Source organism: Larus michahellis, chromosome 7, assembly GCF_964199755.1.
Source record: "Larus michahellis chromosome 7, bLarMic1.1, whole genome shotgun sequence".
NCBI lineage: Eukaryota > Metazoa > Chordata > Aves > Charadriiformes > Laridae > Larus > Larus michahellis.
Window position 1 is genome coordinate 23,845,978 of NC_133902.1, and position 143,070 is coordinate 23,989,047.

The 143,070-nt window shown below is 39.4% G+C and overlaps 6 protein-coding genes and 1 long non-coding RNA gene across 13 annotated transcripts; 4 read left to right on the forward strand and 3 right to left on the reverse strand.

Moving 5' to 3' along the window:
• Positions 1-11,469: 11,469 nt before the first annotated feature.
• Positions 11,470-14,925, forward strand: ASDURF (ASNSD1 upstream open reading frame). The gene is made up of 4 exons (XM_074595541.1): positions 11,470-11,676; positions 13,206-13,259; positions 13,794-13,869; positions 14,787-14,925. Exons 1-4 carry the CDS (start codon positions 11,578-11,580, stop codon positions 14,855-14,857), a joined length of 300 nt encoding a protein of 99 aa, XP_074451642.1. The 5' UTR covers positions 11,470-11,577; the 3' UTR covers positions 14,858-14,925.
• Positions 14,880-20,044, forward strand: ASNSD1 (asparagine synthetase domain containing 1). The gene is made up of 3 exons (XM_074595534.1): positions 14,880-16,361; positions 18,718-18,899; positions 19,715-20,044. Exons 1-3 carry the CDS (start codon positions 14,880-14,882, stop codon positions 19,974-19,976), a joined length of 1,926 nt encoding a protein of 641 aa, XP_074451635.1. The 3' UTR covers positions 19,977-20,044.
• A 7,800-nt stretch (positions 20,045-27,844) lies between these two features.
• Positions 27,845-33,477, reverse strand: OSGEPL1 (O-sialoglycoprotein endopeptidase like 1). Of its 3 annotated transcripts, none has more exons than XM_074595536.1 (8): positions 33,280-33,471; positions 32,861-33,110; positions 31,833-32,220; positions 30,703-30,907; positions 30,471-30,619; positions 29,822-29,952; positions 29,123-29,194; positions 27,845-28,005 (listed from the first exon to the last, which is right to left on the reverse strand). In XM_074595536.1, exons 2-8 carry the CDS (start codon positions 33,070-33,072, stop codon positions 27,912-27,914), a joined length of 1,251 nt encoding a protein of 416 aa, XP_074451637.1. In that variant the 5' UTR covers positions 33,073-33,110; positions 33,280-33,471; the 3' UTR covers positions 27,845-27,911. The 3 variants fall into 3 exon arrangements, with proteins under 3 accessions (XP_074451637.1, XP_074451639.1, XP_074451636.1); XM_074595538.1 differs by having other exon boundaries at positions 31,833-32,215; positions 33,280-33,413; XM_074595535.1 differs by having other exon boundaries at positions 32,861-33,477.
• Positions 33,478-33,859: 382 nt separating this feature from the next.
• ORMDL1 (ORMDL sphingolipid biosynthesis regulator 1) lies at positions 33,860-41,718 on the reverse strand. Of its 4 annotated transcripts, none has more exons than XR_012588423.1 (5): positions 41,185-41,707; positions 39,459-39,652; positions 36,909-37,060; positions 35,832-35,885; positions 33,932-35,387 (listed from the first exon to the last, which is right to left on the reverse strand). XR_012588423.1 is itself a non-coding variant. In XM_074595539.1 (4 exons), the coding sequence occupies exons 2-4, from the start codon at positions 39,630-39,632 to the stop codon at positions 35,252-35,254; spliced, it is 462 nt and encodes a 153-aa protein (XP_074451640.1). In that variant the 5' UTR covers positions 39,633-39,652; positions 41,185-41,718; the 3' UTR covers positions 33,860-35,251. The 4 variants fall into 4 exon arrangements, 2 of the variants coding, with proteins under 2 accessions (XP_074451640.1, XP_074451641.1); XR_012588424.1 differs by having other exon boundaries at positions 39,459-39,639; positions 41,185-41,300; XM_074595539.1 differs by lacking the exon at positions 35,832-35,885 and having other exon boundaries at positions 33,860-35,387; positions 41,185-41,718.
• PMS1 (PMS1 homolog 1, mismatch repair system component) lies at positions 41,243-90,016 on the forward strand. Of its 2 annotated transcripts, none has more exons than XM_074595533.1 (13): positions 41,243-41,383; positions 44,328-44,481; positions 49,383-49,565; positions 51,661-51,763; positions 53,424-53,587; positions 63,788-63,904; positions 67,610-67,732; positions 69,787-69,930; positions 71,100-71,995; positions 77,167-77,622; positions 78,134-78,264; positions 86,651-86,811; positions 89,587-90,016. In XM_074595533.1, exons 2-13 carry the CDS (start codon positions 44,350-44,352, stop codon positions 89,776-89,778), a joined length of 2,802 nt encoding a protein of 933 aa, XP_074451634.1. In that variant the 5' UTR covers positions 41,243-41,383; positions 44,328-44,349; the 3' UTR covers positions 89,779-90,016. The 2 variants fall into 2 exon arrangements, with proteins under 2 accessions (XP_074451634.1, XP_074451633.1); XM_074595532.1 differs by lacking the exon at positions 41,243-41,383 and adding an exon at positions 42,508-42,595.
• A 37,718-nt stretch (positions 90,017-127,734) lies between these two features.
• MSTN (myostatin) lies at positions 127,735-135,372 on the reverse strand. Its single transcript, XM_074596210.1, has 3 exons — positions 134,854-135,372; positions 132,316-132,689; positions 127,735-129,900 (listed from the first exon to the last, which is right to left on the reverse strand). Exons 1-3 carry the CDS (start codon positions 135,224-135,226, stop codon positions 129,520-129,522), a joined length of 1,128 nt encoding a protein of 375 aa, XP_074452311.1. The 5' UTR covers positions 135,227-135,372; the 3' UTR covers positions 127,735-129,519.
• On the forward strand, positions 134,772-138,796 carry LOC141746892 (uncharacterized). Its single transcript, XR_012588523.1, has 4 exons — positions 134,772-135,193; positions 136,873-136,940; positions 137,464-137,578; positions 137,782-138,796. It is a non-coding gene; the product is annotated as an uncharacterized LOC141746892 (long non-coding RNA).
• Positions 138,797-143,070: the final 4,274 nt, after the last annotated feature.

Sequence of the window (143,070 nt, forward strand, 5' to 3'; positions counted from 1 at the left end):
AGCTACTCAATACAACACTTTTTGTCACTTAGGGCTTCATCCTGAAATGAGTTTGTGCTCTAGGATAAGCCTGACCTTGTCAGCTATGCAGAACACCAATTATTCCCATATACTCCACCACCCATACAATATTTTCCAAATAGTTTATAGTAGTTTGGGGTTTTATACATAATGTATCACCAGAATCCGATCAAGTCCAAACTTAATTCTGAAACTAGTGTGGGTTTCAACACAAGAGCTTGCTGAAACTTGTGGGTTCTTTTCTACAGATTCCTAGAGATTTACACCTGGACCTAACCAAAATTCAGGAAAATCTAGAACTATTTAAGTAGAGAAGCTGTTCTGCAAACCAAATCCAGATCTGTATTGTATCATCATCTCTGCTTTGATTTCTAAAAAGTCTCCTAACCTCTTCTTAGTGTACAATTTTAATACACAGTTCTCAGCTTCCAAACTGTTTTCTCTATGATTCAGCCCTTACCAATTTTTCCACATTATTTGTGTTTGATTTTCATTAACAATTTCTTAAGCTTTTCTGTCTACACTTCCAATATTTTATCTCTGCTTCACTTTTTCCTAGGCATGACACTAACTTGGAAATATTTTTTTTCAGTTTAACTACAAACTCCTTATTTGACACCATATATACACGTGAAACAGAATTCTATAATATAAAGAAATGCTACTAACAATAATCAGAATATCTAGGATGATGATTATCTAGTAGAGTATGCTTATGTGCATTTATATAAACTTGTATTTCTGTACTCACACACAGACTTGCACATACCTAAATTTATACAAAGGAGACATGAAATTCCATTAAAGCTAATGGAAATCCTCCAGCAGAAAAACTTTCAAGACTGTTTCTTATATATTCCCTACAGAAAGAATGCAGTCACCAAAGTAGTTCTTTACCAGTTAAATCTTGCTCATCTTGCTTTGTAATCAACAGTCATTCAATTCAAATTACCTAGAAGAGGAAAGCAGCAGAATTTGGCTGAGGGCCACTACTCATTTAAACAAGGAAGATGCAGATCATATGTCCAAGTTATTATATAATAAGACGATAATGACGTTTATTTACAGTTAAAAATAACAATATGATTGCAAAGTAAAAATAAATCCATTTTCCAATTATTCCTCAGAACAAGAAATGCTTTTTATTTCCCAATATAAACAAAATTTTCCAATTTTTCAGTCATACAGATATGTATTTTATTCTCCAAGGTGTTAGCTCTTTTATTAAAAAAATAAAGGTAGAGCACTAAAGGGGGAAGCGTACAGTCTGCAGGAGTCTATCCTAGTGCATGATTGAAAATAAGCATGACAAAGTCTCCTGGCAACACTTTGTGTAAAGATGAAGTAAACAAGTAACTGCAAGTTACATGCACAGTAACTGAATGGGAGAGTCTTCATTTCTTATCCAAAAATATTTTGAATCGTTCTACCTATTACTGTTAAGGAGCTGTTGCGCTCATTTCAGTAGCAGATAATCCATGTAAGACTGTATTTAGTGGATTTATTTAACAGAGGATTAAAAGTCAATTAGATACTTCAGATAAAAAGTAAAATGCAAAAACACAAGGGTTATAATCATCTTCCTCTGATTTTCAAAAATATCATGACCTCCTTCTAGTTAATATAATTTTTAATCAGATATCTTAATGTAATTTCTGCTGTAACTGTTTAACTAATAGAGTAAATCTGATAGTTGCAAGGACTGGCTACGAGGCCTTTTCAGCAGGTATTTGCCAAACCTGTCTGTTCTGCTTTAAAGAATTTATACTGTATTCAGCACAATTAACAGTTGTGACAAACCTACCACTTAAACTCTGCTCATCAATAAGCCAGGCACAGCCTGTGACACTGCTGTTCAGGGGCTTGGGTGTGGTGGTTTTTTCCCCACAGGGACAGATAACTCAAGAATCCTTGCAATCCAACTGTCAACATCTCAACCATATTCTTCAGCCTAAGCATTGCTTTAAATTTTGAATTGCCTTTTGAGTTTTGAACACTGTTCATAAGAAGATTTTGATGATCATTATAAATTACAAAATGTAAATCTGAACACTTCCTCAAGAGGAAGTAGCACAGTCTTGTGCATTCTACATAGCAAGAAACCAGGGACTAAATTATAATCCTGACATTGACATGAACAGCGAGAATGGGGCAGATCAATTTACTGTAGTCCCCTACTTAACTTATGTTATGTGCATATTAAAATAGTCTCCAACAGCTATTTTGGGGATTAATTACTTACCACTTATTACTTTCTGTGTGCCCCAAACACACATTATTACTGCAATATAACTTCTTTCACAGATTGTTACCAAAAGAAAGTGTGGCTTGCTTTTCCTTTTTCCCCATGCACTTGTGCTAGAAAACTGTAGTTCTCCTAGTTTAATAAGTTAAAAGAAACAAGAACCATTTATTCCTTAAAAATTCCTCCCAGATGCTTAGCTATCCACCTGTAACAACTGAGAACCAAGTTCCCAAGAGATTTTGTTACATGCTTAGCTTGCTTTCTCTGCTCTCAGAAAATACACACCCAACTCCTCTGTGATCAGCAAACAGTAGGAGACGAATCCATCCCATCTTGTTAAAGGAGGTAGTATGATTTCAAAAAACAAAAGAACTTCTGCCACATAGATCACCTTTTTTAGTGTAATCAGCATTTGAAATAAATTGCTTTTTCTTGTTTAAATGACTTTGTGTGTTCCTTCCTGGGCTTCATTTATGAAATACAGATGGAGTCAGCCTATAGAGCTAGACGGACCTTTGATCTGACTCCGTGCAGCCACCTGTGTGGCATCTTATGTTCTAACTTATTTACACACACACACACCCCCAGAGTGCCTTGCATCAGAAGTAGCAGAATTTTCATTGTACCAATTTGGTCCTGTAATTCCAACATAACTATACTGACATAGATTTATGATTGAGATAACATTATTGACTATTTTTGGTGCATTACAAAGAAGAGCCACATCCATATAACATACACATAGTCCACACTAGAAAAATCTACCACATACCCCAAGTACCTATTTTCAGCTTCTATATCAAGGACTGAAATCTATTATGTCCCTGATAATCATTTTTCAACATTTCATTGAAGATGGAAACCAACTGAGAAGGCTAAGAAGATACAAAGAGAGTGAAAAATAGTTGTCAGTTTTCCTTTCTTTTGAGACAACTGTCATCCTTTTGGATTGGAATAATTTTAGAAATTTATGTTCCTTCATTACAATTCATTGTCATGCCTCTGTTTTTGTTCTGGTCTGAAGAGAATCACATGTAGTTACATCTTGCTCAAGTTGCTTGCAATCCTACCAAGAAGGGGTAGTTCCATAGCTTCGTTTCATATGCTACTACTGCTAGACCACTCTAAATCTTCCTCCTTATGCCCATATAAACTGATATTGGCATTACTGTCACCTTCAACCTATGAGATTGTAAGCAAAATTTGGCAAAGGTTGTTTATTCTAAAATCAGTATTCTTATTTCGGACTTCCACTGCTAACCGAGGTCACTACTTCCAAGTATGTCTGTCAAGTTACACTGATACTCTCATATTCTTTTTAAAAGGTTTTAAAAGTTCACTCTAACAGCATTAACTGACTTTAATATGTCTGTAGGTTGATATTTTAATTTACAGGTATCTAATGTTAGGTTAGGGTTGCTTTTTTTTTTCCAGACAGCTACTTTACTGTCTTGATTTCAGAAGTGCTAAATACCAGTATCTTTCATTAAAGAAATATTGGAATATTTATAAAAATTATATGTTACTCAAATGTTCAAAGTTGCAAAATTGTATGATTTATCTATGCTACCTTTCTCACATATGCTAACGTATGTCACTGGCAGAAAGACCTTTTTTAAGCTTTTTATTACCTAAACTACTGTTAAATTTCTGAGCCATGGGCAATGTTTTGCTAAATATCCACCAGTTAAAATACATGCCAGGAATTATCTAACGATGCCTCTCCCTTGTGGTCATTCTTGCTCCAAATGAAGAAGTATCATACTCAAAAATTAGCGCTGCAAATACTAGGAACTCAGTCAACATTACTGCATTTCAAGTAATCGTACTGGCTAAAGATAATGCTATCAACATTCAAAACCTACCAACGTTTACACTCGTGGTTTCTTAGCTTCTAATGGTTCTGCCTGGAAGAAAAGGAAATCTTTTGAGGGCTATTATACTATCTAAAAGATGAGGTTCTTGCACCAAGTCACAGTAGTTACAGCCCTTTTGTACTACTGTATGTCCTTTGTCCTTAATTGTAGCAGCTGTAATTAGTCCTAAAATTGTGGTAAAAGTGGGAAAGAGTATAGGATCAGTGATGGTGTTTCACAGGACAGTTGGGGAGAACAGTTAAATCTCAGCGATGTTTAGACTCTAAATAAGATGACAATCATAGTAATGCATAGAACACAGCAACTTGTGACTAAATAGTTCTCTGATAGTGCTTTTATAAAGCAAAACCAGACTCATTTTAAATATGAAAATGGTAATTTAAACATAGAATAGAATCATTTAGATTGGAAAAGGCCTTTAAAATCACCGAATGCAACCATTAGCCTAGCGCTGACAAGTCCACCACTAAACCATGTCCCTAAGCACCACATCTACACATCTTTTAAATACCTCCAGGGATGGCGACTCCACTGCTTCCCTGGGCAGCCTCTTCCAATGTTTGACAACTCTTTCTGTGAAGAAATTATCCTGAATATCCCATCTAACCCGTGGCGCAACTTGAGACTGTTTCCTCTTGTCCTATCACCTGTTACTTGGGAGAAGAGACGAACACACACCTCACTACAGCCTCCTTTCATGTAGATCTGGAGAGCAATAAGCTCCCGCCTCAGCCTCCTTTTCTTCAGGCTAAACAACCCCAATTCCCGTGAGACTTGTGCTCTAGACCCCTCACCAGCTGCACTGCCCTTCTCTGGACCTGCTGCAGCACCTCAGTGTCTTTCTTGTAGTGAGGGGCCCAAAACTGGACACAGTACTCAAGACGGGGCCGCACCAGTTCTGAGTACAGGGAGACAATCCCTTCCCTAGTCCTGCTGGCCACACTGTTCCTGATACAGGCCAGGATGCTGTTGGCCGCCTTGGCCACCTGGGCACACTGCTGGCTCGTATTCAGCCAGCTGTTGACCAACACCCCCAGGTCCTTCTCTGCTGGGCAGCTTTCCAGCCACTCTTCCCCAAGCTTGTAATACTGCATGGGGTTGTTGTGACCCAAGTGCAGGACCCGGCACTTGGCCTTGTTGAACTTCATACCATTGGCCTTGGCCCATCGATCCAGCCTGTCCAGATCCATCTGTAGAGCCTTCCTACCCTCAAGCAGATCAACACTCCCACCCAACTTGGTGTCATCTGCAAACTGACTGAGGGTGCACTCAATCCCCTTGCCCAGATCATTGATAAAGATATTAAATAGAACTGGCCCCAACACTGAGCCCTGGGGAACACCACTTGTGACTGGCCGCTAACTGGATTCACAACATTCACTCCATTCACAACAATTCTTTGGGCATAGCCATCTAGCTAGTATTTTACCCAGCAAAGAGTATGCCCGTCCAAGACATGAGCAGCCAGTTTGTCCAGCAGAACGCTGTGGGAAACACTGTCAAAAGGTTTACTAAAGTCTAGGTAGACAACATGGAAATAATAATGCTCATAGGTGGAACATGTGAAGAAAAGCCAGGACCTCGAAGTTCCATTCCTCACTCTGCCAACTCACACAACTTTGGCTTAGATTTGCTCTCTGTATTTATCTATCTCCGTCGGGCATTTTGAATTCTATGGACCCTTAAAGCATTCAGAGAACTAAGTATCATATTTGTCATAAAATGATGGTGAACAAGTATAACCCTCAAGACTGAAAGATCTACTAAGATTTCAGTTATTTGGGTCCCAGATTGGTTTGCCACATGTGCAGGCTGATTTCTACCAAAACTTCAAGTAGAGATTGGGAAAAAAAGGCTACAGATGAATAAGGACAATGGGTATACGGGAAGCCATCAGCATAGCCTGACACAAAGAATAACAAAAATAAACAAAACCCAACAAACTGTCTAATAACATGGCCTCTGGCACATTAGAATTTGAAAAGCCAAGTTTCCTTTCAAATAACTCCCCTCTCCAAACCTGGAAAAACTCTCCAAGTGGCTATATTTGCTCACCAGCAAGCACCAAGTCAAAATGTTTGTAACAATGAGAACAAAGGGACAAAAAGCATTTCAGAGCAACGCATATAATAAAACCATCTAGGTAAGATCCTAATCCAACTGGGCGTCTTAGGTCTTAGAACAAACATCCTTACCTTCACCCTTGCCTCAGAGAGCCTTGCAAAGGTATTAGGCATTTCCCCCTTTCTCCAGCCAACTCAGACGTGTTCTAGTCCGCCTAAGCTCACACTTAGGCAGTACATTTTGTGTCTGCAGGAATATGCTTTATGGGACCATAACCTATCTCAGCCGAAATGACCAAGTCCCTGATTCTACGAGAGCCATATTAGCGTAACACAAGCAGGCTGCTACTTCTGTACCTTCAGACCATCCTGCCCAGGCCTGCCTACTCCTTCAAAGCAATCTCACCTCTGTGTTTTATCTCCAAGAAAATATCAGTCATACATAGTATTAAACACAGTACTTACTGTCAGGGAGGCACTCCCAACAAGAAATAGAAGCAGGCACATAATTATCCCTCTTGTCTTCTCCAGGCTTCCTATCTCAGCTTGCAAAAAAGCAGACTTACTGGGCAGGCTGACTCTTCACTCAGAACATACTTGATACAGTTCTCTTCTCCTTTTCTCATTAGGCAGAAATATTAGCACTGATTTGATTTTGCGTCAAGATGTCCCAATCCAAGGTAACACAAATAAGGCATAGGTCCATCCGGTGTTCACAAGCAGTTCTAAGTCACTCATACCCCTGCTCCTTCGTGGCATCAACAGGAGGGCTTTCAGCCACCAGACTTCCAGCTTCATGCTGCAAACAAAACATTAGTTGTTATAAGACAGAGCACTTGGTTTTTTAAGATCCCTGAACATTCACTGCTCAAAATGTATATCTGGAAATCTGATCCCATATTCAAACTAGACAGCAACCATAGTAAACCTGTGTGTTGGTTATTCAAAGCACGTGAGGAACTGCCGTGCTAGATTATGAACTTTCTATAACAAAAAAGAGTTCATAAACAAGAGACAAACCCCAATCTTTTGTTTCTACCTTTCTAAGTCAAACTACCACCCACAGAAACTTCTCAACTCTCTTCTAAACTCTAACAAAGTGCACAACAAGGTGTTCTGCACTAAGGAAGGAAAGATTATGAGACTTAAAGGTCAAACCATGTTCTCAGCTGCAGGAACCTGGAGAAAGGTCCTTGTATTCATGAGAGTTATTTCAGTTTTACACTGAAGAACACAGAGTAGACTTGAAAAAGTCTATTTTTAAACCCTCTTTTATTTAAGTCATCAGATTAAAGACTATGCTGGCATATTTTACAAGCAAAGTGCTTGGTCCAATACTTCTAGCAGCTTTAAGGAATGAAATCAGATTGTAAAAATTAATGACTGATGCTATGCAAATTCTCAGCTATTTTCACAACTGCCTTAAAATTTTCTACGTGAAGGAGATGAAATTCTGCTTTTAATTAGAAAATTAGTAATTTTATGCATCTGACCTATGCAGATGCAGACCTATACAGAAGTTTTGTGCAAAGGATTTTCCAGATTGTTTTAACCGTGTATCAGAACTAAATACTGAAAAAAATGACTGTAATTCAAGCTCATAAAAGTGCTCAGACTTCATGTTTTGTTTGCAGTAATAGGACTTTTAAAGCAGAATGATTAGAGAGTTTGTAAGTTTTCTTACGCAACTGATAATCTAGAGATTTAACCTAAGGAAACAAACCAGAACTTTACATAGATTCCAGTATATAGATTCAGATCCCTGGTTGTGTAAACTAAGCTAACTCCCTTCAAATCATAATGTCTCAATCAAATCAGAATAAAACAAACCCAATTAATTTCACTGATTTTAATTTTCTTAGACTGGTATGAGTTAGTAAGTTATTAAAATGTAGGTTCAGCTGAGAAGTTAATGTAAAAATCAGTGTTACATCTCAGAACTTACTCATGCGGATTCTGAATTTACAATGTCTGAATACAAAATAACCCACTATCAGAACTGAAAATGTTCCAAAAAAGACAAAAAAACATAATTGCAAATACCCTCTGACCATGCTCTCCCCCTTCTAGAGAACTCATCTACCTGTCTTATATCCCAGGTGCCATTCTTTCTTTGACTATCTGTGGATTCACCGAACAGCCAGCACAGTTTCAGCTTGCTCTCTTGTGGCCAACATTAGAGCTACAATTGTCCTGCTACTGTTTAGTTCCCAGGGCCTTCAAAGTGGTTCTTCTAAAGCATGACAAGTTTCCTCAGATTGCAGTCACTTACAGCTGAACCTAGTAAATGACTCAAGTTTGAACCCACTATCAAGTTATCATGGCTTAACATGTTACCAAGCGTCAGCTTAGATACAGAATTGAGTACATGCAGATTTCTAGCTCTCAGCAAAGCATGGAAATTAGGCACTGCCAAGCCCCAAAGGCATTATCAATGCCACTCTGTACCACCCACATCCATAAAATCATCTGATACAAATATACTGCGAACATCTTGAAAAGAGGTCTTCAAGACTGACAGCAGTTTTCTGAAGGACGGCTTAACATTTTCAGCATTTTTTTAACAACAGCCTGTCAGAGCTTGAGCTTGTTTATTTGAGGATACTCATTTTTGGTCATGTGTTTGCTGACACACAATGACAACTTAAAATATTTTCTGGCATCGGTAGGGACTGTCTGCTTTGTAACTGTTTACATTGCTTTTTGTGTAATTTGCATTATTTTATATATTTTTTAAGATCCCAGATGCTGAAAAGGTGAGGACTTCAAAAGACTCTGAAATATCCTTGATATTTTATTAACATGTGTCAGGTGTTATTAACCTCCCCAAAACAGTTTCGTGCCAAAAACAGTTCAGAGCACCTGAGCTAGCACAAGAGAAGTGCACAGACCCAAGCTGATTGACTGAAGATGTATCATTGAACTACGCTGCCCACTTAGCTGTTAGCCAGCTCAGCTCCTGAGCCACCTCACCACCTCTCACGAAGAACAGTGCAAGCGCATAGCAAACAACAGAACTACAGCAGCCCTGAAATAAGGTTGAATTAAGATGTCACAGCTCTGCACAGGGAGATAAAAGGTGCTGACCTTTTTTCCTTTGTTGACTTTTAAACACAGCTGCTCTTATCATGGGTATGAATGTGGGTAATTTCAGGAGTAATCATGTCGCAGGAATCCATTCATTTTGAAAAGGAGTTACCAAAAGAACATTCCATATCGGTAGAAGAATCAGCAACTTGCGGTAAGACCAGAAGTGGAAAACATTCCACATTTGTTATCCTGCCTCAAGACCATTATTATCACTCTTATGAGCCAACTGATGAAACATTCTCAAGAATAGAGTGATGAATCTTTGATTAATAAACATTAACTGTATTTATTACTGAACATGAAAAGGATTACCAGTAATTATACTTTGACTTCTGGGTTACTTGATCATCAACCTTTGTAACATATCAATAGCAAATAAAACACTCAGGCAGCAGAGAGTTGGGAGGTACTCACATTAAACAAATTACTCCACAGAACAAGAGTGACAAACTACAAAGGACACAGAGCAATAGCATCAACACTGTTGTACGTGACCCAGGTATGCGTATTTCATGTAGGATTTGAAGGACAAGCCCTAGAACCTCTCCAACCCCTAGGCAACAGTTTCCCAGCAGCTTCAGTTATTCTCCTTTGGGACTGCCAGAACCACATAAGAGAACACTGCAGAGAAAGCCGGATCAACCACATAACCTGTCTCACTACACAATCCCACCAGCAGCCATGTTGATGCAAGGGTGGAGGCAGAAATGTGTGGCTGAAGGTAGAAGGAAAAGCGAGAATGACCTTTTATGAAACATATGAAACTTTATGTAACCTCAGTTTCTCTTTCTGTTGAAGTAAATAAGCATAACATTTGCAAGTTACTATACTGTTAAATATTCTTACAGCCAAATTTTCTTTTTTTCATGTTTCTACTAGGAGCCAAAATTCACGGTCTCCCTCTACCACTGCTAAAAATGTCAGTCAACACCACAGACATTCCAACCAAGCTCACAGATACCACCAAAACCAGGTGTTATCTTGCTTACAAGCTCTAAGTATTATCAAAATACATAACACATCATTATGCGAGCTACAAATCACAAAGCAGCAAAAGTCAACAATCCTACTTCACTTATTAAAGTAGCAAATATTTCAAATAATTCCTGAAGATCTGCATAATATTTGCAGTGCAGTCAGTAGCATAAGGACTTACAGGATTTGATGACATTTCTATCCTAACTGAGCTTTTGGTAGCAGTCTGTAAGTTTGCAATGGCTCTTGAGTCTTTACAATAATTACATGGTAATATTTAGAGAGGGAAAGGGACAACGTAAGACCAAGAAATAACTGTAGTGTTCCTATGTCAACCATCTTGACAAAGTCTTACCAAAACTCCCTGACAATATCCACTAAGTCATTAATATACGATCTATTTTCCATGAAAATCAGACTTACGATTTCCTGCAATATGCAGTTAATTCACCAATTAACTCTGTGATCTGAGCATATATAATTCCTTTCATAAGTAAATCAAACTCTAATTTTTTGTTCCTTGTTGGTGCTACTGGAAGACATTTTCAAAACCTTCTTGTCACAGTAGTTGTCTCCTTTTATCGCCTCTCAGCCTAGATTTATTTATGATAGCAAATCATGACAGTATTATTTGTCCTTAGGCCATCACCATCCTGACACTTAAACAACTTCTTCCCTGGCGTATTTATAAAGACAGGAAGACAGATGTGTCACTGCAATATATCTATAGTAGAATGGAAGAGACATATTAAGAGGAAATAAGAGGAAGGCATATAAACTTAATACCCATAAACATAATTCATATCTCGTCTGGAATACCGTTTAGTTAACTATCTGACGCCAGTCCAGGGTCACCACCACATCAAACAGTTCCAAGGCAAAGCACTTCCTTTTTCTACTTTTTCCCTTCTTTCCCCTCCTTCACACTCCGCAAGGCCCAGTTTACAGCCCTTGTTCCGAACTGCTTTTTCGCCTTGACCCTGCCAATACTTCACGGACGAGGGGAGCGCACGGTTCCCGGTGCCGGGAGGAGCGGGCCCGCTGGTCCGTTACCGCCAACGGCTGCAGGTGCGAGGGCGACAGCCACGGCCTCGCTCGCTCGCGCTTAACGGCTCGCGCGTGCTCAGCTACGCCTGCCGATCTGCGCTGCGCGTGGCGTGTCCCTGCCGCGCGCATGCGCATCCCCCCCCCCACGCCGGCCTGTCGTGCGCGTGCCTTGCCGCGGCTGGCGGCCGGCCGTTGCGGGGGCGGGGTGGGTGACGCGCGCGGAGCTGCCGCAGTTGCCGTTGGGTTTGTGCGCGTGGTGATGTCGGGCCGCGCGCTGCGGCAGGAGGAAGAGGAGGAGGAGAAGGAGAAGAGAGGGGAGAGCGCGAAGCTGCGCCAGAAGGAGGAGCTGAGCCGGAGGGTGAGCTGAGCCGGCCTTCCGGGAGTGGGGCGGAGGGCCGCGTCCCCCCCCGCGTCCCCCCCCGTGTTTCCCCCCGGTGCTCTCGGCTGCGTGGGGTGGGCTGACGCGCGTCCAGGGCCGTGCTGCCGGGGGGGATGCGAGGGGTGGCGGCCCCGCGAAGCCTGTGACCTCGGGTGTGATCAGCGTGGAGAGGTGGGCGAGTCCTGTCAGGAAGCTGGGGCCGTGGTGATGCGGGTTCTGAGTGTAGGGCTCGGAGGAGACCGGCTGTCGTGTAGCGAGTTCTCGTCGGCGTCGCTGTTAGCTCTCTTGGCAAATTAGCTTTTTGGTTCTTACAGCCCCGAGTTGAGCTTGAAATGTCAGGTGAGTTGCAGTGAGGTTCTTCTCTGTAGTACCTACTTCAGCTGTACCTGCTCAAAAAGTCCCAGGGGATTTCAGTCACAGGGGCTGGCACTCCTCGTAAATCTGCTCTATTTTCCGTAGTGCCAATAGCTTTCTTCAAGATGAAATCTGTCAAGTCCTATGGAACTGCTTTCCCTCAAAAAATGACCTCCTTTCCATGTGGCCATGTTGTATGAAGTCAGTGGTATTTTTGATTGACTGGGAAGATACAAAGCTAGGACATAAGAGTATTGCAGGTTGTAATTTCTGTTATGCTTAAGTGTCTGGTTTAGTCCATAGCAAACAATGACACTGCTGTTTTGTCCGTTGGAATTGCGAATATAAGCTATTGATGTAGCTGCTGGAAAACTTGTCTTTTCTGTATGCCACATTCTGTATGCTAACCTAGCTCTGGGGCAGCTTTCTACTGTTGCACCAATTCCAGGAGACACAAAAGAACAAAGAAAACCCTATTGTTTGTTTCTAACAAAAAGCATTAGGTGCCTGCTGACCAGATTTTGTTCTATTTTATTGGCTTTTATGATAGTCATCCTGATTGCTCTTTAGAATTGACTGCTATCATTGTAAAAGAAACTGGGAATATCTGCTACATCTGCCAGTGCTGTCGAACAGAGTGGTAAATCCCACTAAGGAAGTTTGTGCAAAACTCCAGAGCAATAGAAAGGCTTCCATTGCTCTTAGTGCAGTTTTAGGGGGGTTGGGTTTTTATTGGTTCCATTTTGAATCTGGAGAATACCAGTGATTATAATGTCTGCTATAGGTATTATGCTAAATTTTGTTTTCTAATTATTATTTGATGTTTTATTAGTTGTTTGCATGTTTTCTTTTTTCCTGGGGGAAAAATGTGATCTCTGATTATAAATAGCTAGAAGTACTCTGGCTTCCCAGTAGTGATTGCTTTCGAGGGTAGGAGAAATATCAATTCGTGCAAGATAACCCATTTTTAGAGCAGTTATTTAGTATTTCATTTTATGTCTACTAGCACTTTGTCTTCAATGGTCCATGCAGAGAACAGCAACTACGTATGCCTGTAGCTGTCTTAAAATATCAGTAAGCGTTTTCACCATCATGATTATAATACAGTAGTTTATTTTTAAGAATTAAATTGAGGTGCATCTTTTGCCTTTCAGATTAAAGAGCAGAAGGTTGTAGTTGATGAGCTTTCTAATTTGAAGAAGAACCGTGTAAGTATTTATTAATTTGCTTTTGACTATTTCATTTTAGCATCAAAGAAATAAGCATAGAGAAAAGAGGGGAAACAAAGTCAGAGCACGCTCTCTTTAATTTGTTGTAATACAGATTTTGGTACAGATGTTCTCAGAATAATTTGTCCTCCAAATGATTTGATTATGTACAGTTGTGCACTGTAACACAGTATGGTTTTGGGGTTTTTTTGCCTTTTTATGTTTTATCTGACTTATTTCATTAAAATGGTAGAGTTGGTCAGAAGACTTCATGAAGTATTCTTACTTTTCATGTGTATGTTTTAAAATAGAATGTGATCCCTCACATATGAGGAAAAGAGAAGTGGAGTGTAGTTATGCGTTGATCATGGAATGTTTTTGATGGTACGACATTAGCGTATTGGTGTTGTCGGGGTAGAACTTACCCCTTCACTTTTATGTCAGATGGGTATCTCGGTGGACCTGCATCACCTTCTGCTGCAGTGTGGTTGCTGGAGTTCTTTGACTTAATGGAGTGTTGGTTTTGTTTTACAGAAAGTTTACAGGCAGCAACCCAATAGCAACATATTCTTCCTTGTAGACCGAACAGAAATGCTATCTCAATGCAAAAGTAAGTCTGCAGTGATCAAATTGATTAATTTTGATCAAGTTGATCAAATAGTTAGCTATTTAAAAGCTGTATTTGTAGCTGTTAATGATTTCTAAGGTATATTGCAATGAAAAACTGGCAACTGTATATCAAATACAAAGTAGACTTCAGACACATGCTTGTTTTTCTGGATTGGATAAATATGAAAGTGTTTCTATTTGATATATGGATTTGATAAAAGAGCTGAAGATGTACAAAGAGCAAGTCCCCCACAGAGGGGTCACTATTCTCAGCTTTGGGAAGCTGTATAGTCCTTTGTCCCTTAAATAAATAAAAAAAAAAAAAGTCTAAAAATTGCATGGGATGAGTAGGAAGAAAATAATGACAAGTTAAACTGGAGATTAAGCTAGAAATCTTTAGGCAGTTGAAAGAATGGATCTGTGGGATTATGAAGATAGGAGAATGGATGATAGGGTTGATGATTGTACAAACATTAGAAATGTATAAATTTAGAAGTATAAATTTATTTCTGGAATCAACAATTACTACTTTCATTTTGTTTCCTTTGATTTGGGTTGATAGTGTTGACATTTTTAATTGACAATTCACTTTTCTTATTATAAATGTGTAAGTCATACTGATCATATAGTCAATAGTTGACCATTCCCCTAATTCTTCTACTTGCATTGTGGCTTTCTTTGGGAGAAAAAAAATTCATAATCTTTGTATGATTAAAGAGGAATAAGCTACAGTGAGCTATAGTATTGATGTAATACAAACATAGCACTTTTGTTACTTAGCATTTCATGTTTATCTCTTTAATTGAACAAGTGGCTGGAGCTATGCATTTCTTAGATACACTCTTAACTACTCATAAACTCACTCATAAACTTATCAGTTTATGAAGCTGATTATTTGTGTATTTTTCTCTTACACAGATACATTAGATGAATTAAAGAAGGCACATCAGGAGATGGAAAATTCAGACAAGACTAAAATCAAGAAATAATCTATCTGAATTCAAAGTCACAATGTGTGGTATTTGTTGCATTGTTACCTTGTGTAGCCAGCATGCTATTCATGATTTCTTTAATGAAGACATACTCTGCCGTCTTAGAAGAAGAGGACCAGACAGTAGCCAAAAGTTGATAAAAACTGTGTCTGATCCATGTTATGAGTGTCTGTTTTCTGGCCATGTACTTCACTTGAGGGGACTGGTGACTCCTCAGCCGCTGGAAGATGCCAATAACAATATTTTTCTTTGGAATGGAGAAATTTTCAATGGAGTGCCTGTAGGAGATCTAGAGAATGACACAGAAGTAATGTTTCATCATCTCGCATTATGCAGTAGTGAAGCAGACATTTTGTCACTCTTTTCATCACTTCGGGGTCCATGGTCTTTTATTTATTATCAAGCATCTAGACATTGTTTATGGTTTGGTAGAGATTATTTTGGTCGTCGCAGTTTGCTTTGGCAATTCAGTAATGAGGTTGACAGTGCTTTCTGTCTCACATCTGTAAGTGTTCATTCTGAATCGGGTAACCAGTGGAAAGAGGTCCCAGCATCTGGAATTTTCAAAATTGATCTCAAAGCCTGTGCATCGACTACATCTTTGTCTTTAACATTGTTTCCATGGAAGTACAGCTGCACAGAGGTAGCAATAGAAGAAATATTCATTAACATTCTGGACCAAGTTTCAAAAGACTTACCAAACCACGTACGTCTCATGATGAATGAATCAAAATTATGTCTCAGAGCACCAGTTATGCCCTTAAATAAAACAATTTCTGAAGCTTCAGGTGAACGTCTGGACAGTAATATTAGCAACATTATCCATACGGTTTCTGTAGAAACCCTTCAAGGATTTCTTGCAGAGGAACACAAGAAAAAATTAGTCCATCAGTTTATTGATGTTTTGAATGAAGCGGTGAAGAGACGGGTTTTATCTCTTTTTAGAGAACAAGATCAGAAAACAAGAGAAGTTCCAAGCATGTCTAATGGGAAAGCACATGTTGCGGTGCTCTTTTCTGGTGGCGTTGATTCTATGGTTATTGCAGCCCTTGCTGATAAACACGTGCCTTTGGAGGAACCAATTGATCTTCTCAATGTAGCTTTCATGATAAAAGAACAAGCTAAGCAAAAGGGTAACACTAAAAACCATAGCAACCAGGAAGTACAGCTTGATTTGCTTTGTCCTCAAGAAAGTTGTAAAGATCTTGATGCTAAAATTGTTGCTCATTTATCTTGTTTTGATGTTCCGGACAGAATCACTGGTAGGGCAGGACTGAAAGAATTGGAAGCCATTAACCCTTCAAGAACCTGGAACTTTGTGGAAATTAATGTTGCACCAGAGGAATTGAAAAAAATGAGACAACAAAGCATTAAGCACTTAATTTATCCACTGGATACAGTCTTGGATGACAGCATTGGCTGTGCAATTTGGTTTGCTTCCAGGGGAGAGGGTTTTATTACTAACCAAGGAAGACTGAAACCATACAAAAGTCCTGCAAAGGTACTGATTGTTTTCTGCCTTATGCTTCACCTATGAATGTAAAAACAGTTACGTTGTTTTAGAAATCCGCAGGGGTCCTTAATATTTATAAGGCTTCTGAAATTCAATGGCAAAATATCAGATAGTCCTGTACTGATGATCTGTGTGTAATTCTGGAGTTAAAAACTGCATTCAGTTCTTTTGTCAGGTAATGTGTGTAGCTTTTCATTAAGCTTGAATAAGCAACAGTGTGACTAGGAAAAAAATAACAACGATCATCTATCATTTTCAGTGTTTCAATTCCAGTAGTGGGTAACTGCTATTCAATCCAAATTGTATAGGTTAACACGTTTAGAGATACATGTTAATGAAGTATTAAGTACTGTTGTTGTGTACTAGCTGTTGTGGGCAGATTGATTAACTTTACTCGTAAAAGAGTAGTGGTGAAATATTTATTAACATAAAACAGTGATTTAACAACATTAGTAGCGAATGCGACTGTTTTACGAGATTCAGTGGAAAGGTACACTTGATTAATTACTGCATAGAGGACAGGGTCAGACAAGTTGTCAGGGAGACCCTCCCGTTGAGTCACAAGGTTCAGAAAGGACCCCCTTGCTTTCTAAACTCAGAGAGGAGTCTAGGTGCGGCTAGGTCCAATCCTAGTCCCAGACTTGTTCAGCGGTTTCTGTCTAAAGGATTATATATGTGCAATCAGTCCTTAGATCACTTAGTTAAGATTTCAAAGTTCAGCATGCTGTTAACCACTTAGCAAGAATCTGTTGTGGCAAGGAATTTCTCAGCCTCGAGGAGCAGAACCTTAAGCGAGCGTCCCCACTCAAGGGGAGATCTTGGCATGCAGCCCACGGCCGTGCAGGAGAGCTCAAAGGGCTCTTGGGCTGTCCGCTATTTTATAGAGTAAGATAATTGACTTATAGTCATATTTGCATGGAAACAAAATATCTAAGTCCCCACTCCAGACAGCGTTTTGACAGTGTTGCCAGCCATCCCCCAAAGCCCAGGTGCAACTGGTAACAACTCATAACTCCCACTGATGGTTGTGGCTCCAGCAGGAGCTGGGGCTGGGCAGGGGGGGAGACAGGGGAGAGCAGAGCACACCGCCACACCAGCATCCCAATGGCTGTAAAATTACTAGCTTGTTACTTAGGCACAGCATGTGATAAAATCGCAATTAATAATGGTAGAAAACATGACTACTTGGAATCTTTTGTAATTAGAGTATGATTGAATGGCAGAACTACAAAAAGCAGTTCTTTCTTTTTTCGTAACTTATTTTCATGTACGTAGTTTTAAGTAAAATCTTTTTAATAACTAGGTTATTTTCTTGGGAATTTGATTCTTATTTCTCACTTCCCAGTTCCTGATGCTTTGCGTAGGGAAGAATAAATTCTTTAATTTCAGGAGTTTGCAGTCCACTGCTGCCTTTGCTTTTTGAGGCTTCTGTTGCTTTTCTAATAATTGCTAGATCTTAAAAGCACAAAAAACCACTAACAACACACACAATAATTTGCATAAAAACTACTGCTGTAGAACACAGTTGATGTAGTTGACTGATCCACTTAAGGATGTGCATCTCAGATTTGCACAACATAAAAATTCACCTTAGGTCCGGAATATGTTGAAATGAGTCATGAATTAATAAAACACAAAGCAAAATTATCATTCTCTCATTGGTTACTTACTACTGTGCACAGGTTAAAAAATTAGTTGACCGCTAGCTGGTGTCAGATTAGTAAAACATGCTTTACTGTTTATGTTAAGAGACTTCCACTTTTGTAGTGAATTGCTGTTGAAGGCACAGTAATGGACCAGACGTAATAATGTTTTTTTTTGATAGCATTTTATGTGATTATCATTGAGTAGACAGAACAATATGTCATGTTTTTATTTCGTATAATGCAGTTGTTATTAACCCAGTAGCTGGTAAATTAATAATAATCTGAGAGTACATTCAGATGACTGTTTAAAACCTACAACATACTGCGTAATCTGCGGCAACAATTTCTTTGATAAAGGCTGGTGTTTAACAAATGCCGTTTATTGTAACAGAAACAAACAAAGACATTATTCAAAGATATTGGTGTATTTGTGATGCACACAACATTATTTTCATGATTTTTCCTTGCCTCGGTGTGTACTTTTAGGTTTGATTGTGAACCTATTTCAAGTTTCCATTGACTTTATTGGGAACTGTTTCTGCAAATATGTAAAGCACATCCCATCATCATATGTAATATATTTAGAAGATGTGTATTAAAGTTATTCTCCTTAAAATGTAATTAAACGTTTAAGACCTGTTACATGTTATTAGCTTGTATAGATATTAAGAAAGATTTCTTTTATTCTGTTTTCTTAGGTTGTGCTTACAGGAATTGGAGCAGATGAACAGCTTGCTGGGTATTCTCGACACCGTGTTTGCTTCAAAAAATATGGATTAGAGGGTCTGAATAAAGAACTTGAAATGGAGTTAGATCGCATTTCTTCTAGAAATCTTGGTAGAGATGACAGGATTATTGGCGATCACGGAAAAGAGGCCAGGTATTATTGTTTTAACATGAAGCAAAACTGGTTTTGCCGGTTAGATTCTGCTTTTAACACTCCAACAGAAAACTTAATTGAAACTTCTGTGCATTTTGTCTCTAAGTTCTGTTGCAGTTTCGTTAATATGCACTGTGTTGTGGCATTTTTTGGTTTTGTTTTTTAAGAAGTGGTCTGTAGTACTGTGGAAGAGTTACTTAAGCAAATTAAGCAACTTGAACATTGGATTTCCATCTGCAAGTTTTAAGAAGCAGAACAGATGTTGAAATAGTCAACATCAAGTTGGTTTTATTATTTTAAGTGAGACAGTCTTCTGCACAACTTTGAAGTGTTCTGGTGCGGTCATTTGGGGAGTGACTTTGAACAATGACAGTGTAACATAGAAGCCATGTATTCCTGCCCATGCAGTAAAGGCATGATCAATATCTACTGTATTTCCTGGTTAAGTCAGAACAGTTCAAGAATCATTTTATTTGTGTTTACTTCCTCCATGCTACCACCAACTTGCAAAAAATTCCTTGGGTGTTGTCCAGTAGCAGTCTCTGCTACTGGACAACAGGTGCATGAAAGGTCTTTTCACGTGATCTTTGTGCTAGTGTTTTTCCAAATCGGTTCTTAGTTGCATGTGTTCAGTTTAGGAGTTGCAGTGGTGAACAGGCCATGCTGTTAAGCTTGCACGTGATTAGATACGAATGCCTGGAATTTGGAATGTTGTCAGAATTTGTTGTGTGAATATTTTTGTTTCAAAGTTACAGTGTAGATACATACAGTATGAAGTTTTTGAAGAGTTCTTTCACGTGTCTGTCTTCCTTTAGGTTTCCTTTTCTTGATGAAGAAGTTGTTTCATTCCTCAGTTCTCTGCCTATCTCAGAAAAAGCTGACTTGACTTTACCTCGAGGAGTTGGTGAGAAATTGATTCTACGCCTTGCAGCCAAGGAGCTTGGCCTTACAGCCTCAACCGTTTTGCCCAAAAGGGCTGTACAATTTGGATCTCGGATTGCAAAACTAGAGAACAACAGTGAAAAAGCATCTGACACATGCAGCAGACTGAAGTTATTTTCAGTAGATGAATTATAAAGCTACATCTTGAGATGCTGCATTTATTCTATATACAAATTCAGTAAATCTTTGGAGTTTTCTTAGAATGTTTGGTCTGGTTTTTTTACACACTTGGACATTATTATTAATCATCAAAGTAATATGTGTAGATGTCTACTTCTACTAGAGACTCACTATGAATCCATCTTTGGGGGAGGAAGGGAATACTGGGCTCTGGAGAAGACAGGATAGCCAGAGGTTGGCTTTCTCACCCTTCCTAACTGATGTCAGTGGCGCAAAAAGCATATCGAATCTGTCCAATCTGTTACGTACATAGAATTCGGTACGGTAGATTTTCCTCTGGTGTAGAACAGGGCTGGTCTTGCAGCTGTGCTTTAGGAGAGGATTCAGGTTATGGTTTTAGAAGGGAGGGTGCAGTGATAAGCTGGCCTGGGTTGCCACAGGCAAAAAGAGCTGAGGGTCTTGGGCCTTGTCACCTCAGAGATCTGCCCTCTAAGAGTCATGCTTGCCCTTTCAGTACTTGAGAAACAGACACCCCACACACGCCCTGGGTGTTTTGGGACCATCCTGTGCAGCCTCCCAGTCCTCAGCCAGTTCTGCAGGACTGCGTTGGTTAGTGGTCCCCAGCCTGGGGCTACCTCTGCTCCCAGAGAAACTGGGAAGCTCCCTCCAGGCTGTTCTTTGTCCATCATTGGCTCCCTAGCTTGCTGCCTCTGCTTTTAGCTTTAGCTCTGCTACTTTTACTTCAAGGAAGATCTCTTTTAAACAAAACAAAAAAGATCCCTCTTTCAAAAAAAAAAAAGTATGTCGATGCAATCATGGGGTAGAAATACGAATGGACTTCCTCTGAAAAAAAGCTTGAATTAGCTTGTCTTTCTAACTGCATATGGAAGGATTGCAAAGTTAACGTAAGAAAAACTGGGTACATGCTCTCCAGTGTTTTTGTTAAGGTCAGAGCTTAGTACTCAACATGCTACCTCACAATTATATTTTTTCTGTTGGTCCAAGTAAGTGGAGAAATCAAAAATCATACCAGAAAAAAAATAATCAATTTTCATACAAAACATAATACATTGATTCCTACAAAGTCTCTCTAAGGGTGTAAGTAGGTTTTCAAAATAACTTTTCAAGTCTGTAAAGAAATATTAAAAAAACTTAATTTTCAGTGCTTCAGAGCACTGGCAGATTTCTTACCGGTGCTCTGAGGAAAGTGACTCCCTAGTACCTTACCCTGGGATGTTTGCAAGAGTTCTTGCATCTTGCTGTAAAGCAGGTGGAGGTTGGACCAAGAGGAAAAATGAGGCTGATGAAATGCAACTATTGTTCATTAGGTGTTATCTCTGTCGTAGTGTTGGAGTGTTCCTAGGAGTTATGTGTTACCTAGGCCATTAAGAAAAAAAGTTGCGCTTTTTGTACCCAGGCAAATAGTTTCTGTTCCAAACTAAGAGGCCTCTGATATTTAGGGAAACATGAAAAATAATTTTGGAAGGATTCTAAATAGTTTTAGGTAGGTTAAAAAGAAAACATAATTTGGTGTTGGCAAACTTTATCCAGTTATTCATGAGAAATTAATTTATCGTTATTATTTATAATACTATTATTTGTAGAGTCTCTTGACCACGTTTGGTTCCAGAGGGAGAGGGAAAAGAAAAAAAGCTATTTTAAATTCAATACTTGATGTATTTAAGTCGCATTCTATAACATTTTGGAGTAACCTACAGGAACATTACTGTGTTTTAATCTCATCCTTAAGAAATTTATTGTTTTCTTGCAAATACTAGTATAGTTCTTGATTAAATAATATTCTATTTCTTTTTTTTTGTTGTTTTTTTAGCCCCTCTAAGTATTGTATTTTAGAAACTGGAGAATATTGAAGAATACTTGGGCCTCACAAAAGTGTTGCCTAGAGCTGAATAAGCTGACAAGGCAACCCGCTTGTCAGACAGTAGCACAGGTAAATGCTAGTGCCTTGTCTGCAAAGTCTGACAAAAGCAAGTAGCAAGAATTAATGACTACTGTGTCCTCTAGCTGGCTGGCTTCAAAATATGAGAGACAGTGCTCAGTAGAGATTCCCAGAGAGAGACTGCTGGGCCAGCTAAAAAAATCTGTGTACCCAGACAGCAACTTTGGAAGCACTGGTGGATTCAGATACGTGCTGGTATTATTAAGAAGTCCATCAGATTTTGTGAGAATTGGCTGCTGGAATTTGCTGTTTAAACCTTCCATAAATTCAGATGCAAATTATCATCACAGTACTTCGTGTCAGATTCCTCCAGCTGATAGAAAAATTGGACAAATTTTTATCAGTGTTGACTACACGGTAGAAGCTTAGGGCATACATACTGAAAGAGAAATGTGTCTGGATCTTAGAGTGCTTTGAAATGAACGTTGATACAGATGGGAAAACCCAGACAGATGGAAATATTTTTAGAGTTTTGTTCAGGAGGAGAGTACGAAAACTTTCCTATTAAAAAAAATACCTGATACTGCATGTAGCTTATACATGGCGTTCCTAAAGCTGGGATCATTACTTGAAAAAAATATAGATCGCTGGATCTCCTGCAAAATTATAAGATGATATGAAGTGCTGTAAATTCACGCATTTCCAAAAAAGCTCCGCATCCACCGTGGTATTTAAGTTATTGGTTGGATTTCCAAAAGTCCTCAGTACTCGGAAGGTCTCTCTAAGAATAACAAGAGCTCCAGGCTTAAGAGATGTATTTTGAAGAATTCATAAGATACGTGTGTATATACTTTTTCCCCAAACACTCTACGTAGTTCTATTTATATCATTTACCATATCTGTATAATTAAGATTCAAAATTAGTTGCCTTGTTATATAATAAAAAAGATGATGTTAGAGAGAAAAGAATCTTTTAACGTTCTAACTTACATAGAAGTAATAGTTCCCAGTGTATTAATAACAATACTATCAGGTTATAGTGCATCTTACAAATACATTTTTAAAAATAAAGACTAATGTTTGCATTTAGGTGGTACAAACGTATTTTTATGGAAGGCAACAATAGCGTTCTAAAATATTTCATTTCACCTTCTAGGTTTTTCTACTCATTCCTGGTTTTGCGGGATATTTTGATATTCTTGATATTTCCACTAAGCATGAATTTTAGGAAACCTATGATGAAAATACGAACGAAGATCCAACTTATAACCCAAACAGTACAGTAAAAAAAAGTCTTTATGCAATATGCTGATAATATGCCATTTAAATTGATGCTTGCACTACAGAAGTGAAGCTACATGAAAATGTGTTTAGGTTTCATGTGGCGAATAGGTTCACCAATGTGGTAAGATCAACAGAGGCATATTAAGATACAAACCAAACCAGATTGCAGCAGAGGCTATCTCTTCAGCAAAAGCTTCTGAAGAAATAATTGGAAAAAATCACGGCTATCTGCAGGAATATAGAGTACCTTAAGCTCCATTTTTACTGGGGTTTAAAAAGAAGGTGGAATGCCCAAATTTAAGTAAACATCTTCAGCCATATTCCAGTAAAAAACCTAAATTTACTGATTTTTTAAATTCAAATTTTGCATTTATGTTTTTCTATCTTCCAAAATATCACACCTTGCAGATTTTTTGTATTTAAATTATATATATATATGTATCTTTTATATTAAATACTGAAATAACTTGAGTGTTTTAAGCTATTGACTTATTGCTACTTCTAAGAAAGAAAAAACCCCACTTTTTTATATCTTGTGGAGTTAAAACTGAAAGAGAACCATTTGGGTTTTTTGGACCAAATTTCAAATGTCAACATTTTCAATATGCACAGAAAGAGTATTTTTATGTCCATGGGGGAACTGATTTCGATGTTGGTACTCTGTCAGTAAAGGATATTTCATCAGAGATCGTGATTCTAGTTTGCTGTCTGTCTTGTAACGTGCGTGTGTGTATGTCTTTGCAGCTAATAAATCATGACAGAATATTGTACTTGGTTACAATTAGCATCAGAGATAAGGGAAAACATGCTTAATCCAGGAGTTAATAGTTTTGACTAGACTATGTTGTTACTTGGCTATCTTAGTTCTTATAGACCTGGCTGATACAGTGTTCAGTACTTATTTCTGTGAGTATGCTGGAAGAATATTTGCTGCTAATACTGAACCGTACAAGGTGGCACAAGATACCTTAATCTTAAGGGCAGCATTGCCCTAAAAGCAGCCCAGCCTTTAGGTGGCTTTTCTGGATGGCACAATAGTAGTCTGAGGAATGAACAAAACGGATTCACCTGACAAGGTATAAAGTAGTCCCTGAGGGATGCTTCTCGTTAGATACGGGTTTAATTTGCTGTGACGTGCACATGAGACAAAGCACTTTTAAACGTGAAATGAAATCAAAATTGTACTTCAGCTTCCTGGTTGCTGATCATTGGTAAGGCTGGTGAAGCTGCAGTTCTGTTGGTCATTTTAATGAAGTGGGCAGTTAGGTATTGATGTAAACAATCCTTACAGCTGGTTCAGTAACTGTTTTCTCACAGGCCGCCTGTCGCGCGTCGGGCTCTAAGGCTCAGTTGTTTGACATGAATATGCCAGGTAGAGAACGCTACCCCATTCCAGTGATGGAATTTGATGGTAAGAGGTAAGGAACGTGCACAGTAATACAGATACTATAGTGTAGTCTTTAAAATAATACAAGTCCTTTCTGATGTGAGATTGGCATTTACTTAACTGAAACTGCTGAGTATACTGTGAAGGTTTGAGAGGAATAATCGGTTTTGTAGCTTAATAAAATATATTTTCATTCCAGTTTGATTTATTTTTTTAACAGATTAAATGATACTATCAAACACTAGTTAAAATTCTGTACCTATAGTACAGTTGCTGGCAACATCCAGGGTTGGTGGCCAAATATTGTGCGACTATTTATTTTGCATAATGCAGTTACTTTTTCTGGAAATAAGGAAACAAAAGTTCTGCAGAAACAAATGAAAACCATCATCGTTCATCAAAATAAGAACCTGTTTTTTTCCATGCTTTAAATTCAAGCGTGTGAAAATATCCTTACAAAAGCACTATAAAACTAAGGTTTACATTGTAAACAAGCAGAGATTGTGGTTGGAGGGTTTTTTCTTCCCTTATTTGAGCACTGTAAAATGTCCTATAGGAGGCATTGTATTATTGTGATTGTATTACTTCATGTAAGAAAACTACTTATCTTGGTATAGATATATTAAATTCCAAGTAAATGTTTTCAATTGTACTAACTACTCTCAAACTTATTCAAACATAGCTTACGAAGAGAGAATTTCAAGATTAAATTATTTTTAGATGTAAAATCTTACCAATTGTTTGACTGTTACGGTTACTGAATATACTTGAAAAGCACAATGACTCCTGAAGTGATATAAAATGATTACATTTTGGGGGTTTTAATAATATCCAGGAGGTTAACAAGCAATGAGGGCAAGGTATATGTACCTCGTATGTTATAGCAGTGTAGGGCTGCAAGGGATCTCCAGGGGTCATCTAGTTTACAGCCTTTTTCTAAGTGAAGAATAAAATACTTGCAGAGCATTCAAAGTTATTTTAATACATAACATGCAGTGACTGAGGAATCCATTTCGATAGGAAACATGCTCCATTACTTCCTTAAAGAAGAAGGAAGCTTCCTTAAAACAGAAAGCTTTTCTTTTTTTTTTTTTTAATCCTTTCCTGCAAATGAAGCTAAATACTTTAATCCTTCCTGCAATGAAGAACAAGTGAACACTGGTTTCATAACACATCTTAGTAGACTGAGAGTTCTTTGGTGCATCACCTTCATCGTTGCAGTCAGCCTCTCACTACAGCAAAAATTCCCAAACCTGTATTTCCTGTCTCCTATGTGTTATTCCTATAACAAAGGCCAAACACATGCCTTAACTACATTGTTGATTCATAATAGATTTGATTCCATTACCGTTCTACAAATCTGCCTCGTTATTCCTAGCTGGTATTTTGTATTTGCTTGTCTTTAAGTGTACTAGAGTCCTGAATTTTATTTTGTTGATTTTTTTTTTTTAAACCAAAGATCATCATATTTCTAAGTAGGTTTTCAGAAGGGTTAGCAGCTGCTTTCAAAAGGGTATAAGCTGCGATTTCAGCGCTTCCTTTTGTGCTTTCAATTTTCAGGCACAAACTAAAAAAAAAATAATGCACAGAATGTGACATTGAAGCAAACCTTTTGAGACCTTGTGTGCTCTATAATCACAGGTCATCAAAACACCATCAATAACGACTCACTGAGCACAGACTTTCAACCGTGTAATCTGTTTTACTGAGATAGGCCAGGAAATTGTCATAATAGCATTTCTAATTCCTTGTTACAAGACATGTCCACTTAAATATTACAAAAGATCTTTCATATAATTACATGGGGCATCGTTCATGTGTACTTGTTTTGGAAGAACTTTAAGTATTTTTTTAATAAAAAAAATAATCATTTTTGCTGTGTTCTCTCTTAAACACTTAATTGAGATGAGATAAACATAATAGTGATCAGGTCACTGTATCTGGATTTTATTAGTGTTTATCGTATCAGAAAACCCAGCTATTTAGGGATTTCTCCCTCGTTCAGAAAATTTGGAAAGAGGGAGCGACTTTCGAGCAGTTAAGACTGACTGGCTTGTTGATCCCAAGGAAGGTACGACCAGCACTAAAACCTGGGATAACTGAGAGATTAGAGGTAATGCGGGGGAGGAAAAAGTTTTTGCTTGCTGTTTGTTTCACAAATTCCAGTCTTTCATGTATGTTGAAATCAGTGAGCCAGACGTATAAACATACTGCTGGATGTGGCCTATGAAATGTGGTAGTGAAATTTATTAAATGAGGTATTATTTTACCAAGAAGATAAACTACTTAACGATACAGATAAATTACCAAAAGATAAAATTACTTGTAGTTGAAATCCCATGAAAATCAGACTCCAGAAACAAAATGTAAATACTATGGCTTGTTCCAGTGGTTTGCACTCAATGAGGGATCTTAACCTTCCAAAAATTCAGTATTGGAGAAAAAAATAACGCCTGTACCTTGTAAATGTGTTACATCTTGTCTTCAAGTTAAAAAAGAATTAATTAAAATATTTTAGAAAAACAGGCAACTTGTTTGTCTAACTGTCCCGCAAATCCCAATTACTTATTTGTATTTAAATGGAAGCAATTTTAAACTTACGCATTACAAATTAGAAAACTCTTATTGGAGAGATGCTTAATACTTGGAAGTATTTATTCCAGTGAATACCATTGTAATGAATAATACTGTAAAAGTGTATTATACTTATTATCAAAAGGCAAGGTCAAATAACCCATTATTCACATCAAAACTCAGAACTTGCATCTCATTTACACTGTGATTAGCTTTACTGAGCTGTTTATAAAAAAAGGAGAAAATTAAGGGCACTAGCCCTAGGCCCCAACATTTTAATTTTGTATAATAGGCTTCTCACCCCAGCAGCAGCAAATTCGGCACTGTTGAAATTCAGTTGTACTGGCACAGCTAACACATTGAGATCATCTTGAAAATCTGTGCTCTCTTGTGTTCACTTTCTGTAACTTTTCAATCATGGAAAGTATTCATTTTTTTTTTTAACACGTACTGTCAATTAAAACCTTATATTGTTGAATTATAATATGGTATATATTATAAATAGATAAACACCTTATTATAAGTTACAAAGTATAAACACTGAAAATGTTTTCATTTGCCTAAGTTCACTGGACAAATTAGTTTGTTTATCAGAAAGTGCACTTTTAATTTTTTTTTTTTTTTTAATTAATACTTAAGACATTTGTGGAGCGGTAACTGCAATCATTTTGGTGACAGCACACAGCATTGATTTCTCTGACAGGTGATCTTCAACGCTTGTAAACCAACCACTGTCAGTAAATGTAACAGCACTGAAATGGTTTTTATTGAACAATTTATAGTTACATTTACTTTATTTTATTTTTTAAGATGCCAACCATTGTATCTTCTTTTTTAGTTTTGGCACTTTGATGGAGTCTTCTTCAACTCTTTTTGAAATATCAATTCCAAGGGGAGCTCTAGAAAATAATAAAATTATGTATGTGTTAAAAATAAATAATATTATTTCCAAATCACACAGATGTGCAGATTCACAGACCTTCTTTTTTTTTTTTTTTTTTTTCACTTTTGCAGATTCCCTGCACTGTAAAACTCTGTGACCGTGAAAATGGTCCATCTGAAGCCATACCTAGAAACCTCTTTACACTGAGGAAACGTTGGCATTTGTAGTCATTCCAAATTCGGGAAACACAGTTGTGATTTCAAAGCCTTCATTTGGGGACATTTTTTTATTTGAATTGTGATTTTAGTTGATAATTCATTTTACGTCTCACTGATGAATGCAAGACATACTACAGATTCACAGGTATCTCTGGGGTATCTTAAAGAATGTATAGTCTACAGCTAATAAAACTTAGTATTTTATTCAATGAGATTGATTATTCAATGAGATACATAAAACAAGTTATTTTTGAAGAAAAGTATTTTATCATTTTTCATGTGACAATTATAAAACAATTTTTTTTTTGTCCTGGGACCTTCCGAGTCTGTTTTCCTGGAAATATAAAGGGGAAAACCCTAAAAAAAAATTCAAGTTTAAGACCAGCTGGTACTTTTGAAATGCTAGAATTCTGTTTGGCCTTAAGCCTAGATCAACTTAAATCTATAGAACAAGTCATTAACAAAATCAGTATTATCAGTAAAAAAAACCCCCAGTATTATCCGGTGTTATATGTCAAATTCTTTTTTTGAATTGATTGCTCATTACGAATAGACAGTTTGACCTGGAGCATTTTGATTTATGTCTACAGTGAATGAGTAGCCAGGGGGAGCACATTACAGCTTAACTTGCTCCAGTTTTCCCATACCACAACGGTAATAGGGAAGCACATAGAACTGTTACGATGTATGCTAATTTAAGTTTCTGAGATAAAACAAATGTAAATGCCAGACACGATCATTTGTATTTCACAACTACATTGAAAAGGACATGCTGGTAAATTTTAAAGCCTATATGCACTGCAAAGGCAATCCTCATCAGCTTCTGCTCCTCTTTCCAGTCTACACCCCCTCCCGCTTTCATTGGCCATAGCGAGTAAGTGAAGAAACAGACTGTGAATTAATTGAGGCACTTACTTTGGTTCATAGCGGATGCCGTCAGTACTATGCAAAACACCAAGTCCTGCACGTAACCTTTCAATGCCATTCCTAAGCGAGAAAGCAAGGATGTGAAAACGTACGTCGTAACTACGTGAACATGCGTGTGTGGTTCAGTCACCATACGCAGTTGTTCTTGACTCTGATGCCAGCTTTTAAAGAACATTATAGAATGTTCTTTAAAACATTCTATTCTAAAGAACATTATAGAATGTTCTCATATAGACCTCATGGCCCTCTACAACTACCTGAAAGGAGGTTGTAGAGAGGTGGGGGTTGGCCTCTTCTCCCAGGTGAATAATGACAGGAGCAGAGGAAATGGTCTGAAGTTGTGGCAGGGGAGGTTTAGATTAGATATCAGTAAGAATTACTTTACTGAAAGAGTGGTCAGGCACTGGACCAGCCTGCCCAGGGAGGTGGCTGAGTCACCATCCCTAGAGGCATTTAAGAAACCTCTAGATTTGGCACTTCAGGGCATGCTCTGAAGGGCAGAGATTGTAGGTTGTTGGGGTTTTTTGGTTTTGTTTGGTTGTTTTTTGGGGTGTGTGTGTGTGGGTGTGTGTGTGTGTGGGTGTGTGTGGGTGTGTGTATGGTTGGACTCGATGATCTCAAAGGTCCTTTTCCAACCATGAAGATTCTATGATTCTATGAACACACGCAAAGAGAAACAACTCTTACCATGCAATCATAACACCATTGTCGGTGCACAGTCTTGGAGGAGGACACAGTAAAGCAAAATCATTTGCATCTGCCAAAGTCTGTAGACCTTTTCGGATATACTGATTGCTTGCAACTCCTCCTGATACAACCTAACAGCAGTTTCACAAAGGAAAAAGGCATTAACTTAAAAGTACTGATGGGTCACACGCAGCTAACATCCTATTTAAAGAAAGGTTATCAGATGAAGTTCTGAAGACAGCAATAAATAATGCATTTGAAGATTAAAACATATCTTTGAAGATAAAAACATATCAGAAAATAGTATGATAAGTGAGCTTATTATGCTAAAAGAGATTCCTGAATAAAAGCATGTTATAACCAGAACAGCTGTCAAGTATTGGGGAGCACTAAATCAAATTATGTGGCCTAAACTGTCACGGAAGGTCAGATTAGATGGCAAGAAAATCTCTTTCTCGCTTAAAGCCAAACTATGAAAGACTTTATTGTAAATATTTATATAACTATTACTTTAATCCTGGTATTTTCACAATGTAATACATACTGACATCTTCTTCAGCTGTCAGGGAGAAAGTATAACAAGGCATCTGCATCTTCCAATAATGTTACACAGCCAAATACAAAAAGGAAAAAAAAAATGTATACCCACCAAAGTTGCATTTTTTGATGATAATATGCTATTTTTTATGCAGAACAGCATGGCTCGATATGTCCGCTGGATAATATGAGCGGCCACTGCATGTTGGGCAGCAGCTGCAATATCCTTAACACAGGATAGGACCTCGCCTTCTTGAATACCTATAAAAATGTACGATCAAATGGGTTTTCCTGGGTACAGATCATGAAAAACATGGTCTGCATCTGACTTCGTTTAAAAATACCTTCTTCTTTTTCTTTTTGTATAATGACTTTATTGACAAGGTTCTGAAGTCCAGAAAAAGAAAAGTGACAGTTACGGTATTGTTGCATGGGAAGTGTGAACACGTGCTGCTGCCGGTTTCCAGTTTGAGCCAAGTGCTCTATCGCCTTCCCCCCGGCCATGCTGCGGCACTCCAGGTGCTTTCTTAAAGAGAGTCTCCTTGCCACCTAAGGAGATAATAAACAACGGATTCAGCACAGAGAGCTAAATTAATTCCTCCCGCAACTCCATCACTGTATTGGCGTCCGTGGAGTAAAATTAGACACCACAAAATCCACTCCAACGTGAAATTACAAATGGGGCACAACAAGGACAAGACATTGACCAGTTGGATTCCCCTCCCTCCCCCCCCGGAGTAATTAGAAATGCAATTCTAGAACAATTTGGGCAAACATGAGAATCAACAAATTTTGCAGGAAACACTACTCACCCAATTTTTATGCTATAGGAAACACACGGACAGCCTTTCTGTTATTACCAGATTAACAGGAACAAAGTCGGTTTCAACAATTCCCTTTCTGACTCCACTCGCTCTTCCACTTTTTTAATTAATACGCACAAATACTGTTCAAAAACTTTGAGAACAAAACTGCAAGTTTCATAAAAACTTTTTTTTGGTAAAAACTGATTTTACAGATTTTCCTCAGTGACCCACAAAGATTCTGAAAGCCAAAACAGGCTTTTGAAACTGTTTTTGAAAAAAAATGCTAAGAAATATTAAGAAATAATAACAGAAATATTAAGAAGTATTTTTAATACGTATTGTTTTAAACATTTAAAATATCACAGTCTTCTCAAACGTGTTTGTATAATGGGTGTCAATGAAACTTCCAACACCAGTTTTGGTTATGTTGTCTATTTGCTAAAAATATTATTAATTTACATATTTACAACTGATGCTATGCACAGATTTTTAACAGCCTCTCGTGCTTTATATCTATGGTATTTCAAAATAGGAAAAAAAAAAGTTAAGCAAAGCTCATATTGCACTGTATTACTGCCCTCAGGCTGATGATAATACTACCGCTGTGTAGGATAACTGCAATAAAAAGAAAAAAAAAAACTAGATTTGCTTATGTAAGGAAATATTACCTTATCCAGCATGTCACCCGGCGCTATGTCTATGGACTGCCCAAGCAGAAGGAAATCTGAGACTCCCTGTGCTACTGCCAAGAGGCAGTGGCCTCCAGAGAGTAACAGAACTAAGAAGGGAAAGTCCAGGCGATGGGTCAGTCTGACGGTGAGCGCGTGAGCCTCCATGTGATGGACGGGTATGAAGGGCTTCTGGTACCTGCTCACCAGGTTCAGGCTGTGCTGCAGCCCCACTTCAAGGCTTAGGGCAAGTCCTGGTTTTACTGTCGTTGCGATAGCTGCGAGTTCAGGTACAGAAACCCCACTGACACTAAGCGCTTCCTTCACCACGCGCTCGATGTTTTCTCTGTGAAGTTGCTGTGCCACCACAGGAATTATTCCACCTGCTCTAGGAAAAAAAAGCAACAAAGAATTACAATACATTTGCATTTCACAACAGATAGAATGGTATAAAAATAGATTCCAAACACCTCTTAAACCTTGCCACAACCCGGCTGTTTCTTTAGTACGTTCTCAAATGCCTTGTTTAGCGTAAAGAGCATCAATGCACTGAAGAGAGCGCAATTATTGCTGGGAGGTCAGAAAAGGATCTAACTTGCCCTTTTTTGGTACGCATAACTCTTAAACGTATCTCAATGATGTTCCCACACCATGTCTGTAACTTATCACTTGTCAGTTCACGCACTTAGCCAACAATGCCTATATTTGATTAATTTTCCCATAAAAAATTTGAGACATTTAGTGGTTTTAAAATAATGAATTCATCTTTAATTCAAGCTAGATAAGTAATCTGTCTCATTTTGAAAGAAAATACTGGAGGAAACTTGTCAAACGCACAGCTTTTCTTTCCTCATACTTAATAATATCTCAAGCAGATGTGGTGCGGCCCAAGAGCCGGGTCTTTACACCTCCCCACTTCTCAATGAGTTTTCTGGAGGAGAGAAGACTTTTATATGGATGATATTACAAGGAAGAAAAACAGTAAAATCATTATTAAGGCAAAAGCCCTGAGAAAAGAATATCCTTACTGTAAATGGACTTCCTTCTGACAGTGCAGCGCTTCTCCCAGAACGTTGCCAGCGTCGTCCACCACAGCAGCACCGGTGTCATCGCAGCTGGTCTCTATGCCCAGAACCAGCTTCCGAAGATGCTGTTTTCCAGCGCGCGCAGAGCTGCTTCTCAGCCACACAGCTCGGCCGCGCTTAACCCATGGCAGAAGGCTTTTGGCAACGCTGTTCATTGCTAAAAACCTATGTAGCGGTTACGCCTAGAAACGAACTGTACGGTTTATTATTACTGGAGGGTCTCTAAGCAGGTGCTGTGGTTTGATGTTCTGAAGAGGCGGTGTTGCTTTTAAAGTTATGGATGACCACACATGATTTTTAAGACCGTAACAACAACAAAATAATAATAATTTAAGAGTTGGGAGCTAATGTCTTTGTTTTACCTTAATCGTGCCTCAAGAGAGCCCTTCACCTGCGGTCCCGGGGGAGGGGCACAAGCCACAAGCGAGCGGCCCCCGAGCAGCGGCCCGGCCCCGGCCCCGGCCCCACCGCGGCGCCTCCGGGGCCGCTTCTCGCCGGCCGCAGCCGCGCTTGTCACGGCGCAGTCGCGCTGCGCCCCGCCATCGCGATATCCCGCCCCCTCACGCCCCTCGACCTCCCCTTTTTCCGAGCGGCCCGTTTCCGCCAGCCGCGGCCCGGCCCACCGGAGGTACCGCGCCGCGAACCGCCTCCCGCCGCGTCACGGGGCGTAACCCCGGGGCCGGCCGCAGCCGCGGGGGAACGTCAGGCGGCCGAGGGCAAGTCATTGGCGTTCCGCGGGTGCCGAGCCGCGCGCCCGCGCCCTTCCCTGCGTCCGTCCCTTCGCTCCACTCGTCCACAAAACAGTGGCCTTTCCAGGGGCTGCCATAGCCTCGTGAGGGTCGTTATTTTAAAAAATGAGCCCGTTATCACCTCCTGTGCAAATAACACAAGGAATTAATTCTAATTGCTAAAATTCATAACTTACTACCTTGTGTTCTTTTTCCTTTTAAACAGCATCTTTATCAGTAAAGAGCCAGAAAATTCGCTTAACAAGAAAATAAGTGTGCCACCGTAGGTGTTTCGGGTTTTTTTTCCCCCCTTTATTTTTTTTTTCAGCTCACTGTCTGTCACTGCAACCAAAATGGCAATCAAGTCTTAAATGGAGTCTTCTGTTAAATCTGGGCCGGTTTTGGCTGGCAGACGTATGGTAGACTTCAAAATTCATCCTTTTTTCAAGATGGAGAAGTGCACGCTCAGAGCTCTAGATGTACCTTCAATCTAGTTCCAGGTGATTATATACAAGATTACTCTGTACTACATGGTACCCTTCAAACACAGCATTCCTCCACGTTCCCAAGACATGCAAATTATCTACACCTTTTTCTGCATACAATTAGTCCACATGATTTGCCTATTCACTTACTTCTAATTCAGCTTCTGTTCTAACTTATGACCTGAATAGTTTCTCTTATGTGTTCTGACACCGTTGCTCTACAATGGAGCTGCTTCTCCTACAACAGCAGGTGCTTTCCCTCACCATTACAGGCCTCTCAACTACTAAAAAACAGCCCATCAGTCAACTGTCAGAGAAAACAGTCAAAAATCCACACCTTAAAAGAAATTTCACTTTTTCGGGATGTGCCATTTACACATAGAAAAGTCAGCATCCCGGTAAGCAAAATGAAATAAACACCACGGCGCAACTTGTAAAAGCACACATAAACGGAGCTGTGAAGTTGATATAGAAATCCCCTGAGCTGACAGTTAAGGATTTTCATGTTTTCGTGACAAAAAAAAATAAAAATCACAAGAACAGATAAGGCAGGAATTACACCATCTGTTTATGCTAGCTGTCACAGTATTTACTGTGAGACAAACTTTTACAATGCAATAACGAGCACAACCACTTACAACCCCTACAGCAGAAAACTACCTACTTTCACTTAATCTACGAATGAGACCTCACCAGTCCTTGGCATTGGGAATCCTGGATTTATATGTAAAGCCACCATTTGCATTATGGTTGACCGGGTATTTGTGAAACATCTCTCTCCATTTCAACTGTCACTCACACCTTCCTCAAGTCACTCGCATCAGCCAGGCATATATACAGTCTCAGCGGGGATTAGGCTTTAGAGCTGGGCCTGCCCAGTTCTTCATGGAAATCTTTCTTCTAGACGTTTCCGATTCACATTTAAATATTAGAAGGCATCTTCATATAAACTCAACTTTCATCCCAGACAACGCTGCAGCAGGAAGTAGGAATTGCATCTCAGATATAGATGCATCTCTCACTGAATACGACTAGATACGCAGCACAGCAGGCTACTCGTTTTCTTCACCTGGGGAGCACCAGTAGCCACGGCAGGGGGCAGTCAGTGTCAGACCTCCTGCTTAATATTTATTGATGCCAAAGATTCGAACACCATGCAACTGTGGCAGCTTGGGGATAAGCACAGTCAGGAGAGAGGTTGTGTTGAGGATAAAGTGTGTTGTATCGTACTTTGTGTAGAAACTCGCCAGGAAGTACCTGCGGGGGAAAAGAGAGCAAGCTTAGCTGATAACACTCTTGTCTAAAACATGAACAAACAAAGCACGGTTGGAAAAGGTGCTTTAGTAACCAGTCATAGTGTTCCGATTAACAACCGACCTATTCCTGTATCAAATATCTCACCCGAGGTTCTAGAAATGGACTGTCTCTTCTTCCCGTACTTCTCAAGGTGCTAAAAAGCAACTCTCAGCTGGTATTTTCCTCAAGAATTTCTCCCTGCCCCTCTAGTTGGAGTCTCTGACTTCTGCAGCTACAAGCCTGATTTCTGATACAGGTTTTAAACAGCGTAACATCTGTTACCAAAATACTCACAGTTCTGCTACCCTAGCAAGCTCAAGTGACAACACATTTGACATTTTTCAGTGCAAAAATAATTTACACCGAGCACATCTGTGATTGGCGTGATCTTAAAATGCTTCCCACCTGGCAGATGTTTCCAGCACGTTTTTCTTTTAAGCTAGTCCACAAGCTGTTCAACTGGAAGAATATAGAAATATGCCTCAGAAAATCCAATTCACTACCAGGTTCTTTACACTCTGAGCCGCTAATTTCATCTCATTCTTCGCAAAAACTAGTCACAGAAACAAGGCTATCAGACTCGGGGGTTGTGGGTTTTTCCCCCAGCAAAAGGGAGATGTTTACTCAGCTGCTGATGCATTCATTATTAGTGCATGAAGAGAAATACACAAGTGTTACACAAAATTTCCACTGGAACGTGGGAAGCTATCTTCGAATGAAGAGAAGGTTTTTTTGAGGAGTAATATATATATTTTCAGTGTCTACCCTTTGTGAACAATTTTGTAAACACAATGCATTTTCTTCCCTTCCCCTTGGATCCTGCCACGCAAGTGGACAACTTCCTTGAGTGGAAGACAGAAAGACTTTTTAGAATTGGATATTAAATACGTGTCTGATTTTCTTCAGTTATGCAACCATACTTTTGCCAACAGAGACAGGCGGCGTAGAATTTCTAACCTCTTTACATAACTAGTGTAAACAGAAGATAATCACTGCAAAGCAAAACTGACATACAAAATCCTGGACCCCATTCGGTGAGGACTGCCGCTTTCCCTGTAACTCACAAGTTGCAAAATGGTTAATAAATGCCGCCATGTGCATGTGCTAAAGGCACTTAGTTTAGATTTTCAATATTTATGACTTCACAACCTCTTAAGGAACTTCAAGAGTTAACAGTAAGTTTTCCTCATAACGTTTCTGGTTTTTAAAACCTGCCCCATTAATAACTGTTTACGAACTTCGACTTCAGTATGTGAACTGCAGTGTCGAAAGCTGCAGGAAGAAAGACTGTTGATTATATGGCCTGTAAGTATGTACTCCTTATCTCTCTGATGTAAGAACAAATAAGCAAGGAAAAAAACAAACAAACAAAAAAAAGCGAGAGAAAATTCTTTTAGAAAGTAAATTGCAACTCATTTTGTTGCTGCTTTTGAAATCATGAGTTTATGATTCAGTTAATCCATAATACAGTTTTGAACTCACAGAATTATAGGAGAGATTGTGAAGAATTTTCTTGAAGATGTAAATTGTACTCCATAATCCAGTTGTTCCCAGTGTGTTAGTAGCCTAGCTTTCCCCTGATCAGGTGTTTCAAAAGGAGTTCCCTTTACTGCATGCAAAAACACATACATTCCCTGGGGAAAATAAAAAGTAAATACAGTGGCACTTTTAGCTGTATTTTTTTTATAATTGTTACATTGTAAAGGAAAAAAAAAAAAAAAGAAAAAAAGGGAGAGTAAATGAATTCTCACCCAAATTGCTGCTAGCGTGTAATGACAAATTACAGAAGAGGCAGGAAGAGACAAAAAGTGATTTTTTTTTTGCCCGAGGTTGCGCAGTCAGTGGCAGAGTCAGAATTAAAGCCAAAATCTATGTGACATCCGATCCACTGCCTTGTCTTCTATATTAGATGGCAAAAATTATATGAAATCAACAGAATTTCAACAAGGGCTGTAACAAGTTTAGGGCTGCCAATTTATATTACCGCTTTCTGAAAACAGTGTTAAATGAGTTAGGAGGTAGAGTCTGCACAAAGCAAAAAAACTATCTACAAACACTGGCAATATTACAGGAACTTTTGAAAGCTTTCTCAAGCCCCCCACCAGCTTCAAATACTTCGAAGCTGACTACCAGCAATCTGTTGAATGCCATCTGTCCCTCTCTTTGCTGCTTCTCCTGTTCTTTGCGGTTGTTTCTGCTCGATGGGAGCATGCCATGCCTAGTCTGTTCTGAAAGATCAATCTGGGCCCAGAGGTCAATCAGACAGGGGTGTCCACCCTCTTCCAGTTTTAACGAACATTTGTTTGCTATCGAAGAGAGCATACCAACTCCAAGGATGAGTCTCTACCAGAAAATATGAGAGACTTCCATTTCCTTTATTCCAGGTGTGTTCATTACTTATGTACATACAGAAATTTTTATATAAAGCTTTATATAGAAAAATCACATTTCTTCCGAATTCTTATAAGGGAGTTAAAAGTTGAGCAAATCACTTCACATCGTCTTCCACTTTTTTTTGGAACTGCCCCCTGACTGGAGGCCTATTAACCTAAGAGAATTCATCTGCTTAATTACTTCTTCAACTCATGATGTTTGCAGCCTCTCAGTTTGAATAACTTAACCAAAAAGCACTTTTAGGACAGATACAAATGCTTAATACACATTTTATTTTGCACCGGTACTTGCAAAAAGGACAACCAAAAATGTTTTCAAGGTCAGCTAAGAGTTTTCCATTAGTGGAAATCCAGGATTTTTTTTGTTTGTCAAACTCTTCAAGGATTGGTTTCCAAAAAGGTGCCATTTAGATGCTGAAATATCCAAAAGTGCAGTTTATACTCATTTTCTAGTGATCCACTAGAAAACTACTTGCCAGTGCATGCTCTCATCCCTGTTGTCATTATAGCTACTTGCAATGAATTCGGTAAGGCATTTGGGAAATATTTAGTAATACTTGTCTCTGCCAACATCTTCCAAAGTCAGGCATGTCTGATGCTGTCAAAGATAATGTACAAAATGCTTTAATGATGCTTACAATCCCACTATTCGTTTTAAACCTATCTACAAAAATAAAAAACAAATTTATTTTTTTTTTTACAGGATTCAAGAGGGTATTATCCAACCTCAGTCTTTAAAGTGAACTATCATTTTCCTAAATAAGGAATAAGCTACCTTTTTGTCAAGACTACTTTGCTGTTAATCTTAGAAAGCTGAGTTAGCAAACTTCAAGTATGATGGAAATTGCTGATTATGGATGTCTTTTCTCTAAGCTTGGCAGGACCAATATCCAAAGCTGCTTTACGTTAAATGATTACAACAAAGTTACAGTACCCTGGGGAGAGGGGGCAGAAAGATTCTCTAAGTCTTCAGCTTCCACATCCTTTTGCATACAAAAGTCACCATGCAAATCACGACCCACTGAATAACAAATTATTTCAGGGCTTGGGTTAAGGTAGTCCAGTTTTTTCCTCACTGTTTTCAAGTAAGATTTTTCTTATGGCACGTATAGTGACAGAATTGTATGCTGAAGTCATTCTGAGCTAAAATTTATCTAGCTTGACCAGAAATCAAAGCGAGAAGAAAAAGAACACAAAAGTTTCTGGCCAAGGAACAGGTAAAGCGCTGAAATTAAACATTTTGGGATACTAACAGATTTGTATAGAAACATTAGTAGATAATATGCAAGAATTAAAAATGTAATATATTTTATGGATTCAGTACAGCTCTCTAATAATATGCAGAACACTGTAAAAGTCGGCTGGCATGATGATTTTATGTTTGCAAAATTCTAGCTTAATTAAATGCCTTTTAAAAGAATACATAAAATATATAAGGAATATTTCACGTCTTTTGTGCTTAAACCCGAAGTGATCACGTGTATCACTCACTCCTCCTCCCCAAAAAAGCCAACTTCTTTAACAGTGGACAAACCAAGCAGAGGTGGCGTTTTGGCTAGGTGTTTTCCTCCTCTCCTGCTACTAAAAATAAATACGTATGAACAACTTTTCAAACTTTGTTACAAGAGAGGGTACTTACCAGGTTGTGAATCACATTTGTTAAAGTCCAGGCGACAGGGACACTAAAGAAAGGAATGCTGAGCAAGACAATGTGCAGCATGCCAACTCCGAGTGCATACGTCAGCCACATTCCACGACTGTTCATCACCCGTGTGTTTGGATTTACCTCGCTGTGGGCAACTCCTACGTTCATTTTTACTCTACAAAACACAACTGTTTGAAGATTGAGACTACTGTTATAGGAAGGCAACTAACATGCGCCATTTTCAAAATTGGGAAAAGGCTGTTTTAAAAGTCTGGAAGGAACACGTAAGTGCATAAGCCAGGATGTACCTCAAGATCTTTAAAGTACGGTTTACAGAGAAGTCAGTACAAAGGGGCTGTTAGGAACTGTTTGCTTAAAAAACGCCCAAACAAATAAAACCCACAAAGCCTGCTACAGAAGGGACATTTTAAAAAAAATAGTAAGCTGTGCTGTTAGAAGCTAAAGTTGCAAACCTGTAAGAAAGCAAGCTTTGTAACTTTTGTCCTCTAAATTCCTTTCACCATCCACGACAATATCCCCAGGTCTTTCTCCACTTCCCATATCAGACAATTTTCCCCATTTCCCATTCATGTAACGGCTAACGAAGAATTCTACATATAGCAATTGCCCAGCTACCTACTGCTAGAAAGAACAAATAAGGACTAATTTATGCCTGCCTCTCTTGCAGCAGAGCCCAGATTTCAGATTTTCCTCCTCTCCCCACCTGTTAGTTTTCAGGCAGACATTTCTGTCTTTCAAGTCTGGCTGAAATTAGCGAACGGGTTCAAAAGTTTTCACATTGACAGACATATGCAGAGATAGAACAGTTTCATAACGCTGATTTCTGCAGGAGACTGACAGAACTTACTTGAAGTGACTCACTTGGCCTGTTGTACTAAAATTCACGATAATTAAAAAAACCTCATTGCACGCTGCATATTCACATGATCTGTAAAACTATTTATATTCATTTATGAGTCCGGGATGGAGTTTTTCTGACTTCCTTCTAAGTCAGTCAACAATGGTGTTGTTTAACCAGAATAAATAGTTTGCTTTTGGTAGGAAGCTTGTCTCTGATACTTGCCGAGTGCTGTAAAGCACTGTAACACCTAAGTATTTTGTAATGTTAAGTAAGAGTAGGCTGCAGAATAAAAATAGATGCGATGAACCTGAAACCGAACCGGGGGCAATGCTGATTTTAATCAATACTTGCCGCGAAGTATTTCAAAAGGTGCATGAGGAGGGAGCACGGTACCCGAGATGCGCGAAGCCAGGTCCTCCCTGCTTCCCTGCCTGCCGCCGCGGGAGGCGGCACGGCAGCTGAGCGAGTACCCAGACCTACATCTTGGCACAGCCTACCGCCTCCTCCTGCCCCTTCCTCACGTTTCTCACTTAATCCGATGGGCACCTTCTCTCCGTTCCCCTGCGCTGCCCCCCCTCGCCGCCGGCAGCCCGGCCGCACCGAAGCGGCGGGACGCTGCGCCCGCCAAGACCCGCCGCAGGTCGCTCCCGCAGCAGCCGTGGCCTCCCCGGGGAGCCACCTCCCTTCCCGACCGCCCACCCTGCGAGCAGACCCCCTCCCGCCGCCGCTCGCCTCAGGGCCCGGCCCAGCAGCCACCGCCGCCGGGGGCCTCGAGGCCTGCTAGCAAGTACCGGCAGGCGGCCGATAGCGGCAGCCCAGCTCTCCCGCCCATCCTCCGCCTCCCCAGCGCCACCCCACCTTTCCACCGGCCCGGGCGCCGCCGGCCGCGCTGTGGCCACAGCCCCCGAGGAGCAGGAGCGGAGGCGCGGGCTGCCAGCCGCAGGTAGAACCCCGCCGGCCGCCCCGTGGGCAGGGCTGGCGGCCAGGGGAGGGGCCGGGCCGCCCGCACCGCCCACAGCAGCGGCAGCGGCGGGAGCGGGGCGCGGCGGACGCGCAGGTAGCGCAGCCCAGGGGCCTTGCGGGGGGCGGGTGCCCGGGAAGGGCGGCGGAGGGCAGCTGCCTGCCCGCTGTGGGGAACGCTACCGCCGCTGCTGTCTGCCCCGAGGCCCCGGCTGGGGCGGGGACGCTGCTTCCCCTGGGCAGCTGGAGGCACTGCGGCGAGAACCGCTGCCGCCCCGGGGCTGCGCGGGACGGGCCTGGGCCTAGGCCCGGGCCTGCTGGGCCTAGTGCGGTGCGGCGCGGCGGCCCCCGAAGCGGTGCCGGGGAGCCAGGCGTGCTGGCCGGGCGGGAGCCGCGTCCCTTGCCATGGTGGCTGCCCTCCCTTCTCTCTCCTCCCCTATTTTTCCCTCCCCTCCCTTGCGCTGTTTTGGCGCGGCGCTCCTCGTGTTTTCCCTGACGAAAAGCAGAAGCGGGAACCGGGGGCCGTTCGTGTGGTTTTAGGTGAACTGAAGGGTGACTGTCCGCAGGTTTTAGCTGCAGCTTTTCTCCCTCTTTTTTTCCTCGGAAAGAGTTTCCTGAGTTGGTGTTTTGGTGGACTCCTAAGAACGGTGGCTGTTGGAGCGGGGTGTGGGTGCTGCTCCAGAAATCCGTGGGGCTGCAGCTATGAAGATTTAGGAGTCTTTGTTCGTGCTTTACCTGATGGCATGCGGTGTTACAGCTGTTTCGAGCCCCCCGTGCTGGGGTGGCTGCCCACTTTCAGAGGGGTGAAAGGACAGTATCGGTGACGGTGCTCTCAGAAAGTCCTTCCCACTGAGCACGGATTATAACACATCCAGTCAGCAAAGAGCTGTAGTACTAATACGGCTTGAGCTGAAATACATATCTCTTCCCTAAAAGTAATTGGGGGCTGGAAATGCATCCATAGGTAGCAGGTACTAGAGATCGCTCCCTCCCTGCAGGAGCCCCCGACCGAGATGTGGCCGTGCGGCCACCCTCTGCCATCCATGGAGCAGCCAGCAGCCCTGTGCAGGGTGGCTTGGGCCCAGGGGAGGGGAGGGCACAGCACCTGCATCAGTCACACCTCATAGAAAATTTGTCTTTGGGATCTGCAACGTTTTTGTTTTAAGACCCTCCCTTGTCTCAGTCAGTGTTTCATCTGGCACTTGTCATTAGTTAATCATGCAGCACTTGACACGGGAGGCCTGTGTAACACATGAATGTGTGAGGAAATAGAATCACAGAATGGTGAAACCTGCCTCTCTGAATGCGTGTACGTGATTAATATTAGCCTGTCTTGAAAAACACGCGTCTTCATGCTCCTTTTCCAGTTTGTTTGGTGGAAAACTGATTTGTCAGATCTTTTTACCACATCTGAAAGGCAAACTCCCTTTGGAATGTAAATAAGTATAAAGAGAAAACCTCTCTGTAGCTGGTCTTAGGAAAGTTTTAATTCTGCTTCCTCTTCAAAACACTGTACCTTTTTTTTTCCCAAGTAAGCATGTATGTTCTTTGTCTTTTATGTTTAAAGAGTGGACATCAAGGCAGCGAAGTGTCCTGTAATTGTTCTATCAGCTGCATATACCCTGCAGGATAGTGGCACTCTGGGGTGTTGTCTGCAGCCCCTCGCTGTGTCCTGACGGTGTCAGGAGGAAATCTGGGTTTGCTCCGTTCCTCCACGTGTGCTCATATCCTTGGGATGGGTGCTGAGCCTGCCGTCTGTGTTCTCCAGTAGATAGCTTGGACTGAATCGAGCCTGGGAGCCAGGACTGCCGGGATTGTTTGCCTTTCAATGTAAATATCGTTATGTAATGTAACCCGGTAAAGTGAGCTGCTGTGGAGAGAAGAAACCCAAGTCTGAACCATTCTTGAGGTGCAAAGAGCTGTCTAGCAATGCTCTTTCTCCCCCCTTTCTCATATGCCTGAAAAACTGCACTTGAGTTCTTTGTGTCAGGCTACAAGGATCGACAAAGATTTTTCCCCGAGCTTGGTTAATTGTGTCTACTTGGGTACTTAAACAGAAATGCATGCAAAAATTTGCAGATCCACTTACAATCTCTTCATGGTAGAGTGTCTCTATAATGTAGCAGGAGTTTTATAACCCTTTGTAAGTGTTTTCAGTGATTAAAAAAAAAAAATTCCGTTGGCTTTTAATGGTGTCTCCATTTTTAAGTGGAAGAGACAGAGACATAGAAATAAACCGACCTGCCTGAGGGCACACAGTAAGTCAGATCAGAAAGGCAAGATGATAATTCTGAAGTTGTGTTGTTTTGTTTTGTTTTTCATTATTGCCGGTAGATCACATCGCCATTGAATAGGACTTTTGCCTCAGCACCACTATGCTTCCTCCCCACTTCTTTACCAATTCCGAAACAGTTACCTTCAGGTCATATTTCTTCCATGAATTTTTAGGTGCCGGGAATCATACACACAACACAGCAGTGCTAAATGCAGAAATTGTAAATGTAGCGGGGAGGGGGGGAATGATGTAAGGAGTTTGTAAAAACAAACAAACAAAACCAAAAAACCCCAAAGATTCAAAAGTTCTATTATTTTTTTTTTTTGCATCAGTGCTGGAATTAGACCTGCTGCTGGGTAAATACCGTATCTGATGTTTCTGACTAGCACTCTGGCTTACTATATGGTCTGTCTACTCTTGTAATTGCAAGATGACGAGCACATGTTACAGTAATTTAGAGGAGATGACTGTGCACATGTGATATAATATACTCCTTTGCTCAGTGTATCTCAGGATTCTTAAGGTTTTTCATTAGAAGTTTAATCTACTTAAAATAATGTTTTCTAGTCTAGACCTGTGTTCTGTTTCTTCCACAGGTCAAACTCCCGTTGACTGCAGAGGAGGCTGGGTCTTACTGTATCTTGAAAATTTTACTCTTTATCTGTAATGTTATGATTCGTCTACATTTAAAAGTTTCTGTAAAATAATTACTTAGAAATGTGTTTTTGTAATGTTCCTTTTACGTTCTTTTTCTATTTCTATGCAGCTTCTTTGAATCTTACTCCACTATGAAACAGCTGCCAGCAGAAACTATTCGTCTCCTTTCAAGTTCTCAGGTGATCACATCAGTTGTCAGCGTGGTGAAGGAGCTTATAGAAAATTCCTTGGATGCCAGTGCCACAAATATTGATATTAAACTGGTAAATCCTAGTTCTTTCTTTTACTCTTACAAATAATTGGATGTAAAATAAGATGCAAGAAAAGTTGTTTCACTGCAAATGTTTTTTGGGGTTTTTTAGGTTATCGTGGTTTTGGGAATGGAAGGGTATTAACAGTGTTTATGCATGTATATTTTAACCTCAAATAAAAATGGTCCAAAGTTGGGTTCCCGTAATGTTTTTGAGGCCCCACTGAAACAGTAAGTCATATTTGTGCTCCTGAGTGTATCTTGAGGGGAAAAACTGTCAGCTTCTTTAATACTTCTTTTCCTACTTTACTTTTTCTGGCTAATAACTTGTTTTAAAAGATGTTGAACTTCCCATTTCACTTCTAGACTGGCATGTTTAAGTCTTATTGCAAAATACTGCCAGGAAGGTGAAAATGTAAACAATGGAAGAGGTCATTGATGGCCATGTTAGATGTTTTGGTAATACAAATTATCGCATGGTCCCTAATCAGCATGATGAGTTCTGGCTACTTTAAAATTTTATTTTTATAAGGTGTTAAAAAAAGTTGGCATATTACTCAAGGATGATTTCTGAAAAAAATAAGATATTGTTCATAATAAGAAATTTGTGCTTTTCCCCCCCTAACGGTGTAAAATGGCTAGCTGATCAGCTCCTCTTTCTTTCCTGAGTATTTCTGGTTTTGCAGTATTTTGTCAACAGCTGCATAGCAGCAGTATCTCCTGCTTAGTAGGAGTTACAGTGTGTGTAAATGCATTTGTCCAGAATTGCATCCACTTTTCTTTCCTGCAAATAACAGTGAATGTATAAGCTATTCTTGAATTAAGTGTTAGACAAATGGTCTTAGTTTGGAGGGCAATTCAATTTCTGCTTGTTTTTTTGTCCATGTCACTGCTGGCTTTTCTGAACGAGTCTCAAGTGTTCTCCATCTGAGTATGGTTTCCTGCCAAGGAACATGCTTATTTGTTATTTGCCTTAAGTGAGCTAAAGATACTCTGTCTTAACTATGGTCTGTGATGACCTCTGTCATCTCAATATTTAGACTGTGTAGTATCTCGCTTCATGAGTAACTCCAAAGCGAGCAGTGTGTGCACAGTTCAGGGGGTAGGGGAGTCGGAATCAGATGCTGTGAGTGGATCAATAACCACAAGAAGTCAACAGAAGGTTTTGGAGCCTTCAAAAATTGTTAGAACAAACCTTGTCTGTTTTACTGGAGTGTGGATATAGAGCCATGGAGATAGCCGGGGGAGAAAGCTCTCTAATCAGTGTGGGTTTCACTGTGCAAAAGCCAGCTGTTTCCATAATGAGAGGTCCCAAATCAATTTAAATGAGCATTTTCAAACATTTCCAGCGCGTGAGTCATCAGCACTACTGTTACATTTTTTGTCAGTTCAGCTCAAATTGCTGTATTTCTAAAACAAACAAACCAACCTGGCCTTACACAGGTTGCCAGTGAGTAAATGAGACTTGCTGATTGTTATTCTGTGAATACTAGGGGAGAAGAGAAAATTTGCACTTTGCACAGCTGTACATAATACTGTACAAAATAATCCATGTAAAGCATGGATTCTCTTCCTGAGATTTTTTTTGTGATAAGAATGTTTTTATATCACAATACTATTTTTATTGCATAACACTTAAATAAGGTTGACCGCATAATAGACCTGAACGACCACATTAACTTTGGATTGGTTCAAAAGCATAACAGAGAATGGAAACTTTGAAATTTCATTTTACAGCTTGATGGGTTTTTGCTGAAACTTGGAGAGTTTTCATTGTTTTAACCTTTTCCCTATGGATTAGGAAGGCTAGCTGATTCATTCAAACTTGTCACCCAATTTGCCTGAACAAAGACCAGAATGGCTTTTTTGGCGACAGACAGACAGGAGTTAACCTGCAGGTGGAATGGTTCTCAGGTAGAAACTGTGGTTCTCTACAACTGTAGAAAGTTGTAGTGGGAAGCCTTGGCTGGTGTTTTATTCTTGTTAACTTCTTGGTTGACCAAACTCCAATAAGTGATGTTACTGAACATCTTTGCACTGTGTATCAACTAGCTTTTACACAACACTGGGAAGAACATCAGCTTATGTTGTAGTTTTAGATAATGTGATATTACTGCAATTACAATTAAAAGCCAGTCATTTGATTAGAAACCGAACCATGACCTTTCTATAAGGTGTTGAGTGGTATCTATGAATTCATTGGAACCTCAGCTTTATTGCTTTTAGAAATTTGGACATGGCGGAGCTTGCCTTATTATTGGCAGCGGGATCAACTGCCTCTGTAGCATGGCTGTGTATTAAGCATATGTAGAATGATGGTTTTGTTCTTGACGTGATCTCCTGGCTTCAGGTTAAAGTATGCTAAAAACCATTGATGCAGCAATGTAACTGCTTGTGTATGGATAAAGAGACTCTATGGGCATCAGTCTGTCAGTTTCCCTACTGACCTCTAACAACAGGAATTTAGGAGAATAATCTTCACAGGCTGACTGAGACTTGCATATTTTAATTAATAGACAAGATGTGCGACAGCCTGTGTTGGTAGTTGGAGCCGAGTTGGGATTCGGGAAGGACAAATCTTAGCTACGGGTTTGCTACTGTTATACAAAATGGCTGTTATAAAAGGCAGACACTCATTTCTGCACCTTTTTTCCCAATGCGTGAAGGGGGTGCTTTAATCTTTAGAACTTTCTCAGAGGAAGTTTATCTCGGGGTGACGTTGCAGTGTACACCTCATCCATCTTATCACCTGAAAAAGCAAAGTCCTACATCCATCTGCGTGGCATTGCTAGACACTTCTGCCTCTCATGATCCATTTATCTTGCTAATGCAAAAGAAAAGTAACGCAGCAAGAAGGGTAGATTACTTGTGCTGATTTAATAAGCTGAATTGACCTTAGAGTTCTCATGAGTAACAGAGCTGTAGCTGAAACGAAGACGGGACCGTGGAGTTGTGAGTAAAAGAGGAGAGAGTTGAACCATACGGTTTGGCATGAGTGATCTGGCAGAGCAACTTAAACATCTCATGAGATCATGACCGCAGTAGTATTTAGGTTATGTAGCGTGGTGGAAGCTGTTACAGAATACAATGTTTGAGCACTGTAATATTTTAAGTAAAATGTGTGCAGGTAAAAATGATTAATATTAGAAAGGAAATAGAGAATCATTCATGTAACATTTTAATTCAAGTTGAAGAAGATAAATCTCACTTTTCCTACGCAGTTAAGTGGTCTGGAAGCAAAAATTAGAACAGAAAACAGGGGTTAATTGTAAAATGCTCAAACCCTTCATTAGTGAATACAGCAGCGGGGTAGAAATGTTTCCTGTTTATACCTCTGCATGTGTTTTTATGTTCAGTTGAGGGGTATTGCTTAGGTTCTGTTTTGCCTCCCAGTAGGAAGTTGTCTCAAATATTAGCAAAAGCATTGTTTTTCTCCTGAAAATAGCTTTAGCACCATTCATTAATAGGGAAAGTGAAATGTGCTCCCATTTCTATTGTGTATCAATTAATTAAATATGTATGGTTCTATGCCGCTCTCAGAGGCTTTTGATGTTTCCTAATGCAGATTGTGTGTGAATACAGATAATTTCTTTAGATACCTTCCTTATGGTTTTAATTACATTATTTTTTTACTTTGAGAAATAACCCTGGGAGTACACTGTATTTTTTCATAACTGTCTTCAGTATATGCCCAGATGGGACAACAAAGTTAGTTCTGTTTAATCAGTTGGCTTTCTGTAAGCAACCATCATGTGGTCTGTGCAGCATCGGTGGTAGTAACCACTCATTCAAGAAATCCTTTCTAAGCAAAACCACTTTTGAGGTCTCCTGGATGTATTACACAGTACAGCACGTTTTTCTGTATGTTACATCATAATCTTTTCCAAGAGTCAGGCGTGCTTCTGTAAAAGAAGTTTAGTTAGTGATCCTGCAGCTTTAATTACTTTTTCCTCATGGATTGGGATTCTTTTTGGGTGCGATTTACATGTGCAGATTATAACGTAGCTGTAGATGGAAGCATTTGTTTGCTGCACCTGTTTGAAATGTTACAGAACCTGAATCCCATATTTTATTTAGCTGTCCTAATTATCTGGGTTTTCAGAGTTTTACTCTATTTATGCTGGTGTTTATTGAAATGACATATTTAAATCAGAATTCAGTAAAATATGTATTGCATATATGTGAAGGTAAATCACAAAGATTGAACTTTGCTTCCTAGAAAGCTGTTTTTAAAAGAGCCTTTAAGAACCTTTACTTCTTTCTGTAAAGCATTGCACCTCTTTACAAGCTTTCTTATTTCTCTCTTCTCCCCATTCATGCCCTGCCCCCATTAGAATTGCGGTTTCTGCATATTGAGAGACAATACAGAGACTTGAAAACCTCTGCACAATTGAAATCACAAAGAGAGTGAAACTGAAAACAATTCTCAGTGAGTGCTCACTGATTTCAATGGACGCAGGGCTGCATTTGTGGTGATTTGAAAAAATTGACAACAAACAGATAAGAGAGGTGAAAAGTCTTTAGCTTTCCAGATATGGATCTTTTTCTAAGCTTGGGTTTTTCAAGTTTCATCATAGTTTAAAAAAAATAAATACTTAATTCCTGTTTCAATTTAATGTATTTATATTTATGTGCTATTTCCAAACCACGGGGTATGAATTACATAGTTTAATTAGAGAAACCTTCACTACTATCCTAACATGTTGTATTTTTCTTTTCAGTTCCGTTCTGTCCTGTCCTTTTCTGTTCTTTTTTTTTTTTTTTTTAAAAAACCCATGCATTTAATGGTTGCAGTTTCTCCAAATAAGCAAAACTCTCACTTATATCTAGACAGCTAGCAGCTGTAACCTTAGCTGCTTCAATCTCAATTCCTTCAGCTGTTTTAGTGCTCCTTTATGTTTTCTTCTTTTTTAGGAGAATTATGGGTTTAACAAAATAGAAGTAAGAGACAATGGCAGTGGAATCAAGGTTGCTGATGTGCCAGTTATGGCAATTAAACACTACACCTCAAAAATAAGCTCTTCTGAGGACCTTGAAAGGTTGACAACATACGGTTTCCGTGGGGAGGCTTTGGGATCAATTTGCTGCATATCAGAGGTGAGCAGTTGCTGTAAATGTGTCTAGTCTTTTGTGTTGTGTTATTTTTGTGTGTGTGTTTGTGAAAGTTTTATTAAAATATCAGTGCAAAGGCTTTAAATTGTTCCAGCAGGCTGCCAGGGTTGTGTTTTCTGAACAGTTTTGCTTGTATATACTGCCTTTCCCCCCCTCCCCAGAAGGTACGTCACCTGGTTAGGAAGCAATATGGATTTCTCATTAGTGTCAGTTCTGCCTTTCTGTCATAGTGGTCACAGCAGTGCTCTATTTATTTTCCTCCATCAGAACAGGTCAGAGACAGATTGTTTGTTGTTTCCTTTTCTTTTGTATCAGGGTATAGATAAATGATTCCTTATACATACATGTATAGGTACATGATTCCTTAGAACACTGGCTTATCCTCTTTAGTGTTACCATCAAATATAATGTCAAAGAGTACGGCTGAGTTTGCTACTTCAATTAGGGTAAATCAAAATGAGGAACAGAAGAAGGTGACCAGGAGAAATCATTTCAGGGAACTGATAGCCCACATAGCTACCGTTCCAGTAACAATTTCTGCCTTGATGTTATCTAGGTGATCGGCAGTCATGGGGCCTTGTTGGGCACTGTATTGCTCCTTGACATGTATATGATTGCAGTTGCACAAACTTCATTGTCCGTATGAGTAAACAGGAACCTGTTTCCTGGCCTATCTGAGTCTGATCCACATGTTTATGTTAAGAAGACTGACAGTGTACTTATATTTAGGATTTAACTTGTTGACTGAAAGTAAGTTGATTCAAAACCATCTGAAAAGCGTTCAGGCTGCTAAGGGCACAGCATCTGCCAGTTCCATTGTGCTCTGCCTTCCTGTATTCATGCTGCGCCAAGGTCAAGTTTTGGATTCTTCTTTCAAAGTCAGACAAGGATTAGATCCTGTAAGAAGACACTGATACCTGTGTCTGATTGGAACCATCAACTTTGGAGGTCAGGAGAGATGTTAGAGCTTGACTCCTTGCTACCTTGGGCTATATTCACGTTGCACTAAGCAGGAGTGGTTTGTGTATTTGGATGGAGATTTCCAAAGATGCTTTCAAAAGTCTTGGTGTTTTGACAGATGATGATAGACCTCAATCATTGGTTCCTTCTAATGAATTGTCAGAGCAGGATGCCATCTGTTCTGAGCTTTTAATCAGGTCTGTGGTACGTTTCATAAGAGATGGGAGGTGGCCTGAATGTGTTAAGTACTTTAATAGGTATTACTTTAATCCTTGGATTGGTAATTACGTTAATTAAACTCTCCTGGCATTAATTGCATTCTGCCTACCCAAACTGCCCCCTGAAGTTTCAGTTAAGAGGTACTTTACTATTGGCCCTTAAGTAGGTCTGTACATTTCCAGTTCATCAATCACTGTTTTTTCTCTCCAGAGGGACGGCTGAACTCTTAATGACTCATATGAGACACTAAAATAAAGCAAAATATCCCGAAGCTCTGTATGTGTGATAACCTTTATGTCTTTCAGGTGGTTAAAGTGCAGTGGTTCTATTGTTCAAAACATTGCTACCTGAACTCAGGGAACTGTAGTTTTTTTTAACTTCTGGTTTATGTCTGGTCTTGCTAAAGCTGATCTGTGTTAATAGCTTACAAAACATGCTACTACTCATTGCTAGATATGTTTGGGCGTGGAAAGATAATATACTGTTTGTTTGACAGTAGTTATGTTTGTGGAATCTCACATGAGTTTAAGAAGTTGGCATAGTATGCCTTCTCTCACGGAGGATGAAAATGCAAAATTATCAATTGATGTAGTTGTTTATTTAATCTGTGTTAGAATAGAAGGTATAGGAGTGTGTGCTGTAGGTAGTAGGGATTGCTATGCTTTGTGTATTAGTGTGATAAAAATGTGTGGCTTTTAGTTAAATGGATGGAAAAATGAGAAATAATGCAGAATGTTTCTGTGACTGTAAGAAACACCTGTGGAAGAAAAATTCTATAAACTAATTAAATGTAACTGTAGTGACTAAATGCAATGGTAAGAGTGGTAGCAAAGCTTTAAGCTCATTCTGAACTTTGTGGATCCTTAATTAACATACTTTTTTTCTAAATTGCTCTTTTCAGGTTTTGATCACAACAAAGACAGCTGCCGATGATTTCAGCACTCAGTATGCTTTGGATAGCAATGGGCATGTAACTTCTAAAAAGCCTTCCCATCTTGGGCAAGGTAGGATATTGTTGTTCTGGCATTGTGCTGTGACAGAAGTATTTTATGTTTCTCTGAGACTTTATTTGGTGTTGAAATACCTGTTCTGTACTTGAAGGCTGAGTATGCAGTCTTTGGAGCTATAAACATTTCTTGCTTTATGTCTGTCAACTGAGAATGTGTTGTTATTGTAGGAAATAATACGTCTTGGAAGTTGCTTTGGATAGTAATTATAAAGTAGTTTCTCCTTCTCTGACTCACTTCTTCAAGCTGACAGCAGAAATAAAAGCTATAAAAATTCAATGCCCCGGGTCCAGGCAGACTTGCTGTATTAGTATATGAAAGATTTGTTCGGGACCAAAACAACATTTCTGTAAGTAGCAAAATCGTTGCTTAAAGGAGGAAGAGTTGCCCTGCTGCTGTAGGAAGGTGTTGCTGGAAGCAGCGTGGCTATAGGACCAGGCAAAATCACAGTTCTTTCCAACTTGCAGGAAGGGTGTGTCCCTAGTAATCCTTCTGTGTGTTTGTGTGAAAGAGTAAAGGTTGCCCTCGCCTCAGAGGGGGGCCTTGGTAGCTCAGTCATGGTGTAGGTTTGGGGCAGTATCTGCCCTACTTCATGCGCTGCTTGGTGAGGACCATTAAGACCACGCTGTGTCTTCACATTCACACTCCAGCCAGTGTGTGTTCCCAGGAGAGAAGTGGTGTGCTCCTTTCTTGTGAGGAGGATGTGCTCCTGACGAAACAGGTGCAGATTTTCCGTAAAGCTCAACTTTTCCCAGCTGAGTCGCAGCAGCTGCTTGTCAATATTGTGGCCACAATTTGTCCCCCAGCTGGCTGCAGTGCTTGTACACCAACAGGGAGCTGACTGCCAACCCGGCTCCCTTCCTCCTTGGCACTGACTGGCCGCGGGGAGCCATTAAGCCAGACACTGCCGAGGGCCAGTCAGAGGGCAAATACTGAAGAAAGAGCTGAAGCCGAGAACTCTAATTTTAACCAGGGACTTCTTTTAAAAAGATCTAGACTGTAGTATTTTCCACAGCCAGAAAGCCTGTGGGTTGTGTTGCCTTGTCTTTTGTCAAAATTGTTGAGTGATTGACTGAATTCTGTGACACACATTTAATACTTTGCAGTATCCTTACAGGCTAGGAATTTATATGAATGAGTTGGCAGATGAATATTCCTCCTCTTACTGTGTGCTGTGCCTTGAACAGGGGTATCTGGCTCTTCAGGTACTACCCTAAAGCAAACGCTTGTGAAGAGCCTTAATGGAGCTCAGTGTTCCTTTTCCCCCAGATATGTCTGGTTAGATTCTAGTCTGTTAATCATTTTAGTAATAGAAAATAACTTAATATGCACTGAAAGAGTCTCCAGCTTGCTTTATTGTTAATTCTCACTATTGTCAGTGCGAACAGAAAGAAAGCTTAATGCTGCTATCATAACTCTAAGTAAAGGAGGAGAATCACAGCTCTTGAGGTTTATAGGTACATTTTGGGGAGGATCACTGCCAATTTGGTATATTTCTTCTCATGTTAATATAATCTAATTTAGTGTTCCTAGGGTTTATTTTGTATGCAGCAACTTACAGACAGGTGTCTTCAAGTAAAATTGAATTTTCTTCAATATCCAGTCAGTGGTATGCTTTCAGTATAATTTCTACTTGTTTTTTGTCACCTGCTCGAAGGTACTACAGTAACAGTCCTGAAGCTGTTTAAGAATCTTCCTGTAAGAAAGCAGTTTTACTCAACAACTAGAAAATGTAAGGAAGAACTGAAAAAAGTCCAAGATCTACTGGTAGCATATGGTATCATAAAACCAGACCTGAGGATAACCTTAACGCATAATAAGGTAATAATGAGTTTTACTCTATCAGCTATCTTAAGGATTGGTTTCTGATTAATTTATGCAGTTCATCTAATAGTTACATAAAATCTTTCATTCCTAGGAATTTTCTTTCATCATAGGTTTCTTTTGGACTTCTTTCTTGCCTTCATAAATGTATATTTATAATGGTTACAGATTTTGATCCTAAGCTTCTAAAACTTAGGATCTGCCTTTTCATATGCTCGAACAGATGCCTGGTTAGATATATGAAGCATAAAAATTAACTTTACTTGCTAGTGAATTTACATGCTAGTGATTAGTAAAGTTGTCGGTGGTGTTCTGCAGAATAAAGCAGTGAGACCTTACTGGGCTACAAGGCCTGATCTGAAGACAACTGAAAAAACTCTCAAAACTCATTTTGTTAGACCATCTGGATAGACACTATAGCACATACAGGTAGCTTCCTGTATGCTGAGTCATAAGAGGTCAATACATAATGATGGTTTTATTTAAAAAGGCTAAAAAATTCAAAACAATTTCCTACACTGGTGTAAGTAAGAGTAACATGTTATAACAACAGGCTTTAGTTGAGCTAGTTGTTCTTTGTTTAGGTGTGGAGGAAGAGATTCAGAGGCTGCTTTGACTTCAGAGCATACCGAACAGTAATTTTACAACACAGCTACGGAAATTGCACACACAGCTACAGAAATTACACACTGAGCAGTTCTCCATTACCTGACCCCGGTTTAACATAGCTAACTTTATTGGCTGTACTCCTGGTTTTGGCACCTCAGAGGAAAGCTATGCTAAAGAATTTCCAAGTTGCCACAAAGTAGAGAGTGCCATCTTGCGGCCAGATCCCTCAGCAATTCTTTTTCTGTTAGAAAATACTTTTGTTTGTTGATCTTGCTATTTGGTCTGTTCATTAAGCAATTTTCATCAGTTACTCTATCAACCAAACATTAACACTTCAGTCCCCTGTCAGGGGAAATGACGAATGACGCTGTACTGTATTGAAAAGACAACAGATTGCCCATCCTTTTCTGGAGTTGTATAACATGCTCTGATTATATTTATGTATCTATTTCTAAATATCAAAGTATAGATCTTGTAGAAGATAAAGGCCTGCCTTGTGTCTAGAATAAGTATTCCAAAGCTGAATAACCATAGCTACTTTCGCTTTTTTCATTGGGACTACAGAAAGTTTGAAAACGGAGATCTCAGGGTTGTGCACTTCTTCATTTGTGTTAAGCTCCCTGACTATCTAACAGTGCTTTCACAGTATTGGTCTTAAATATTGGTTAATAAAACTAATTTAGTCTTTTATTGGTGGTTTGGTTTTGCCCTCTCTGATGGATGTGGTATAATTTTTCTGTGGTTGTGACGGGTGGCTCCTGCAAGGACTTTGTACAGTTCATTTCCAGTACCTTCTGTGGACCTTTTTTCCCCCCTCTGTGGCAACTGCAGCATGTTATCTTCTATTACAGATCTTAAGTTTGATATATTGTGTTGGGAAACATCTTATTGTGGAAGATGGTTGCTCAGTTGACCTTTCTGAACTAGACATCTATTGCACGATTGCTTACAGAGTCTGTGTTAAGCCTTTCTAGTCTGTTTGGAAACTTCTGTTGATGTTTCTGGGTGCTGGCAGAGAGGCATGGGAATGTGACTCCTGAGTAAGACAGAAATGATTTGGGGGAAAAGAGGAATAAGGAGAAGGGGAGAGGCGGTGAGATTGCTGCTGACAAGTTGCAAACTAATTTTTTATGGTATTTTGATTTTATCCCCTTTGATTAGATTATTACATATCTTGTCTTTAATTTTTTTTGTATGCTTATTTTAATACAATGGCAGTAATGTGCAAGAAGTTGATCACATGTCTTTTTCACAATACTTACTGCCAAAATGGTGTGGGGAGCGGCATGATAGTAGCCATTGCACAGTGGTTTTTGACTACCTATCGTATTAGCTTCAGAGGTAAATTCCTCAATACACAATTTCAGTAGATCAAATAAATCAGTACAAGTGCTATCTGCAGGTAATATATATATATTCAGTGTAATGACAGAGATGGTCTCTTTGACCTGCCAGCCTTATGTTCATTTAATTTATTTAGCGAAAAAGCTAAAAAGGAAACGAACTGCTTAGACATGTTTCAACACAAGAGGTCACTCAGTAGCTAATGCTGAGCTGGGAGAATCAAAGGCTAAAGAACTTGTACAGTTAAGTGTAGTCTGTCTCTGTGCATGTGTAAATCCTTTATAATAGTCTGAAAATGCTAAAAAAACTTTGAATGCAGATTCCTGTTTTTATACTGCTGTTGTCATTCCTGGTCAAATAAAAATTACCTGTTGCATCATACCTTTTAAGAAATTTTAAATTCTGAAATTCCACTGTGTTACAACATTCAACAGGTCTATGTGCCTCTGTTTTACTGTAATATCACAAAACATGAATATTCATTAGTTCTTTTTCCTTCAGATGCTAAATATTATTGTAATTAAAATTATTAATTTGGATCAGAAGGTGTTTTTACTGTAATGATACTACTGTATGTCTGTGCTAGAATAATAGGGTTGTGTGTGATTTTTTTTTGTGGAGGCTGTTGTGTTTCTGTTTGAAATGTACTAGGAGAAAAAAATCAACTTCTTAGAATAGCTTTATTTTTCATGGATCTCATAGGTTATATATTGGTTTAAAAAAATGGTATATGCAATTATTCAGAGGAGTTCCTAGAATCTCAAATTCTTGAGGCTGAGCCAATACTTTCTGTTGCAATGGAAGAAGATACACGTCAGGAGTAAGATCGGGTTCCGAGGCTTAAAAGAGCAAGAAGGTAGCAGAGATGAGGTATTACAGAAGGAGATGAAGAAAGGTGGGTCAAAAGAGTAGAAAGGGTAGTGCAATACAGTGTATTTCAAAAAAATATTGAAAATAAGTGACACAACCAGTACATTTTTTTTAAAAAAAGTACATTCTTTAAAATCCTGGGTTTTATGAGAAATGAAAGGAGAACGGAAGAAAGCATAGCCCTGGCTCTATCGAGGAAGACTATAATGAGGCTGCAACTTTGATAGAAGTGTCTGAGGTTAAGCATCTGAGAATGGGTGCCTAATTGGTTCTAGCAGAAACTTATTTTGGAACGTCAGGCATCTTATTGAGCTGTTGAGTGTGTATATGTTTTTAGGATGCACAATACATTGCATATTTTATTTCCACCATTTTTTTTTTAATGGTGTATGTCTTGTGCTTCTGAATGAAATTTCCAGAAATTTTTCTTGCTGCTGTGCCACATCTCATATCTGTGTTAGTTCAGATGAAAATATTACCATTAGGTGTCTGATTTCTTTTCTGTGAAGAACCACAATGCTTTTCCTGCCTTTGGGTTGTTTTTTAATAAGAAAATAGATATCCTTTTATCAGTCATCCTAGGGTTCATTTATCGTGTACTCTCAGTCAGTGGATTTCCAAGATAGGAAACACTCAATTGCTCTTTCTGCTCAGAATGTTTTGTTTGCATTAGCAATAAATAATGAATCACTTTACAGATCAACCCTTGAAGTACTATGGCTATTTTGACGACTTGGATTAGCTAGTGCTCCTTCTTTTTATGAAGGTTTATCCTGCCAAGACATTCTTTGAATACTGATAATGTTGATCCTCTTGCCAGTATGGTTATGTTAGAAAGAGGTATTTTTCTTCTTTCATCACCGTGTTCCTTGAAAGCATATTGAATAATGAGACAGCCAAATGGAAATAATTTACATGAGTATTCAGCAAGTTTATTTAAAGTTAACATTATCTGAAGGCATGCTAAGAACATTCCAGAGTCAGCTACTGCTTAAACCACGTCATACTCTTCAGCCTGAAATGCCATCTTCTAGCCACCTATGAGCTCTGGCTGTATTTTACCCGAGGTGAGAGCTCTTCCCTTCAACAACGGTTTACACTCTTCACTGTTTAACACTGGTAGCCCCCGACTCAGTCTTACAAGCCACTGATGTTCAAGTAATGCCTTTGTGTGTTGAAAGGATGATGATATGGAATACTTTAATTCTGTTCTAGTTGCCTTTATTCCACAAACGCCGAAATGAGAGAGGACACCCAATAACTATACCTGTTTTAACAATTTCAGATATAATAGGGCTGAACAAATTATGGCAACAGGTGGTTTAGATGGTGCCTATCAGCAGGTCACACCATAAACAACTGGTCCGTGTCTTGTGCAAAGCACAGGTGGGCCATAAGTAGACTCAATAAATTTCCCAGTTCCTGTTAAGGAAAAATCTGTGTAAGGGAATTATTTTTTTTTTCCCGGAGTTTTTTTCATGTATAATATTTTGAAGCCTTGGGCACACACAGTTCTGCGTAGAACTATGTCCTGTTTGTTTCTTGAGAGAGACACAGGTCAGAACTTCTGGATGCAAGAGGACCGTTTTAAAGCTATTATAACCGTGGATAGTATTCTTCCCCAGATGCCCGTTGCGGTTGGTGTTGACCTAAGGGATGCCATCTTCTTTTTTTTTTTTTTTTTTTCTTTACAATAAGTCTCATTTCCAAAGTTGGATAATCTCAACCTACAGTCTGTATCCAATAGTCCAAAACCAGTTTGTTTTCTGTTTCTGAGTCCTCTGTAATAAGCGTGGGGGCTTTGAGGCAAAGTAAGTGTGTTGGGGTAGATTTACCATTTTTAATAATGGGATTGTGCTTTGCATTCATCCGTTGTGCTTCCAAACTCTACTGTAGCAGCATGTTGAAAAGAAATCTGCGTTGAGCAGAAACTGCAGCGTGTAAGCGCTTTCTTGAGTTGAAAAGGCTACTCCCTTTAATGTAATGATGATATATTAAGTCCCTCCCTAATCTGTGTGTCTTAAAATATAAAGAGGAAATATGATTAAGAATCTGCAGTGCGCTGCACCCAGCATGCTTTCATGCTGACCTGGAATATAGCTCAGCCTTTACTTCCATTCGTTGTTCAGTGGCTTTGCTGAGAAAGCCAAACAGAGAGTTAATTATGGTGGGTTTTGTGCTGAGGACACCTGTCCACTAGGAAATGCGTTGAGACCCTCAACTCAATTTACATCAGCCAGAGAACAGCTGCCAGATGGTAACTACTTTTGGTCACTACCAACCTGGTTGAATTTGAACTGGTGACCTAGAGGTGAAATGCTTTATATCCTATTACTAATTCCTTGAGGTTTCCAGTTTCTCATCCATCACTTTTTTCAAATGACAGCACAGTATATATCTGAAATCTCAAAACAATTACTGTTTCACATATGCAGTGTGTCTTGCAGCATCTGAGATGTGCCTTTAGCTCTTGCTAGGCTTTCACGCTTACTTTGTACACTTAAAAAAGGTTAGCAGAAAAAGGATGTTTCTAAAGCCGCATGGGAGTTTTCCCTCTTCCTTACCAATGCACTTCATCACAGTTAGGTATGTTATTTTTGTTAACCACTCTTTTCGCAAAAGGCTTTTAAACCTCCCTTTATTTAAATGGAATTCACTGTGATGATGTACATCTTCTGAATGACAGTTTAGGCTTAGAAACTGTGTTTTTTGACAGTAGTTTAACTGTGTGAGAGGTTTTATTATTTTTTTTCCTTTTGCTATGGAAGTGGAGTTTCTCTAAACACCCACAGCTGAACGTGTGTGGTTAAAGCAGCCAAAAAACTTACAACTCTTGATAGTCTTTGTGATTCTTGAAAGGCTCTGAAAACATGTGTTGCCAGATGAAGGTCCTTGGCTCTTTGTAGTATCTGTTAGCTCCCCTCCTAACTTACTTTCCAGCTCCCAAATCCAAGCATTTCTCCACTCTGTGCTGGTGAAGAAAACCTTTTCATTAAGAGGGTGCTCTCATATCACAGAAGGGAAGTCTCAGCAGGAAATATGTCGGAATTTGTAGGATGAACAGTGCTGTGGAACATTACTGTCTTTCAACAAATCCCCTTGATAGGTGTAATGTCCGATGCCCGTGGGATAGACAGGTAATGTCGGCTGCATCTGATGAGGGGAAAAATGGTGCCGTAAGTTTCTCTATTGCATACCTCCACTGGTAGTTGACCCGCCATGTTTTATGAAATGGATGAGATAACTGATTCCTCAGGGGCAAGTATAAAATAGCTGGGGAGAATAATTATGATTATGTAGAGAGTTGCGTTATTTTTCTTTAAGCTAAATTGAAAAACTACTATGACTTCTGTTTTCAAGGGAAGATTATGCAAGAGCTCTCTTTTAGTAAGGTAACTTACCATTGGTTTTAAAACGAGACAGCAGTTCTGGCATGGAGCTGATAAACAACATCAACACTTTTCAAGGCTGGGATTTTACAGAAAATGGTTAAGGCTGTTCTTGATCTTAGCTGATAGGCTTTCTTCCACTGCAGAGAATGTGCCAGCCCTTGCAGCTAGGTGTCTGTGCATCGTAAGCGAAAGAGATCATACACATGGTACAAGGTGATGTCTTTTTTGTTTCCTTTAGGCTAAATTCAAACTTTTGGATATTGCTGCCTGACTTTGTTCCTGTTTTTATACTCTCTTAACAAGTAGGTAGCGATGTTTTCAGTTATGTTGGAGCCTAATAAACTATTTATTTTGAAGTCAGGAAAGCTAAGGAACATACTGGCCCAAAGAGTTAACTATCTGCAGTGAGATCTCGGATTCCAGGGTCACAGGATTTTTGAAGCATTGTAAAACAAAATTAGAGAGACTGAAATACAATTCTCTTTTTACAAAGCTAACTCATGTTACATTACCAACCTACAGTTCGTGTACAGCGTTTGCTCTACTAGACTTTTACACCCTCAAACTTTATTGCAGGATAAATAACACAACGATTATCGCAAGACAAATAAAGAAAATAGATGGTTTCTGGGTCGTAAAAGTCCACTTCATTAAGTTACTGCCATTATGTCGTGATAAGATAAACAGGATGAATCTGTTTAACTTGTAGCATCATAGTTGCACTGAAGTAGCCATAGTCAGCAACAGATCCAGTCCCCAGCTCTAATTAACATTTTTCTTTTGTCTGTGATTGCAAATCATTGTGGCTGCTGGTAGAAGTTCTAAAATACAAAGGATAGTTAGGGACAAGAAGTGGGTGCATTTTTTCCTTGTCCTTCCTTGGTGTCTTAGAGGAGACAAATAGCGAGCAGATCTTATTCTCCTTGGTGCCATATACAAGGGAACCCAGTGGGAAGAGGTTGTATACTCTTTCCTCCACTCTTTTCACATTTTTCAAGGAATCCTTCTGGGCTACGTTTGTGCATCCTGAAATAACGCATCCTGAAATAACAGAGATGCCTGCTCCATGTGTGCATGTATGTTGTCATCCTCCACAAAACTATGCATGTGCGTATGTCCTAGGGCTGGGTGGGGGTGGAGAAATACGTACAGAGACACATACATGCACACGTACTTCTGTATATGTGCAACAGATTTTATATGCGTTATGACATTTTGTAAGATCTAGATCCTGTAATCCCCTTCAATGAAACAAGGAGGGGGGTGGGATATATTTGACTAGCTCTAGCAAAACCTAAGATGGGCCATATGTAATTATATATCTTTGAGTAGGCTGTTTCTGCAGTGTCATCATACTGACTAGAGTCAGATTCTTCCTTGGCTCATCCTGGACACCCGCTTTATATGACCTAGAAAAAAAAATATGGGGGATGTGTGTGGGTGTGTATTTTTAGCTAAAGTAAAGGGTATAATCAAGGTTAAAAAAACAGGGTACGGCAGGAACCTCATGGAAACAGGCACTTTCTAAAATAAATGAAATGGAACAGGCATTGTTTCTTACTGGATTTTTTAATGCCTCTTGATATACCTGGAGAGTCTAGAAAAATAATTTTCTTTAAATGACCAGCTATTCCTATGTTGTTGCTTTATAATGTGCAGTCAGGGCTAAAAATGAGCACACAGTCTATTCTGTGTTTATATAGTATAGAAATTTAGGAGTTGCCTGGTCTCTTTAGTATATAGGCTTTTTTAATTATAGGGGGTATTTTTACCTACAGTGGTAACTAGTTTGTAAAACTTTATCTGTAGTTCTGGGTATTAATATCCAATAAATATATGACTAGTTAAAAAAATACCCCATGAACTTATTAACAGTATCTGCTTTTAGCAAGTTTGCATTTAATAAGTTCTTGTGTTCCACAGCTTTCTTAAAACCACCTTACCGAAGCAATCTTTTCACAGTTCTGAGTATCAGCCATTCAGTAGGTCAAGCAGTGTAATAACCTTGCATTAATCAGCAGCTAAGATTTATATCTGTACCTGTGGCATCACACTAGTATAACCTAAAATAAACAGCATGACGTTTGTATTAGTCATGTAACAAGTGTCTTTCTCGGTTTGGTCACATGCATTTATTTAAAATATATCCACTACAGAAAAAATTGCTTGGCACTTTGTGTTTCCATTTTAAGTAATCAATTTTAAAATAGAAGCAGTACAGGATATGTTTTATAAGAGGAGCTCTAAAGAAGAGGACAAATTCTTTCATCACTCCAAAATGTCTTTGAGGAGATTTACAGCAGGTGTAGAGGAGAGAGGCAGCCCCGGGCTGTCCTTCGCTGCTGCCGAAGCATGGTGGGAACTCTCCCTGCCAGAGCTGTGGACACCCGGCCCATGGCTCTGCTTGCTCATTTCTCCTTCTCCCCTTTTTGTATTCCCTGCTCTCCGTGATGTCAATTGTCCTTTATGTTTTAAGGGGTTTGTGCTCACTGTAGAGTGACTGCGCTGTAATCCCGCATGTGCAAAGGGCTGTCAGGCTGATGTGCAGGAGGTGAGTTAGATTCAGGCAGGACTGAAAATCCCACTTCACAAATGCTGCAGAGTGTACATGGAAATGCAAAATTAAAGATTTGGGGAATAGTTCTAGGCTCAACAGTCTCAAAGCTTTACAATTCCACCTGTCCTCTAGGAAGGGAATATCATTTTACAGGAGCACCGTGTTCTTCCATGGAATTTACCCCTCAAGGCCAGCAAATATCCCACTGGACAGGTGGAATTTTAAGGCTATGTATTGCATTTCTTGAGATGGGTGCATGTGTGTTCTTTGCTCACTTACCATGCTTTCACATAACATCCTGTACCAGAATACTGTGAACTCCTTTTTAATTCATTGGACACCTAGCACCTATTTAAAATATCAATTCTAAACAGCACCGTAACGTAAGATTTAAAGTGCAACTTGCTGCACCTTTTTTCTTCTGTGTTTGAATGTTGCACGTTGAAATACACTCAGTCAGCTAACAGTGATAGAAATAGATATAAAGCGGATCTGAATCTAGCAGGTCTTGGTTGCCTAGGAGCAGAAAGCCAACTAAGAAAAATTTTTTTTGTTGTTGATACACAGCAATAAAAGACAGCAGGTTCAAAGTTAAATTTGTGGCTGTTTAGTATAGGGCTTCTCATTAGTGAGTGACAAAATTTCACCTTGCCCAGTAGCTAATGCTTTCTGTATATGTAAGTGTACTTGACAGGTATCTTCTGATGCAAGTTGCATTTCATACCACCTTACTGTATTTATTAAATCTTGACAATAGTATTGCAAGATATGTAGCTAATAGAGCAGATATCATTTTATCCTTCTAACTATTACAAAGTTTTCCTTAGACAAACAACTGCTTTCCTTATAAATACTTTCTTAGAAGCTGCTTTCCTTTCTAAATAGCAGGCTTGTCATAGACCTGGAGTATCCAGATGAGAGCTATGAATGGACATCTAATAGCCTGATTTCTACCAAAACGGCCAGTCTCTTGAGTATAAGCACCATAAGCATTGCAGTGCCCACCTTCACACATTGACCACTGTGCCAGAAACATGTCGTAAACCCTCACTTTATATGCTCCATAAAAAATACAAAGCCTACCGCTATATATGTAAGAGGAGAAGTAGTATTTTCATTGATTTGTTTTTAACAATTATTTCAGGTGCAGAAGTCCTTATTAGCTGTGTAACATCCATAAATAAAAGCTTTGCTTAATTTTCTGATTGCTATGAGTCTAAATAAGTAATACAATATGAGAAGACACGCCAAAAAGTACCATATCGTGAGTGTTAACACTGAAAGTTGTGAATGTAAGAGGGTCAAAGTACAGAATGTTACATATACAGTATGTGTGCAGTTGCATATGCATGTTCATAGACATGACTTGAGTTCAACAAATATAAATATAATGTCAAAAATTTGACTCTGTGCCATTTGTTTCAGGCAGTTATTTGGCAGAAGACCAGGGTGTCGGATCACAAAATGGCCTGTATGTCAGTTCTGGGAACAGCCGTTATGGGCAGTATGGTACCTTTTCAACACTGCTGTGAAGATCCTGAGGTGAGTTTTAACTTCCTTCTCCCAAATCCACTTAAAGCCTGTCAATCAAGAGAGCTAAATCGATATTCAAAAAGGAGACTTTGAAAAAGAGAATATTATCTTCAGGTTGACATCTGATTAATGCATTTGATTCTATTACTGTCCTCTCTGTAAAATTAATTGGTTTGGTGATTGAAAATCCACTCCAAGAATCATCTAGTCAGGACTCATGTGGCACTGATCAAATGGCAGTAAAAACAGTTGTGATGACAAATGCAGAATTGCTGATTGCTCAGAGCTGTCTAAGTTGGGATTCCTGGCCCACAGGCAGGTTGTGCTCTGATTAATATCTAAGCATTTATATCATTCTCATCCTTGTGGCCTCTTAGCCTTATACTCTAAAGAACATCCCCTCAATTTCAGCGAGGGGCACCTGAGCAGAAAAAGGAACACATGCTTAGAAGGCAAGTTATGCAAAATTTCCACTAAACATATATTTCAAGGAAATACTAGTTAGTATTCAAAAAAACTTAGTCCATTTGGCTTTCTTTGGACCTGTTGAAATTGTCAAATATTTTCAAAAAACTTTTTACTCTGCCTTCATTTTTGTTGGAGACGTTCTTATAAAAGGGAGTCTTGCTTATGCTGATCCTTCAAAGTTGCATTTTCCTGTATCTTGTAATAAATCTTGACCAGTCACATAGGTGACGTGAATTGCCATCTGTAAAGTCACAGTGGCTATTAAACACAACTAACCGTGCTGCATTCGTCATGGTAAGTTGTATTTAGTAGCATTTTTCAGCCTTTATTAAAAGTCTGAATATATACATGTATTAGAGTTTAGCAGCATTATTCAGACTTAAATCTTGACTTTGTCAGAATGCTTATAGTACACATATGCAGGGGAATGAGGGGAAAGAAGCAAAGTTGTTTCTTGTAGTTTACAAACTTTTAGTTTCTTATGTCTTAACAGAACATCCAGAGTTGTTCCTACCTGAATGAGCCTGGATGTGCCCGGCAGCGCAAGTGCAGCGGGCTCCGAAGGGAAGACATGGGGGTATTTAGAAGGGACTAGCTTGAAGGAGGCACTCAGGGTCTCACATTACCTCTCTGCTATATCATGAGGCATCCATATTCCTTGAATAGAAGTTGGGGAACATTCCCTGTCTCTCTCTGTCTCTAAATAGTGTGTAAAATACCACGTGCATCATTTATAGGTGTATAAGTGATCCATGCATATTGCTCACACACAAATCTACGTTCAGAAACCATGGACATTGATAAATTAAGCACACAAACACTATGAAATGACAGAATTAAGGTTGCCTGTGTATCCCTTTCTTTCTCCCTTGTGTGCAGGTATTGGGATAGGTATTTATTGACAAAGCATATGCTTCTTTTTTCCTTCCCATTAGGTGCCTGCCTCATTCAGTACACAGACCAGAGGGCAGCTCTTTAATTCCTTTCCTTTCGTACATGTGTGGCTTCATACTCCTTTGCTGCAAAGTCTATTCTGAAGACAAAATTAATGTTGCTATAAACAACTTTCTGTAAGCTGTACTTTACTAACTGCAGAGGTAAAGCTTCTGTAACAAGTGATCCAGGGGTTTTAAAGACTTTTCTTCAAAACATCTCTATTATGAGGTCTGAATGAAACGAGAACAAATTTCAAGCTGTCTCCAAAGCATGCAAACTCAACTGAGAAAATAAAGAATTGACACAACTGTTTAGATGTACAAAACAGCATCTCTGCTTTTCACATCCCCAGTCTTGTAAAAGACCGAAAACTTTCACACAGGAAATTTTCCTAGTCTCTTCTTTTTGTGGTTAAGTGGCATGGATACACATGCCCTGGGAAAAAGATAAGTACTTAAGAAATACGTTCTACTGTCCACTCAACACAGATATGTTTTAATAGGTCTATAAGGGGTTTTTTAATTAAAGTATTAACTTTGAAAACAGTTGATCTAGTTTAGAAACAAAACATCTTTAATATTTTCCAGTCTCTGTAGCTTTGTCATTAAACTTCGTATACTTTTGTACATGAAAATTCTAATAATTAAGACTAGTTTTAGAAATTGGTGCTAACTTTTAATGAGCATACTGATATTCTACATGGCTTTAAATAGTAACAGCAGTCAGCCATTTCTAAATCTGGCAACTCCTTAAATGAGTTATTTAGAGACTTTCAGTTTTGCTTTAATGCTGTCTGTATATAAAAATGTTGTTTGAAGTGAAAGACTTGTACAAATATTTGGGAATTAGAAAAGGAGCTTGAAGCTTAGAGGAGGAACATTCAGGGAGGATGTGCTAAAGCTGCAAAATAAAATCTAGAAGTGCTGCATGTTGTTTTCTGATAATCATCCAACAGATATTTGACACCTCTTTAACTTGACCAGTGGTGTTTGGTTATGTGCGACGTTGCTGACCAGAACACTCCAGCTTTAGCACAGAATGCTTATTACAAGGTCAAGAGGGAATAAGGGAGCACATGAGCAGATAGCTGGTGTGACGTAGATGAATGGGAAGGATAGGCCAAATCCCAGGGATTTTAAATTCCGTTTCAAATGCATGATAATTTGGATTTTAGTAAATACAAGTGGTTCTGCCAAAAGCAAAGCTAATGAGGTCTGATTTCTGTGTTCTGTGATCCACCCTGCTACCCGAACATTCTCCAGACTTTTCCATATCTCCAAAACCTCCATCCTGATGATGCCCTGGTGTTCCTTCACCTGTTAGTTTGGGCAAGTGGCAGTGGGGTGATGCGTGAGGCAGTATGGGGGCTGGTCGGTGCTTATATGCTGATAGATCCTGTCTTTTGAAAAGTTACAATTGTCTTTTCCTCAGTAAGGTCATTATCTTTAGGCTCTCCTCTCCAAACAGCTGTCAGTTATGACAGAAATTGTGGAAATATAATATCGTTGGGATTTATGCTTCTTCACCAGATTGAATTGAAACCAATCCAACAGTGTCAAAGTTGCGTGTTGGGGAAGAGCGGGGGAGGTGACGGGACGGGCAGCACAAGTCATCGGCCTCATTTTGACCTAAAAAAAAATAAGCTAAAAACTCAGACAACAGAAAAATCTTAAAACTTGGAGTTAATGTTAGGTACTCAAGTCTAAGGCTCCTTGGCAGTGGTGTGTGCCCACAGGTTCTGTGAATCGTGGGTGCTCAGCGCTCTTGAGAGTCAGATGATTTGGATACAGGTGGCGTAGGTAAATTTAGTGCCCTGAATAAATGCCCCATGACAGGCTATTTAAGGTGCCCTGCATGTAGAAAGGAGGGATTGTGTGATTCGGGCTGTTCACGTAGGGGAAATTCACTGCTGCCTTCACCAGGTTGGGCAGCAGTGCATGCCTTTGGCTTGTAGGGGTTAAGTTGGCAACCATACAGTCAGCAAACCTAAAGCTGGCTGGTGGTGTTCTCTGTAGCCCTCAGCTGCAGGCAACAACCAGGTGCAACTGGCAGTCCAAAAGGGAAATTCTCAATAAATTGATTGAGGAAAATAGATACAAACCCATCCTTCTCAATCTCTTTTTTTTTTTCTTTTTTTTTTTATTTTTAGTACTTTTATTTTTTAAAATCATAACTTTCAAGAAGCAGTGTGTGCTGCATTTGAATGACTTGGACTCTTGTACAATTTTGTTTCAATATCTCACCTCTTAAAAAAAACTTTTTAGGGTTCTCTTTTAAGACTTTTGTACTGTATTTCTTTTATCATTGCAGATAAATCTTTCTGGATTTCTCCCAAAAGCTGAGTCAGACGCTTCTTTGACAAGTCTTTCAAGTTCAGAAAGGAGTTTCGTTTTTATAAATAATCGTCCAGTTCATCAGAAGGAAATACTGAAGGTAACATCGTCTAGCTTTTTATGCAAGAAATAGAAACATGACTTATTTGAGGATAGATACACCTATGCAACCTACAGCCTCTTCCCCACATAAAATAACTGGAGTATTACAGGTGAAGATACGAGCATTTACAACAGAAACGCCCTCCACAAGTCTGATGCTCCTGGTGCCTCAGTTCTATTGCATTTGCTGCAGTCATTTACAACCACAGAGCCGGAGGTTATGGTTGTTTAAAAAAAATGTCATTTCAGATACTCTGGTCTCTCCCATAGAATAGTGGATTCTTTCTTTGTATTAGCCTGCAGAAATACACCTGTGCAGTTTTCCGTGAGGAAACTTTATGTGGTTTCTTGTAAGAGAATTCTTCAGAAAATGAAGGTTTGATTTTTGTCCGCTTCTTGATGTGGGCTTATCAAGCAAATAGTTGTACTTTCCCTTTAAATTTGTGTATGCATTGGATAAAAATGAAAGTGATAGTGCAGCAGCATTGGCTACAGCTAGGCATTGTGTAGGCAGAATTTGATACTCTTGGGTTTCTCACACTACTGAACCTTGCAGCGCCTCCCTTGGAGCAGCCTTGCTCTCCTAGTCCTTGCCCTCCCCAGAAAAGAAAATCACATTCATGCCACAGCGTACGTGTAGGTTTTAAAGTGGAAACAATGAAGTAGTTTTCAGTTGGCAAGCAGAGTTTTGTAGATGTAAACCCTGAACTTGTGTTGGTACGTTAAGTGACAAATGAAGCTAATCCATCTCCACGTAGTATTAGATGTGCCGGGTTCTTCCGGGACTTCAAAGCTCAACTTGAATTCCATGTCAGAGACAGCTTTTTAACCAGAGCACGGAGGCCTAGATTCAAGGTGGGATTCACAGTACTATCACGTAAAGTAAAAATACTTTGTCCTTCATTCGGGGCTGTTCTTGAAGTGGTGCAAGCGATAGTCTTCCACTGCCTTTTTTTTTTTTTTTTTCCTGCCAGTTTTTTGTTAGGGTTTTTTTTGGCCAGGTGAGATTAACAATACATCTATAAGAATACATTTTGGTGGGTATGCAAAACAAGCTATAGATGACTTTTGTCTCCACACAACGTATGGGGAAGAAGTGCTGGTAGACCTCTTATTGCTACAGTTCAGTGCCCGCTGAGGACAGACTATGGGAATATTAAGGTTAGAATAACCTGAAAATATTTAAATAAGCTTGAAGTTATTTAAACATTATTTATGAATTAAAAATTAATTAAATTAAAATTTAATCCGCAGTGACTCTTTATTTTTTTATGCTTTCAGGGGTTTTTTTGTCTCGTTAATGTGTTATTTTCTCCAGTAGGTGTGTCTGTTGAAGGATCCCTGGTACTAGAGGGAAATGCAAGGATCTTTATTTGATTCTTCTGGTTAATGAGACCAAAATTCTGAAACAACTGAATAATTCTGTCATCTTTTAGAGGAGTTTTTGGGAGCATTATAGAGAAAATAGTAAGGGAGAGCAGAGTTTGAGAAGAGATGTAAATTTATAGTTGGGTTAATACAAGGAACAAATTAATCCTGTTCTGGGAAGGGTGTAGGTCGGTGGTGCAAGTGCTACTTTCTCAAACAGACTTTAGTTTGGCTGAAAGTGACAGCAGTGTATTTGCATGCTACAAGATTTTCTTTAAATAACAAACAAATAGTAGTATTTGTGTTGATTGAGGAAGTAATTGTGGGAGTTGCAGTCCAACTTGGTCATATTGTACCTTTTCTTCCAAGTGCGATTGATACATTCTTTCAGAACATCAAAGTAGCTACCATTAGCATCTTGGGATTGGTTCCTTTTTTGGTTGTTTTGTTGTTGTTTTTTTAATTTAGCTGTGAAGACACGGAGACCACCAGTACATGCCCTTTTTTTGGTGATTATTCTGGCATACATGTATACCCACAAGGACCTTTTTAGCATTCCTTCAAAAAAAAAAAAAACCCAAACCAACAAACCAGTTACGCTTTTATAATGTCAATTTTTGTTTCTTTGCCTTTGTGTCTATTTTATTGCCTTTACTGACATCTCTTTATTAAATCAATCTGTAGTTAATTCGACAGTACTACAGTCTGGTGACGCACAAGGACTGTACTCGTTTATATCCAGTTTTCTTTTTGAATATTACTGTACCTGCCTCTGCTGTGGATGTGAATTTAACACCTGACAAAACTCAAGTTTTACTGCATTATAAGGTAACTAGGGTTTTAATCTGGTTTTGAGTTGTCAACCTTTTACTTATGTAAGCATAATAAGGGCTTCTGGGACTACTGAAATGGTTGAAGGTAAACAGTGCCACTGATTTTTTCTTTTTTTATTTCTTTTTTAGTTACATGATAGCTTGCCTTTATCACAGGACTGTTTTGTTTGAAACGTCTTAAGTAGGCTAAGTGGAGGATTATTCAAAATTCATTTACTAGTTGATTTCAAAGATTATTTTTATGCTGTCAGATATATGTGTGTATCACTGTTTTCAGATGGCATTATAGTGAGAGAAGCTAAATAGAATTATGATGTGTGACCCTATATAAATCTCATTCTTAACTTCATAAATACACTAAGTAATCACTTTTTAAACACCATGTACATAAGGGGGGGGGGGCTGAATTCCATTCAAAGCAATATTTTGCCATTATGTGTATAGATTATCGTTGATATCACTTAAGTTGTAGGATATCCTGTTCATACTATCAAGACCTGAAATTTAGACCATATATACCTGTGTTTTAGAGGGTGTGCAGTGATAAATTTCCATAAACTCACTTTCACTTATTAGCATTTCATATGAAAAATAGTGCCACAGAAATTAAGAAGGCTACATAGGTAAGGTGGTTACTCAAAGTGAGTGTAGGTAGTCACACAAGTACATTAATCCTCTTATTCATTTTGATTTCCGTCATTTGGTGCAAAGCTGTCTTGGAAGCATGCACCATAAAAACACCTCCAGAAACACATTTACATGAAATGGGATGTTATTGGTGCATCTGTCTTGACTGTATGCTTCTAACTCCATATTAGGTGGGAATAGCTTTACCTGATACTGGTTTAAGCAGTCAGTACCCTGTTATAAAGAAAGCAGTTAGTTGGTTTTGTGATATCAGAGTAAACCAGTGAAACAGAATACCTATCACACAATATTTGAGACTAAAAGCGTCCAGTTTAGAGTCTCTTTGAGCATGTCTGAACAACTGAAATGCAATAATCTGTCTAAATTTGTCTGAAAATTATTCTGTATAAGATCACTTTGCTTATTGCTCTATATTCTCAATATGTCAGTTACATTTTGAGGTGTGCTTTTGTGTGTGGCTTTTCTGGTTTTGGTGTTTTGTTTGTTTTTTGGTGTTTTTTTTTTTTCTTTTCCTAGGAATCTGTCTTACTTGCTGTTGAAAACGTGTTGAAATCACTGTATGGGCCACTACCTGCTACAGTCCCTGGTGAAAGTAATAAAACAGATGTTACCTCAGAAGACATGTTTGTTTATAGAACAGAACAAACAGATGTGGTTGTTAATGAAACGGGACCATCTGGAAACGATGATGTACACGCTCATACTTCATTCCTTTCATTCAGCAGTGATGTGCAAAACTGTCAAGCAGGAAAAAACACAGAGATCTGCTTAAATCATCAGACGTTTTGTGGTGATAATGTACATAGTTGCCGGGACAAAAAAGAGGTTTCTAAGAGTGATGCCTTCCCAGACAATTCCTTAAGTTTATTGTGTGAGGAGGAACAGAATGGACAGAATATGACCGATATTCAAAGCAACAGTGTTCCCGTGGACCCCCAGTCGAAAAAAGCCGATGAGCATATTTTGAGTTCTGATAATATTGACGAAACAGAAAAAAATGAGGAAGCTTTAGTCCCTAAAGACTTACCTGAAATCTCTGCTGATAATTGGAGTATGGGAAGTGGATTTAAAAACCATCTAGGAGACAACCTGGAACCTGTTAAGATTTTGATTCCTGAAGTTGGAGGAACAAGTAATAAGCAAAATGAACATAGTGGTGAACAAAGCAATGATCCACAAATCTCAAATCAAAGCATAAAGAAAAGAAATGTGATAAATGATAAATTTGGACATGTGACAGCTTATGACTTAATTAGTAGTAGAATAATAAGGAAACCAAAGTCTGCAATTGGATTTTTCACTCAAGAATGTCGTCCAAAATTGATAACTGATAATCCAAAGACCAGCATGGAGGACATCCTTCTGAAAATTGAAGAGCAGTGGAAGAATTTGAATGAAGAGGAAAAAAAGAAGTAAGTTTTCAGACTGTCTTGCTTCTAAATCTGGTAGTTACTAGTAAGTCAACCTTTAGTGAATGAAAAGAATTATAACTTCCCAGTTATTTATGTAAAAATAGAACGAAAATTATTTTTGGCTTTTCAAGATCAGCATTGATATTGTGAGTTGTCGTCCTTTGCTGTGTGCATACTTGCACTGCTGACCTCAGTTACTCATTTTGCCACTGTGCCATGCAGCAGTTAGGTAGGGACAGTTTCGCTGAGTTGTTATTTAGAGCTAACAGGCAAGAAAATGTACTGTTTTAATTATACAAGCTTCTGTTTTCTAAGGGCTGCCTGTATATTGTCACTCCTGATACACTGTGAATGAAAACCAGCATGGTCACGGACGAGACACCGTATAGTTCCTACAGAGCTTTTTCCAACCAACAGTTCTTTTTTATTGCTACTAAGTGAGAATTCTTTTCAGGATCTTTAGTACTTGAACATTTGGTAAACTCCTTTCCTCTAGATTTCGTATGTATTCCAACCCTGGCTACCTCAGAATTGTATTTATAAAACCCAATGAAATCATGCTAGGAATTTCTTTTTCCCTTAAACAGCTATTCCAGTGCTGGTTCAGAGAATATAGTACAGTTTGAATTTTAACCTGTTTCAATCAATACCAAATCTTTTTTTAGATTACAATCTGAACAGCTAAATTCCATATTCTTCTAAAACAAATTGTCACTGAGTTTTTGAAATCTATCTGCAAGTAAGGGAAATACTTTAGCCAAATCTGGGGCAGGGGAGAATTAGTTAAAATACTAGGTATATGTTGTCCTTTAGGTGGAACTTATATTATGGTAAAAGATAAATTAGAATAACAGATTGTGAGACATTCTAAGACAGTTTATAAAAATACCAAAACACCAAACCTTCCACGTTTTGTTTGTAATTTTATAAAATCTGAAACACTGTAGGGCATCACACAAACAAGGAAAACAGAAGTAGTTCTTCAGTTGTTTTATGTGTAATGATTTGAATGTGTATTGTGATTTGTAGCAGAAAGTTTGGGAAATGAAATTTTGGTTCTGAAGAACAAACTCATTGCAAGTGGTGTGAAAATGTGTTTTCTTCGTGTTGTGGAAGCAAGGAGAGGGCATTAAGAAAGAGCACTGAAAAGGAAATTACACTAGCCAAAACAGTGTAATTTTAACTCTAATGAGAGATTCGATTAAGAAAATGGTAAGAAAGAGAAGCTGTACCTGTTGAATTACTGTTTTTTCCTTGACTTCTTGACTTTGTTTGAAAACATCTGCATTGTTCTGAATACCAGCTGTCTCAGAGTTAAATGAAACCTTTAACTTCCCTAACTTTTTGTCTAACTTCTCAACAAACTTAAAGTTCACTAAGTAAGCAACATGCCATGAACACAAAATCATACGTGTGAGAAGGTGGTTTGTCCATCTCTGCATTAGCAGAAATATTAATGTAATAGTAGAAATCTACTCCAATTATATTCATGCTTTTAATGAAATGAAACAAAAGGTTCTGCCAGCTGTTTCAGAAAATTTTAATTTGCTCTGCTTTAGCTTTTGAGATTTCATGGTTGCTTTCCTGGTACAACTGTTATGTTTAAGAGCGTGCCTACAGATTAGCTTTGTATTGGTTCAGGAAGGAAACCTCTCTGGTAATGAAGTTTTCCTTATATGTAAGAATGAATGAAGTATGGTCCAGTGGATGTTGAAGTGAATGAAGAATTTACCACTAGTTGTATCCATACGTTTCAGCTTTGATGTACTTCTTTTCCGCGTTTAATCTTCTTAATTTGCCTCAGAAAATAACAAATAGGAAGAGATATGCAGTCATATCCTCCAAGGCAACAATCCAGAAGAACTGTTGTATGTCTGGCAGAGAACGTTAAGTCTTGCCTACCAGATACTCTGGATAAATTGGGCCACCTAGAGGTAACAACAAATGTATATACAACAGGGCAGCCAAACTGCCTCAGTTCTACCGAGCACGCTATACCTCCAACTTCATGCAACCTTTCTGGCAAGACACCACTTTTCCTGGGCTCTAGTCCTCCTTCCTTCTGTGATAGTCATGCATTTATGCTACAATGGGTGTGCTTGGCTTCAGCATCTCTTTTTTCCTCTCTGTTGCCTCTCCAGCAGGTCTAAATGAGTCTAAATCCTTTTTGGGACTAGTACAACCAACAGATGTCTTACAGTGACATAGGATAGCCTTTTCAAAACAAGTCAGCATTTATTACTCAACCGGAATGTAAAATGTTATGGTCTTTAGGTTATAATAGAAAAGGAAAGCTTCCATGCGTGTCCATGTTGGCAGCATCATATATCCCCCTGCCTTACAAAGCCAGGATTTAATTTCTTGCGCTCACGCTGCTCTTACTTAATACAGCTTGCGTGTGTTTCTGGTCTTAATATTTCTCTGTATCAGGCTTAGGTAGTAGTGGGAGAAATCCCTCCAAGTTCCCTGAGAATGGCAGCAGAAGTTATCCTGAAGGCATAGGAAAGGTTCAGAGCCACACACACGTTATCTTGGGGCTAACAAATTACCTTGTCAGTGCTCTACAGTAATTCTTCATGAGTATATTTGTACTGTGGGAGAAACATCATTTCAGGTAGCATGGCCTTTGCTGCTGTCTGTTGACAGGTAAGAGTGTGCACATAGACAGTGATTAGTGGCTCGTCATAACTAGCTCATGTGTGATAGCTTTTTATTGTCTGATGAACTTTCCATGCATCTCATGGCTTGTATGTGTGTATATGCATTATTTGCAACTCTTTTACACTGGGGCAAATACGCTTGCTTAGCAATTCCATAAAAATTCTTTTTTACTGTATTTTAATTTTTTAGTTAACGTGTTCTCTTTCCTTTGGATGGGGGTACTTTGGTGGTACCATGTGGTCATTGGCCATCCATTGTATCCAGTGCCATTCATCTGCTGCTAGATATTAATCATGAATAATGGTATTAATAATTGGTATCTGTTGCTTGCCCCCAGCATCTGTTCAGTCATGACAGTAGGTCCATATTCTCCACCCTTGGGAAACAGTGCTAGTACCTGAAACCTATGCATTTCAGAAGACGACTGTGAAATGCTTATACAGGCAATTAAAAGCTGTTTTTATTATCCTCTTCACAAAGGAAGGAAACACAGAAGTAGAATGTAATACTTACTCATGGTGATAGTTCCAGTTGATTTGGTTTCATTATGTGAAGAGGCTGATGCTGAGAGATATTATGTTCAGAATGGGATGCCTCTCTATTCTGAACACGTATGAATCTACACAAGTGGAGATCTCCAGTCAGAGTTTACTCCAAATAGTCAAATTCAGATAGTCTTGTTTGTATTACAAGGTCTGAGAGACCTTATATTAAAAGGTTTTTGTTATATGCTAAATATTTCATTTGGGTTTAAGAAGCAAGGGAAAGTGGTAAGTGGTGATATCCATTTTTCTAGTTAAACCAAAGCTGCCTTTGAAATTACACTTCATTCTAGTGTTCCACTTCCCTTCTTACATTTTTGCAAATTTCCTTGGCTTTGGGTTTTGTAGTTTGAGGAAAGGATGCTGAATTCACAAAGCAGAGAAGAAACTCTTCTTGTAGCGCTTGGTGATTATACTTGCCTTTGTGGAAGGATTTTTGGAAAGGCAAAGATGTTGCCTCGTAGTTTGTAAACCTGTTGTTTTCTTTGATTGTGAACTCACTGATAGTGATACATAGGAATTTGCAAAACCCTCACAATCAAAGCTTGTAAGGCTAGAATTTTTCTGGTAGCCTATAGTGACAGGCAAGTTGGACTTTCTTTGGAAGTGCTTTTCTTTTGGATTATCAGTGTATCACTGAAAGCTCATTTCTCTTATAGTTAAATATTCTCCTGCATTACAATTGAGTCTATTCAGAACAAAGTATTTATTGATCTGGTCAAAGCTATAAATGTATTTGGGATAAAAAAATTTCTGGTCAAGTGATTTCATCCATTCATTTTAAAAGGAGCAGATGTTTTCTATCTTAACGTTTACTCCATATTTTCTACGACATGATTTATTGCAAGAAACTACTTAAGCTGACTTTTTTAGTTAACTAAATATTGGTACCATATGTGAATGCTAGCACATCATAATTAATTGCAAATGTTGACCCTTTTGTTGACCTTAATTTTCCAGCATGCATACACATAATTGAATCAAACTGTTCCAGCAAGTAGCAATAAATAAATATGACGAGCTAAAATACTTCTTTCCAGTACTTACATATGATAGTACTACTTTTTTTTAATTGAAAATCGGACTGCCTTGAATTACCTGCTAGAATTCAGAATATCAAATAATGGCAAAAAGAGGGAATTCAGCAAATCCCTCCTTTCTCCTTCAAAAAAGTAAGATTCGTATGTAGTAGGCAAGCATAAACCTGGCATCTATACAAGTTTAGCTATCTTCCTGACATTTGCAAACTCATTAAGAATCGATTCAGGTTGCAGAGCTTAAGTATGTAGTAGTGTTTTAACTATTTAGACAGCATCTAGGAGTAGCTCGTTATTAAGTACTTCTTAAAAAAATCTGTAAGTTAGAGAATTTTGTAATAATCTTACCTATGCTGTATTCTCATGCTTTTTATTTGTGGTTAATTTTAGGCCATTTGAAGTAAAAAGTACTTCTGTATAAGCCTCAGGCTTTATTTAATATAAAGTTATTTAGGCTCCAAGCTCTTACCTAACCATGTGGACTCCCCTTGCAGTCTGTAGAGCTCTAGAAGCTTAAATGACTCTGTGAATTGGACTGGATATGCCTGGGACAAAACTCCTTCCAAAACTAGATACCTGCTTGTGAATTAGGGTTAAACATAGTCTTTGGGACTGAGGTCAAAAGCAACCTGCTGTAACTCTGCATGAGCTCTACTCCGCCCCCTTCAGTCATTCAGGTTTTGCTGGTTGTCATGATAAAGGAAAATTTCCAACTTATCATCTTTACAGAATAATGTAATAGGGGCACAGTCCCTGATCACCTTCCACCTGCATCGTTGTGGAAAGCATAGTGATTTGGATACTTGAATGAACCATAGGAGTCATTCTTGTCTGTTGGAGTGGTTACCTTGCCTTTTGTTTTAGAATGTTAGGAGTTGGGGTTTGGTTTGGTTTTTTATCTGATTATGCTACTGGTTTGTTTTCTTTTAAGTTATGAAATAAAAGCTGCTAAAGACCTGGAACGGTACAACAGAGAGGTCAAGAAAGCTACGGGGCAGACAGTGCACCGACCAACAAAGGAGGCAGAAAAACAGAAACCCAAGCTGAAGATTTCGCCATCCGACCAGCAGAAGCTTGACAAGATATTTCATGCTCAAACTGAAAAGAAGCGGAAACCTGAACAGCCTACGAAAATTGTGACAGTGCCTTTTTCTCTGAGTTCCTGTAGATGTCAGCTTCAGAGACATGAGAAAAATAATTCAGATGAACAGAAGCTTTTCCTGATCCGTCGTCAGAGTTTTCCTGATGTCTGGATATTTGCTACTGAAAAAAAGTTAATGTTGCTGAATCCATATAGATTGGAAGAAGCCCTGCTACATAAAAGGTTACTGATGAATCATAAGCTTCCAGTAGAGAAACTGGACAAGCCAATTGTGTTAATGGACAGGTATAGTACAATTGAGAAAAAAAATTGTATATTATTTCAAGTATTGTTTGATAACTATTTACAGAAAACTCTGGTAAGGCCCTGTTTGCTAATTATGTGATTATTTGCACATTCATTTATCTGTAAGAACAGATTTTTGTTACCTTCTAGTAATGAGCAGGCCTGGCCGTACTCCAGTTGAAATAAGTATGAATTTTGACCATTTTCATCGGTAATGCAGTGAAGACAAATTTCCTCCCCCAAAAGAAAATTGTGTTCCACATTTTCACAACTTTACCTAACTTCCCCCATGGATTATGTAATTGTTATTATATGCCTAAACTTGATCACTCTTTAAGATATGTGAATAGCTGCTATTTTGTTTCTTTAAACCAATCACTTTTTCAGAGTACCTTTAAAAATCTTGATCACTTTTAATCACTTAACTACTTTTGTCAGTATTTTTCTCAAAGTTTTAATTTTCAAATTAAGGATTTTGGCTTTTAACTCTTTGGGGATATTTTTTTTCCAGTCTTCTTGGTGGATCTCAATATATGGCTGCTCTTTATAAAATGCAGAAGGATTACCAAAGTTTCAATGGATCAGGGTATTTGTCAGATCCAAGGCTTGTAGCAAATGGATTCCAGATAAAAGTGATAGAAGGTATGATGGTTTTAAAATCTTTTAGTCATATTCTCCTGATTTAATGATTTAAATGATTGTTAATGTAGATCATGTTATTCTACATCACTTTATCATTTAAAGTACTGACATCCTGCTTTGCTTAATGTTGAGATTTTATTCCTTGGCAAAGAATGTAATCTCCTACATAAACACCGAGTAATAGAAACTGATAGCTGAACAGAATACTTCAATAGTATTTCAAAGAATGCTCTGAAATCCACATTATCCTGACTTATTTTTTTCGTCTTTCTCAAAATGCTGGGTGTTGATATCCTTCATTGGCATTCTGACAGAGCTTATATTAAACTGATAAGACTTCCTCAGTCTTGGCAGTTTCTTCTAAGATGAAGATTATACGAGTACACGCTTTAGCTGACTAGTCCTCTGCTGTTGAGCAGTTGAGGAGGTCCAGTGAGGAGGTGGATCTGGTTATTGACTCACTTTTATATCAGGGTTGCAACACAGAGCCCAAAGGGGCCAATAAAGAAAGGGTGACAGGATCATCAACATACCTTTTCATAGAGTTCGATCTGAACTTTTTTTTGAGACAGCCTATTTTTAAATGCCTCTATGTTGATCACAGAATAAATCTGTTTCACATAAGATCCTTTTACCTTAGCAAGAGAGATCAAATGTTTATATATTTTTCTGAAGAATGATTTATAGGGATGCTGTTGGAAACCCAGGGGCAACCCACCAAGGGTCAGTTCTTCAGACCAGGACTTCTCCAGCAAAATTCCGAGAAAAGCAGACGTCTTTGGGGGTAGTACCTAGCTGACAGCTCAGAGAAAGGATTCACTATAAGAGCTGTTAGAAATGCTATAGCTTCATGTGTTACAGATCCCCACATATGTACAGTGATGACAGATCTGCTGTAACATATGGGATCTTTTAAGGGTAGGTACAAAAAAAGGGATGTAGAGCAACTCCTTCACTTAGAGGCTGGCTTTTGGGAAGAACAGAGCCTAAGCTTAGTTTTCTTTACTGAATCATGCACAGCAAATCCAAGGAAACTTCTTTCTGACTGGCTAAATTCCTAGATAAATAGCAAAAACTTTGTAGGAGAGGTGTTCGTAGTGATAATCGTAGATTGTATGACTAGTGGAATAAAGTGCATGTTGTCAGAGGCAGCTCTTAAAAGATTTATTCAGTCCAGCAAATCAGAAGCTGAGGAGGTCTATGATATGCCTCTAGACAAATATGGGAGAAAGGGATTGTTGCTTTGCCTTTTGCTTGCATACTCTTTTTTTTTCTTTTTTTCCACCTCCTGATACCTTAAGTTTGCTCAAAATCTAGTTAATGTAAACTGGATGTGAATAAATTGCATGTGAAAATTTGAAGACAGTTTCTAGGCAACAGCGTGATTGGCCGGCCTTGTGGTGCTGGAAATGGGAAACTAGTTTTAGGATAGCTTGATTAGTTTAAGAGCAGAATTGTACAATATAACAGCAAGGGCTTTGACACAGTAACCAGGAAGTAGTAACCGTCTTCCAAACTTGTGTTACCAAGTACATGAAATTAAGGAAACGAAATCTTGTGAGGAAACTGTTCTCATTTGGTTTACAGTTAGGGAAGGTAAAAGTGCTTTATATGCACTATACAGGTCGATGCACCGTGGTCGCGGACTTGATCAGTACCATACGGCTCGTCCGTATGAAGAATGGGAATGTAATTCAGTTCTTTGTCCCAGTCTTAGATTTTTAACTACTTCAATGAAACGTTAATAACATCTGAGGCTTGTCAGTCATGTTTATAAGCTTCTGCTGATGACATTATTGCAGTTACAGCCTCTGTTATTAGAAGAACATACCATTGCAGATGAAGGTAGAAATACCAGCAAACAAATGGAATTTCTTGCGGCCTTTTTTCCAGCTGACCCAAGGATTTTTACTTAATACTTCATCAGTCCCTCCTTTTTCTTTTTTTCTTAAACTCATCCCTGAAATATGCTACTGTCTTCTACAAATATGCTACTGTCTTCTACAAATACTTATTAAAGATGATTTTTAGAAACACGGATATTTGTTATTAACACTCCTTATGTGCCCTTCTCTGGGAATTTCACTATGCAGTTTGCGATTCTTTAATTTGTAGATTCTTGTTGTATAATCTTTACAGAAAGTGACCTGCAGGCCAGGAGTGATTTGTCCCACTTATACCTGAGTATTCTATAGGATTTCTCAACTTTGAGAGAATAAGTTCATCTTGTAAAACATTCTTCACTATCCTTATAGAAGCATTTTTTTGTTTGTTTGTTTGCTGTCTGAATTCAGTGTCTATTTTTGTGGTTTCTTGAAACTCAGACGCAGCCTGAAAGGGAGGCATTCAGATGTTGAACTATAAGTTGCCTCAGAAAAGTTTTATTCCTTCAGGATATATTGTTAGTTTTTTGTGACCGGAGTTGCTGCTTTGCATGGTGAATGATAAAGTCATAGCTTGCTGTAGAGAGAGGTGTCCAGAATGCAAACGTGCACTTAACCCTTAGTTTCACCTTAGCAGCATCCATAGGAGCACACCTGAACCCTATTCGCTGTGCACCTACCTTTATAACTCCTTTTTTTCCAACTTTTGGGGTGAATTGGATCAGTCCTAGTATTTGTTGTTTCTCAACCAAACTATCAACTCTTCCTTACTGTCAAGGTCCTCTGTAGTATATTTGAAGGTCTGTACTTTCCTTTGGGATTCCAACCTTGACGTGGTCATACTAGATGTCCCGTTCTCACTGCTGGTCATTTTCTTATTAATAGCCACTAGGGCATGGCTTCCTTTTTCATCCTGGGTTAGGAGTTTTATTTTCTGTGGTACAAAATTTCCTTTTTCTGACAGAGACATCCTTTTTTATGTCACAAGCAAAGGTTCCACATTTTTAGCTTTGAATTCGAATGTGAAAGTGTTATTTCTGGTGATTTCTTCTTGCAAAATAACAAGCCTTTCTCTTGATCCGTGTGGATAAGTCTGTGATGCCATCAGTAGCTCTAAGATACCTTCCATAACAAGAAGAAAGGAAACTTAGCTGCTCCAATTCAATGTTTGGCAGTTTTAGCAGAAGAAGAGGCTTTCCTTGACCCATGGTGATCTCTTGAAGAGGACTGTCAGTCTAGTAGGTTGCATTGATTATTTGTTTAAATCTCCACACATATTCAGCCAAAGGAGAAGGACCCTGCTGCCAAAGCAGAAGTGCTGTCCATTATCATATATTAAGTCTATTCATAATACTCAGTAATTTGGAACGCAAGACCTCTTGCTTTGATATTGAGCACCTCGCTAGGACTGTTTCCTAGGTGAGCGTAATGGCTTGAATATAAGACCATAAATTCTTTCCTTATTTCCTCTTGGTGTGAGGGGTGTTTTACAGGACTGGTTATTAAATAACAAGAAAATCTGAACAGCTGCCTTAATTTGGAAGGTGACTTTGGTAGTTCCCTTGTTGCATTGGGCTTGCATCTCAACTGGTCTTTGTTAAAGATGCTTCTCGCAGTTTAAATTCCTGCCTTTTGGCAACTTACGGCGTTGAGGAACTTCATATAAAGATTTTGATTCTGACACTTTCTTATTTAACAAAGACCACACCCTACATAGTATTAGTTTTTCCTTATTTGGATGACTTGTCTGTAAGGGACAACTTCTCTTACAGGATAAAAAATAATTCATTTGTCTTGCACGAAATTTGGCAGGTCTTGGGATTAATACTCAGAAATTGAATCTTATTCCCTCACAGTGCTTGGAATTTGCAGAAATACAACTATACTCTTTAATGGCCAAGACCTTTTAGCTAGTAGGGTGGTTTTGAACTTTAGTTACTCCAATAACCTCCAGTAGCCTTTCTCAAAGGCATAGCACAGACATGGCTCGCTCTGAACCCCGTGGCACCATGTGACACCAGATGCACAAGCAGACAGAAATTCGCCTGTTTCTGGAATACCAGGCTGTCTTCCCAGTATTCAGTTGGAAATTATGATATCTGTCCTAACTCATGTCTTCTGTTCTCTTTGTCTGGGCAGGTGCTAAACAACATCTGTATAGTAATGCCATTTTGTTCCCCTTCTCGTTCTCCTCCCTCTTGTGGTCCACTTGCTTAGTTGCAGGCACTTCTCTTTCTGATTGAGGAGCCCGTTCTGTTGATTCTGGTGTATTTCTGATCCCACGGACAGCAAGACTGATGTACTTGACCTCAGCTTGAGCATTGCCAATGCCGTTAGTTGATCAGTGGTCAAGGCAGTTTTAATTTCAGGATTTTGTGCCTAGTGTTTGGAAGCCCAGAACCATGCCCTTATTACCAGATCTTCTGCCACTGCACATGGGCACCTTCTGCCATGTTAGAGTTGGGATGTTGAACTGTTCTTGGAGTTAGAATTGGGCTGGATTTTTTCAATCACAAATGGTCTTTTGATTTTTCTTAATAATAGAAAGCTATCAACTATTTATTAGACTTGTTTGCTTAGGTGGTTACATTTTCAATTATGTCAGCCTTATATTTCTGAGAAGTTTTTCTTGGACTCTTCCTAGTCGGTTTTTGAAAGGTCTTATTAGGCCTTTTCTTCCTAACAAGGACTCAGTTCCACATGGAGTTTCATTCTTGTTCTGTCATTTTGGTGGGAAAACTGAACTTCTGGGAATGTTTTAGTTTTTCACAAATGCAGCCTTTGGATAGTTATTTTCACAAGACTGCAAGAGTTTCAGGCCTTACTTGCCTATTTTTTCATTTGAGGGAAAGTCCTGTTGCTCTCTTGTTGCTAATATGCTCTCTTATCATAAGACAGGAATGTAATTTACTGTTCAAAGACTCTGTATAATTGCAGCCAAAGTTGTTGCAAGTATCCTAGGTCTTGAACATGCCCTATCTTCTTGTTTTGGTAGACTAAGATCTTTTTTAATGTCTCCTTGTTTCTCTTTGTATTGACTTCTCAGCAGTCTAAGGAGTTTTCAACTAGATTTTCTCTGGATAGCTGACAGTGAAAAACAAATTGTGAAATAGCTCAGAAAAAGCTTCTTGCTGTAAGTATGTCAGTTAGGCAAAATCAATGGTTTCTTTGTGGAACGTGCCAGTTGTTGTGATTTGCAAAGCTGTGACGCTGAGCTCCAGTCCGTCTTCCACTGCCCTCCCGCCCCCTCATGTCCTGGCCTTACTGAGGTTTAAGTGATGCTACCTTTGGGAGAGCAGACTGTTTGCTTTTACTTAACTCAGTATTCTGGGATCTGCCAGGCATTTTTTTGCTGGGTATAGCTTGCAATGACCCCTGCATACAGAGGAGCGTTTCAAAAAAGATGGATGGATTGCTTTCCATCCACTTCTTCTTAAGATGTGTTTGTTATATACCTTCACAGCACATCTGTGTGTTTCCCGCCGTGAAACTCCAAGAGAGATGTGAATTCTTGGATGGAAAGGAACCGAGAGCAAGGAACATGTCTTACCTGTTTTTGTAACAATGGTGGGCCTTGGGCCGAGGTCCAAGGCAAACTGTTAGGGTGGAATTGTCTGCCTGATAGAATATGTGTACCCAACATATATATATCCAAAGAATGTGCTTACAAGGCCTCGAAGAGCAGTAATAGGTAAATAACCCATCTTCCCTGGTAATACAAGCTGCCTCAGCTCTTGTAACCGACCAGTGGAAAATCATGCTGCTACTTAATTTCACTTTGATTTTGACCATAGACTGGAAGATGGATAGTCTTATAGTGTCACCTAATCTAGGTGGCAGCTGGAAGAGGAGAGTTTTTCCTGGCCATCAGGAAGGAATTATCCAAAGATGATTGCGAATGCTTTGTTTGGAAAGAGAAAGGGGAAATTTGTAGCAATGAGAAATCCACATTTTTAGTCAATTGAAAGCTAGTTTATTTGTTCACGGAAATATTTTCCTTGGAAGTTCCAAAGCATTTCATAGAAACTACTGTGGAAACTGCTTGAAGACTGCTGTTTGAATACTCAAAAATCTTAATGTATATTTTGTCAAAAATTTACAAGTACACTGAGGCTCAGATGTCTGCTTATGTCATCAAATGTTGCCAATATCAGAATTCCTGCAAAGGCTTGCAGATAAATGTGTGTTAATCAGGATACAATGGGGTACTTTCCAGTCTAAAGAATGTAAGCACAAAAGGAGAATGACACAAACAGAAATACCAAAGAAGAAAACCTCTTAGCCAGGATTTGTATTGTTTGTTTTTATGTTAGACTCTTTAAAGCCCCCTTTGACTTCAGATTAATGAGCAACATGGTGAAGTCAAATCTGTCTGTCAAAATTGCAGACAGTAAAATTGCTGTTGGTAAAAGTGAAGAGTATTGAGCATTAGCAGTCATCTTAGCAAGCGTGTATCATTGGTTTAGTGGATTTGAAAAAAAAAAAAAAAAATAATGTTTTGCAAATCCAGAACCTCATTGTCATGAAATTTTAAAAGGAAGTACTGGAAATACAAGTTTTTAAAATGAAAATCTTAACACTTGATACTTAACAAAATTTTCTGTACTGTCTTCAGTAGCATATAGAGAGGTAATTATTGGAAGGTTGTCAAATAGACTAAGTTTTCCTTTTGGAGAGAAAGCAGTGTAATCAGATGGTCTGAAACAGTTTCTCAAATCTAGTCTTTCATTAAAGCAAAATCAGGATAAAAAGGAAGAGAAAAGAGCTTAAGGAGATTAAAAACAGACTTTATCTTATGCTCCTGCCTCTTACTGGCAGACTTTCTCATGGGGAAATATTGGCATAGTACATCATCTTATCTCACCTTTAATAACTGGCGAACTTTCAGGTAGTTTAACATTTTACTTTAAGCTGAATCTGATCACAGGCTTACAGTAGTACATAAAAAAAATATGTCTGTTTTTGCTGGCCACGATGAGGGAAAGACAGCTTGAAAAAGAGAAGGAAGACAATGCTGGGTGAAAAAGGAAATAAAATTTCAAACTTAAAGCAATATGTAGCTGGAAGGACGTTACGTGACTTTTTGGGGGGCTGGGGAGTTTTTTCCCTATATCAAGTTCCCACTCTTGTCAAAGTATCTCAGCTCTTGTAACCGACCTTTAAAGCCGTGAAGCTTAAAAAGGCCCAACAGCATTATTTACTTGGTGACACACCATATTAGAAAAATTTTCAACCTGCACAGTCCTCCTGTTCATCTGTGCTCTTATTTAATGACTGTAAAATAAACGGTGCCTGGTCATGGATAACAGTCTCATTCTACTAGCTAATGAAAGTACATTGTGGTGACTTATATTGCATGTATTTTTTCTTGCACTTCTGAAATATTTCACATCGTTTGAATCAGAAACATGAATGATCCCTTATAACAGCTTGTTAATTTAAGCCACCTTGTAGCAATCTATTTGTCTCCAGCTTTTTTGACTTTGCAAAAAGGCAAAAAACATTCCTGAAGCAGGCTGACTATAATTTATCCTACCTGGGGTCACTACACAAGGGTGGGTTTATTTTCATTATGAATTGTCTTCTTCCATGCCCTCCCTGTTGAAGCTCTTCACTGCTTAGACTTGTGCAGGGAAAGGGAAGGTAGCCGTGTGGTTTGGGTTGAGAATTCTGTGCACCCAACGTGAATGAGAGGAGGAGCCCTGAAGGACCACGTGAGGATATGTGAGCCTGACCCCTGGAGAACTTCCTTCTGACTGGGAATGGAAGAAAAGTTAGCTGTACAGTAGCAGTTTCATTAAAATTTTTTGCGAGTAGCGTGAACAAGAAGTGAAATCTCTTACACGTCAAAGATTGACTAGATATTTTGTTGGGAAGGTTGTTTAAATGTTTTATCCATCATTCCTATTCAGAGTGGTACCTGTTGTAGCAGTGGTACCATATGAGTGATAGTATGAAGTCTGTCATAGAGCCTTTAGTTACATGGGCTTGAGCTGTTCTTCTGCTGCGGTAGGAGAAAAAACTGCTTTTTATTTCAGTAGAAGCTGAATTTGTTATGATAACGTTTGAACTCTACAGAGGTATAAAGAAAAAACAGAGCAAACACTCTGTTTTAATTTTTTTGACCTAAATTGTATTTTATTGCTAGTTTCTACTTTAATTTCATATATGTTTAATTAAAGCCATAGAAGCTTTAATTAAAGGTAGGCTCAAGACTGGGAATGCTGCAAAATGTTTCAAGCATTTAAACAATGCCAGCTAGGATTTGAATTAAAATAAGATGAGGCATACGTGATGTGAATAGGCACACATCATCATAATGAAACATTGGACAAATAGATGCTTTTCACTCCTAGGGAGGAGCAAAAAAAGTTTCCTGATTTTATTGACTTTGTGAGACTAATTTACTAGGTGATTTTTACATCTATTTAATTTTCTCTGACTTGCTCCAGAATAGAAATCAAAGCAGTGTATAAACTACTGTTTTGTTTTTGTATTTTCAGGTGCTTCAGCTACAGAAAGTCACCTGGAAATAGAAGGGATGGCAAATTGTCTGCAATATTATGGTATTTCTGATTTGAAAGAAATTCTGAATGCAGTAGTTCATGGAAATGCAAAGGAAGTACATGAATGTAGGCCTCTCAAAGTGATAAATTACTTGGAGGTGAGACAGAAGTTTGCTTTTAGGTATTGGCCAGCTAAGCTTATAATAAATCCTTAAACAGCTTGAAAATCTTTCTTCAGCTTTCTGTTTTAATTAATGTAGCGCTATTCTAAACAGAAGTTACTTTTGAAAAGGAGAATGCTATATCCTCTCTAATGTGTATGGATTCTGCATCGCTTATCCAAGTGTTTCCATTGGACATATCCAAAACAAGTCGTCCAATGTGATATCATACATGCTGAAAGCTGATGTGCACAAAATGTTTTTACATAGGCAGTTTTCAGACTAGAAAGGCATTTCTCCATGTTAGAATACCGAACTGCCATAAAATTGCTTTACAAATTCCAGAAGGCAGTTGAATCCAGAACGGTCACCAAGATTTAACTCCTTTATAAACCAACCTATGAAGAAGTTATAAAATTAATTAAGGTAATAGTTTATGAAAAGTAGGCATTAACTGAAGCTTAATTCTCATGTAAACCTCAACAAGATGTACATCCTGAAAATCAGAAAGTGCACCATTTCCACTTAAAGAAGAAAAAAATCCTATGATTCATTCGAAGAAAGGGTAGAGATAGACAAATGGGAAAAATTTTTTTCCAGAAAAGCTGCCACTGGAATTGAGATGTTGAAGTAAAAAATGAAGTTTCACATACGGTGTACCCCATATACCTCTGCAAATGCTTGTATTTAGTTAACATCAACAACTTCTGCAGTTAAAGGAAGCACATACTGACAACCAAGAGTCTTGTGAGTCCACTCTATCCAATGCAGTAGTGACTAAGTTCTGCAGTGTGCTGACAGAGAGCAAACCATGTGTTCTTCACAAGCAGCCAGCATTATTAGTTGCCAGAAAGACAGTACTTGAGTAAAAGAATCTTTAATCTGTTTTCTTACAGAAGTTATTACGCGACATTTGGAACTGGAATGACTCTTGTTAATATTTGATATGCAAATAGATAAAATCCTCCATCCAGAGACAATAATGGGCGTGAAGTTTCAGAGACAACTAATATATGTGGTACTAGTTAAAGCTGAGTAACTAACAACAGTAGTTTTCTATCGCTTCTTGTCTTGTCACTTTCTATCATTTCTGTTTTACTAATGCTATCTTTAATCACGGTTCTTAGGATCTCTATTCAAAAAGGTTACCAAAATACATGTCAGGTCTCTTCCTGTTTAAGCATTCGCTAACATGCTTTCCTGAATCAGGCTACTTCAAAATGGAACCTAGGCATTTACAGAGGGTATGTGTTTTATCTTTTAAACATTTGTTATACAAATCTGTCCCTGTCTTTTTGGGGCGGTAAGTATACAGCTGCCTTTGGTGCGAGTTGGTGTATACTACTGAACCGTTCTTGTGCACTCATGAAAGAAGCTTAAAGAAGGGATGAGTTCCGTGTTGAAACAGGAATGGTTTGTAACTTGGTTTGGAGGCGGAAGCTTTATTTCGTCTACTTACAAAATACCCATCAGTCAGATTGAGTGTGATGGAGTTGGTTTATATATAGAGAGAGATACATACACACACGTATACGCAGATACCTGTATATATCTATATACATATATATACACACTTATGTACCTATATATGTATGTATCTGTATACATACATAGATAAACGCACACATATGCACATAAAGGTACATTTCAAGACATTATCAAAGGAAGGCTTATTAAGAGCAATGTTGAGTCTGAGAAACTGTTAGAAGATGTATGTGCAGCAGTAACAGCTGGAAAATACATATTAACTAGGAAGTATATGGCTTGCTGTCATGAAAAAAAAATAGAAAAATAAGCCCTGCATTTTCTTCACCATTCTGGGGGGTTAAACACTGGAAACGCCATTCACTATCATGTTCAGAATTGCAACTTTTATCAGAAATTTCATGTTTGAGCAGGCAGCGTGTCTGCAGCTTTTGCTGTCTTTGGTAGATACTGAAGAAAGAATAGGATAATGGTTAAAGCAGCCACCTTCCCAGGTAGAGAAATAGACCACAATGTTCTTTTTCCCACTTGAAGAGTGGGAGAAAATCCCAGACAAACAAAATGAGAATATTCAGATTAAAACATAAACACTGCTTCAGTCTGGTACAGTGTGAAGGGAGATTGTATCGCACGTCCATTTCTGTCTAGGCAGCACTACTGAAGTACAGAAGAGAAGGCAATGGCAGGAAGGCCCATCTTGGAGCAGGAAAGAAAAAAAACTGACAACTTCTTTTTGAAGTTGCTTGATTCTTTGAGGATGACTGCTTCAGTAGTTGTTTATCAGTCACTTCTGCTTTCACGTGTTGTGAGGTAACTGGATGCAATAGACAATAGTTAATACAATATTAATCTAAAATTTCAGTATAGTATTTTTAAAACTTTGTTTAGCTGACTGCTTGACTTCATTTATGTTAGTTCTAAAGTTTGTGGTGTAGAGTGTGCCATGTGAACTGATAAACATCTTCAGCTGATAATGGTGCCAACAGGAAATCAGACAGTCAGAAACACAACGCATCTTGCAAACAACCCTAAAAGAAAACGAGTGCAAACGTGACCAGGGGACTGACTGTGTGTAACTCCATTGTAGAAGTGTCATGAAATGACCAGTAAGATATGATTAGTTACATTTGTGCTTCTGGAATTTGGAATGTTTATCAGCAGAAAAGAGAATAGTGACCTTTAAACAGTGAGTGCTTAATTCCTGATTTCTGATAGCCCCAGGTTAATGTGTTAAAAAGTGGTACTTTAAAACTATTGGGGTTTTGTTTTTGTTTTTCCTTTCCACAGGGAGAAGCAGTACGTTTAGCTCGGCAGCTGCCCTTACATTTGTCAAAAGAAGATGTACAAAACACAATTTACAGGATGAAGCAACAGCTTGGAAAGGAAAATAAAGGCTGTGTTCATGGTCGTCCTTTTTTTCATCATTTAACAGATATTCCAGAAGTTGACAAGCACGGCTCCATGGAAATTACTCAGTAAATGGAACATTTTGTTTGGGATCATATTTCTCTTGCTTAATTTTGATCATTACTTTGTAATTTCAGTATGTTTTTTGCAAAGCTTTTGTATAATGACTTTTCATTATCATATGTTCACCTCCTAGAGACTTTTTTTTTTATTTAAATTCAAATGCTACTTGAAGATTGGAAATAAATTATGTAGAGAAACAACTTATCTTTTTTTTTTTTTTTAAATTAAAGAAATGTTCCGAACTGGTTTGATGCTTTTTCTTATTGCTGCAGATTTAGAAAATATCAGCATTTCAAAATTTTTTATATGTGAACTGGTTAGAAGATGCTTTCAACAGAGCCTGGCAAAGTTTATTGTACTGAGGACATGAGATGTTAATTTTCAAAGGAATGCCAGATAGCTGTAGGTATTTAAATGCGGCGTTACCATGTGCAGTTGTTATAGTTACACTTTTGTGGTGTTCTATTTGGAAGGTGTTAGGTTGCGTAAATGAGTATTGAAGTCCTAGTGTCCAGTCTTCAAAAAGCTTTTCTCTAACCTGTGCAAATAATTCAGAGTATTTTTAACCTTAGCTTACAAAAGTGTGATTCTTAAAAGACTAGTACACTCTTAAAACTTTAGATCAACAAAAAAACTGGCCAGTGACCTTAAAGATGAAGGGATCAGAGTCACAGGAGCCCAGCTTAGCACTGAAAGCAGATGATGCCAATACATGTGTGTTGGTGCAATGCTAAACACAAACTGTTTGGGATTGGGAAACATAAAACAGTCCTCCCTCAAGGAGAATGTGGCATAACTCAGGCAAAGTCTGCTAGAGAAAGCACTACTGATTCTGGTAAACTTGTTCATTCTCTTTCTACCCGAACATAATTTATACTCCTCTGTTTCAGGTAGTAGCCTACTTCTGTAAAGCTACAGGATTGTGCCTTCTGTACATAGCAGGTGCAGCGTCTCTGGAAGAGTATGTTTAAAAGTCTCAAGAAAGGTCACCTGAAAATTCCTGTCCATCCCCAGTTGTTTTGTTGTTAACAAACCTTTGCACTAGGAAAACTAGGAAAGACCTAGCTTTGTAGTGTTTCTGTGGCTGGTAGGTAAATGGTTGAAGGTTGCTGATGAAAGACCTGAGTGTGAGATGGTTTGTGGACAGGAGTATCGGACCAGACGAGCAAATGTACAATCCAAATGTGTAAATTACTGACCTGTTGCTCTTTATCAAACAATGCTCAACGGGTGAACTAAGTTAAGAAATCACATCACAGCAATACATGAAAACGTATAAATTCTAAACTGAAAGCTAATGATTATATTTTTATGCCATTAAAGTAATTTTATCGTTTTCCTATAGAAGAGGGGTTTATAACTTCAAACTGGAGAAAGGATAAACAAGTACAGAAAACGCTAACTGCATTCTCGCAGTCATTTTAAATTACAATGCTTGTTTTAAGTAGTTACCCCCATTAATTATAGTGTGTTTGCCTCAAAGTAGCTCTGTTAGTCTTATGTAGAGTTCATATATGTGCATTTGGAATGAACTGGTTAGGGGATGCTCTTGACAGCAAGCTGGGAGTACCTTGTGCCCCCACGTAGGTGAAAGTCAGGCTGAACTCCACAGTCTGCTCTGTTCAGCAGCAGGTGGCTGGACCATCATCTGCTCCATTCATAACACGTGCTGATGTTTGCCCAGGAGGCACAGAGAGGAAGGTTTAAAGAATGCAAATGCATAAGGGAAGTTTTGTTTATTACCTCTTCTAAGACGTGGCAGAGTGGTGCAAAGGCCCAAGCTAAGATAAGATGGAGTAGCAAACATGGTGCTCTCTCCCTGTTGCTGCTTTGGGGTGTGCATCCTTCACAGCTGCAAAGGAACAGGAGCACAAGAAAGTGCAGCCTCTGTTGCTGTTCCCCACCTCTGCCCTGCCCATGTGCAAGGTCAGATTGGGAACAGCGGAAGGGCATCAAGTGAACGGCGTGTGATGGTAGTTAAGTGTAAATTGGGAAGGAGAGGTCTCTTCCTGGAGGAAGAGAAAGTTTGCTATCTACTGCTATACTGAAGGTGGGCAGCACAGGGATTGGTGGGGGGAGAGAGCAGGGATGTTTGGAGGGCACAAGTAGGCTATCTTTCCAAACTTAACCGGTGAGCGAGGCACGAGATGAGAATGTCACTGGAAAACTGGACGCTTGTTGGCTCTAAATGTCACTCGGTGCAGAAGATGTGAATTTTTAGAATGGAAGCGAGAAGGTGGATGGAGACACAGGAAGGAGACGTGACTCTTGGCTCCGAGGAGGAAACAAGATCCCAGCCTTGCGGTAGATGCAGAAGGTTATAGTTTGTTTATTTTTATTCTTGTTTAGATACAAACTGAGAGAGTTTAGAGAGTAGCCATTACAGTGAGAAAAGCCAAAGGCAAGCTGGAGAAAGGAAGTTTATCACTAAACTAAGTTTGGAACCTCTTTTATTCAGTTGGGAATAGAAAGAGATTAATAATTGCCGGTTCTTTTCCAAAAGGTAAAATAGCTGTTTCTTAATTATACTGGAGCAAATGCTAGTATCTTTGGTAAGACTGTTATCAGCCTCGAGTACTTTCACTTAACTGGGCTGCTGTTTAGTAGAGAACAAGTTTAACAGGTGTTCAGACCCGAGGCTGAGGATAATAAGGGACTGGTAAATTGGTATGCACAGGTGCCGAGGTGGGCTTAGTTGCTAAGGAAGCAAATTAGTGTCAGGCATTGCTGTGGGTGCAGGTGCACCAGGTTAGGCAGTTGGGAGCTGGGTCTTCCCTAGTCCCGTACCTCCTCCTCTCCTGGCTAGGTTTGCTGCACTTCACAGAATCACAGAATGGTAGGGTTGGAAGGGACCTCTGGAGATCATCTAGTCCAACCCCCCTGCCAGAGCAGGGTCATCTTAGAGCAGGTTGCACAGGAACGCGTCCAGGCGGGTTTTGAATGTGTCCAGAGACGGAGACTCCACCACCTCTCTGGGCAGCCTGTGCCAGTGCTCTGCCACGCTCAAAGTAAAGAAGTTCCTCCTCATGTTTAGGTGGAACTTCCTGTGCTCACGTTTGTGCCCATTACCTCTTGTCCTGAGTTTGTGCCCATTAGCTCTTGTTCTCAACCTCAGAGGGCTGGTATGAATTTCTTCCACGTGTACGTGCACATACAGTTTGTTTTCTGTCTCTGTGGGGTATCAGGGCTTGTCATGTGGCTACGTGCCAGCAGCAAGTGCTGTAGAATGGCTTTGGAGCTGTAAGTCTGGGTGTCTCCCCACCACGGTCCTTGCGGTTGGGGGTGCAAGGTTGAAATTATGAGTTGCTCTGGTACTGTGCTGATGGGAGATGGCTTTACATAGGCTGGGTGTCTCCTTACTTTATCCAGTGTGCGCAAAAGGAAATGTTGTTTCCTGTTCCTAAAGATGCTCTTTCTTTTCCTAGAGATGCTACTGATGCCTCTGGTGATGCATCTGTTTTATGTTCTGTATTTAAACAATAGAAGTACCCCAGTTCTAGATTTAGAAGTTTAAAAGGAGTCAAATGGTGCACTTGATTTAATGGTTCTCAAAAAGGAAGGCGCACCAACTTATTGCTAATGCATCAACACCTGATGCCGCTCAAATGTTTCATGAAGTGATGAATGCCATGAGGCTCCCTGGAGAGCTGCCTGTCCTTGCAGTCCCTCAGTCCCCAGCTGTACGGGCTGTTTGAAAGGAAGAACAAAACCTGAAATGTGTAATGATGAGTAGACTTGATTATTGTTGTGCTTGACCTCTTACCTTAGAGGAAAAAGCAGCGGGGCAGGACCCGGTGGGGGCATGTCCCAGCAGTGAGTGGACAGGCTGCCACATCGCTGTACCCCACACCACGGTCCTACGCAGCTGTTTCCACCACAAGTGGCCAGGTCGGGGCATTTCAGGGGACTTCTAGTATTTGCACTGCCCTCTGCTGGCATTTTATTTTTGTACAATTTTGTCCACTTAAAAATGATGGGTAGGCGGGTCTGAGGTTGACCGTGAATGAGCATCATTCGTTCCTTAATTTTGGTCACCCGTAGGTCAAAGCGTTATCGCTTATGATATTTCTCATGATGTCTATATTTGCCTTCCCAAAGCATGCCTAGTGCACGTAGCAGTGTTTCCTGTGTGATAATCTGGAGCTTCCCAGGCTAAAGCACAATCTCGTAATAAAAATTATAAAATGCCTTGGTACATAGTTTTTAATTTTTCAGAGGCTCATCAAGAAAGCTGGGGAGGGGCTGTTTGCAAGGGCATGTAGCGATAGGACGAGGGGCAATGGTTTTAAACTAGAGCAGGGTGGGTTTAGATCAGACATTAGGAAGAAGTTCTTTACAATGAGGGTGGTGAGACACTGGAACAGGGTGCCCAGAGAGGTGGTGGAGGCCCCATCCCTGGAGACATTCAAGGCCAGGCTTGATGAGGCTGTGAGCAACCTGATCTAGTTGAAGATGTCCCTGCTTACTGCAGGGGGGTTGGACTAGATCACCTTTAAAGGTCCCTTCCAGCCCAACACACTCTATGATTCTGTGATTTGTGTGGTCGGTTTGGGCAGGTTCAGTTCTGGTGGTCTATTTGCAGCTCAAGTGCCCACCTTGCCCAAATCCTGAAAAGCTCTTATTCTTTAAATAGGAAATTATTGAATATGAATTTTCTTCTTAAATTTAAAAAAGAATGATTTTCCCTGCATATAAATATGGGTATGAGCATGAAACGGAGGTAGTGCCTTTTACCTGTTTCTTGTCTGAACGTATTAGGCATCTTAATAATGAAGTTTCTGTTTCCTCTCAGTTAAGAGTGTCCGTGAAGAGATTTGGAGTATTTCTGTGGATTTTTTTCTTCCTTTAGTATGAGTAGTAGCAGTTCAGAGAATAATAGCAAAAACAGAAGAACACTTAACTTGTTTCAGGAGCACTTAGCAAGCCATTGGCAACAGTGAAATCTGCATGATGTATTTTGTGATTTGTTAAAACAGGCTCTTCTGTATTTCCATATTCTAATATGGAATAATTAAAATATCTCGCAATAGAATCAATACTCCTGAGCAACACACCATTCAGTTATACAAGCACCGATTCTTCGGTCTCAATTTATGCAAGTGGTTTCCTTCCATTTTTTTTTCCCTAGGTGCATATTGGTATTACTGTCATGAAAGTAAGCATCAAAGACCAGCTTTTTAGGGTTTTGAAAGGATTGTAACATTTGGTCGTCAGAGCTTGTTTTATCTTGCATAAAAGCAAGTCGGGTTTTGGTTTGGCAGGATTTTTTGGGGTTGTTTTATTAAACCTATAATACTGAATTAATGTTTTGGTTTCAACAGCAATATTGAAGGATTTTGAATGTTTTGTTTCTTTTGTATGTAGCTTTTAATGGCCTGGGTTAACAATTGTAAGAAACTTAGGGTATGTCCGTTTAACTTTGCAAATGGAAAGCTACCAGGAATAGCTTTTATTTTTTTCGTCTCCCTGTGTGTGTCTCTCTCTCTAAGTATGGAGTATCATATCTGAAATTATGGAGAGTATAAATGTGGAAATGTTAAATCTTTTGTTAATGGCTTCGAATTAAGCACACATTGTTGCAGATGATTTGGAGGACTTATTTAAAGTAAATATACAATTTCAAGCTCAATTATCATTCATAGTTTAACTAAACATAGTGAGATATTAAGTCTGTGAATTTGATACAGTGTTACTTCATAATTACGATGCTTTTTTACAGTAAATTTGATATAGAACAGTTGCTAAAGGCAAGCTGCTGAATAGTGTGACCAACCGTTTTATGGGACACATCTGGTGCATTAGTTCAGGATGTGCCCTGCAGAAGAACAGAGCCTTTTGCACAAAACGAGAAGGAAGCTAACTCCACATGTATACGTTTTGCGGACATGCGGAGAGGTTAAACAATTACGAGTTAATTGTGTAAGCTAATAGGAGGGGTGTTCATCATGTCATTTCAAAATAGCTATGGAGGAAATGGAGGAGAATTATTGTTTTAAAATCTCAAATGAACGGTTTACACCTGTTAATGTTACATTTAGAACAGCTGTTTCTTTTATTATCAGTAAACAGATGCAGAAAGTAATGGAATGTTTTAAAGCAATATGTTAATCCTGTCTTCCACTACTGAACATTCTCACAATATCATGATTAAATATTAACTGTAATGCTGCTGTCATCTGCAGTTACAGAATTCTTATTTTTTTAATCACTTTTGTATCTGAAGTTGCAAATGTTCATCCAAAGTTATTGTAGTCTTTCATCAACCCATTGTAAGTCTTTTTGCACATCAGTAATTTTATTGATGATTTCATCGGGCTGAATTACTCGGCCAAAGCAGCTCTGACTTACCTTTGTTCAAAGGTTTATTTCTGGTTTTGTATATTAACCCTGAAATGAAACGAGCTGTCTTTATAAGGGGAGAAAAAAATTGATCTTGAGGGCCCAGGCTAACACGCATTTCCTGGGAGCTCCATATGAGGTTGGTTGGTATTACAGTTGAAGCTGGTCATGTCCAGCACTGCGCATGGGCATAGTCCCAATCAAGTGCTCCAGGAGGGGTTCTTTAGCGCGTGAAATTTTTTGGTTTATGTGAAAATAAGTTTAGTCTTAGTTCATTTATTTCCTGTATGTCTCATGACAACCGTATTGTGCTGCTAAAGTTTTGAAATACAGAACAGCTATGGTTCTGACAGCCTGCGGGAAAAAAAGACCTCAAAACTGCAGATGCAATACCACAGGTACCTAGTAAAAAAAACAACAAATATTTCAAAATGTTTAAAGATTAGTGCCTAAACTGACCTGAAGAAACCAGTACCTGCTGCTCAGATGCTCTAAGATGATAGTAGCAGTTCTTCTGCTGGAAAACGTGTCTGTCTTCATTTTAGAATTCTAGTATCTGTAAATGTTCTAAAAAATCTGGCTTTTCAATGAAATGGCATGCGATTGTGGAGCATTACTAACTCAGCACTCCAAGAACGGAAGCGCAGAAGATTAATACTGTATAACTTATTTGGCAGATTAGTTTTCAGGAAATGTAGAGACCAATGAATATGGCAGCTGCGTTATTAAAATACTGTATTCAAGCCCAGGTCAAATTGTTCATTCATGCATGGAGTAACTCAGCATTAATTGAATCATTACATTTTTTAGATATTTTAGGTCACTGATATTTTTTGCTTCAGCACTTAAAATGCCTGTTTAAATCAAAATATTCACAAGCAGCAAGCATTTTGACAGGGGAACGTTGTATGAAGCGTTTATATATGAGCATTCCCTTGTCAGGTCATTGCAGTAATAAAATTGCATTGGTAGAACTAAGGTTCTACCTTATTTCTAATGTCAGGACAGACTATTTTTGGAGGATTTTAAAGATGCTCAGTCAGGTAAAATTATCCAAATTGATATAAAATAACAAAGAGGTAATATCTTTCCTTGTTCTTGTTAGCCTGGTACTGTTTATGTTAGATAAATGAGAGAGTGTTCCTGACAAAAGGTGAGAGAATTTACTTTCTCAATTAAAAGAAGAGGGAGGGAGGAACCCTCTCGTGTTTTAAGTAGCTTTAAGAGAGTTCTGTCATGTCACTTCAAGAGAATGGAAAGGAAAATTCTTTTGGAGACAGTCTGAGTTTATCTCATGTAAAGTAGTTGTTGAAAGGCTAATGGTTTCAGCTGTGAGGAGCAGATCTAGGTATGATTTTTGTCAAACTTGGCCAAAACTCACTTGTAATAAATTTCAAAGGAACGTGCTGTTAGATTTCTGTTCTTCACTTAAAGCAGGCAGACTTTGACTGTCATTGGGTCAGTTAACATTCCTGATGTTCTCTGACGGCTTAGGTGTGTATAATTTAGAACAAGTTAATAGTTACTAAGACGTGTGAAACTATATACATGTAGTTCTAGAAAAATGTTCCCTCATCAGAGGAATTCATACAGTTACTTCTCCCACAGCTTCACATTCAGCTTCAGAATCCTCTTTTTCAGAACTGCCTGCCTGAGATCCCGTTGCCATTTAGGAGAGACATAACTTCTATGCTTTATTTACGATGACCTTTGAGCAACTGAAAATGCTGCCAACTCCTTGAGGAAGTATGGATTTGAAACTTCAGTTTTGGTCTACATTTGCAGATCAGTAAACGTGATTATGCGTCAACTAGAACAGCAATAAAATGGATACTGGCCTTTTAGAATTGTAGTATTTTACACTATTAGTTATCTTTACTGTAGAACCTGAAAACACTTTAGTGCATCAATCACTTGTAGATTAAGGAAACTGAAGAAACAGCTCAATCGGCCTTGAGCTGGGGGCAGACATTACAGGGGGAAAAAAACCAAACTCTGTAACTCAGCTCCCACTCTTGCGTTTTTACTATAATGAGCATTTACTTTAATGACACCTAATGGTTAATGGGTGGGTGCAGTTAATTCTTGCCTAAGTATGAGCTCTTTGTGGAGTCATCAGGACTGTAATTTCTGACTCTATACTACTTTGAGTCACTGAGAGTTATGTGGGTTTTTATTATTGTGTTGTATTTCTTTTGAATTTATTTGGATGCTATATAGCAAGAAAGCGAATTGAATTCTTAAATAGTGTAAAGCAATGAAGGTTTCAAGCACCACCAGATTGTTTTTTTCTTTTTTTTTTTTTTTTTTTTAACCTGTGTGGATGCAGAATTAGTAAGACTAAAATCAAGTCCAGCTAAGGAAAGATTTAAATGATAAAATATATTGCTATAATAGCTGTCTTACCAGTTTTCTTCTGGTTGTCAAAGTCTTTTAACTGTAGCTCAAAAATCTGGAGCAAGTATTTTGGCATAGCACGGTTTGTAAGGAAGATTTAATAGCTTGTTGTGTCCTATTTCTATAAACAGAAGTCATTTAGAGTTCAGCAGATATATTTAGAATCAGCATTTGTGCTGGTAGTTGCAAGCTGAATAAAATAATCTTTGAAAAGCTGAATATACAGAAGGGAGTATGCAAGTCCAAATTTACCTCGCAACTAATTCTCTCTCAAGTGGCTTTGGCGTATTCAGTAATACAAACCTACAAAATTGTGAATCACACTTATTATTTTATTTACAAATCTTTTCAATGATGAGTTCAAGTGCTATGTGCAAACTCTAATAGTTTTAAGAGTTTTATGATTATTGTTGTACATTAGCTCTGACCTTGCATATTTTACCATGGTAAAATTCCCTAATCTTCATAGAGGAAGATTTCTCTGTCTCAAGGAGTGCAGTGTTAGGCCCAATAAAATGGAAAGCCAGAAGTTCTGGAGAGTTCTTCTCTACTGGTTTGGGTCAAAATATTAATAGGAATTTATATTGAGTAATTTGTAATCTAACTTGTGATTTGTTGACTTCAGGTATGCATAATATCTGAAAAATTTATATGAAGTGTGTTTAAAGATACAAGTTTTATAGCAAATAGTAAATTAAAACCATAGTGACCTTTTGGTCTTGCTGATCATGTGCGTAAAGATGTTCATCTGTTGGTCTGTGCTAATCACAGTGACAGGGCTCTTGCTCGGGGGATAGCAGGCATGAGCCAACGCTCTTGTGTATTTGTTCTTCTACTGTGCTTTCTGTTGAGAAAATTTTGAAATGAAACACCTTGATGCAATTTTTCCATATTCAGTTTTGGAAAAGATAGTAGTTCTTTTCCTATGAAAATAAGGTTCATTTAGTGGTGCAAATTTCCGTCCCTACTGCTGGCGCTGGCAATGTTGGTGTGAAGTCTGAGAATTTTTACTATATCATTTCTGGTATAGATTTTGCCAAACAGGAGTTTGAAAACATTGAATTGAAAGTGTATTATAAGTTGCGCTTGAATATCTTTCTCCTCCTGTATTTTAAGATGTTAACAACTGTTTTCCTTTCTTCTGTATTAAGTGTCCAGGCTTTCCGCATCACAAAAAATGTCACCTGATCATGTGATCACCCCATCACTACTAAAGAAGTATCTTGCAAGGATTGTTTTGCAAATAACTAAAACCTTCACTTTATACTATCATATCTAAACAGGATGTTTTTCAGTTTTTACCATGTTTGAATTTTGGTTGTTTCAGTGAATATCAGAGAAGTTTTCATGTAAGTGCATTTTTTTTTTTTTTTTAAATGTCATTACTGAAGGGAGAAAACATGAGAATATTTTCTTGTGTTACTTACACAGATAATAAAATGATACTTTACAGTGTTCATTGCTGTTTGTCCAAGGGTCGTAAACGTGAAGTTGTATATACAGATGAGAGTCACATTATGCCCATTTGTCCCCTCATTAAACTGGCATATCGAAAAGAGGATTGGCCACATAGCTGGTTGTTGGCAAATCTGGGAACAGAACCTAACACGCTGATAGTGTTTCCCCACTTTAACTACACTGGAAGTCTACTTGTGGGGGAAAATGATATGCTGGTACCAAATGATATATATGATGTGCAATACAAAAGATTTCCTGTTTTCAGTTTATATGACATGACCTGTGGGCTAACTGAAGAAAACATCACTGAGAAAGTGCTATAGCCCCATATACAAGTGTTCCTATTGATATGTTATTTTTCTAAGATTTTGCTGAGTAAAGCTATTTCCGTACATAAGCGTTTTGGCCATCTGCAACTGCTTGTCAATGAGCCTGGTTTGAGAACACTGGTCGTAATTGTAACCTCAGGAATGTGTGACCAGCTCGCGGCCAGCTGTGCATGCCCTGACTTTTCCCAGGTGTTAAGATACATGGCCACTTTTGTTCACTTTTTAACCGATGGGGCAAAATGCAGTCCTTGTTTTTCCCCACCTTTATTAAACCTAAAAACTCCCGTTTTTTTTTTTTTTAATATGTCATAGCAAGCAACTAGATGAAGTTGTCCTTGTTGTTCGACTATTGTGCTTAGGGACACAGTGCGCAGCATCTGTATGATAGTATGTGTTTAGAGAAATACAAAAAGGGTCCTCAGTGTGCCATGGTCATGCTATAAATCAACAGTGCTGACCCTGCAAATCACACGCGTGCTCTTGTTTGTTTGTTTGAAAAAGATTTTACTTATGTTTCAACAGCATAGAAATTTCTGCAGTTTAATCCCCTTCAGCCAGTGAGTTTGGCTACGTTTTTTAATCAGTTTTATTTTAATCATCCATTTCATGATCATAGGAACACTTCCTAGCTGCTATCTGCATGGAAGCCTGATTGGAATTCCTCCTAAATCCAACCTGGGTTGTCTGCGTCGGGGGTTTTGTATTTTGTCTTTACCTGTGTAGCATTTTCTTTACTTGTGTAGCACTTTTTATATTCAGGGTGAGGCATGAATAGCTTGAAAGCAAATAACATGTGAGCACAGGTCTCCTCCTCACAGATGTTGGAGGGGGAGCGCGCTTCTAGCAATCACGAGGACAAAATTTGCTCCCTGGCCTGTGATACTCTGTTTAGTCAAGTGAAAAGTGAAAGCATGAGATAATTCATGGACATGATAATTTGCACAGCGTGATTGTTATAAAGTAATAAATCCACTTCTCCTCAAGTCACTGCTGTTGGCTCTTGTTTGCCAACAAGCTGACATGATCTCCGCCTAGTAGGTATGGACAAGAAATGAGTTTGTAACTTAGAGACTGGTTCTTTATATGGTTAAAACCACATGTTATCTCTAAAAGTAACCTACCTATTTGGATCAGTTTCTGTGGAGCGAAGTAAGACCTTCAAGCAGAGCTGATCTGTGTCTTCTGTAACAAGTTGTAAGTTCATGGAGTATGAATTTCTGCCTTTTATGGCCTTTCAAAGACCTTACACTGTTGGGTTTGGTCATCTTTGAATGTAGGAAGGACACACAGATTCTAAACCAGTGCTAGGATTTTCCTCAATGTTCTAGGGTCGGTGAGGGATGAGCACATGCGAAAACTTCGCATATGCCTAAATGCTTTTCAAAAGCTGCTGCTTAGGGACTCAGGAAAGCTTATTTGATCTTGAAAGTCAGTGAAGAAATAGGCTCCTAAACACTTGCTTAGCTCTTGAAAAATGTACCAGAACTGCTTGAGAAGGAGGAGAGGATCATACCAATCCAGTGCTGAGACCTGCTTAAACATAAACTTGTAGCAATGCAAGTTCTCCCTTATAGCTGCAATGGTACGGAGCACTCTTGCATGATGGTCTTACATAAAAGACTGAATGATGTGCTTTTTCAAGGGTGTTTTTGTAGTTGAAGTACTGGTCTGTGAGTCGTCTTTAAAAAGCGGGGACCATCCACTCTTCACCAGAGCACGCAGGAGAGCTGGTAAGACCTGGGATAGAACTGCATGGTAGAAATCACTCGTAACTGATTTGTGCCTCTGACTGACATCCCTCCGGTGAAGACTCCCAGATACGTACCAGCATGGTGAGATTCCTGCAACCACTGGTCTTCGGTATTTCCTGTGAAACATAAACCTAATGTTCAAAATCTGCATCAGCACTGAACTATTCTGTCCTTTGTTTTCTGTTCGTCAAGGTGGCTTTTCTCATTAGCATAAATCACAGAGCTCCTGCAGCAGTAGCATTGTCCATATGATATACAGCATCTCCGCTGTGGCCAAGGCATATTTACAGCCCAAAACGCTCCACTTCGCTTGATTTGGAGAAACCTTTCATTGTTTCTTCTTTCACAGTTTCTTGCATCCTAATGAGTAATTCTGGTTATGAGATGGTACAAATAACAGTTTTTAAGAGAAAAGCATATAGAAAACCATGATAATTTTATTAGTATCAATGTCTGATGTGAACAAAATAAATTAGCAAAAGAAAATTAAAAAGCACCCCTGTGGACATTCAAAAGTTTAAAAACAATGAAATAAAAATATCTGTGGTGCGTTACATTAGACTGTGCTAAAGAAGTTAAATGGCTCTAAATTGCGTGTAACCTACTTGAAGAAATAAGATACTGCTGTGGGGTATGGACACATAATGTAAACAATTTCAAAGACTATTTGGCAGCGCCTTGGAATTTGCTCCAAATGCTTTTGGTTCAATGGGAGTGAAAAGCTATGCTCCATTATAGCCTCACTTGATATTTGATTTTGGAGGAAGGAAACTTGGAAGCACGTCTACGTTTTTTTTTTCATTGCTGAAAGGTGACAGTGGAAAAAAAGTAAGATGAGCTGCGTGCTTGTATTTCTTCCTACCTGCTCATCTTTCTTACTTTCATTGTTGCCTTTAACTTCCAGTCTTACTTAAGCAAAAAAGCATTAAAATACACACACACATGTATCTACTAACATATGATATATTAATAAGTGTAATTGGTGACAATTGCTTACTTCGTGTATGAAAGAAACTGATTTGTATACATGCTTTAGTTTGCTGCTCTTTCTCAGAGATTGCCCTTGGGGAGAGAGAATTGCTATTTCTGATGCTATCTTCCTATCTCTGTATCTTTACAGTCTTTGTTTATTATTATACCTGCTGAGATGATCTTGAATGCTTTCTTTATGAGGACTTAGGACTTACTGGAGTAGGAAACATTTTCCTCCTCTACAGCTTTCGAAGGATCAGTACAAATGTCTCTGATGCCTTGCAGCTTTCAATCATGTTGCCTTCTGCTGCATTTTCATCAGATATTGCAGGCTAAGGACTATTAATCTGCTTAGTAGTTGGGTGGAAACCACAGGGAATGACGAGAAGCTGATTTTTCCCCGTTTCCTGCAGCGGCATACGAAACCAGTTGAGCTGAGCTGTTAGCCTTGCTCCCCAGGGCTAACATAAATTAAAGGTCCTGAGCACTAGGGGTTGTTAAAATTCTCATAGGGCTCTTCATAAGATGTTAACCCCCGTGGTCTGGCCAGGCTCCAAACGGGGTAATTACATTCTTCCTACCTAAATTCCCCCTGCAATTGCAATTCGATGTGCTGGTATTCCTCACTTCCTCTCCTCTGCCGTGCCCCGTGGAACAGTTGTTGCATTTCATCCCAGAGGTACTTGCTCTCAGTGACTGTTGGAGTGATCTGTGTGTAGAGTCTACAAAGCATTTTAAGAGCCTTTTGGATTAAATGTAATTTACGATGCTTAATTTTTTTTTTTGTAATTATCTGCTATTTAAAATGGACCTGGTTAATCTGAGCCTTGAATGCGTGTGAACTGTGTGCAACAGACCTGGACTGAGCCAGTAGCGACAACTGTTCTCGGTTTTCCTTTGCACTTCATCCCAGGGGTGTTTAGACAGAAGAAGTCACAGACCAAACTAAAAACGTAGGAAGGCTTTTCTAAGGGGTTCATTACAAAATAGGAAGACTATGACCTATGTAGTAAGCCTAATGTGATTTTTGCCTCAGTTGAAGTACATATTGAAATATATATATAGGTATATGTATATGTTGCTTCTGCTTAGGGATTCTGTGGTAACCTGAAGAGCAGCATCTAAACACTCATGTTCTAAAACTCACGCTTTTTCTACTATTTCTTATACTAGAAATGCCTTTTATTATTAAAACACTATAATTTTTATCAAAGATATTGCATACTTACCGGAAGTAGACAAATCATATGTAAATTTAAATGTTGCCTATAAGCAGACAGAGACGGAGTTAGTACTCAATGTTCAACAAGATAGTCAGGGAATATCTGCATGTGCCAAATACACAGAGACTTCAAATACAGTGTTCTCTAAATGTGGGATTTGCTTATCATGTACCTGCAATACCACTAGGATAAAGCGATGCTGGGGGATGCGTTTGTGTTTAGTTTAAAGTTAGTTTCTCTCTTCACTTGTGGCGTGACTCATACGGAGCCTAACCGTACTACGTGAACGAACTAAAGCCCCCTTTGCCCCTTTGATCCCTCAGCTTTTATACTGAGCGTGATGCAGATGGGATGGAATACCCTGTTGGTCAGTTTTGGGTCACCTGTCCCGTCTGCTCCTCCCTACGGGTGGGACCCCTCTACGCTTCTCCGCTTCCAACCCTCTAACGGGGCAAAACAGCAAAGTTAACTGACCTTGGTCGTTATAGCAATAAGTCTAAGCGAGAGCCTCTGTGCATACCGTTCCTTGGTGTAACCAGGTCTTATCACTCTGAGAGCGAACAGTGTCTGAACAATACGCTGTCAATTTCAGACTTTAGTCAGTTAGAAGAGGCCCAGCTAAAAAGTAAAATTACAAATCAGAAAATTGGTTCTGTTTTACCTCAAAACAGGACAGTGAGATCACTTAGTCTGGTCTGTTGTGTCTGGCATTTCACTTGGTATTAGTGTCCAGCCTAAATATTTGGTTAGGTCAGATATTTCCCTCCTGGAACATCAGCACATAGGCTACTGGTAGAAACAGAAGATGACAGTTCACCTGTGCCATAACGTCCTCGCTAGTGAAGTGACATCTCTCAAGGTGGTCTCAGCAGGTCAACTACTCGCCACGCTGCAGGGAAAGTTGCATATTTTGCAGGCGACTTGTCTGGTAGCATGAGAAATGTATTTCCAGTTGGCAAAGATCAATATATGGACCCCGTGCAAGTGAATGCGAGGCACTACCTGAGATCCTGAGGGGATTCTTGGTGTTCCTTCCCGAGTCAGTGCAGATCTCCAAGCGCCCTGACCCCCGCATCAGCCAGTCGCTCTCCGGGGCTTCTGAGGAAGGTTAAAAAAGCAAACCCAACCAATCAACAAACTGAAGAAACTCCTTTTTATGTAAAAACGACATTAAAAAAATACCTGGCTACTGTGATAGAATAAGTTTGAAAGATCGAAGCATAAAATGTCTTGCAAGGTGTTGCTGTAAAAAAAAAAGTATGCTATTATGAACATAAATATCTTTCTCTTTGACCTGTGATGAAAGCTGAAATAAATTTATTTAAATATTTGACACTGAATTTAGGTCAATGTGCTCTACTGCTTGTTGCTTAGAAAGGAGCCTGTACTGACTACGTAGCCGGATGCTAACAGGAGTTATACCTATGTGCACCCACTCAGTGTGGCTTTAACGCATTCTAACTTGGAGTAGGAAATTTCATTCTCTTGCCTATGACCAATTCAGACATATTCTTACTTAAAAACAGTTTGCCAATTAAAATAAGCCATTTGTATAGTTTTAGTACTGTAACCTTTAAGAACGTGCTTTTTAAATTGCAATACATAATAGTAAATATTTGAATAAAATGCGGCTGTGCTTGAAGCATTTCTCTTATGATCATTTATAGTTAACATTACCAGTGCAGTTTAAAAATACATTTAGCTCGTAATTCTATTACAGAAGGAAATGTGTTATTTTTAATTAGTTTATGTGTAAGTAAATATAAATAGCTTTATTCATAGTCGTCTCCTAACAGGCACAAGAGCAATGTACTCTCTCTTGCCATCAACTTTCACATGCGCTTATGTCTTCTAAGCATTCTAAAGTGTTTATATTGTTTCATTTGTTTGAGCTTTGGTAAATCAGCATCCTTTCGTGTTTTGTACTAGCTTCTGTTTCCAAGATGAGACACAAACTCCTGGTAACTTTCATGCAGAAAAAACCCCATGTATTTTAAGACTATAGGAACACTTCTTTTATCAAATAATATTTTTAGGTAAAGTTAATCTAATAGAATAAGGCAGCAAAGGGTTTATTTAAAAGGAAGATGATTCATAGCTACATATCGGGGAGATGCATACCCCATAATTTTGTGCTTTTCTTTCTAGCTTGTCTTGTTTTGTATTCTTTTTCTTTACCTGACTGTATGGTGTAACTTTTTAAGTATCTGTTTTCCATTAATGTAAGTATCAAATTTATTTTTTCAGAAATTAATATCAAAGAACAGTGTATTCAATTTACCTATATTTTGAATTATTTGAAATTCTGATTTTCTATTCCTTCAGCAAATAGTCTCTGCTGTTTCTGCCGCCCCCATCCCAAATTATCAGACTTCATTCTTCTCTGGTAAATTCTCTCCTTTGCTCTTTTTTTGCTGCTGCTTCTTCTTGCATCCTCTCCCTCTGGAAAGGAGGAATGTGCTCTTTCCTTTTACTCACGCATGGCTTTCTCACTGTCTCTTGCTCTTTATTTTTGTTACCCATCACTGTCTTGTTTTTTCTTATTTCTGTCTCTCCATCTACAGCTTTTTTCCCCCCAACACTCGCTGCTCTCATGAACAACTTCAAATTAAAAAGAACTGCCTTTTTGTTGAGCTATAAATTCAATTTTGTAGGACTCAGTAGAAGCTTTCACATCTACAGTTGAAAGAAAAAGTTTTTTAGTGTTTTTCTGCTCCACACAGTTTCCTATCTATGTCTTCTTTTTTTTTCCCCCTCATTGATGCTATTTTTCTTCTTTCTCAACCTGTCTCTTTAGCACTCCAAGCTCAAAAACTCCCTTCTGTGATTGCATGTGATTAAAGACACAGTCTGATAATTAAATATTCTAAAATATGTACAAAATTCACTTCAGTGGATTTGCATTAAGCTTTTGGGGGCAAATAATTTTCAGTGCTAGTATCTCAGTCAATGTAGGAAAACATACTTTAGAAATTTGAACAAAAAAACAACATTAAAGCCATTTTTCTCAGAGCCCCAAACTCCTCGTATTTAGGCGATTGTGTAGTCTACACAGAAGAGTAGATTATTATTGCCATTTGTTAGAGTGAAACTGTAGCAGTATCTGTACATAGTCCAAAAATTCATCATCATTATGGGATGCTGTCTCTAATGACTGCTCTAAATTCCATCATTTTTTTTTTATAGCTATTTTGTTAACTTGGTTGTGGAGACAGGTGGATATTTACACAAAAATTCGCTGTACTCTTGGGGAAACCAGCCATACCACGAATACTCACTTTAGCTGCAATTGAGATAAATAATTTGAGGGTGACTTACTCAAGTTTTGAAACAGTTAACGCTCTTTTAGGAGGAGATGAGGGGTAGATAAATGGTGAACAACTGGGAAGCTGGCTCTGAAGCACGTGCTCATGAATTTGGACACCGACTAATCTGTTTTGGCTGTTGCTGGCACTGCAAATAACAGCATAATGCAAAACCTTCCTGTTTCTTCCCACTCTGGCGTTTTAACTTTCCACTGAGGGCAAGCAGCGGCCACGGGCCGAGCCCTCAACGGCAGAAGTGGGAGCAGCAGCTTGGCCAGGGCTCCTCGCATGGCCGAGTCCGCAGCCTCCCTCTCCCCACTGTAGTTCCTCTGGCACTTGTGCCGCTCGATGCACAGCGGAGCATGAATTTGGGAGGGGTTTTTTTCCCCCCTTTGCCAGCCTGGAGTCAATCTGTGACATCGAGAGGAGCATGTGACTGTTGGACGGGTGCCAGCTGCAGCTGTATGGCTTGTCTGTGCCCGGGAGAAAAACTAGACACCTGTAACCGGTTTGTGTTGTACCTGTTGTTCCTGTTGCGTTGGCAGAGTTACTGGACTGACAGAATCACCCAAAGACAATTGCTAATATGGAGACGTTGCCATTTAGAGTTATCTCATGCTGTTTTCCTATTAATTTTTCACACTGTGTAAGATTCACACACTCAATGGCACTTTCCACGCGCTGTCAGTTTTGGGTTGGGTTTTTTTCTTCTTTTTAGTCATTTATAAAGATGATGAGGTGTATATGTGAATTCCTCAAAATGTTCTCACATTTAAATTACTTTTGTAATTTAAATTTCTTGGTTTCCTTAGAAACCTGATCCTTTGCCTTGTCTTGAAGAGAAGTCACGCTCTTCAGAACTCATCACAAACTTAGTGATATCAAGTAAAGTTTGCCACTGTTTCATCATCTTGTTCAAAAGTTATTCTAGCCTTTTATATCCTTTAGAGTATCTCCCTTTTTTCCTTAACTGATGACCAAATGATCTGAATTTAACCTCAATTCTAATTCATTATTTTTTTTAAGGCATCAGTGAAACAGAATTTATGCTCTACTTGCTCCTCTCAGGTGCCTCAGTTGTCCATTTTTCCTTAGCTTAGGTTGGAGATGTTTGGGAAGTCATTGTGTTACTGATGTATTGTCTGTACGCTCTCTCTTTCATTCCTGAAACACAACAGCGATTTGTTGTTGAGGTGTGTCTCTAAAGAATACCACCACCCTGTTCCTTGCATCTGCTTGGGCTTCCAGCTTATGTGCGGCTTCAAGACTATGTGGAAAGTCTGTGTGACTAACGAAGAGTATGTTGTGATGGTCTTGGACACCGAGAGCTGAAGGTGTATGATAGATGCAGATAACCTATATATAACTGTATGGTAACGCACACTTCATTCTGGAAATATGAAATTTCTTGTGTTAGTATATATGCTAGTATAATTTTGTGTGAGTCCTACAGATGTACAGTTTGATTATTTCAAACAACACTGCCGCCACCTGTACTGTGGCAGGCACCTTTGTGTCTGAAGACCTAAAGGTAAGTCCCTTCAACCACATCGTCATCTCCTCCTCCAACCCACTTTTTCAGTATTTCATGTTCCCTGCTGGACAGAACGTTATGGGCTGCCTTGCCCTCAGGACTGATCATCTCCTTAAAGGTCCTGTTCTTGCCTTCATGGACTGTTCCAGCACAAATCCCTTTTTAGCACTTCTGTCTCTCTTGGCTCTGTCCTGTAGAGCATCTAAAGGAAATATTCCCTGAACAAAGTCTCATCTTCCATTCAACCTGGGGTTGGATTTTGGGTTTTTTTTTCCTTATGATCAGTGTCTGTGTAGGACAGAGCCCCTATGTCCGTGTCCTTTTTGGATGCGGTGATGGCACACACCTTCCTGTTCTCCCAACGGCTGCCTGCCAGGAAGCCACAGCTCCATCAGAGGGAACTTGCAAGGAGCTTCACGTGTCTGTTCTGTCATTGGACCCGTACCGAGAAACCACCTACCCAGTATTGGGAATTTAAAATTAATATAGTCTTCTTAGGGCTGTTGCTTCAGCTGGAAGAGATGGTATGGGAAGGATCTTGTGGAAAATCTTTCATATCCTATGTTACAAGAAAATTTAGGTATGTTCTCAAGTTTCTGTAAAAGTTAGTTTTAGACTTTCGATGTAACCAAATAATTTATCTTCTGTTTTTCCTCCCAAAGCCCACGTTTTATTCTGAACTGTGCCAGATTTCACACTCCCTACGTGAAAAGGTTTTTGTGGTTCAATGCAGAGAAAAATGAAGAGTTGTGATTATCAATCCTGTCTTGATAAAGGCAGTCTTCATCTGTTTCAAAGTCTTCTAACTATATTAAGACTAGCTATCAAATAACAAGGAACGTATTAAAGCCCTGCTCCTCTAAGGCTCAGACAGTCCCTGCTGCTTCCCTAGGAACTACAGCAGTTTCTTGAGGTTTTTCAGGTATTGCTTTTTAGAGTTAGATGTGCATTCATTTCCTTTACCTGTTGATGCAGAGATGTAGAAAGGATTGGTAGTCTCTTCTCCCACCTCTTCAAATTAGAGCACTTGTCTCTCTTGAAGCTCAATGAATACCTTTCAGTCACGTAGATGAGTGTCTGTGTGGGCAATTGCTTGAGGAATAAATTTCCTTTATGCTGAAATACGTGTATACCTCCAAAGTAAATTTGTGCATAGTTGCAGCGGTCCTCATTCTGACTCCCTCATCCCACCCCCCACCTCAGTCCCAATTAGCTGAAGCAATATAGATTCAAAATTCTGAAGTCTAGGTTAAAAAAACAAACAAACAAAAACCCCCAAGCAATGCTGCTGAAGTGCAGTTAAGGCAAACAAAGTACAGTCACCCCTAAAGGAATGCTTGTTCCAAGAAAATCTGATTGGAGGCATTTAGCAAATATGCAGTTTAGGCATAACCTGCGTGGGCAAAACACATTTTGAACATATATTCCTCTATGACTATCATCTTTGACACGTTCCTTAAGAACAGGAGACAGTCTGGGAAATTAAGGGGAAATACATTGACCATAGCTGGTAGATGATGGCTGGAATCCATCAAAGTCTTGCTATGGCGAAATTCATACATCTTCCTTATGGTCCTATTTGCTCCTCAAACAACCTCCTGTATTTTTTTGGTTTTAGCATTGATGTCAGTGTCTTGGACAAAGTTCAGCAAAGGAACTACATTAGTTTTACATTTTCCCAGTAGTTCCTTACATCATATTACGACTCCAAAATAACTAAATATTGTCCTCATGTTTGGTTTGTGCTTTTGATTTCAGTTCCCAAGCTGTGTAACTCTTTCAAAATCATTCAAGCCTGATTCAAACTCCCAGAACAACTGTAATACTGAAAATGGGAAGTGAGACTGGTTAGTGTTTGCATAAATAAAAATGCCGTTCGCCTCCGCACTTGGAAGGATGCTTTTGTAGTTGCTGGAGCTGAGGAGTACGGTCAGTAGCAAATGACAGTCTTCAGTTGGAAAGGGGCATCTTGGAGAAGGTTGTTCAAGTACGTTTAACGTAGGTTGGCAGACGGGTAGTTTCAAAGATCTTCAAGGAAATGTCGAATGAACACATATAAAGATCTCTTTAAATCACAGAAGACTGGGCAGATAGATGCAGGAAAATAAAATGGCACGTGCATTTGGGGTTCCCTGTCATTGAGAAAGATTGAAGCTTGACTGTAAAAGGGCATTGGAGCAGTTGGGAAGGAAAGTGAGTGTGGCATGAATGTATTTAATCAGATGTAGAGTCAAGGTAATGATGAATAATGACTAAATACATTCGTAAACAGGTGCAAAACATTTTTTTTTCCCTGCCTGGAGAGTTGCCACTGTTATGTGATAGCTTAATGTTTCAGCTAGAACTACAGCTGGAAAGGCAATTGTATTGAATGATTTTCATTATCCATTCTGGGCTGCTGAAATTAACGTAGCCATGTAAAATAATACTAAAATAAACTCATCAAATAGAATTTGCAGTAAGCTTTACAGAAAGGGATTTTTTTTTTTTTTTTTTAAAAATGAGTGTACATTTGTGGAAGCCCTTCAAAAGAGCTCTGAGCTGCTGATGGAGTTTGCAGGTAATTTTTTTTAAACCTGTATCGCTTACAGTCCTGAGCTACAGGTATAAAAGGCCTTACCCCTGAACTTGTCACAAATGCTGCTCTCTGATGTGGCAAGTGGCCTTTGAAAACGGGCCGCTTGCTGGGACAGTCTGACGTCAGCTTGTCATTGTTTCCCAGTATTACCATTGTAGCACCAGGACCCTGTTGTAGATGCTGCATAAACTTGCAGCAGAACTGCAATCCCTAATCTACGACAATTAGTGGCAGTTGCTAGACTAATGCTAATTAGAAAATTAGCAGTAATTTGGTTTTGAATTGCATTTCTTGGATTCACTAGGTTCATGCTACAGGTGCCTGGAAATATGTTCACTTTTAATGCGATCATAACGTTGACTTAGCTTCTTGCTGCCAGCGCCGTATATACAGAGCATCTATTTTTGTGCGTCTAACATCGGTATGTTTTATAAAAACATGCACAGCAAAGATTGTGTAATATTCCTGAGGCCAGAAAGAGCAAGAAAGCAAAAGCATCGCTAGCTAACTGAAGATTATTATTTTTAATTCAGTATAGCATGTATAAACAAACTTGAACAGGAACACTTGATTTAAAAGTCTTAGTAGAGGGAGTCCTTAATAATCAATATTTCTTCTAGCCTTGGACTTTTGGACTTGGGAAAGATATTAGTGTGCCAGTACTAAATATATCATGTGGTTTAGCTTTCCGCCAGTGTTTTTAGTTTCCCAGCTGTTTCTAAACGTTTGGTTCAACATGTAACAATGTGAAAATATGAAACATAAACTAGCCTTCTTGCCTTGTTTCTGACTTGTATTTCAGCTTGAATAGTATAATTTCAATACAGAGAAAGCTGGATACCTAAATAGACAGTACTGACCAATTATCCAGGTGTTTAGAAAACTCTAGTTAATTTTGTAAACACAAATTTGTCTGAAAATCTTATGTCAATAATAAATATAATTTATTACCTTGGAAAATCCATTCTTTATTTTAGATTGGATTACTGTTGGTTTCAGAAGGATGAAAACCACTGCTGAAGTATATCAGATTATTCATGGCCCATAGGGGAACTGCGCACTAAGGAAAAGCAGGTGTCTCCTTTCACTAGGAAGCCTTTCTGTTATAGGAACAGGATTCGGAGTAACGTACGGATGCCTGCAGGATCCTCAAGATCTCTGCTTCCTGCTACTCTACATCCTTTTTCAATAAACTTTTGTCAAAATGAGGCAAAATCATGTTTAGTCCAGTTTTGTGCTTACATAGCAAAACTGCAATCTCTTTCAAGTAATTTTCGTTTGGAAGACTGCCGCTTTTTGGTGGTAACTTAAAACCTCATGTTTTGTTGTGTTTTTACTGTCACTTCTTCATTAATGCACAGGGTGTGGTGATAAAACAATGCAAATTTCTGCTAAGTTAACCATATTTAAATAGTTTCTGTACCAATCCAGTCCATGAAGCCTGGGAGGTGTCATAGCGGTGGTGGCCTCGGGGGGGGAAAGCTGTAGCGGTCTCTCAATTTCCCAACCCTAAACTGCCCAGAACAGGGGAGTTCCCCGAGTCGTAGCTCTCCCAGAGCAGCCATGGTAGAGAGTAAATGAAGAAAGGCTAAAAGCAGCAGATCTCTGTTGAGAGTCCATTGGAGCTCAACCTAAAACAAATTGTGGGTGTCTTTATGGAAAGGCAACTTGTGTTAAGGTCCTGGGGGAAGGCGAAGCAGCTGTCAACAGTGCAAAAAAAAATACGTTGGGTTGTGTGGCTCCTCTTTGCGTAGGCCATAGGGATGGTGATGAAGATGTGTTATCCATCCTTGTCCCGTCAAGGAGTGATTCATATTCTCTAGATATTTTTCCCTTTCTTCTGTATGTTTCACTCGAGAGGAGTAATTCTTCCAGAATTAAAGTGCATTTTGTCCTAAAAACCAACATCCGCCTGCAGAGGACATTCTGAAATAGCCCTTCAGTAATGTTTTATTCTGAAGGAGCATTTGCAATTTGTTGTCTTGACAAGTATCACTAAATCTCTGCTATTAGGGAGCCACTTGCGACAGTGTTCTTGGAGCAGTGGGGCTTTTTTTATCACTTGATAGTTTTTAGCTCTAGGAATGGAAATTGAATTTCCAATTGAATATAGGATAGTCATCACTTGGTGACAAACAGCTTCAGAAAAAATGGTCAGATTGTAAAATGTTTGGCACTCCATGCTCTGAGATTAGGTGTCGACAGCATTCCTTTGGGGTAATGTGAATCTCGCAGAAAACACCCTGGCAGGTTTTTATCTAAATCATAAAGGAGCGTTTGGAGGCAGTGCAAATCCCGGGGGAATCTTTGCTGGTGCGCTCAGAGTAGATGTATTGCTTCAAGGAGAAGTATTGGGCTTGCCCCGGTCACAGCTTAGTTCAGGTTACTTGATTTGAAATTGGACTTCCACAGATGGGGTCCCATACGTTGCCCTACAGGATGGGTACGCTATTGTAAATTATATTGATGTGGAGGGAGAAGGGAAAAAAAAAAAAAAAAGTGTTTTAGACAGGGTATTGCAGTTTCCTACTGCTCTTGGAGCCAATTCACCTTCTGGAATAGTACTTGCAAAAGCAAGCGTTGTATTTCCATTATTGGTGTATCCTCACTGAAATGCTTAAGATATTCCAAGTTTCTCATTCAGGTCTATGGTAGGGAATTTCTTTTTTCTCAAAGGCATCCGGTCGTGTAGGATGCTTCTGCTACAGCGGTGTGTACATACAGTAGGGAACATAAATTAGTTAAGAAGTGCAGAGCTAGTCAAAGCTAGCAAATCTTAAATGTGCTGTGGAGTGTGCATTAAAAGTTGGAAAACTTATTTCATTTTTATTTCTTTAGAGTTTTCATCGCTTTGTGGTATTACGAAGTTATATTGTGTATCGTGTGGTATAGCAGGTACGTTTCTAAGATGTGTAAGTCACTGTGCTGTATTTTACAACTTCTTTGCTCTGGAATTTTCACATATGTGCACATCTTTACCGTCATACGGGCTTTAAGAGCTGTATGCGCTTCCTGATGTGGGTTTTTTTTTTTTTAGTACCAATATTTTAATGCATTTTGAAAGGATTACTTTTTTGTTGCCTGTCCTCCACTGTCTTGAAGATGAGAAAGCTTACTAGTATTTGGGTTTTTCTGACTCTGCTTAATGGTCTCCAATCTGTTTGCCTTAACTTTTCTCAGTCTTCCTTTATATTGCTTCTTCATTTTTCCATGTACCAACAGGAATGGGGATGTTTTGGGGTGTAGCTAATTAGGATAAAATCTTCTGTATACGCAAATACTTTCTTTAGCTTTAGGAGCGGTTTCTGACTTGCCTGTTGCAGGGCAAAAGGAGATGCAGTTGTCCTGGGAAACCTGTCGAGTGTGTCACCAGAAACTGCAGCCAGAGGGGAGGCTGTTTGTGTCCCACCCCTTCCAGTGTCACAGTTGCCCAAAAAGATCATGTCACCCAAAAAAATCAAGTCTGGAGCATGCAGTAGCTTTTAACCTACCTTTCAACATCCTATGGTCATCATAGTTTCAAATCTTTATATGATTTAATCACGAAGGTAGACTTTTGCATAGTTTTGCTTTAAAAGTTATCTGGGAATCAAAGTGTGAATTAGATTAACACAAAGGATGCTGCTTCTAATTTTTTAACACTACTGATGGGGTTAAGAACAGCTACCGCAGCCAGAGGTACATTTCCAGACCTCAGCATTTCACACAGGGTGCTCTCATAAGAGGAATGGAAAATCTTCAATAAGACTATTTCAGTGACTGTGCTGTTGGTGTAGGATTGTCACAATTTCATTGTGAAATTTCCAGTTGGAAAGAGAAGCTCTTTTACGTTTCACTCTTTCATTAAGATTATTTTCATTAGTGCCATCTTGTGATGATGATCTGTATTTGTATCTAGGTGACCCATTTAGAAAGGATGGACTTTCTAAACAAGTAATTTACAGATGTTCTCTACGTGGATCAAAACCTAGGTATCTAGTGTTTTTAGTTTTCAACAGGGAAATTCTTAGATTAATTGTTGGTAAAGAGAACGACACTGTTAAGTAATTTGTGAGTTATTTGAAATTACATCTCTGTTTCTTTGTCCAGGGCTTCATGTGGCTCTGCAGCCATTAGTACTGAAGTCTACTTCTAGCATCTGGCAATAGTCTGGAGGTTTTGAACAGTGGCACAGAAGACAATGGGGTTATCCCTTTGGTCAGAGTGCGTGTGCAACCCAGCCTGTGGCAATGGAAGTTCATGCCCACAATGATATGAAAAATATACCCTTGAAATTTTCAACTAGTTATGTTTATGATTAAGGAGTAATCGTTCTACTAATATCATATGCAGTTTTAGTGCAAATGTGAGTTGTGAGTGACAAATACACATTATCAACATTTTCTTACAATATTTATTTCAAATCAAAGATGAGTCTTTCTTGGTTTTTTTATTTGTGTAGCACCGTTCAGGGTAACGGGAACAAGAGTTCATTGGTTTTCCATTCTTAGAGCAAGCCCTGCACTGATGAACGAGGCTGTGCCTTAGCTGAGAAAAATCTTCTGTAGTTCTTGAGGGGTGCTTGGTCAGCAATCTCAGAATGGGGTCATTTAGTGCATTTAACAACACAGGAGTAAAACCGACAGAATTTTGCACTCTTAGAATAATTGAATATAAATTATAGCTGGCTCTGGGTTGAACTCTTAAGCAGGAACGAGACTATGGAATGATGCTGAAGTAGACGTTTCATACTAAAGCCGCTTCCCCACCCAGAGGTTTATGTGCAGTCAGACTTCCCTTTAATCTCAAATATGTGAAATGCAAAAAAAAACCCATTAAAAATATCCAACTAGGAATTTCAACTTTGAACAGCCAAATTTCACTACCTTGCTGGCAGCAAGAATGAGTGGAACTTCTTTTTTTGTTAACAGGAGTACCTATGTCAAAGTAGAGCTAGTTGAGAATAGGTATACGAAGAACTCAAACCAGAAACCTAAACTCCTGGTTTCTGAATAGCAGGTCAAGTAAATGTTTTTGTGTTTTCATCCAATTGCCCATGTAGCTTTCTTGGTATTCCCAACTGAATTGCTGGGATGAAATATATTTATTCGTAGTAATCTCTGTAGTGCGCTAAAGCAAGCCACCATAATGGCAATATTATCTTACATTCTTTCCACGTGTCTAGAATAAAAATTACTTGAGTATTTTAGCACAACTGAAATCTGGAATTGAATACTTTCATCTCGCTTATGAAATAATGGTCATGAAATTCAGATTCCAGTCTGTGATTTTGTCATTGAGTCCAAGGAGGTTTTATTCATTGTTTTACTGTTTCCTTAAATAAGAACATCTGGGCAGACAAAAGAAAGAATCTTTCTGTGACTTTTTTTTTTTTAATAGCAATGCCAATAACTCTTCCAGTTATTCATGCTGGCCAAGCATTATTGGAAAATGTCAAATATTTAAAAAAATAATAATTTAAAAAATTATTAAAGGACATAATTAGACTGCAAAAATTTCACTGGAACGGTTTCAAAATTTTTTTTTACAAAAAAATCGCAGAACATTCTTTACTGTCTGAAGCCCACATAACTCAAGAGTGGGGGGCTTGCTGGAAGTCTTATGACCTGGACCACCGATGAATGGTGAGAGAAGACTTAAAAATTAACTGGAACAAAGGATGAAAGTATTATTCCTCCTCCTACCTGGTAAATGAGTCTATACCGTTCTCTCCTTGCCCCATGTAATGTATAATTACTTATTCCACATTGGGTAGTAGTGCTTTAGTAGAATTATCCCATAGCTTGAGAGTGCATTCATCTAGGAGAAAAGAAACACAGAATTTAGAAGGCTTCCCAAATATACACACGCAAACCAAATTATCAACAACAACAAAAAACAAAAAAAAACACACAAAAACCCAACCAAACCACACACACACACAGAAAAAAAACACCAAAAAAAGCTAACAAAAAACCAACAGCAGCACAACACAGTTAGGTAAAAGGGAAGGAGGACCAAATAAATTTTGTGTTATGTAGTTGTACCTTTGCAGGACGGATTTGGTGTTAGGGTTAACAAGGCTTGGGCAGTTGTGGATCCTGACAAAGAAACGTAGATGCTTGTGAGTTAGACTTAACAACCTGAAATGTCTATTCGGAATTTACTGTTTAAACGTTGTCAGGTTTTCAAGGTTTGGGTTGAGAAGGGGATTTTCAGGGATGTCTTTTGGAAAGTATTAATCCACTGTATCCCTCTCCTGTAACTTAGAGAGTGAATATTAATGCCAGGAGACATTCGAAGATGCTGATCCATGAATCATTCCACCTTCTCAGAAGAAAAGTTACCAAGTTACTTATTCTCCAAAAGATCATCCTGTTTGAGATAGTATTTGCCTGATTTTAGAGAAACAATCATTTTTGGTGTAAGACAGCAATCAGTTGTCTCATGAATTTATTATACTTTTTTCATATGACCTTCTGAATATTATCCGTAGGATACTTGAAAACTTACATTTTGTGTAGAAGGTAAAATGTGTGACTCTGTTGAATACAAGAATTTTAAAGCCAGATGCCTCAGCGTGGTAGGAGGACCAGCGGAACAGGGGCTTCTCAGATCCAGTAAACACATATTTTCCTGTCATCATTTCAGTAATAATCAAAAACGTTGCCAATTCAAGGTGTCTGACTCCTTTTTCCATGAACATAACCTTGACTTTTGCCAAAGTTTCACAAGCTTTTAGGAAAGCAAGGGTTGATAAAGTTGTGCTTGGCTTTTGGGTTTTGGTGTGGGGCTTGATTTTTTTTTGGTTTTTTTTTCCTTTGTTATGGTAGGTATTCGGCGCTTATAGAAGAAAATCTGGCCTTGGCTACGGGTGCCTACAAGTCTTCAGTAACTCTGGAAACATTTACTGAAATTCTGTTAAGTGAAGGGTATCTAATGTTAGTGTGATTGCAGACCGAATGCGAAAGAAAAGGTCTGATAGCGGTAAAGGTTCTGGATGCAGTACAGTGAAGTGCAAGAGGTGCTTTCACAGAATGATAACTTTCCGTTATTGTCATGTCATACTTGCACGGATGGTTGGGAACTGCTCTATGCATGAGGCCTTGATGGTTTGGCTCAAGAAAGGGTCATTCTTGAAATAATTCCCTTTGACCTTGTCTGTTTCTGTTTCAGTTTTCCAGCTTCACACTTGTTTCAATTTGTTTAGCACTCTTGGACAGGTGAAGCACATAGAAAAAAATACTCTGAAAGAAAAGGTTTTAAATCATTTCACTGACTTGAAACATCAGTTCTGCCTCCTTGAGTTTGCAAACAGGACCCAGAAATGTTGCAGCTAGGGGAACACCTGTCAAAATATTGAGTCAACGTTTTTAATTATGTGGTTATGTTCTTTTCTGCTGTCTGCACTCATAGTAGTAACTCTTATCTAACAGAAACATCCCTTTCCGCTCACCGGGTGGGACCATTCCCAGGTTGTGCAGAGGTTGTCCTTGGGGATCAGTGAGTTCTCCTCAGACCCTTTGCCTCTCAGGGCAGCTTTCCACCATGATCTCACCGGCTGGCTGCTGAAACAAGCCATAAGCCCAGGGCTGCTGTTATTTTGCCTACCTCATGTCCCTTGCCCTGCCATCTCATAGTCACTACAATGGTTACCTTCAGTCATCGCGTTCCAATCCAGGTGTGAGTAGCGGAGCCAGTGGAAAATCTCTCTCATGCAGCCCATCCCACACCCGTCTCGAACGTCCTCCAGAAATCTCTAGGATTGCTGGTGCCCTGCTGTGTTGCCCTTCCAGCAGGTGCTGGGGTGGTCAAAGTCCCTATGTTAACCTGTGACCATGCAGTTTCATCTAGTTCTTTAAAGGAGGCTTCCTCATTTTTTGATGAGATGTTCCATAAGAGACACCCACCATGATGTCTCCCTTGTTGGGACACATCTCTTTGATCCCAATGTCTCTGCAAATACTTGGAGAATCCTAATTCCTCCTGCAACTTTCCCACTATGTGTGATGTTTTGTATGGGCTCTGGAGATGGACCTGATGGTTTTGCAGCTTGCCTGGGGGCAGTACCACCCCTCTGTCCATGCATAGTTCCCCTATTCCTCCACTCACCGAGAGGCTTGGGCTCCACCCCTCAAATAACCTGTTTGCAAGCCTGCTGGCAAAGATGCTTGTAGCCACTTTGTCAGAGAGGTCCCACCTCTCTCCTGAAGTGCTCACCCTCAAAGATGGTCCTGTCATCACAGAAACCAATGCCCTGCCTGCAACCAGCCATGCAGTCAGTAACAGCAAAGGAGGCATTTGCAGCACTCTTGCTACTTCTCCCTCTTCGACCTATGTAAGCCTCATACAAATGCAATCATCTTCAACTGTTTAAATGAAACTTTAATAGTTTGAGTTTTTTAATGAACTGTTTATGAGTTGGCGTCACTTCTAGAACCATGCAGTAACTATGTAGGTCCAGTATGTATGCGGAAGTCAGGTCCTTATCTGCACACGGTGACCCACTTGGGAATAAAGCTGGCTTTTGAGACCTGGCTTCCTTCCTGCTGAAGTACTGACCACGTTGTCTTGCCTTTGGTACTTGCCTTATACAACAGGGATGGTTTTGTCTCTGTGCGGAAGAGCGGGAAGAGCAAGCTGCGATGCTTGTGATGCGTTAGATCAGCCCAAGCTGATTGAACCCCAACAGCTCTAGTGAGAGAAGCTCAAGAGCTCGGTCCTGGTCAGCTGACTTTTTGCTGCTGCATCTCGACTGTTGCTCTCCCACCAAGTAGGTTATGCTTAGCTCAGGTATGTCTGTGTCGTCTGTAACCGCATATTCTACTTACAAGAAGCTTTAACTTTTTATTGTGAAAATACAGTATCGGGTATGGTTAGAATAGCTCGATCTCAACTGACACAGCATCCCACCCTTCCCGTCATTGTAATGGGCAGGATCTAATATGGGTAACTTACAAATTGTGGTTTAAGCAAGTGGTGGGTGTACTGAAGACGTTGGTGTTTGCTGTAAGCCGGTGGAGAAGGTGTTGCTAAATCTCTGAGTGAGATCCATGGCAACGCTGCCAAGGAACAATTGGCTTCTGAACCAGAATTAGGGTCCGTGGGAGCGGATCTGGAAACGCCTCGTGAAGGCTGCATGGCCAAAACCGAGTAATTGCATTTTGTTCTAACTAAGCTCCTTCTTAATCACAGTTGAGAGAAATTTGTGGAACCAATTTTTGGTTCTTTTTCAGCGAAAGATCTGAAGTTTATCCATATCTAATCCAAACAACAGATACCCAGCGTTGTGCCTTCTGGAGGAATAATTTGCTTTGAGATCCACTCAAAAACAGGAGAAAAAAAAAAAGAGGACCACATAGGATTATGTGGTAGGAACAATTAATGCAGATCTAGTCAAATGAGATCTTGTACAACTGAGGTGGGAGAGTTAAAGAAGTGGGCAGTTATGGACAGCTACAGATTTCTGAAGCGTTTTGTAAAGGCCAGCGGTTTTAACACAAGTGCACAGATAAACGTAAGGTAACAGGAGCGTCACTGTCACCGTAAGAATCTGTTACTAGACCAATACCTTGCTGCCTAAAACTTGTGCCCCCAAATAAGAACCAGTAAAAAGTCATTCTCTATTGCTCATTACGTATGATGAAATATGTAAGAATAAGTAAGAAAAAAGTCACCAATAAATATCTTGTTCACCAATGATTATGATGGAAAATGTCTTTTACTGAAAAATACCTTCCCCCCCCCCAGTGTTCCTAAGACTGCTATTTTTAAACATAAATAAGTAAATTAATTCCTTCAGAAGTATTTTTTTAATATGGATAAAGCACTAAAAAGATAGGATCTTTTCTGAATACTTTCTTCCCTGGAGTCTGAAAAATTCTATGTACTTTTTAAACTTTACTATGAATGTTTTCATGAACAAGGAAGGAACTTTAAAAAAAAAAGAAAAGAAAACAAAAAAACCACAAGGAAAAAGATCGTTTCAATAGCAGATAAAATTTTTGACAAGAAACCTAAGATGATAGTAAGCCCAAAGATGACTATTGTTTTGTGGCAACGAGAGCTTGAGTTTAGATCTGAGTTGGTTGATAAGGAAATTTAAGACAATTGTTTGGGAGCAAGGACAAGATGCTCTTAGAAATCAGAAGAGAAATCTGTGAGGATGCTTTAAATAACATTTGCAGTTTTGATAAGATGTTGGAAATCTGAAATAAAGAGAGATCAGTACAAAAGAGTAAATCAATAGGTGTGTAAGCCACAAGTTATACATAAAAGCTAACAAATAAAAGGTGAGACAAGTAGAATAAGAATATTTCAGAGACACCATGGCGACCTCAAAAGAGAATATTTTGGGCAGCTGCATTTTCTGTCTCCCTAGGAAAGAAGCATCACTATACAGGCAACGTTCTGTCTGAATGGGTGCCAGGTAACAACATCCTCTGGAGGGAAAAAACAACCCCAACACCCCAAAACCAAATTAAATGAGTTTTATTAGTTTGATTTATCGAGTTTTTTGGTGGCTGTTGATATATGGAGTCTCGTGGACGCACATCCGTGATATCTGACTGCGTGTAAGTGTGTAAAATTCTGATGCTGTGGCTGTATATTGTGACGTGACTTTAGGGGAATGCTTCTGCCATGGGGAAAAGCCCCGTTTTAATGTGCTCTGAGAATAATTCCTGTCTAGAAGGAAAATACTCAGTAATGATAAGGCAACGCTGCTGTTAGTTGGAGTAACCCGTGCTCTTTGGCACCTCTGGGCATACCGTGGTCGCTGCTGCAATCTGATGGCGTTTGTTGTTCCACGCTGCGACGGGTGCGCAGTGCAGCCGAAGGGAAGCCTCAGGCCAGCTGGGGAGGTAGCTCTCCAGCGTATTGTGGGCACCTATAGTAGCGAAGCAAGGTGCTTTTTTGGGGTTGGTCCCCCCCCCCCCCCGACTAGCACCTAGGCCGTGCTATCCCACGCGACAGCAGCATACAGTAGGCAGCTGAGCTCAGCCCGAAGGCACGCGTTTGACGTGCCTCCCGCTCCTCCGCTGCTGCGACCACCTGGCGCCGCGGGGCTGCAACCTGATGCTATAATGCGTGACAGCCAGGTGTTCAGTTTTGCTGTTTCATATGTCAGCCTTACCAAACTTGATGAATAACAGCATGAAAAGCGTTGACAAAAATGCTAGCAGGAGGGCGGGTCGCTGCTTGGCTCAAATCAGAGTAAACCTCTCATTCAAAGGTGCAGATGCTGGAGATAAGGAAAGGCTTTGCTCTACATGCTGTTGTGTGCGGTGCTTAAGAAAGAGCCTTGCTTTAGAGTGCTTTATGGCACTTGAATTTGCAGTTCTGGCTGCCTAATACTATTGCTGGGTTGGGAAGGTAACTGCTCCTCTCCTAGGTGAAAAGCTAATGAGGAAAATAAAAATTTTGACTGCATTTCTGCAGGAAGAGTTCATGAATTCAATAATCTTAACCGCAAGCTATTAGCCAAGTCATCAGCAATTATATTTTCGATTGCTTCATATTCAGATTATGACGTGAAAGATTGCAATTAAGTTAGATTTGCCTTAAAACCTCTTTTAATCTTGGCAAAGAATAAACCTTTTCAGTTTAAGCATTTTTATGGTAGAGGTAGTCAAGGATTAGCAAATGCCTCCAGTATCATCCTGAATTTGGGAAAATAAAATCTTTCTTGTTGTCTTGGTTACATCCCATCAAATTATTTATCTCCTTTAAATTTCTGTTTTTTATATTATGCTCAGTTCATTGAAAGTTATAGAAGCAGACCATCCTTTGCACATGACTAGTTTACCATAAGTATGGTATGCTTTACAAACTGCCTTTTCTAAGTTTTGCGGAAGCTGCCTACTAAGTAACACCTCCGTAATGCTTTCCAGGCGAGTCTTCCCCGTAAAATACCATCATACCATCATAATCTTTAAGGCCTCTTGTTAATTTTACTGGTGAAACATGGAACACAAGGTGCATTTCCTGCCAAAACCGAACATCAGTTATTATGCCTAACCAGATCTCACCCAGAGGTCATACAGCATCCATCAAGAGTAACAGAAAAGACAGTGCTGAGCCAGGACTTGTCCTTCTGTCTTTCCGCAGGTGGGATTCATTCGACCTGAATCCTTTGAGCTCTTGAAGAGGGATTGGCTTTACTTTTACGGACTCAAGATAGTATGATAAATATAATGGAAAAGCAACAGGTTTGAAATTAAACTTGTTTATTGACTTGTAAGTGAAAGGCATTTCTATAGGGAGAAAAGGTAATAGCTTTTAGGGTCACTGGTTACTTTGGACACGTAATTAGATTTAGAGCACAAATAGCCTCTAGGTTAAGAACTGATGCATCACAAGGTGATGGACACTAAGCTATTTTATTTTCTCTGGAAACAACTATTTTGAAAGCAGGCTTGGTGTGAATTATGTCCACTTCTGAAGAAAAGGAATGGTCTTTCCTGAAACCTCAGAAAGCTTTAACAATCAAGGCTGGTGAAAGTCAGCCAGTTTTACAGCCAAAAGGCTGTAAAGCTTGTGGCTGATCTTGTCACCTCATCTACAGAGGGGTTCAAGGCTGTCGTCATCTGTACTTCTGGAGTAGTGAAAAACAGACAGCAGAATATCCACTGTAACAGTTCTTCGTACCTCAGTTCCCCCTGTCCAACTGTCAAAGAGAATGATTCTGCTTTATCTATCAACACATCCAGTAATTAATTGCAGTAGTTTACTGTTGGAGGAACTGTATGTTTGCACTTCGCCATCACTTTTTTTCCACAAGATTGTTTGCAGCAGATGCTGGCACTATTGCTTATTTTGTGATTATTTAGAAATAGCCAAGAGTGAACAGAGCTGCACTTCTTGCCTATTCATATTCAGAAGTTGGCCTGTAGCCCTAACTTCTTCCTTTGGGTCATGTCAGGCTTTTTATAAACTAACCATAAGAGTGAATTGGCGCTTTAGTGTTTCCAGAGCTTGTTAACATCTTGTTTTTATGGATTCAAACAGGCTACACGTGCATTTCAAGGGAGAGTTACGGTCTTACTGCTTGCAGGGGAAGATCGCATAGAGAAGCAGATACGGATGCATTAGTGATTTACAAAGTGCTTTATAAATTTTTTAATTTATAAAGTGGTTCTTTGCCGTGTGTCTTGGTATTAAATCAATGCGTAGATAGATACTTGCGATGTTAAGAGACATGCTGTTGCTGTAGGTAACATTGTTGGGATGAAGCTAAAGTGCAAGCACGTGGCTAGCTGGGATCATTAACGACAGATAACTAAGGTTCTTTATGACGATTTTGCTGAAGTACGTAGGTACAGTGTTATTTTGAAGTAAACCTGTCACATAAGTTTAGTGTCTTCCATAACCTATCTCTTAACTTTTAAAATTATTATTGACTAAATTTATAAGCAGAGGTGGGATTGTTTGATTAAGTTTGTCCAGTACTTCACATTTTAATACCTTGCTTTGTCTTGCTGTAACTTTAACAAAATGTAACTGCCTGGACTGAACTGTGCAAGCCTAGTCTCAGGCCGATTTCTTTTCTAAGACATTTAGCCAAAAGAGCCCATTCGCATCCAAGAATGAGTCAATTCAATAATCTCCTTGATTAAAAAAGAAACCACCCAAAAAAACCTACAAAAAACCCCAAAACACCAACGAACAACCCCAAACCTAGACTCTACAGAACTGAGGAAAAGCTACCTAAAACCGTGAATGGATTTGGCCTTCGGTTGTTCCTTTGAAATCTGCTCGCAATTAGCAAACCGGTACATCTGTGAGAAACTGCAGTTCACACGTGCTTAGTGGTGATGACTCCTGTGTCAGCTGTTGAATTCCCCAAAGGCCCCATTCGAGCATATTGCAAGATTCTCCCTCAAAGCGCAGCTTTCAGCAGAAGCAGGATGTGTTGGAACTGCTTAACGGGCAGGAGGGCAACGCTGCAGGGGGGGCTTTTCCTTCCCTCTGCCGAAGGGGCCACGGGGCAGAGCGTGGAGTGTGCTGTGAGCTGGGGAGGGACATGGGCTGGGGTGGGGTGGCACGGGACGGGGGAAGCTGTGAAAAATGGGGAGGGGAAGCGCTACTTCAACCCCGGTGTACTGGAACAGGGTAAGAGGTAGGGGTAGAATAGCATGGGCAAAGAGATGGGCTGATGTCACCTCGAGTACTGTGTTCAGTTCTGGGCCCCTCTGTACAAGAGGGACATTGAAGTGCTGGAGCGTGTCCAGAGGAGAGCTACCAGGCTGGTGAGGGGTCTGGAGACCAGGTCATATGAGGAGAGGCTGAGGGAGCTGGGCATGTTTAGCTTGGAGAAGAGGGGGCTGAGGGGAGACCTCATGGCCCTCTACAACTACCTGAAAGGAGGTTGTAGAGAGGTGGGGGTTGGCCTCTTTTCCCAGGTGAATAATGACAGGACCAGAGGAAATGGTCTGAAGTTGCGGCAGGGGAGGTTTAGATTAGATATTAGGAAGAATTACTTTACTGAAAGAGTGGTCAGGCACTGGACCAGCCTGCCCAGGATGGTGGTTGAGTCACCATCCCTAGAGGCGTTTAAGAAACCTCTAGATTTGGCACTTCAGGGCATGCTCTGAAGGGCAGAGATTGTAGGGGGTTTTTTTGTGTGTGTGTATGGTTGGACTCGATGATCTCAAAGGTCCTTTCCAACCATGAAGATTCTATGATTCTATGTTGGGAGGGGGGCTGGGCAGTAGGGCCGAGAAGATTTGAAGCAAAACTGAGATGAGGGACCGCCCCATTGAAGGTGCACACACGTCTCAGGGCACTTGAACACTGCCTTGGAAAGCTGGATTCTACCTGTGTCATTCCTTTGGGGTTCTCAAAATGCTCGGCAAGGAAAGGAGGCTGTTTATGTCTTGGAAATTATGTCTCATTGCCTATCTTCCTTTTTCTGGGTACGCAGCTTAACAGTGATATTTGAGTGACACATAAAGCTGAAGTCTCTAGGACCTGAGCCTTGGAAATATAAGGATGTAACGATAAGAACTGAATGAACCATTGACATCTCGAGCTGTTTGCCAATAAACACATTAATTATGAATCATTTGGCAGCTAAAATCAACAAGAACAAAGCCCAGTGCGTGTTCCTTGAGGTGCCACTTGCATGAGAGGTCAATATTAGAAACATGGGAGCCAGGACTGTTCTACGATAACTTCCAGTTTGGCAAAATACAAAGGGCAAATCCTGCATAAAATTTCCATGGAATAAAATTTATCTGAATGTCAAGACGGAATGATGTTTGGAGTAGATGCTTTTGGAAATTCATATTATTTCTTTTCTCGGTTTTGGTTTATTTTTGTTTTCAGTGATACCAGCAAAAAAAAAAAAAGTCCCGTCACTTGTGCACCGCATTTGTGCAGGGTACAGGTATCAGTAGGCAGACAATTATGTCACTTATATGGGGGTAACTGAATTTGCGTTAGCTTTAGTTTAGCTATCGGGAGTAAAAATAATCATGCAGGTGTTGTAACAGGACTCTGGTGCAGACTGGGGATATATTTTATTTGCTATCAATCAACTCCAAAATCCATGCTGCTGCGTCTCTGCGGCTGTTGCTGTATGAACTGACCCAACTAAAGCGAGTGAAGGTGTAACTACACGGTATACAATGGAAGTTCATTTGAAGTCTCCGAATGGTTTAAGAGGCTTTTGGTATGCCTGGTGCAGAGAGATACTGTTCACAGTTCATATGAGCAGGATGGTGCCTGAATGTCACAAGTTAAAAGTCCAAGGGGCAAAGTGTTGGTCTCCCTTAAAGCCAGTGGAAGTTTAACTTCAACAAACCTAGGTTTTCTCCCATAATTCTGTAACCTTGATTTTTGGAGAGGAAGTAATCGAGTTGTACTTTTACTTCTTGTGGCTTCACCAAGACTCCGTATTCCTAAGCGTTTTTAAATTATCTTTTATTTACTCTGATTGTGTTTTGTGGGAAACTAAATTGAAAGTGTATTTAAGGGCCCCAGAGACCTGCTCTGATGAACTCCATCAGGAGAAGCTGAACATCTGCTTGATGCTCGGACACAGCTTTAGCAGAACTCCTAGTCATTCAAAAGAAACTGTAGAAAATCTGTTTGCTTTTAAGTTCCAAACCTCATCACTCAAATTTTAAATTTTAATGTCCTTGCATACAAATAAAAAAAAGTAGAAAACTCAATACAAAATTATTACCACCTTGACAGAAAATACATAAAAGAAGAAGAAGATCAAGCATTTGTGCAGTTTTAGGGTGGTTTTACGCAAAGCAAAATTCAAAACTGAATTCTGGAATATAAGAAAATATGTATCGTACTAGCATGAAGATGTTTTAACAGTGATAGTATTGTCTTAACAAACACCTGTTTTATCAGTTGTCTTTCACATGTGAAATGAAATGGACTTTATAGTAAATAGAGTTTTTAATTTCAGTTAACAATATTTTACCATAAGGAAACTGTACAGAATTTGTGTGGTAATCCATGTACTATGTTTACTCAAATAAAGGTAATACTTTGCTGCAAACTTTTAAATATAATAAAATGCATTTAATAGCAATCTTTTGTGGTATCATCATTATTTATGGACGTAACATTCAAAGTACAGAAATTAAGTTGTGGATCAAAATGACCATAAAAACAGTAACCCAAAGAACCTTATAAACATGTCAACACCCATCATTTATCACAGATGGCTCATACCAATGTAAAAAACATATAAAATGCAGTATAATTCTCAACATATGGTTTACTTTGTTGCATTGTTCCTACATATTATTTGTGTTAAAATCCAGGAAATTCTATTAGGAAGAGAATATTGGTTTTGTTTATTAAACTAAAGTACAGGTGAAAGTCATTCTTTTCTTGCGATGAACATATACCAACAGTGATTAAAAAATAAACATTTATTTACAAAATATTGATGCATACATATTACACAAGTCAGTTATATCAAAGTGGTTTTTTAAACAATATCTGTAGCAACCAACTATTTGCATTGGTTTATCATAGTGCAAATGGTAATGTTGCAAAGGCAGGTTATAATGCGGGATTATGATTTGAATGCTAGCCTTCTCTGCTGCCTTTTGTTTTACTACATCTAGAAAACTATTCCCTTTCATTTAAAAAATATCTATTTCTTGCGAATGTTGAATAGTGTACCTGAGGATAGGGCAAATTCATTATTATTCTAAATTCTTTCACTTAGATAACTATCTCTCGATTTACTCAGCCTGCTTACATAGCACCATTGCCATTGATTACTAACATACTAATGAGAAAAAGGAATGGAAACACGCTAAATACACTATGCCATCCCTAATTTCAGGATTTATCCATTTATGTGGAATTTCACAATTCTGCACTATATATTCAAGTGTTTAAGGATGATTCTGGTGGTATTGTGTGGCGGTGTATATGTTACCGGTATATATTTTCCTGTAAGTACAATATTAAGAGAAGCTGTGAAGAAATGGACTTAAAAGCCCGCTCCTTCTGTCCTCAGGTGAGAAGGAACTTGCTTTTAATTACCAACACGTACTGAAACCTGCATATAAATTTGCGTGTGAATGACTGAACATTGATTCCCTCGCAATGTAAGAACTTCGCGTATTAAATCCGGTGATTTTGATTGTAGCTTTTCTTTTTCCCTGGCTCAAAGCCAGCCGTTAGGTAACTATATCGTCCTTTAGTTCATGTTCTGTAGCTGGTGCTGCACTAAATCTGTACGATTGTAGGATAGCCTATCATACAGCATATAGGATGTCGGCAATGCCTAGCATACGTAACTTCACAGTTTCAAAGACTGGTAAGTGGGTATAACTTTTTTTTTTTTTTTTTTTTTCCCCTCGGTAGCTTCCACAATTTACGAAGCGGTGGATCCCACGACGATCTCATGAGCACCCGCAGCGATCTACAACCATGGCCGGTATCTTGCCGTATATTATTTGTTCTTTCCCGTTGAAGTACAGCATGTTTATGGGGGACATCTTGGTGGGCGTGCAGCAAGGGCCTGCCGAACCTCGGGGGTTTGCTTGGTGTACAAGGTGAGTGTGCGGGTATTTTTGTAAAAATACAAATTCGCATTCTCCGGAGCAATAATTGGCTTTGTATCTTTTAGGTGCGATAATCCAGTCCCATCCGAAAGCTTCAAAATCCACTGTCAGCGGGTAGCGACAACATCGGGATTCTGTCGAGTGCTCATCGCAGTCGAGGCCAAAATCTCTGCGGGACCGTTTCGGCGTGTCTGTAACTCTGACCTCTAAAAATGGGTTCTGTGAGGAGAGGAGAAGGAATCAGAAGCACTACGGAGGTAAACCTAAGTTCAGTAAGAACATGCAAACAGATAATATCTCAGACAGATGTATCAAATTAATATCCTCAAATAATTTTTGTGAACAACACTTTGTCCTCCTGCAAATCTCTGCCACAGCTGATCTCTGCTCAAGGATTATTCCTCTTTTTCATGCTGAGGACCAGCATTTCCCTGCTGTTTCTCTATAAAGAGCTGTAATTTCTGAGCATCTCTTTCTGAAATCACCATCATCTCACTGCTAGCACCGTTTCTGTTAACTGCTAAAAGGTTTCAGAAATTTGGAGGATGCTGAATTTTTATTTTTGATGTGGGTTTTGTTTGTTTGTTTTAAACAATAGTAAGAGCTACTTTTTTTTTTTTTTTTTTCCTATGGAAGAACTCCCAAAAGGAAAGAAAGAAGTCCAGAAACTTTTCAAGGGCAAGATCAACTGGTGTTGGTCTCCCTTTTGTGAGTCCTTCTGAAATTCCCTCCGTTAAAGTCATATTCAGTTCAGGCTCTCTGGATAACCAAGGAAGGCTTCTTGTCCAGACCAAGGAGGAGAAAAATCACTCCATAATTGCTGTCGTTCTTGAATGACTGCAATGGCAGTAGAAATGAGCGTTTCACCTGCTGGTACAGGTTACTTGTACTTCACAGCTTTCCCCTCCACCAGAGGGCTGAATTTGCCGTACTGAGTCTGGATGAGCAGCAATATTTTGCCTCCTGAAAGAGCCCTGTGGCCAGGAATGTACTTTTGGCAGATCTCTGAGCCACGTGCTTCCTAGCGAAGGTGTGTTTCCACAGTCAACAACTGAGAATAGAACGAAATTACAACCTTCACAATCACGAGTTTGAAAAAGTTCCCAAAGTTTCCTCCCTTCCACTCACTGGTTTCAGCCCCGTGTGCCGGTTTGGCACTGACCGGGCTGTCCCATGAAGGAAGAGCGTTCCTTAGGAGTAAATAACAGCCCAGCTAACTTTGTTACATGGATTTGTCCCTTCCAAGATACCCGCCTCTACAGCTGCAAATTGTCCAGCTGCTGGAGATGCTCCTCCCAAAGGTAAATGATATGGAGTGGGGCTTGGCGAGAGGAGCATCCCCTTGCTGGGAGCTGCCGGAGAAGAGAGGAGCCAGAGGGAAGAGAAGTTTCCTCTCCCGTTATCAGCTGTGCATCTAACCCTGCCCTGCTGCTGAATCGGTTTGTTTTTACAGATGACGATAACCATGGATTATCCACACGTGTGAAAACACGGTGTTGCGTGTTTGAAGGGATGGAGGAGGTGAGGACGTTCCTTATCCTGATATCCAGCCGGCCTGTTTCAAGTATGGGAGATCCACATCTATACTGGATCTACAATTAAGATACCACCGAGTTTTTCCTTTAAGTTCTTTTATCTGCATTATACTGCTATGAAGTTAAACATTACATAGCTACATAAATGCAGTTGGACTCGATGATCTTAAAGGTCTTTTCCAACAGAAATGATTCTGTGAGTCTATGATATACAGATTGATTTACTGCATAGAAGCAAAAATACAATAATATTCTTTATACTTTGTTCAAAGGAGGGATTTCTTGGTTGTGATTGTTTCAGCTGCAATAGGTTCAGGAATTTTTACAGGTGGTCGAGGATTAGTGATTTGCAGAAACAGATAACGAGGAAAATGCTGTAGTTTAACTGGTACACTTCAGATTTTATTTGTTCATCTATACTTACAAAAAGGAACCAGATAGTTATTTTACGCTCTTTCTCACGATTATGACCCATTTATTGTAGCAGGCAGAATTTCTCTATTCAGACATTTCTAAAAGGTGGAATGATGCCCTCCACCACATTATCACACACACTCTATCTACTGAAAGGTACACAGCATTATGAAGAAGATCTGTTCTCACATTCATTAACATAGATAATTCTGGCTGTTGTTAACAGAAAACATATGCATACAGAATAGGGAGAAACTCCCTGACAGTCTGAATGCAGAAAGCTTCCTCAGCACTATCAGAGGCAGCTTGCCTATCAATGAAATTATCCAATGACTATACTGTTTAGATTTACTGCTTATTAAACAGTATTTGCTCTCAAATTTGAAAACAAGGTTACTTTTAATATTACCATCCATCAATAATTACCAAAATATTTTCCAGTTAATGCCTCTCGATGTCTTAGTGAAGTACTGCGATTTTTCTCACTTTTTCAAATAGGAAGCAGAGGCACAGGAATGCTATCGATTTTGACACGATCAGAGAGGAAAGAATGAAAGATTTGGCTATACAGAGCTTGTATCTTCCATTTCCTATGCAATGCTTCCATTTTATCCTTCAAACACAACTTAAATGCTTTCCAATAAAATGCAAGATATTTAAATGGGATTTTTCTGAATAAACTTACCAATCCTTCTTCACCTGGTCCCGGGAAAGTTACAGCAAGATCTCGTCCATTCTCATCGAAAGCTTTTATTTCGATGCCTAAATTGGATTCAGGCTGTTTGAGCCAGTTTTGCAACACTGTCTTCACATCAATGCTCTGCCAAATACCAGTGCCTGGGTTCATGTCAAGTTTCAAAGATCGGATTCCAGTATATCTTGTACCGTCTTTCATGGGTTTAATAAGTCTCAGGATCTGCACAAACACTGTTGTAGGTTTTTGGACTTGCCTCAAGTATATCCACAATTGTGCCTTTACTACTTTGTTATATTGTATTTTAGAGCTAAACTTAAAGAAGCAACATTTTGGTTTTCCCTCCATTTGTACAAGAAAATCAGCTATAAATGAATGGAAAGAACAGATTACTGAACAGGGAACAAAAAGAAATAGGCATATATAAACCCCATTATTTTTTTTTTCTAGACCATGTAGGAAGTCTTACAATAGGTTATAAACAGTATCAGTAACAAAGTGGATTTAACATAGTTCATTTTCTGTGGTTTATGCTCTATGGCAAATTTAATGGATATCAACAAAATCATTATGCTACCCCCTGAAAGCAACATCATGTGACAAGGAACCGACGATTGCTTTGTAAACAGGCTAAAATGAGGTTTGGCTAATCATTTTCTACATAATTCTGGTTGCTGTTTGTGCTCCGTGGGCTAAGCCGAGCGGAGCTGTGCTCGGGCTGAAACTCGGAAACGACGGGCAGTCAGGAGAAGGTGCACGCTGTGGGGGACCTTGGCGGTCCTCGGCGTGCTCGGGGCCCTGACCAGTGGTACCGGTGCCGTGGGCTGACCCGCACAGCTGCAAAATTGCCTCTTTCCCAAACACAAACTGTCCGGGGAGGGGGCACAGCCTATTCCACTTCACAGCAGCTACTACCCGCTCGCTGCTGGTAGTCATCCCCTGAGGACCGTCACAAAGCATGCAGAATAGCAACTTTGCATAAGCTGACTCAACATGTATGTGGTGATCCAGCTATTTCTGATTTACTAAGTAGCCTTAGTGGGCTTCCCATCGTACGGAGACAGCCATGGGCAAACTACACGAGCACTTTAATCTCTTTTCTCAATGGTAAAACAAATAGTTAAAAGAGGTTTTGCTTTCTTTTCATTTGAACAATATTATAGCAAAGTCACGTGGAGCGCTGCGTTCCTCCTTCCTGTGGACTACGATGCAGCTGTCATACCTAGTCATGGCCATATCTTTCCATGCCAGGATAAAATGGGTAATACTGATCTTTAACGGTGCAGGGCTTTGACATTCATAAATCTCACCACTTAAGATACCTGTCTCTTTAGTGCATTTAAAATAGTTTGAGGGCTTTTTATAAAAAGCAGGACATGAACTCGGATCAATGAAGTATAATGACTTTTTTTTTCAGTCATTGTAATTATATAATGGTTTAATTAAAAATAGTTATAAAGCCTTGGACGTAATAGGCTGGGATGAAACTGCTGGCAGACCTCAACTTTGTGATAAGGCTGCAGTAATATATCGCTATTGAGTACACATCTTATTAATGAATAACTTAAAAAATTTTACAGATGAAGTTACTTTTTCATCAATGCATACATTTTTAGCTGGCTAGAGCAGCTGATATGTTATTCCAGTGTGTGTATTGTAACAATATCTGTAACTGCTAACATGCCTTGTATGTCCTGTCATCTTTTTCCTTTTTGACATCATATTCGTAAGTGTTATTTAAAAAAACAGCTGCCATAGCCAAATACTTTAGCTGATGAAGAACACGAGATACTGTATGTATTAGCCGTGCAAAAGATACTTGATAGGAGCCATAGCAGATGTTTAGCACTCAGAAGATAACTCAGAATCTGCTCATTCAGTAAATGCCTTCATTCTTCCTTGGCACGACTACTGGAGCTGAGTGCTATAGCATGGACATTTTAACACTTAAATCTGTTACACACATATTTGCTTTAAATATATAGTTTTAACTCAGAGGTAGGTGGTGCTAGTTTATGGGATCAGCAAAGCAGCAAGAATTTAACTCTATACTTGCACTTGCTGCAACGTGTTGCAGTGAGGTAGCTCTGGTGCTCTAAGCTGGATTTCTGCTGATTTCTATTGCTTCTAAAAATACTGGCCAGTGAAACCTCCCTCAGGAAAATACAGTTACCTCGTTATCTGCACTAGTAGTTCATATTTGTGATAGGAAATGCCCTGCGTACCGCAAATAACGCAGTCAACTAAACTGCGGATCTCCCCTTGCTTTCTCAGGCAACGGGCAAATCCTAAGCGCTACAGGGCACCCGCGTTATAAGGAGCCGAAAACCGAACAGTAAAACAAAGGATCACAACAGGGTCATCTGAACCTGGCTCAAATTCTTTAGAAATAACGCTCTCCTCCCTCCCTCTAGCAGAGTTCAGCCAGCAGCCTGTTGGGAGAGCCCGAGGAGGAGTTGCGTGGCTCTACAGCAGGGAGACAACTCTCTCGGAGGAGCGGTGGGAGGTGAAAGCAGCAGGGTTACTTACACTCCGTAGGCATTGTGATAATCGTTTCGGTGGTGGCATGATAGTCATCGTCTTCCAAAGAGCCATCGCTACTGTCGTCTCTCTGGACGTCATACTGATCAATCAGTTCCTGTAGTGGAGGAGCTTTGGGTAAAAGTTGTTTAATAACGTCCCTGCTAATGTTAGGAGCTTGTTCCAGACGCAGTTTGCTGAGGATTTGAATTTTTATGGCTTCTATTCTGGAAGATTTTGTATTCTGTCTCCACATACAAGCATTGCACAGTCCATCTTTTTCGGCGTTCTCTGTGGGCTGACTACTGTCATCCAGAGCCACCGGATCAACTGAAATCAGCATGAACAGGTAAATATAAACATAGATCACTAGCTTTTGCATGATCTCACATTCAGTGCAGCTTTTTTCTTTTTTTTTTTCTTTTTCTTTTTTTTTTTTCCCCCCCTCCCCCTTTCCCTTTTCCCTTTAGTACTAAACAGATCCGTGGAAGCAAATGCAATCTGAGAGACAGCTTGCCACACTGGTGTACCTTATATATTCCAAGGGGGCTTTTTATACTCCAACTTTGATTAGGCTCATGTCGTCAAACCCGACGATTGGTTGCTGTCCCAACAATGAATCTGGCTGTCAGAGGGTAAAGCCCTGTCGATCACAAGTCACTAGACAGCATTTAGTTACAGCCAAGGGTGAACTGATTTATCTGGGTGATTCGTAGAGGATATGTCTTCGCATATTGAAAGGATATATTTCCAAGTATTGTGGGCAGCAGTACTGAAAGACAGCACTGTCATTCTTAAATATATACCAACCCTGTATTTGTACTATGAATCAAGACAGGCATCTCACTAAACTTGCTTTAGGCTTCTACCAGGTTTTTTGGACTTGAAAGTTTGTGCTATTTTAAAGAAAATCCCAGGGGATTCCTGTTAGCAGGCAGGGAAGAAATGCTTTAGAAATGCAGTGTGAACAGTGCTAACTTAGGTTGTTCAACAACTAAAATATATAAAGCGGTTCAAATTTCAGAAAAAACCTTAATGGGTTTTCCTGCTAGGTGCTTGCTAAAGCAGTAGTAAAGATTTTGTGCATGTATGACTCTATGTAAATGCATATCTTATCTGTTTGTCCCTTTAGCATATAAAAAAATCAACAGAACAAATCCCTTACTGAATTAACAGTCAGTTATGAAAAATGAGTCTGTCCTCTTCATACTGTCACTAGGTCAGCAGAATCCTGGGCAGTAAATTAAATATTGAGAGATCTTTAGTAGCAAAAGTATTTTTAAGGAATATCTTTAGCTACTTACTGTAATATTATACAGAAATAATAAAGCTTGCTTTTTCCATTAATAGTGAAAGTATTAAAAGCCTTAAAACATTTAAATCTCTACTCTGACCATTTCTTCTTTTTGCATGTCATCCTTTATTTTTGTTCAAAATGCCTCTGTGTTATGCCAGTGTAAGTGATACCTTTCTGTGCTTTCTTTTGCTTTCTGCTCAAATATTTGTAAGTTCTCTAGATAAATTACAGTTTTAATATGCTTTCTGCATGAGGCAGATACCTCTAGGCATGGTTTTATACTTCCAGGTTGTGGCTTACAAAAATCTTACAGCAACGCAGTTCACATTTGATGTGCTCTTAGCAAGAATTATGGAATTCATGGTTAGTTGGGGAGGTGGGAGGCTGGGGGTTACTGTTCAGCATAGGCTGTATATTGCAGCAAGAAGAAACCCTGGAATTTGTATATGTTGTGTATATTTGTGTATTTGGAATCGGTATATTACAGCCAACAGAAATCCTGGTATTTCATGCGATATGCCAAAGTTTGCCTATCTAAGTTAGGACTGAGTTGTCAGTTTCTCATTGAGTTTCTCTTCTTTTTCCATTCTCAGTACATTTAAACATGTGGCAAACAGGGTTTGGGGTTTTTTTGGCATATGTTCATGCAGGAAAAATGTTGGTATACAGGAAGATGTGGGACAGAACTGTTTTCTGCCTGGTCATTCATATGATTTGTATCACCTCCCCAGGGCGTGCAAATTCACTGCCTTGCACACAACTGAGCCTAACATTCAGCTCATGACCAGTGATGTAAATCGTGAGTATTCAATTGAAATTGATTTTCCTACCCTGGTGTAAAGTTGATGCAAGCAATAGATGTATCACGCTTGCACGTTCCAGACCTATGGCTTTAGGGTCAGACCCTGATATTCTGATTTCAGTCAAAATCTGTGTTTAAAGCAAGCAGCTGGACGACTTAGCTCCTGGGCATTTGCTTTTTACACAAGATACTGGTGCAGCTACTCCCAACGTGTGGCAACATCAATGGGCTCGTGGCTCACTGGAACTAGAAGTCAGGGTAGATCCGAGTTTGCAGTGAAAACTGCCTGCCATGTCTATAACATGTTTTAAACAGATTCTTAGTGCATTTCAAGTGCTGGAAATGTATTTTTATGGAAGATGCATAGCATGATTCACAGTAAGAAGCTTTTTGAAAAGCACTGACCCTGTTGGTGAATTTCTGGGGGGTTTATGTTGGGGGGGTTTTATTTGCTTGTTTACTATTATGACAGTGAATATCATAATAAAACTATTTTTAATTCTTTTTTATTTTAAACCAGAACGATTTAACCAGTTGGGTATAAAAGGATATCCACCCCGAGCGGAAACCTTGACAGGCACCAGGCTTCACACCAGAAACAGTTTTAAAGAGAACAATGATCCACCAGTAACCAGGTGGGAATAATGATGCAGTCATTAATATGAGAGTAATTAAATGCTCTGGCAGGCTGTGGCTATAAGCCACTCATGTTGGAGAGGGGACAAGAGAAGTGCTCAGCAAAGCGATGCCCCTCGCACCATGACTCCTCTTTGAATGTGCTCTGCAGCAGCTCGCCCAGTGCCCGCGCTGGTACCTGGCCTGCTCCTTCTCGTTCCAGGTCTTCCCACTGGTACTGTGGCTCATCATGAACATGCAGAACCTCCATTTATTTTATTTTTCCCAATCTTCTGCAAGGATTCCGTTGGTCTGCAAAAAAGGGCCCCTTTCGCATTTGGTGGTGGCTGCAGGACCAAAGTCCTCTCTTGTACGCCTGAAACCCCAGTGAGCTCTGAGCAAGAGCTGAGCTTGCTCTCGGCCACCAAGGTGACACGTGGTGGTGAACAGACCCTGCGGAGCACCATGCCTCTGCTCCCTGATTAGAAGGAGGAAGCAGCAACAGCAGCTGGAGTGGTGGCATAGGGACTACTGACCAAGGATGACAAAAGTGCCCCAGAATTCACCAGCAGCCGCATGACCAAGAGCAGTATTTTTCCAATGTTTCCCTCATAAAATGCACTTCGTATTGATGCACTCTGCATAACTCTAGGCTGTCAGTAGAATACCTTTCTCTTCCTCTTTTGCTGTTGCCGGCTTTTTCTTTTCTATGAGGCTGCAAGAACTTGGAAGAGAGCTTAAACAGTTGCACTTGATCAGGAGCCTATTGCAGGATCTAATTTATTTAATAGTAATTATAATACAATATGCATTTTGCTTTTCTTTCTGGCTTTCATTGTAATGTTTTTGGAAAGTGATGACTACAAAAGTAGGTGACAGAGGTGTGAGAAGTAAGCGATAAAGTGACCAGGCAAAAGTTGTTTCAAAAATCCATTTGGCAAAAAATAATTTAAACAAAAAACCCCACCAGCAAAACTAAAGAAGAGTTAAAAATGAAATGCATATTTTACTGAACTTTATGGCATTTTAATATTAACTTTGGGATTTGTGTCATTCTACCCGCCGTGCCTGCCAATAGTGAATAGTATTCCCAACCCGAACTATTCAAAGATCATGGCTCAGGCCCCCAAAATCAAGCAATGTAAGAATGTTCCTTTCTGAAGGAAAGGAACTGTCTACCTGTCAACTTCTCTCCTTTCCCTCTTCCACCAGCAGCTTTTGTGCTCGTTGGAAAACCTAAAAAAAAAAGAACGAAAAAAACCCCAAACCCACCCCCAACAAATTTGACCACTATAGAGGTTTCAAAGACACTGCGTTACTGTGAGTTTTATGGAAAAACAGTGACTGTGTAGAGGAAAAGGAGATTACTAATGCCCTCCCTGAGGAGAAGGCAAACGGAGCCCAACTATTACCCATCCTTTTTGGCAGCCTCTAATTAGCCAATCAGCTTGTGCGTCTTCGTCATTAGTCAGCATGCTGATAGCTCTGGACCATCTACAGTGTGTCGTCCCTTGCTGGGCCAGCAACCCAGAAAAGACAGATAGGGAGCAGGATGGGATTTGAGCTTGTTTTGGAGGTGGACCAAGTGGACATGGAAGGAAACCAGGACGTTTCTGAGAAAAGGGAGAGTTACAGGGGTATGGAGGAGCTGCTCTCATGGCAGGGAAGGAGAAGGACATGGGTTATAACCCTGCCAGAAATCAGACAACTTCATCCTGTTGTAGGCTAGATTTCCAAACACATCCTTACAGCCTGCAGGACCAGAAATTCACTCTGCTTTTTTCTGTTGTTTAAGTTAAATGGAATAGTTCCCATAATCGATTCTACCTCCGAAGGTAGCACTTGAAGAAAAAATCAGGTGGTGTGAAATGCACTGCAAATCTGTGATTGCTGTTTACATTGATGTCAAGTCCTACCTCTGAAGCAGCTGGCTTCTCTCCTGGCTTTATTTTATAAGGAAGATACAACATTCCTCTTGAGCCACTGAGGACGATCCTCTTTGAGTCACCTTTTCTCTCACTGTTGTCAGCGCAAAGCCTGATTTCTAGAATAGCGTATTGAAATGGATAGAAAATTCCATTTTAAATATTTTTGGGCCAGATTCATCTCTCACTTAGCTGCAATGAGTTGGGAATAATGTTTGTGAAGTAATTTTGGTTGGTTAAATTTGAATAGAAAAATTCAGACATATAATTAAATGCAATGGAGTTAGGGTTTTTAAGTGTTTAACTATGAGCCCAGCTGCCTTAACTTACCAGCTGCTTGAATTGCAAGATAAATGCATTGCTTTGAACCTCATAGCAGATATAAGGTCATGTCTATAAAACACCTAGAAAGAAATCTTGCAATAACAAAAAGCCTATGAAAACATCATCCCAATCACGTTATGAAAACTAAAGCTGCAGCTACTGTAAGGCTAAAGTAACCACTTTTAAAATTCAACTTATTGCCATGAACTAAAATATGAAGGCTGGAAGTAGTATGAACTCTTGCTCTGTAACAAATGTCCTGAAACAGTTTGTCTCCTGCTATACTTTTTTTTTTTTTTCCTAGAAAAGTAGTCACATATAACGTTCTAAACGTTGTGCTGTATCAGCTACTGAAAGTCAACTTTATTTTTTTTATTTTGATGGTATGAACATTTAATTACTGCAACTTACCAAAAAAATAAGTAAGTTCATCTTGTTTTCACCAGTTTTGAGTTCCAGGTATCGGAGAGCGTATTTCACTGAGGAGAAGAGTGTGCACGGGGCAGGGCACGGATGCCCTGTACCCTGGCATCTGGGTGGGGGTTCTCAGCCCCTGTTCTCAGGTTGTTTTCCCAGGAAAACCCTGATGTTCAGGGATTTTGAGTGGTCTCCCCCAGGGTATGCTTGGGTCTGTGTCTGCAGTTTGAGTACGAGGACAAAACGTCCCTCTGTCTGGTGGATGACTCAACTCAGGAGCTATGGGAGACAGTAGTGAGTCCTACCTGCTAAGGAGCTTCTCGCGAGCCATGGTATGTAAGCATGTGATGGATAAAACGGGAGAAACAGGTAAAACTGATGGCAAACTGGTGCTGTGGCAACTTCAGCCCTTGCTGCACCTCTTAGCTTGGCCAAGAGATTCTTCTGAACCTCTTGGGCAGGGAAGTCATATGGGGTCCCCTTCAACTTCTGGCTTACTCTTGCCTTTCTGGCCATCTCCTTCCTGCCCACAGCTTTTGTGCTGCCATGCATAACTGTGCCTGTGGAATGGGCCAAAAATGCCCCGTCGCTTTTTTCTCTCCTACGTATCCCAATACTTGTTAATTCGTGTTGCTCCAGAACCAACGTGATACGCTAATGGAAACGAACTTTAGAAACAGACAGGAAAATATATTCCCATTAGGCTCATTAAAAAAATTTAAGGAAGGATGCAATTATAGTAAAAGCTGCCAGTTTTTCTGAGCTCTTTTGTGTTTGGTATTTTATTCTGTAGCCTTCGCTATGGCATCTAATTACCAGTCTTATAATAAATCTTATAAAAGAGCCCTGTTAAATACCTGTTTAAAGGCTCTACCCTTGCTGCAGAATGTTGTCTTTTCTTTAAAGATGTAGCTTTTACGCTTTTACTCAGAATTTCTGACATTCATCCTGACATTCATCTTCAATGTCTTTTAAAATAGCTGCATCAGCCGCTGCATCGCCGACGGGAAACCTTGAAGTCCACTAAGGAGCTGTTACTCTACTTGGAGAGGTTTCACTTCTGCATTTGCACAATCAAAGTGCTTGAAATACCAAAATACTTCGTCTTGGTATTACTAGCTACAAGAATGCTTGCGTTCTCTCTCAGGCACAACTCTTTTGAAGGGGATTTTGGGCCCCGGAGGTCAGAGATTTGGTATGAGTGGCCTGTCCTCTGCTGGGGTGTTCGGGAACGGCATCCGCTGGGAAACGAGGGCCACAGCGCTGAAGAGTCATTTTCCTTTTCCTCCTTTTCTTTTTTTTTTCTTTTTCTTTTAAATACACGATGGGTTAAAAGCTAACAGATGTTCTTGACAAAAGCAGAAAAATGTAGTTTTGCAGGATGCAGCGACTTTGACTCTGCTTAATCTTGCCCAGTGCCATAACAGACTGAATTAATCAACTTTTTTGATCAGAAGATAGCTGTTTGCGGGACGGATTTGGCTCCTCGTCCAAACTACCCCTTTGCTGCCCTCCCTGTGCGCCTCTTTCACTTTGGTCCCACTCCGTGGTTTTGCCTCTACGGAATATAGGTACAGGCGGAATGGGAACAACCTGTAACACCTGGTACCCGCTTGCCTATAAGCGACAAGTAAAATCACAGCAATATAGTGATATACAGGGGTACGAATAGCATTTTTTTTCCTCTTCTGATTTTTGTAAGCAGAGGGGCTGGCTTTGAAGTAACATCTTCCAAAACTCTTAGCGTTTGGGACAGTGAATTCATAAATACATGGAATTCTAATGGTTAAAATAAAAGCACTTTTCCGGGATTGCAAGCCTGGCACATTGTTCTAGCAGCATGCATCTGCAGCGGCAACACATTTGCTGAACTCCTTTTAAGGTGGGACATAATCAGTCACACTGTAATACAGCTGATAATAATGTAGCGTAATTATTTCACAATGAAGTAGATACTGAAAACGTACATTGGTGTTCTCTCCTGGCTGCTGCCGTACCTACCGGGATTGGCCAACCACACTCACACTGTGCATTTCTGCACACACAGCAAAGGTGTTAGTCTTAGGTTTTTATATATAGTGTTTAGGTCCATGTTTAAGTGTTATAAACACAAATATTTCAAAAGTCAAAACAGATCCAGAAGTTGTAAGGCGTTTCTTCTAAACACTCTAAATTTTGTCTACTCTGTATAAGCGTAAGAATTTTCAGTTGCGCCAAATTATATAGACATTTTTAGGCACCTACTTTAAACCTGAGACAAAAAGGAAGATTACCTTTCAGACTGAGAGCGGCAGGCTGTTTAAAATGCATACCAAGAGAAAGGAGGCGATGAGAAATGTCACAACATGATTTTGCCCATGAAACTTCTTTCAAAAACGTCCACTAATGAAATCCCAGTAAAGAGCAGTAATATCAACCTTTTCCTTTGCAAGGTGGTACTTCATACCTCATAGCAACACAGGACTGACGGTTTTTCCTACTTACAAAGTTCATTTAGGAATATGCGGATCACAGTTCTTGCCCAAGGGTGTGCACTTTAGTTGATCTCCTGTCATTGCTCCAAGCGAGCAGAAAGACTAAGATAAAATTGTGGTACAGCTTCTCCTTCCCTTTCCGCCACATGCTGGAGAGGGTGCAGCAAAGGGCTACCGAGATGATTAGGGGGCTGGAATATTTCTCTTATGAAGAAAGGCTGAGGGATTTGGGTCTCTTCAGTTTGGAAAAAAGACGGCTGAGGGGGGACCTTATCAACACTTATAAATACTTAAAGGGTGGGTGTCAGGAGGATGGGGCCAGGCTCTTTTCAGTGGTGCCCAGAGACAGGACAAGAGGTAACGGGCACAAAC

Coding starts and splice junctions, on each gene's coding strand:
- ASDURF (XM_074595541.1), top strand. CDS start 11,578: ATGTCGGGCCGCGCGCTGCGGCAGGAGGAAGAGGAGGAGGAGAAGGAG. Junction 13,260..13,793: donor CTAATTTGAAGAAGAACCGT/GTAAGTATTTAT, acceptor TTTGTTTTACAG/AAAGTTTACAGGCAGCAACC. Junction 13,870..14,786: donor AATGCTATCTCAATGCAAAA/GTAAGTCTGCAG, acceptor TCTCTTACACAG/ATACATTAGATGAATTAAAG.
- ASNSD1 (XM_074595534.1), top strand. CDS start 14,880: ATGTGTGGTATTTGTTGCATTGTTACCTTGTGTAGCCAGCATGCTATT. Junction 16,362..18,717: donor CATACAAAAGTCCTGCAAAG/GTACTGATTGTT, acceptor CTGTTTTCTTAG/GTTGTGCTTACAGGAATTGG. Junction 18,900..19,714: donor GATCACGGAAAAGAGGCCAG/GTATTATTGTTT, acceptor GTCTTCCTTTAG/GTTTCCTTTTCTTGATGAAG.
- OSGEPL1 (XM_074595535.1), bottom strand. CDS start 33,072: ATGAACAGCGTTGCCAAAAGCCTTCTGCCATGGGTTAAGCGCGGCCGA. Junction 30,908..31,832: donor CGGGTGACATGCTGGATAAG/GTAATATTTCCT, acceptor TTATCTCCTTAG/GTGGCAAGGAGACTCTCTTT. Junction 30,620..30,702: donor ACAAAAAGAAAAAGAAGAAG/GTATTTTTAAAC, acceptor ACATTTTTATAG/GTATTCAAGAAGGCGAGGTC.
- ORMDL1 (XM_074595539.1), bottom strand. CDS start 39,632: ATGAACGTAGGAGTTGCCCACAGCGAGGTAAATCCAAACACACGGGTG. Junction 37,061..39,458: donor CAAATGTGATTCACAACCTG/GTAAGTACCCTC, acceptor TATTTTCCCCAG/GGAATGTATGTGTTTTTGCA. Junction 35,388..36,908: donor ACAATCTCTCCTATAATTCT/GTGAGTTCAAAA, acceptor TTTCCCCCGCAG/GTACTTCCTGGCGAGTTTCT.
- PMS1 (XM_074595532.1), top strand. CDS start 42,543: ATGTGTGAGGAAATAGAATCACAGAATGGTGAAACCTGCCTCTCTGAA. Junction 51,764..53,423: donor GCCTTCCCATCTTGGGCAAG/GTAGGATATTGT, acceptor ACCTGCTCGAAG/GTACTACAGTAACAGTCCTG. Junction 77,623..78,133: donor CCAATTGTGTTAATGGACAG/GTATAGTACAAT, acceptor TTTTTTTTCCAG/TCTTCTTGGTGGATCTCAAT.
- MSTN (XM_074596210.1), bottom strand. CDS start 135,226: ATGCAAAAGCTAGTGATCTATGTTTATATTTACCTGTTCATGCTGATT. Junction 132,690..134,853: donor TATCACAATGCCTACGGAGT/GTAAGTAACCCT, acceptor ATTCATTTATAG/CTGATTTTCTTGTACAAATG. Junction 129,901..132,315: donor GACCAGGTGAAGAAGGATTG/GTAAGTTTATTC, acceptor CTCTCCTCACAG/AACCCATTTTTAGAGGTCAG.